Source organism: Limanda limanda, chromosome 13, assembly GCF_963576545.1.
Source record: "Limanda limanda chromosome 13, fLimLim1.1, whole genome shotgun sequence".
In the NCBI taxonomy this organism is placed as follows: domain Eukaryota; kingdom Metazoa; phylum Chordata; class Actinopteri; order Pleuronectiformes; family Pleuronectidae; genus Limanda; species Limanda limanda.
The window spans coordinates 6158945-6302749 of record NC_083648.1 but is presented as its reverse complement, the minus strand read 5'-3'; the positions used below and the strand labels follow the sequence as shown (position 1 = coordinate 6302749).

Genomic DNA, 143805 nt, shown 5'->3' with positions numbered 1-143805 from the left:
CAGCGGACGACACGGGTACTGCAGATTATTCCAGTGGTTTATTGTACAAAATAATAATACTACCCTAAGCTGATGCATAACTCTGCTGATTGCAATCCACGCGTACACAGCTCTAAGATGTGCTCAGTCTATCACACCAAACCCTTTTCTGTGGTTCATTTGCTTCATCGCTAATTTCTCAACATACTGGACTGCTCAGTAAGAAAAAAAACTCAAAACGCCTCCCTCCTCCCTTGTTGCAAAGCCCAGTGTAAAGCAGCCCATAATTACACAACAAGAAACTAAATAAAGTCACATTGTGCAATTAAAAATACCACAACAATGCAGTCGAGCCAATGCTACTATGCTAGCGCACCCAGTGTTTGTGAGCACCGCCTCATCCAATTCCATTCGATTAATTTTCATTTGTATATCCACAGTCATAGCTTATATTACCTGACTGCACTTTACCTCCAGTGTGAAGGCTCTGAAAACAAACTGTAAAGCTACAATGAGAAAACGGAGCATGGTTATTGGGGAATGGCGACTTCTCAAATCCATCTGTAAATGTTCGATCTGATCAGCGATATCAGCGTGGGCAGCAAACAAAGATTACAGCAGGACATCTGTGTCTGGTAAACCTCTTCACCCATTACCTGCTCATTGTGAGACATAACGGGGGGATCGAGTTTCTTAATCACAATCATGTATAACATTTGTTTTTTTTATAAATGCCCTGGTTAATGATGGCATATGTAAGGGAAATGCACTAAAACGGCTGCAGTCAAGAAACGTAAAAGCTAATGTTGTTCTCGTTAAATGTTACTCAGGCAACTGTTTAGTAAACCTGCTCCATTTTTTATCTGGACGCTGGAGAACTTAAGATGCCTAAAGCTCAGAGCGCCACCTCACCGCAGTTCAAAAACTGTTACTGTAATATTATATATGACATAGGTCCCGTTTAAAATCCTCTAACTGCTTGTGTGTGTCTGTGTGTGTCTAATCCTGATGAAAGCAAAAAATGACAGCACTCTATATATACTGTAGCTGGTCTTTTGTGATGGAAGGATTGTTTAGGCATTATGACAATTCATATTATAATTTTAGTCCATTCATTTCCATATTTACAAAACTACAACAGGTTTATGTTTGTCACTGTACACTGATGAACTAAGTGCTGTAGTGTGTCCTGAGGCGAGTGATCGCACCGTGCGCCCCACAAAATGACACTGGTAAAAAACTACAGGTATAAACAGAACCAGCTGACAACGTGAGAGAGTTTGGCTGCTCACCAAAAGCTAAGTTGAAAGTATGTTATACTCACAAAGACAAATTGTCTTCGGGGAAACTACTTGGATGATTGTTCAGTTTCCAAAATAGTTACAAACTAATTCTCTGTAACTCAACCACCAATCATTTAATGGGCTTGTTTTGATAAGGAAGTTAAGTTGGGATTGTCACAGACAAAAGATAAAAAGCTTAACAGAGCCACATGAAAAGTACAAAGCTAAAATCACTGTACACAGTCAACAATACGTACATACACGTAAACCCCCTGGAACAAACGGTCTAAACAGAAGCCTTTCAAAACAAATCCACAGAATCATAAGACTTTAAGGGTTTTGACGAAGTTTCCAGTGTTTATGCTGCAGCAGAAACAGGAAGACACATTACTAAATAAATATAATTACTAATATGCACAAAGCAGCATATAAACATTACGCCTTTGTTTAACCTGTAGCAGCTGTAAAAACACAAAGTGTGGACGGGAATTAAATTTCTAAATAAATATTGATTTTGAGTACAGTACAGTATCACTGTGAGGAACCACAAAGGCATACAAAGAGGAACTAGATACGCCCCTGACATCGCATATTATCTTGTCAGGACACTTTAAGATTGATACGGACCAGTATTTACTCAGTGGTTATCAGTACGGAGATGCTCCAGAATCCCAGGTTAAGAACGCCTACAACAATAAATCATCCAACCAAAAGCGTTTGTGCTGGAGCCGGATGTTTACTTAATTTAGCCTCCGAGCTACCTCCTTCAACCTAGCCTGATGAAGCAGGCAGCGGCTCAATCCGTCTGAGGAAACAAACCAGTGACAGAAAAATACAAAATAAACCATTTCTATAAATATCTACATGCCTGCCTCTGACCACATTCCACAGGAGGTGAAAGTTGAGGTTTGTTTGACTAGTGGCGGAGGTGGAGGGAGACCTTGTTGCCTGGGTGTGGCTGGACGCTGCTAGCCGTTAGCCTCGCTGCTAGCCGGGCCTACAGGCTTCACAACCTGAGCATACAGTGTAAACACAGGCAGGCCCAGCTCTGAGCCGGCGCCAGGAGGGGTTCCACATCAAATGTGATAGAAAACAAAACATGCTAATGGTAATGCTAAGCACACATGGTCATGTGCTTTATTTTTTTTTGGGGGGGGGGGGGGGGGGTTGTCTGCATGACTCCCAGTCTGTGGTTGCTCGCCCTGACAGGCAGGAGAGAGTGAGGAGCTGGGAGCCCCTGTCATGATTAGACAGCAAAATGTCTCCTCGCGTGTCATACCCTGCTTTGATCAATCCAGCCCCCCCCCCCCCCCCCCCCCCACTGTCTCTAACAATGTGTGTGTTGTGTGTAGTGTGTGTGTGTGTGTTTAGTGTGTGTCAGAGTTAGCAGGAAAGAATATGGGGGCATTAATACACTCGCCATGATTTGTTTATGTCAGGGCATTAAGAGAAGAGAAGGTATGGCGAGGCAGTGTGTGTGTGTATTCACTCACTCCCTCTCTTTCCCTTTCTCACACACACACACACACACACACACAAAACCAACACAGAGGCGTTTTGTGTCTCACCTTCTGCTACTGACCTTCCCTTTGTTTACAGCGCATTGCCGGGATACTCCCTTTGATTCGGCTGCGCACACGTGACCCTCCGTTTCTGCTCTGCAGTACTGTTGCTAAAAATAGCTTGCCCTGGCTCCACAGCTAGTTTACATAAGCTCTAAGGGGGGTGGGGGGTGGTGGTGGTGGAAGGGGAGGGGGAGAAAAGGGAGCGACAGGGGGGGGGGAGTGGGGGGAGCCTCGATGGAGAGAGAGAGAGAGCGTGAGAGAGAGAGAGGAGGGGGTCTATGGACGACCATTCCACAATCTCTCTGCAAGAAACCTGCAGCGCCACTGCTGTCCTCCAGCAGTCTGTGCCTTTACACTCCTGGTCAACAGCAGGGTGTGCGTGTGTTCATGTGTGTGTCTGTGTGTGTGTGTGTGAGAGATAGAGAGAAAGGTATGTGCATGTGTCTACGTGCGTGTGTGTGTGTGTAGTCAGCACACACTAACAGACTAGCAGATATCCGCCATTCACCAGCCTCACTCTGTGTCTCTGTCTGTCCTTTAAAATGGACGCACATTTTAACCCAAAAATAAAAATCTATTTATAGCTACAATTCTCCTTCTTTAAGTGGGACATAAATTCCCATTTTCCTCTGCAACACTGTTCACGTTTAAGGACAGAGAGACAAAAAACTAACAATTAACACAAACCTATAATCACAAACCTAACAATCCGAACATCCTATATTTTGACATGTTGACCAACGTTTGTTTTTTATTCTCATGCATTTCAATAGAGATTTACACAAGATATACACTGTTCAAGATGCATATCTTGTTCTATAGAGCAGTGCGGTCTTTCCAATGTGATCCAACTTACTGACGAAACAGAATACAGTCTGTCAGAGCCTCTGGTCTCTGGAAACAAAATAAAAACACACCGGCAGTGTAGCTAATCTTGTGACATGTAGCATGCTATGCTGAGCAGCTTTAGGCTCTCTTAACCATTTCCAAATGCACCAGGTCAGGCCGATAGCTTACGCGTCTACAACTTCCACAACACCCAGCAGAGCACGTTAAAACACTTAGCTAATGGACAGAAACAGCCATTAACGCTTACAGTAACACTAAATCTGAGGCCCTTACTGTTCAACGTGAAGATGTTAAATGTTTAAATGATGCCACCGCCCCACACACCACTTTGGAAAAGACTTCATATAGGGAAAGACATGTGTTCTCATGTGTTCTGCAACATCCTCTATCTGTCGCTTTCTGGCCTCAAGAGAGGACTGAATAGACAGAGAGAGGGAGAGAAAGAGAGCGAGAGAGGAAGAGGGATAGTGGGAGAGAGAGAGAGGGAGAGAGAGAGTCAGTCCCACAGGGGGCTCTAACAACCTTAAGGACAGTGGTTTGTGAAGATGGAGTCAAACTGAGCTTCCAGTAGATCAGATTCTACAGTTCAGCTCAAAACCACTCCTTCCTCTTCCTCAGAAATCACGCACACAAACACACAACTACACACACACACTTCCATAGTGCCCCCTTTGATTATTTCTCAGTCAGCTGACAGCAGGGTCATCTGATTTTAGCAAGTGACACAAAGGTTTTTGTTAATCTTTCCTTTTATGATTCTTTTTATGAATAAAGTGTTTATTTTTTTACGATTAGTTTAGTTATAATTATGATTTGAATTCAGCCACAGTAAACATTCGAGTCAACATCATTTATTCTGTTCTTGAAGAGGAAACAGATAAACTGAGCTGAAAAACATTTTAGCCTTTTCAAGAGTTTGTTTACTGTACGTGGATAAAGCACTAAACTACATGACATGAATGTAAGAAACTTATGTATAAACAATTCATTTACATTCAAAAGCACTTTTCAAAATAAGATAAGTGCCGTTTCATAATCTTTTGAGGGGTTGAATCTGAACTACGGACGTATTTTTACTGATTGCTTTGCATTTTGATAGTTATGTGTTCATCTGTAATATTTGCAGCAGTGTTTAACATTGTGGAGAAAGTTAGTTGTGCTGCTGCATTGTTTGTAATTTTCCTCTTTCCCCTAATACATACTAGTCCATCACTGTCCTTCAGATACAGACTTAACATTATAGTAATCAGTACAGAATGTGATCGTCTAACACACTTTCAGCTTCATACTGTTTAAATGCATAAATTCAAATAGTGACTTCAGCCCTAAAGTGAATAAAACAATACAGTCCATAAAGGTTTAACACAATTTCAAACGGTGCTCTGGCTGCAGTGAGACAAACATCCCAGTGGAAAATCCATTTCTCATGCATTAAAAATAACTTGATAACCAATCTGAAAAAAAAAAAAAGTTTTTTATTAAGTGATAAAAAACCGCGCAGATCAGTTGAGACATGTTAAGAGACACCCGGAGCTCAGCCTTATCCCCTGGTGCTGTTTGTACATCAAATCAGCTAAAACATGAAGAAATCAGGCAACTTATTGGTGACATAAAAAAAAGCAGTGGTGACATGCAGCCAGTGTATAAATATCGCTCTCTCGGGCTCTTCCGTGAACAGAAGAGGCTTCTTATTGAGGAGAGCCACTGTTTGCGAAGCGTAGCCCCTCTGTTTCTGTAGGAGCTTCAGGGGCCTGGGCTGGCTGACAATACCGGCCATTCTTAGAACTTTACTGCCCCAGATGACTGTGTCAGTGGCCCCCAGGCTGGTGACAGAGTCCCGTGACCAGCACTACACCCCAGCCCCAGCCTAGGCCAAGAACCAGACCCAGTCTTAGATATGTCTATCAACAACCCGGCCCCATCTCCAGGACTGCTGGAGACTGGTCCCGTCCCAGCGGTGCCACTCCATCCTGGGCCATCCACACAACACTTCACCCTCAACTACACTGCTGCTTGTGAATTCAAACATTCCTCATAGCAGCATTATTATTTTTAAAGTTAAATGTTTTTAGTCCAGAGAACAGCAGAAGACGAATTCACTGAGAATAACTTCACTATTATTTTACCTTTTTTCACCTTAACCATGAATCGATCAAGTAATTTGCTGAATAAATGATAATGAAAGAACAAAAGTAGCTTTACAACACATTCTGAGCTGTGTGTACTTAACTTTAGGTATTTAAAAAGCTCAAAGGAGTTTTCTGTGTCAATAACATTTGTGAAGAACACTTTTCCAAACCACACTTAAAGACCAAGCCTTTCCCTCAAGATAAAACCTCTGTTCCTGGATTTATTCTGTATATATTGTATGTGTGTGTGTTTTGCATTCTTATGTGTATTCGTGTGTGCGTGTGTGTGTGCGTGTGTGTGTGTGTGAGCATCGTGTCGAGCGACGTGATCAAGGTCCATTCTTGATGGGACTTTGGCAATTAATAACTAGGAAGTTTCCGTTAAGTGAATCAGTCACATGATTAATTTGTTTGAAAAGACAAGGACATCAAAATATGGGTAACATTTGGTTAAAGCAAGTAAAGGCTGCAGGTTAACGAACAGATCAACTAACCTACCACTTGTTTTCTTGATTATGTGTTATATCTTTTGGACTGTGAGTGTCAGAAAACAGTAAAAAGCTCACGTCTTTAAATTGTCTCCCAAAATTTTAATCATTATATAAATAGTTTCAGGTTGTTTTTTTGTCATTCACCTTATTAACTAGTCAAAAAAATGTTTCAGTTATAATGAACACTAAATTAAGTTTTACATTCTTATCATTCTATTACAGTAAATCAGGTTAAATTCAATCACAAGCTGGCGAATTAAATATTCCTCATCAGTGTCCTCTTTTTCACTGAGCCTTTGGGAAAAAAATATGATGTTTCTTAAATAATCCGTCCTACTTTATCAAATGAGACTATATACAAATATTTTAAAGAACAAAAAGTTTGATTTTAGAAGCATATTTCTGCATCTTTAGCAAACTCGAGTCGTAACACTCTTGTTTCCTAGCCCAGTATCAGCTCTACCTCTGTCCAAAGCCTCATTCTTAGTGCAGGAAATAAACTCTATTGCTGTATCACTCTTCATAGCCTCATTTCTCCAGTTACATTCACAGACTCCAGCTCCATCCAGGGCAGCTCTGCTCAGCCCCTGCTGCTGTAACCAGACATCCCAGCCACTGCGCACAACAACAACACACACAGAGATTCATCACAGCCCAAACATCATCCAACACTGGACAGTAATCATCCGACTACAGTTAGGAATACCTCAGTGCATGAACTGTGTCATGAATTCTCATATTTGCTGGGGGACTGCAAACAAGCACTCACACACAAGAGAGAAAAAAGTGAGAGGTTCAGATTTGCGTGTGAAAAAATGTCCATCTAAAGCATTGCAATGGAACCAGCCCACTGCAGCCGAAAATAGCTTGTAATCAATCAACTGGCAGACACATATCTGTGCTCTTAAAACGTATAAATGTGCAATGCAGAGGGCAGATCAATGGGTGACAGGATTCCAAATGCATCGATATGGACATGCTCTTTGGCATAACAAGCGCCTGCCATCGGCCCAGGCCTATTTCCTGTGCCTCTGTCCAATGGGTCGCCTGGCGCTGGAAAAAAGATTCTGCCAGGGGAGCAAGGTCTGTGAAGGACAACACGGATGAAGCGGCAGAGGTATATAATGTGCCTTCACAAAATATAAACACTACATATATATATATCTTCCCCTGTGCTTCGACGGGGATTTCATGACACGGTCCTAGAGCGTTAGCATGTTAGCTTGCTGCCTGCCAATCTGTTTCTACCACAAGCAGCAACATGTAAACCAACTTCCTCTACAATTTACTTTCAAGTATGACTGAAAACACTGTGATCACAGACACAATGAGGAGTCAGCAGGTGTGAAGAACAAGAATAAAACGTGAAATTACAGCTTTCTGAACTGAACATCGGTAGATAAGAGGAACAGGGGACAAAATCAGAACTTGGAAAATCTAATTTTCTGCACACACAAGAAAAGTCGAAATAACATAACAGACCATTCACCAAAATATGAGTTAAATCCGGCCAGAATCCTAACTTGTGAGCTGTGCTCCTTTCCCCTGAAACCAGTTGGCTGCAGAGGCCATCTGCCACTGTTGCACAGGATAGCGGCTGACAAAGTTAAGTGTAGTTAAGTGATCATAATAACAATAGATGGTGTGTATGTGTGCATGTGTGTGTTTAGGTGTGTGTGTGAAGTTCACACCGACAGGTCTGCTGCCATGTAGGACAGAGTATCTCTGAATGCCCTCCATCAGAAGAGTTCACACAGAGGTTAAAACGGAGAGAGGAAGTAAGTGAGAGGCCATGTCGTCTGACAAATACCAGACTTCAATCAAGCACATGATCCTGACAAAAGACATATATTATGATGTTTTTACAGAAGAGTGAGATTTGCTGCAAATTGCAAATATGAAAACTGAACATTCCCGATCTAAAGAGTCTTTCTGTATAACTGAAAGCTTTTGAGAGAGTCATTTTCATTCACTTTCATTCTCAAAAAAATCTAATATGTATATTAATACTTTAATGTAGACAAGATCACCTGAGTAACAAAACACAAATAATCAACAACTGAACTGCCAGTCAAGACACACAGTTTTGTATATTTGTTAAGTTAAGTACCAGTTTCAAAACCAATGCACACACTCCAACGGAAGAAAAGTCACACATAAACCTGCAGCGCTCAATCTAAATAATGTATTCTCTTCACTGTCTTCATTTCACTCGGTTAATGTTTACTTATGTCACAGGACAACTGTATTTTCAGGGCCTCAGACAAGCCCCTGTGGTGTCAGTTACTAATAGAGAATATGGTTTATGAATTCAGCATTCAAAAGACCAGTGTGTTTACAGATGTTTGTTATACCGCTCTGTGTGGTGTCATTATGATACTGGGATATTAACTTAAAAATAAAAAACACACACACACACAAGATGCTCTTTGAGATATTGTGCAGTCGCAGCGCACACAAACGCAGACAGAGCAGAAAAGACAAACACAGGCCCTGGACTGTAACAGCTCCACCTTACAGATTCATGTGACTCTCCAACCATCACCTGACTATCTCTCCCCTTTCTATGGAAGCTGCTATCAGGCAGAGCAACCAGGGAAGACTTGACCTAGAGTCAAATGTATGTCCAAGGAACGGAAAGACAATCAGGAAAGACGCTTAAAGCATGTTTGTCTACGTGCTATACCATCTTTAAAAAATAAAAAAACACAAGTCTACGCCCATGTAACACAGGCTCACAGATCGCTCACAACAAGACAATATCCCCAGTCACTGATAAAGTGGGCCTTTGACCGGAACCCTCTGCGATAAAGGGAGACAACCTTTGGGATGGGGAGGGGACAACTTTCAGTGGACTGCACTCCGGAGTCTGCACCGTGTGCATGTCCTCATATTTACATGTGAATCCAGAGGTGAGTCAGAGAGGAAGCAGAAGGAGAGCACAGAAATCAGTGAATCACTTTGCATATCCAAACTTCCTTTTACCGACAACAGAACTCTGCTGTTTATAACCAGCTCCCCACGGTGGCCCACGGTACTGTAGGCGCCTTCCAAACAATCTGGGGCATCAACCTTGCCACACAGGAGCCATCAGAATTTCATAACTACAGTATCAAAAGTACGATGCATAAAAAAATATATATAAAAAACTTGACCCACATTGCTTTTGTCCAAAGAGACACACTGAACTGTCTGTCTATTATCTCCACAGGTTGATTTTTACGCCCCTCAACAGTGAAATAATAAAAACTGCAGCAGCTTTACAGTCAAAAAACATTATCAATATAAATCCACTGAACTCTACGGTTGGATAAAACGAATACAGGGCGGCGCAGGCTTTGCATATCGCCATGGTGAATTGTCAAACATGCAGACGTGAGAAAGATATACAGTGGAGTCCAAAAGTCTGAGACCACGTTTCCCATTATACAACTGCTGCTTGCCTTGCCACACCCAGAGTAAATACATCTCGACCATATCCACGCATGGCACGACACCAGCACACGCTGCACAGCTTTCACCTCAAGCGTGACACGACAGACGGAGCGGCGTGACAATAGTTCGAAGGGCTGTGAAAGTTGAACCGGCTCACTTCTCCTCCTCACGGTATCTTATAGCTACACATACCTGAGTGCATACAGCAAAGCATGTGCTCGAGAGCAAATCTTTTTTTTTTTTAACCTCTTTTCGTGAACAGTCTTTTGCAAAGCTCAAAGTCGCAGCAGTAAAAAAAAATATCTTCAAGTTTTGACTCACTATTGTGCGCAGTCGATGAGCTGGTACTCATTGGACCTCTCAAAGCAGGCCTTCACTCCTTCGTCATCCCACAGCTTCTTTGCGTGATCAAAGAACTCCTGAGGGGAAAAGAGAAAAGAAATCATGAAGAAACAAACAAACACACATAACTGTAACCTGCCAAATGAAAACATGGTACATACGTGGTAGATATTAGTTTCTCTGGTGAACACATTCAACTTCCATACCTAAGATTATACCCTCTGATGACAAAATATACATCAGTTGAACCCCTGCAAACTCACAAACACTTGTTTTACAGCTACCTACAGTAAATATGCACTTCTGCCCGGCACAGCCACCATCTTCTACTGTTGTGAACAGGGACCAAGGCCTTGTTTTGATCAAGCTCCACCACCAGCAGGAGCAGAAAAACTTGTATTTTTAATTCTAGTCAAACAAGTGCCGGGCACCAACAACTGCGTGCAGCTTCCTGGAGTGTGTTAGGTACGATCAAGCCTACAGACCCCAGCCAGCAACCTGTGCAGGATCCATTGCTCAATACAGTTGGCCAGTGAAACCAGAAATTATTGTTTTTACATATCTGTGTGTGTGTGTGTGTGTGTGTGTGTGTGTGTGTGTGTGTGTGTGTGTGTGTGTGTGTGTGTGTGTATGGATTAAACAAGTAAGATATATAACGTGCTGACTAATGAGCTTTTAAATTATGAGTTGGCATTTTTGTTTTCCAACTGTGGACGGTGCCAGGTTAGCTGTTCCTCCTTGCTACCGGGCGTTACGCTAACAGATATCCATCTCTGTGTACTCCTGGAAATGTGGAAATATTTCTTTAAATAGGACGGAAGTCACAAAAACAAATTACTTTATGGAAATCATCAAAACCGGAGCACAAACTACTCAACAGCTGACATGCAGTTAGTCTTACATCACATTATTACACCTAAGAGATTGTAAGAGTAAACATAAACATCACATCCCTCTCATTATGGCCTTAATTATAGATTATTTTCACTATTAATTAATCTGCATCAAAAGTCTGCCAAACTAAAAAAATAATGATTTTATATTTCCAAAGAAATATATATATTTTTTAAACTTATATAGTAATAAGAGTACTCCAGTAGTAAGTTACTATACTCTTGATGCAAAGATTAGTCCATTAATTGATTATCTGATTGAAAGGAAATTGGCTTTTATCTTTTTTGATGAGTGATTCATAGTTTAAGTCATAAACAGCCAACAAATTTGAAGCTTCCATGTTCTCAAATGTGAGAATGTAATGTTTTTCTCCTTTGTTTTACATTTTGGTAAATTCAATGTGCGATTCGGAGAAATCCAGGTAGGTCTAGAAATGTTCTCACTGTTTTGTGATGTGTTATATAACAAATGATTAATCAATTCAGTCTAGAAAATTAAAAGCAGATAGTGAAAATGATTTTTGTAAGCCTCACCCTGAGCAGAAGCAGAGGGAGGTGAACTGAGTTTCTCGTTCACTTCCTCAACACACGTTTATCTAACAGTTCCTGAAATCAAACTCATGACTTTCTGGTCACAAGCTCTCTCCTCTAACTCTAAGCTAAAGCAACAAAGGTGGTACACTTGGAGGATATAGCCTAACAGTGATCAAATTTAGATAACTCCATAGAATATAAAAATATATGAATTACGTAAAATATAGCCAGCACCCTTTGCTGTGCAAAATCCATCCATAAGCCTGATGCTGTAAATGGCTATACATAGTCTCAGTGCTTCAGCTGACTTCCTGCTCCTGGACAATGGGGAGCATTATGAGGGGAACTCATCTTATCAATGACTTTGAGACATTTCCCAGGACTCTCTGTATGCCCCAAACAAAGATGATTGGGCTAATATCCCCCGTCGCCTTCTGTGCACGTCTTTCAGATGGGCTCCTCCTCTCGCCTGGAACCACCACATGACTCTCTGCACTCAGCACTGGCTCTGCGCTCTGACTGGGGAGAGGGTGAAAATAGCCCCGAACCAGAGCGAGAGAGGGAGAAGGAGCCTGATAAATGATCACATGCTCCGGGAGAGCTCCTCTCGGCAGATCCGGTGATTAAGTTCAACATGGAGGAAATCCACTGATCCAGTCCACAGAGAAAGTCTCACACAGAGAGACAGATGTGAATAGTGGTTTACTTTTTTTGTTACAGATAAATATAGGCTCACTCTTCAGGCATAAGTCAGGAATAACCTAAACACTATGATGCCATCATGTTATCTGGTAGGGCGGTCAAGCATTATTTTCAACTTAACAGCCGTGGTATAGCTTTGTGTAACGTAGAAGTTTACCTGCTGTGACAAACTCTAGACGGAAAAGGGAAAATTAGGCCATATTTACTTTCTTCCCTGTATTTGCTTGCATGTCGGTTACATTCAAACTTTAACCACAACCTTAACTAATATCAATATGATTCAACAAGGCTGATTACATTCTTTTGCTATTTGTTATCGCTAAGTTTTAACGCCACAAACGGGCTCAAAAAAAAAACAAAGAAAGGCCCAAACGAAAGCTACCAAGCGCTGGGACTCGATGGAGGGAGGACGAGGGGTAGAGGGTGGAAGGGGCAGGGAAGGGAGAGCAGAAAAAAAAAAAAACTCAGAGTATGGTCCTCAGGGCTCTTTTCCACAGAGGCGTGTGACACTGGGCCTTTGAATAAATGCAGTGTGTGCTGCAGTGCCCTACAGAGGAACTGATAACACAGAAAGAGACCAGAAGGGAATTTGCTTTAACACAAGCTTTTTTAACTCTTTCCTCTGCTCTTCCCCCCCCCCGTTCACCGCCACTCGAGTCCACGGCCATGAGATGCCGATTCTCTGGTGGCTCTGCGATGACTGATTCTCAGTCCAGCCTTAGTCTCGATGTTCATCAAGTTGGGAGGGTTTCACTTGAATCATATAGGTCAGGCTGACACAGGGAACAAAATGGCCTGAATCTGATTTGACTTCGGAGGGTTTGGATCCTCAGTTGCGACGGGATGCTCGGGTTGTTTAGAAGCGACCTTTGGCCTCAGAGCAAACTCATATTCATCCAGTCACAACCAGGAAGAGAACCAACTACCTCCCTTGAAAACCATCATCATCTCATTTTGAAAGAATATCTGGTAGGTAGCAGTCAACCAGCACAGAAACTTGACTTCCATGGGATACAATCACCATCTCATATCTGTGTTAGATAACAATCACCCTGCACAGTGACTTTATGGGCTCCCTCAGTTAAACTGTAAAGACAAATTCAGCTGACACGGGAGAAAGGGGGCAACTGCAAAAAAGCTGAACAACCCTCCATGTCACCAATCACATATCCTCAACTAATCAAATGCAAGAAAAAAAACTTCTAGGACAAAACCTTTTCATGAAGAAGAATTCAGTAAGAGGGAGTGCTATCGCTGAGTTAGCCTTCCCCCGGCTGTGGTGGAGAAAAGAAGAAGCACAAATCAGGTCAAGTTCTCTAACAGAAAGTCACTATCCCAGGTTGGCCCGTAAACTCAAATCAGACATCATTAAATGTAGTCACACACACACTTTGTCGCTGGTGCACACAACGTTAGCTACTGTTTAGAGATTAAACAGTACATCAGTACAGTATCTCCGCACCTCACCACAAAGTAGATCAGTTCCACAAAGGGTGGGGCCGGACCGAGTATGAAGCTCCTCTCCAGCAGCCGCGTTACAACAGATTGTAACTCATATCTGCGAGCAAGGAATAAACGTTTGTGGACCTAATCTTTGTGTGTTTGTTGGGAGCGAATATGAAGAACATCTGCACGTCTCCAATGCTGTTCAGTGTTTTACGGTGACCAGCTTGTTTTAGCACCGAACGGAGAAGGCTTTCACATTTCTGATAGAGGGAGAGCTAACTTGGTGCAAAACAGGGGCTGGGGCTTATTTGAATTTGCTCCACTTCAGCTGACACACACCGTCGGGTGGCTAGCGTAGCGACTGCAGTGGCATTTGTTTCCATTTGCATAGACTACAGTTTGTTATACGTGCCTTTTTTCCATGGAACCTGTTATTCCAAGCTGCTGTAGGAAAAAAGTTTTTAAAAATGGATGCTGTGATGATAAAGATCATCAAAACTAAGCATGGGATGTTGTTGACTGTCAAAGGTTTACTCTCATGAATATGCAGGTAAATCATATGGTTAAGAATTAAATGAGAGTTCTATCCTAAATTTCCTCTGTATGAAAATACAACTGCAGCGAAGCTCACATGCCGTTTATGTTGTTTCTGACTTGCCTCAATAAAAGCCGATCTTGTAACTTCCCAAAAAGATACTTCATTTAATTTAGACAGCAGAATCAACTGTACATTTCCTGGCTTTAAAATCGGCATACGACTAACAAACAGGAAGCAATCTACTGTTTACGAGAAGCCTAATCAACTTCTCCTTCAAATAATATCTCTCGCAGATCACGACAACTCCTTTTTCTGAATTATCGTACACATCACGTCCCAACGTTGTTCTGTCTAAGACACACAAACTTTACAACACTGCCAAGTTCCATTTCCATCCTTAATTCCCAATATCCAATAACTCAAACTCAATATACAGTTGTACAGTACTCGAGAATCACTATAAAATTTGTTTTCAAAAAAATATAATATCCATAATAAAACAGATTGGACGGGTCACAATGACACAGCAGTATAATTCACATTCATCATTGAAGCAGGCAGAAAACACAATGATTACTCGCAGAGAAGGAAAGAGAATGTTATGGGTCAGGGTTTTTAACTACTAATATGTCAATGTAATATATATATATTTATATACACACACACACACACACACACACCTTTTCTCCAATCTCCAACAGAGAGTAAAGGACTATTCTTGGGAACACAGTTCTGACACTGGTTTCAAAACATGTGCGACCAGAAAGTCTGAATCTGTTGAGGATGTTTTTTAAAGAGCAGCAGCCAAAATGAAATAAATTTACGGCTGAAACGATTTTCTGTTTTATGAATCAGACGATCAACAGAATGTGCCTCGCAAAAGTTTTGATAATCAATAGATCGTCTTCTGGTTCCAGCTTCTGAAATGTGAAGATTAGCTGAATATAAGTTTAATGTCATTATAAATTTAATAATATTTGATATTTGGACCATTAGCTGACCAAAGCAAGACATTTGTAGATATCATCTTTCACTATGGGAACCTTTCATGGAAACTTTCCGGTATTATCTCACAAATTTAGACGGACAAATTGATCAACAGTTGCATTCCAAGTAAAATGTTTGTAATATCACAAGCTGATCTATTACCAACCCTCTCTTCACCTACACATACAACAAGTCACTCAGGGAAAAGTAGGATTTCAAAAGTTACTGCAACTACTTCTTCTTACCCATCGTTAATATCTAAGCAGTTTTCACTCATGACGTTGAGACAATGTCCAGAGTTTCCCTTTCATAAGTGAAGTACACAAATGAAGATGTGTTTTTACCAACTGGAAATGTACAGTTTGGTCTAGGTGACGGGTGGTAACTGGGGTGTGCAGTAGAAACGATAGAAACGTCACTAAGATGCCTATTGTGAATTCTCCAGACAATGCTCTATTCACACATGGGCTCCATTGGACATTACACAGACTTTATAATAGGAAGCTAGCCGGGTAAAGTTTGTTTAACGTCTGGTTCGACTGATTCAGATGTTTGCGTTCACACATTACTCCTGCGGGTGATGTTTAGAAAAGTTCAGGGTTGCGCTACAGGTGTGTGAAAGCAGCTAATATCGCTTAAGAGCTACTAAAACGAATTTCACTGAAACAGCATATTTCTCAAGAGTTAAGTCATAGTTCTCCATGACATCATCGGTTCCACAGTTTCCAGGTTAGTTGTGCTGCCACTTTTCAAACCGGCGCCAACAGGTGAAAGCCACAGGTTCCTGATTGGCCGTGTTCCTGCATGGCTGTATTGGGTGTCATGCCTGGTGGCACTAAGTGACAATGTAGTGGTGACACTGACGGCACAAGTGAAGCCCGAGACTGATGACAAGCACAGACACTCCACACAGAGCCATGTTGTTCCCGATGGCCTGACCGGGCCTGGGAACTCGACGCCGGCTCTCCCCACGGCCCCGGCCCTCACACAACACAACAACATCGCAGGAGCACAGACGACTGCCGCCCTGTTAACACTCTCACTGTGGACCCTGTCAGGAAATTAACACCAAAACCCTACTCGTGGATATTCCCCAAGAGACGCGGGAACTTGAGAAAGATCATGCAAAGATTTCAAGTTGCAATGAAAAGACAATGCAACTCTAAGGATAAGGCACATTTTGATGGCGTGGATCAGACCTGAGGCCCGGTTAATGAAGATCCAGCGATAGCCAAACTTTGAGGCCTTGTTGGAAAAATCCTAGACCATATGATTGCAAAATCTCAAGACCACACATAAACTTCTGCTTATTTTAAAGGTTATAAAATATTTGCCTGAAGATAAAACAAGACTTAATGAATCATTAATCTACAAAATACCACAAGTACAGTATAAAATGGCGATCACTGAAAGGCCCCTGTCCAACCGACAGTCCAAAACAAGAAGGGATTCAGTTTAGAACGATATAAAACCGAGTAAAGTAGTAAAATGTTCCCACTGGAAAAGCTAGAACTTGAGAATCTTTGTCGTTTTTGCTTGTAAAATACTTGATGCTTAAAATTGATCAATTATCGAATCTGTTGCTCAATCAACTTATCGTTTCAGCTCTAAAAACAAGGTTTCGGTGTTCAGGGAAGCAGCAGCTGATACATTAGAATGACTCGGTACCTCAGTCGAAACATGATGTAACAACAGCAAAAGTTATGATCACTAAACCAAAAGAAGTCTGACTTCACGTTAAAACACATCCGCTTGATTCCCATAAAAGTGCACTAATGGAAAAGAAACATCCAAACCTGAAAGTTTATCCATAGATTTATTTAAACTTGTCATTCCTGTTTGGCGGTGCTGCACAAACCGGTGTCAAAACAAGGAGCACTTTCAAAATTATGTATAACATAATTTACATTTCCAACACATGACCTCACGCTATTGAACGGCTGATCACACACTGAAAAGAATCCCATGTGCTCCAGCCTGCATTCAAATCCACATACAGTGCATCTGCTTGGGCTCTGATGGGGAATTAACACACGGGATACTCGTCATTCTCATTCTTAACTTCCAGACTAAGAGGAAAACACCTTAAGCTTTTGTTATAAATAAAGTTAGATGGAAAAAAAGGCAACATTAGGCTGATTAGGGCTAAATTTGATCCGGCACCCCCTGAGCTGTATCGCTAAGATCAACACTGTCGGCCATAAAAAAAAGGGAATGTTCTCATCACATACCATCCAACACCCACACTAACACGAACACACATAAAAAAAAACCACATATGCAGCATTGTAGGACATCTTTCCTTGTCTCATATTCACATCTGCAAACACACACACACACACACAGAAGAACTTAGTGAACATCTTACCTGTGAATAGTCAAAGTCGGAGAGAGGTGCTATGCTTTTGATGTATTCGATTCTGAATTGGTCCTCCGGGTTGGCTAGCGGGACAGGGGGTATTAAAGTGCTCATCGCAGACACTATCGTCTACAAAGCAGAAGTTGTGGGAGAAAAAAAGACCAACATTAAGCAGGATGAAACAAAGATCTGATCGTACGCCTGCGTAATAATCAAGTGAAATGGGATTGCACTGGGATCACTCACCACTATGGCATCCTTCACGTTTTTCCGAATATCTTGGATTTTCTGTTTCTTTTCTCTGTCATTTTTTGAAGGGGGGGGGGACAGAGCAGACGTGTGAGGCAGCGGTCACCAAAAACAGAAAAACCACATCAGAAAGAAACAACACATCTTCAATCAGGACGGTTATGAGTAAGACGGGGGTGACTGCCGGGTTACACAGAATTTGACAACATGTACATATACATTGAGGTCGAGGCGGGGGAATACGTGACAGTAGAAGAAGAGGTAACCTCAAAATGTATGTCAGGGTTGATTCAAAGCAACATTAAAAGGGAAATGACGATGTAGTCGAGATGTTTCTTGTGTTTTTTTGTATCTTAAAGCTGCAGGATTGTGTCTCCTAGCTTAAAAAGAAACCCGGCCTCCCATTCACAAACACTTCACGACTGAGGATTTTCATGCAAAGTTTACCGGACTCGGACATGTACTGGGCCTGTTTAAAATAGACCAGTGGTAAGATCAATGCCATGCAAGGCCTTGCAGCAAAACAAATCATCAATAGGCCCGTGTCGATCACAACCTTTCACCCCCTCACATGAAACAGGAAACAGTGAATTAATTGGCATCTGGGATCCTCGCGTATGTATGATAAAGTGTACAAGTGCACGGAAAGGAGGAGGAGGAGGAGGAAGAGGAGGAGGAAGAGGAGAAAAGAGAGGGAGAAAGCAGATATTAGCTGCTTTGCATTGGGATACTGGGCCCAACAGGCGCTGCAGTGCCTGGGGAAAATCCAATTCAGGGGAGGGAGGGAGGGTAGTGGGGGGGGTGGGGGGCTGAGCTCCGGCCCCGGCAGTGTTGTGCATTAGCAAAGGGGGGGGGGGGGGGGGGGTGGGGGGGGTACATGGACGAGAACCGGTGTCACATGCAGCGGCGGCTGGCGGGGCTGATGTTGCACTCACTCCGCGTTGAAGCCGTTGACGTGTAGGATCCTCATCTGCTTCACAATGGTGCTTTTTCCGGACTCTCCCGCACCTACACACACAACACACACACACACACACACAAACAGACACACACACAGAGAGAGAGGGAGAGAGAGAGAGAAAAACCATGAAATATCACGTAGACACGCTGGTAAATACAAACAGCCTCTCCGGTACCATGTTGGCTTTTCTTTTTTTGGGGGGGGGAGAGAGGAGGGTGGGTGGTGGTGGTGGTGGTCGTGGGGTTGGGGTGGGGGGGGTACTGGGGGGGGAGATGAAGCCAGTTAATTGCAGGCTCCGGTGGCTGGAGAGCCTCGCTTCCATCAATATCCACCCCCATGACATATTATTGCGAGCGCTGTCAAACGGGGCTACGTGTTGGGTAAACGCCGGGGATTAGCTAACCCTTCCCCGGCAGCCTAGCCCCGCAGCAGCACCACCAGCAGCAGCAGCCTTACCCAGCAGCAGCAGCCTGTGTGTGGCTTTGTACGCTTGTCTCTCCTTCTGCAGCTGCTTCTCGATCTTCTTGTTCGCCTCTCGTTGAGCCTTCTCGTCGATGCGTTGATCTTCAGTCTTGCTGTTGCCCAAACAACCCATCTTCCGTCGCCCTAGCCCCCCTTTTCCTTGTGGAATCGCTTAAAAAAAAATAAAATAACAAAAAAAAAAACACAACACACACACACCGAAAACACACACACACCACACACGCGCACACACACGCCAAAAAAAAAAAAAAAATAACAACGTATGTACGTAGAAAAAAATAACACCAGGGCTGATGTCGGGAGAAGGGGGGGGTGAGGGGGGAGGCTCGGCGGCGACACGGGAGGGAGACTATGGTTAAAAAAATAAAATAAAATATATATATAAAAAAAAAGGGAGGGGGGGTGGGGAGCGGGGGGGGGAGAGAGGAAGGAAAATCTCTGCGAGGCTGTTCCTCCGTCGGAGGGAGGAAGACGTTCCCCCCGCTACGAGTCCTCTTCAGCCGCAGCCAGCCGTCCTCCACACCGCCCGCTAGCTGCTCGCCGCCCGGGAGAGGACGCCTCGGTTCCGCGGAGACACACGGGAGACACACGGCCCCCCGGAGGGACAGACACACGCGGACACACGACGAGGGGACGAGCGAGAGGACGGCGGCGGGGGGGAGGGGGGTTCTTCTTCGGGGTTCTGCGGGAATCCGGTCAACTGCTCCCGTCGCGTCTCCGGCCCCTCGCGTCTCTTCGGCAGCTCCGGGTTTTTTTTTTTTTCCTTCTCTCGGTGTTTCTGTCGCTTTAACTCAGCACTGCCTCTCGCTGTGGCACCAGGAAGTAGCCGAGCACCGTGGAGGAGGAGGAGGAAGAGGAGGAAGAGGAGGAGGAACACACACCTCCGTTCCGTTCTGACACTAACCCACAGCATCGGGTGCTTTCACATGGAGGACTCATCAGACTGAGCAGCGAGGAGCAGTAATGGTGGAAGTCTTCTTCTTCTTCTGCTTCTTCTTCTTCTTCTACTGCTTCTTCTTCTTCTTCTTCTTCTTCTTCTTCTTCTTCTTCTAGAGGAGGCCCTGATCCAAACTGGCAACCCATTTACAGTGTGTGTATGTTTGTGTGTGTACTGTTTTGTCTTTAGGGTGGTTCTCCTCAGACACAAAAAGTATACAAGAAGTATAAATATGAGTATAAACACGAGTTTATGTATAAGTATAAACATTATATACTGAAATTATACTTCATACAACTACTAGGCCCTGACCCAAACTGGCAACCCATTTACAGTTTGTGTGTGCACTGTTTTGTCTTTAGGGTGGTTATCCTCAGACACAAAAAGTATACAAGAAGTATAAATATGAGTATAAACACGAGTATATGTATTAGTATAAACATGATATACTTATATTTATACTGTATACAAGTACTAGGCCCTCACCCAAACTGGCAACCCATTTACAGTGTGTATGTTTGTGTGTGTACTGTTTTGTCTTTAGGGTGGTTCTCCTCAGACACAAAAAGTATACAAGAAGTATAAATATGAGTATAAACACGAGTTTATGTATAAGTATAAACATTATATACTGAAATTATACTTCATACAACTACTAGGCCCTGACCCAAACTGGCAACCCATTTACAGTTTGTGTGTGCACTGTTTTGTCTTTAGGGTGGTTATCCTCAGACACAAAAAGTATACAAGAAGTATAAATATGAGTATAAACACGAGTATATGTATTAGTATAAACATGATATACTTATATTTATACTGTATACAAGTACTAGGCCCTCACCCAAACTGGCAACCCATTTACAGTGTGTATGTTTGTGTGTGTACTGTTTTGTCTTTAGGGTGGTTCTCCTCAGACACAAAAAGTATACAAGAAGTATAAATATGAGTATAAACACGAGTTTATGTATAAGTATAAACATTATATACTGAAATTATACTTCATACAACTACTAGGCCCTGACCCAAACTGGCAACCCATTTACAGTTTGTGTGTGCACTGTTTTGTCTTTAGGGTGGTTATCCTCAGACACAAAAAGTATACAAGAAGTATAAATATGAGTATAAACACGAGTATATGTATTAGTATAAACATGATATACTTATATTTATACTGTATACAAGTACTAGGCCCTCACCCAAACTGGCAACCCATTTACAGTGTGTATGTTTGTGTGTGTACTGTTTTGTCTTTAGGGTGGTTCTCCTCAGACACAAAAAGTATACAAGAAGTATAAATATGAGTATAAACACGAGTTTATGTATAAGTATAAACATTATATACTGAAATTATACTTCATACAACTACTAGGCCCTGACCCAAACTGGCAACCCATTTACAGTTTGTGTGTGCACTGTTTTGTCTTTAGGGTGGTTATCCTCAGACACAAAAAGTATACAAGAAGTATAAATATGAGTATAAACACGAGTATATGTATTAGTATAAACATGATATACTTATATTTATACTGTATACAAGTACTAGGCCCTCACCCAAACTGGCAACCCATTTACAGTGTGTATGTTTGTGTGTGTACTGTTTTGTCTTTAGGGTGGTTCTCCTCAGACACAAAAAGTATACAAGAAGTATAAATATGAGTATAAACACGAGTTTATGTATAAGTATAAACATTATATACTGAAATTATACTTCATACAACTACTAGGCCCTGACCCAAACTGGCAACCCATTTACAGTTTGTGTGTGCACTGTTTTGTCTTTAGGGTGGTTATCCTCAGACACAAAAAGTATACAAGAAGTATAAATATGAGTATAAACACGAGTATATGTATTAGTATAAACATGATATACTTATATTTATACTGTATACAAGTACTAGGCCCTCACCCAAACTGGCAACCCATTTACAGTGTGTATGTTTGTGTGTGTACTGTTTTGTCTTTAGGGTGGTTCTCCTCAGACTCAAAAAGTATACAAGAAGTATAAATATGAGTATAAACACGAGTATATGTATTAGTATAAACATGATATACTTATATTTATACTGTATACAAGTACTAGGCCCTCACCCAAACTGGCAACCCATTTACAGTGTGTATGTTTGTGTGTGTACTGTTTTGTCTTTAGGGTGGTTCTCCTCAGACACAAAAAGTATACAAGAAGTATAAATATGAGTATAAACACGAGTATATGTATAAGTATAAACATGATATACTTATATTTATACGTTATACAAGTACTAGGCCCTCACCCAAACTGGCAACCCATTTACATTGTGTGTCTATGTGTGTACTGTTTTGTCTTCAGGGTGGTTCTCCTCAGACACAAAAAGTATACAAGAAGTATAAATATGAGTATAAACACGAGACTATGTATAAGTATAAACATGATATATACTTATATTTATACGTGATACAAGTACTAGGCCCTCACCCAAACTGGCAACCCATTTACAGTGTGTGTGTGTGTCTGCGTTTGTGTGTGCACTGTTTTGTCTTTAGGGTGGTTCTCCTCAGACACAAAAAGTATACAAGAAGTATAAATATGAGTATAAACACGAGTATAAGTATAAACATGATATACTTATATTTATACTGTATACAACTACTAGGCCCTGACCCAAACTGGCAACCCATTTACAGTGTGTGTGTGTGTGTACTGTTTTTGTCTTTAGGGTTGTTCTCCTCAGACACAAAAGGTATACAAGAAGCATAAATATGAGTATAAACACGAGTATATGTATAAGTATAAACATTATATTCTTAAAATTATACTTCATACCACTACTAGGCCCTGACCCAAACTGGCAACCCGTTTACAGTGTGTGCGTGTGTGTGTGTCTATGTGTGTACTGTTTTGTCTTTAAGGTGGTTCTCCTTAGACACAAAAAGTATACAAGAAGTATAAATATGAGTATAAACACGAGTATAAGTATAAACATGATATACTTATATTTATACTGTATACAACTACTAGGCCCTGACCCAAACTGGCAACCCATTTACAGTGTGTGTGTGTGTGTACTGTTTTTGTCTTTAGGGTTGTTCTCCTCAGACACAAAAGGTATACAAGAAGCATAAATATGAGTATAAACACGAGTATATGTATAAGTATAAACATTATATTCTTAAAATTATACTTCATACCACTACTAGGCCCTGACCCAAACTGGCAACCCGTTTACAGTGTGTGCGTGTGTGTGTGTCTATGTGTGTACTGTTTTGTCTTTAAGGTGGTTCTCCTTAGACACAAAAAGTATACAAGAAGTATAAATATGAGTATAAACACGAGTATATGTATAAGTATAAACATTATATACTTAAAATTATACTTCATACAACTACTAGGCCCTGACCCACACTGGCAACCCATTTACAGTGTGTGTGTGTGTGTGTGTGTGTGTGTGTGTGTGTGTGTGTGTGTGTGTGTGTGTGTGTGTGTGTGTGTGTGTGTGTGTGTGTGTGTGTGTGTGTGTGTGTGTGTGTGTGTGTGTGTGTGTGTGTGTGCTATCTCTGGTTATTACCCTTAAATAAATGTCAATAAATCTGGCTACTATCATTTTAATCAATAAACAATAAAACATAACAAAAACTTCTGTGTTCAAAATGTTGGTCTTTTGGATGGCTTTCCTTAGATCCTAGAAGTTTGCAAGTATATTAGAAGTATAAATATGAGTATAAACACGAGTATATGTATAAGTTTAAACATTATATACTTCAAATGATACTTCATACAACTAATAGGACCTGACCCAAACTGGCAACCCATTGACAGTGTTTAGAGTGGGTGGGTGTGTGTGCACTAGCTGCTACCCATTTCTGTGGTTTTACAGTAAAATAAGTGATATAGTAGTACTACTAGTTACTGCGGATCACTGTGTGTTATTATACATATTATATGTTATGATTGTTACTGATGAAGAACTCAAAGGTAAACAAAACAAGTCCAAGCTGGATATATCATCTGTTATAAGTTAAAGTCCTGCATTATAAAATTTTTTATATATATATATATATAAATTTACATCAAAATATACTTAAGTATCAAAAGTAAAAGTAACCTTTATGCACGGTACACTGCAGAATGGTGTATATTTTCTTATGGATAGAATTGCCAAGAGCTTCAGTTATCATTGCATTTAACAAAAAACAAGCGGTCATAATATGCAGCGCTACCTCGGGATGCTACAGTGATGCTAACTTAACCCGAACCCTCAACCTGACATAGCCCAGCCAGGCCGGTGCTAGCTGGTTAGCATGCTAACCCTGTTGGAAGCAATGTGAGTGAAACAGAAACAAAACTAGATTTAATATTGGCGTTTCCACCACTGGCAGGAAGTTTGACGCGAATTATCATCAAATTAACGTTTCAGTATCTATAGCAAAAAAGTACACATACAACCTTTAACCCTGATAGTCATATGAGTGTTATTTTCATGAGTGAACTGCTGTGAGCATCCGAGCCTGTCGCCTGGAGCATGAGTAACATGAATGTAACATGCATTATATTAGCAGGGACAGCAAGTTCATAGAGGAAAGGCCATATCCTGTTTTGCAGAAATTCAGCATCTCTTGCAAGGGATCAGCTGACCTTCAATAATTTGTTAAACTGTTATCTGTTCACCCAAGGACGGGGTTAGGTGGATAGCTTAGGCGTGACTGTAAGAATAAATACTGTGTGCTTTCTTTGTTTCTCATCTCAGTCTATTACTCTGCAGATCCGTGTGTCACTTGTACAATAAACTTCCTGGTAATGAAGCTTCTCGGCGTCTGGGCCTTGTTTACACTCGACCACAGAGCCCATTAGATCTAAACAGGAAAATCACATATTGGACATATTGAAACGTAGCATTGTTGATAGGTGATATCTGTACGTTTCCTGCGCTGCTTTATGTTTTTTGTTTATAAATCTTGTGATGGTGATGGTTTAGTTTACAAGTCAGGTCATTATGATACAGCCTCGGAGCAGCCCTACGTTTCCAGGGCCGATGAGATGCTGCTGTGATGAGACGGGAAGGCCGGGATCTGGTTAGCGTGCTGACCTCAGCAGAACAAGAGTTAACTCAGGAGTTGTTTTCCACTGCTGAGGACAGCTCTTGGGGAGTAAACGGAAGTTTGAGGCTGAAGTCGGCAACGTTTGATCTAGTTTGGTGAGTAAACACCTGTTAATGGTAACATTGGCTGTGTAGCAATATGTACATATAGTCTCTTTAAAGAGGAGAAAGGGGGCGGGGGGGTTACAGACCAAAAGGGTAGGAAGCTATTACTTATGTAGACTTTGCATCCTGCAAATCCACAATTAAAGTGGCTTGGATTCGATTCATTATCAGCTAAATGAGCCCAGAGCCGCAAACATCTGATATATAACTGCGAGCCTGTCTTTTTATATTGTATTATGAATTCATCTGTACTTTGTGCCCTTCACACGATATGAGCTTTTGTCTTTGTTCTCATACGACAGCCATTTATGTGTGCTTAGGGTCTGTCTCTGTAACGTCTGTTTGTTTTTAGACATGTGTATATATGTTATTGTCGCTTTTTTTAAATCTAACTTCCAGGGACTGTAAAACTAGCCTGCATGGCTTAATCTGGCACATCTACATGTTGATTAATGTGCAGTGTCCCATTTGAATAAACAAACATAAATATAACAACTGACCCAGAGCCTTAAAACATTATGTCCTTTCCAAGAATAACAGAACATATCATACTATTGACAATATCATGGTCATAATGTACATTATAACAATGGTAAGACAAATGAGCACAATCTTCATACAGTGTGTCATCTTGCTTAAAAAAATTCTAGTAGTGTCATAGGAAAGTTTGTTAAGTCGTCACTACACCAATAGAATATTACATTAATACCTTTGGATCAAATCTAAATAATGATTGGCATCATAAGGTTTAAACCTGTCTCGTATGTATAGTTCACTTCTGCAAGTTATAAATCATGTTGAACAACTCTTGTGTGAACATGATGCAGGCCCACTTTGTTGACTATACAAGAATCTTCCCAGCCCAAGCAAGTAAGTTCTGTGAATTCACCTCATTAACACTACGTATCAGTGAAAAACCTTACATGACACCCTCTTTATTATCGAGTACATCCTCTCTGTATGTTTGTGGAACACTCTGAGGTAGAAGTTTGTTAAAAACAGAACAGGTACCTCTCCTCTACAGTCACCACAGTCGGGCAGTGAGAGGTATGTTTATGACACTTGGGCGGAAACAGAACAACTGTCACTGTTGTGAGTGTTGTCTGACATTTATGTTTAGCTTGCTGTGGTTTCCTCTCAACCAGACCAGAATGGGGTATGTATCTTTTCTCAAGGGTTTGACTTGAACACAGCACTTTACATTTACACTACCATTGTGTTATTGAGGTGAAACATTGCTGCTGTGCTCTGTCGGTGCATGTGGGAGACTGAGCTAAACAATGTTCACAGACATACGCTTGTGTTGCAAACACTCATAGATCACTGAGTAGCATTCGACAACCATGAATGAGTATTTATGTAACGTACAACAAGGAGCACACTGTTATTGTGTCCTTTATGCAAACGAAATGCAAATAACCGTTTTCGTAAGTGTGACGAAGTTGTGCAGCATGCAAATCCAAACAGGAACCCTCACCTCACCTGTGGCAGTGTGAAAACAGCGGCACCACCACAACCCCACCCTAACAGACACAGATCCTTTCTCACCACTTCACACAGCAAGGTCACAAATAGAGAGACTGGCCCACACCATCCTCTAGTGGTCAGACGAAGCACTGTACAAAAGCTGACAGTTCCCCATGAATGTCACAGAACCAGGTTTAGTACCACAAATGATCGCCCTTTAATCTGAGAAGTATATTTAGCTGCGGCTTCCTCTTAACTTGACTAGAAGGGTGCGAGTGTGCTGGTTATATCTCTCGACAGCCAAATTTCATTAACATCCTCCCTCCAGGCCAAATACATTCCGATTATTATTACTTCACCTGGACGTTCTGGTTTCTCTGAGCAGAGTTAAAAAATGGTTTTAATCTTCTTAAGTGGAAAGTTTCTCTTTGTGCTCACCTTAAATCAGGGTTCAGAACGTGCACATACGAGCCAGATTTTATTTCATAAACAATTAGTTTGCATATGAATTATGCTTCAAATATTTTGCTACACACAATTCTGATGTGGGACAGTTTGTATACACTGAAAATGTACTTTAGTTAAGTAGACATCTTCTGAAGATAAACTATTAAAACAACATGTTTGGCACCGAGCTTTAAAGAATCACTACAATATTTCTGTGTAATAATGGCAATATAAATATTACATAATGAATTCCTTTGTCATTATTTATGCTGGGTTTTAAGACATTTTCAGATTCTTTTTTTAAGCAAATACAGCAATGAAACCATCCAAAAATACTTTTACTCTACAGGTAAATTCTGGTTCCAAAGTCTGACGAAGATATTTTTAGTGTTTTCACACTTGTACTGCAAAAAGACAACTGCACAGCCAGAGTCTGAGGTTTGGTTTCCTCAATCAGTTTATTCATAAGTAAATAAGCATTTTGAAAATAAAAAAGAGGCTCTGCATTATCATTGACGTTAAATAAATTCATAAAATATATCTAAATACCTTGTCTTTCTGGCAAGAAAAAGATTATGACTTCCAGTGAACTGTCACAGTAAATCTAAGAATATCTGACACTTAAAAGAGTTATCTTCTAACATATAACTCTCCCACACTTATTTACTGGCCCTGACTGTAATTTAAGCATGTACCGTAAAAACAGGGCACACGTCCAAGTGATATCCAGATAAAATTAGCCTCCTTGAAATTTTTTCTGAGGCCGGAAAGAATTTTACAGCAGTCTCTTTAGGGACACAGGCTCTTGATAAAGCAGAATAATAAAGAAGAAAAAACTAAAAGGAGGCCGAGCATAGTCCAATGTCCTTCCCATGCGGTGTGTTTGACTCTGATTTAGCTGATGGAAGCCGCCCTGCTATCAGGATCATAAATGGGACAATAACTCATGGTCCTGCACCATCGGTTGGTTATTACACTGACTGGGAACTCTGGTGCAGTTTGGGGCAAAGTTCAGGGAAGTCGAGTCAATGATGAAACCCATTCAGACGGATGCAAAGTTCACCCCCGACTCCACTTGTATTTAAAGGAGGAGGAGGCAGGGGGGGGTGGGGGTGTGTGTGGGTGGTGGTGGTGGGGGGGGGGGTGTTCTTCCACAGTACTTGACTGGATGAGTAAGCTTTTCCAAAATATGTTTTCCCATGCAGGAGAGCGGCTCAACACACAAAAGAAAGACAAGAAACGACAATCGGCGACTTCCAACAGGCAAATTCTTGGCCTACCTACAATTCCACTGCTCATTTCTATGCAATGCGCTCGCTGCCTGTTGTTCGGGCTCATGACGGGTGATGTGGCTGCGATGTGAAACAGCCAGTTAAGGACATCTAGGAAAGCAGTAACAGATATTATCCTCGCGCTGCACAGAATCTGATCCAAGAGACCTAACAATAAAGTGACTTCCTTTCCAAGAAATAATAGGAACTCGCCTTGCAGTTCCCATCCCTGCATTCATGCACTAAAATATAAAGTCTATGGGAACTCTATTAAAAGATTTTGGCGATTTTCTGAATTGTCCTCAGGTCAGAGATGTTTAGTTATGACTTTGCAAATGTGAATTGGCTGCATTTTTTTTTTACAGTTACTGCACCTTGAAAATATTACAGTGCTCACTACAGGAATTATATAATATCCAACTGTTCCAGTGACTCAGTGATTCATAACTAGATTAGTGGAAACTTTCTGATATCTTGCATGACTTATAAACTATATCACCTACTTGTCATCCCACATCTAAAACAAAGGCTTTATTTGAAGGAGGCTCATTTCCAGTCACATCACAATCAGGGCTTATCTAGAAGAACATGAGTTTGCTGGCTTTGCAATAAAACAATAGTTTTTTTGAATAAATTGCTAATTTTGTATGACTAATACAAATATTAAGAAATCCACATTTGAAAAGCGGGAAATATTACAGGTAATAGAAGCTCTTGCTCACCAGAAAACAAAGATCATAAACTCTGACTATGAAAGAAACGAGTTGAAACAACTGAAATATTATCAAAATAGTTTTTCGCAGGTGGACAGATGGAATACTTGTTTCAGCTCTGACATAAATTGGATTTTGTTGTGTAATGTGTGAACACACTGAATCCATGTAATATTTGTATTTTCAGTTTTAAACAAAACCTTCAAACTGAACAGCAAGAAACCTTTAAAGAGAATAACTTTTGAATCTGCAGAACTTTTCATCAAAGCTGTAACTATGTCTGAAATTATCAACTGTCAGTATGAGTCACACGAAAAATACAAATGGCTATAAATATGACCAAAGGTGTTCGGCTCCAGCTCTTAAACGGACGTGGCAGCTTGTTCAGGATGAAGGTTCAAATGAAAAGTTCCTCGTGGCTATCATTATTCAACTAAATACCCGCCGCAAATACAAACAGATAAAGTAACCCAGATTAGCGAGCATACGTTGCCTTGAAATGTAACACTATTTGAAAGGTGTCCACTTTCAGAGGAACACAAACCACCTCAGTCCTCTGGCATGCAACAGGAGTCCGACTGGAGACCTGGAGAGTATAAAGTCCCGAAGGCCTCTTAAGAGAAACCAAAAGTGGCCTGTGGCTCATGCAGAGGCTCCTGGGTGGCAACGCTGACAGATGCCGTGGCTCCCAAAAATAATTGTGACCCTGTAGCGGTGAAGAAAGTGGCCCAAACCCCATAATAACACGCTGAACTCACTGTGACACAGGTCACACATGCTTTATAGTTTTCAGCAGTGGCTCATGGAAGAATGTATGACACTTCCCCGTGTGACTTCATTAGGATGAGCCATTTCTTCCTGTGTGTAATTACTGAGGGCTGTTTACTCAGGAAATGAAACTGGTGGCCATTTATTATATAGAGTAGCAAAGCACTGTGTTGTTTACGGTAAGGCAGAAACACGCTGAAGTGGTTTTACGAGCGACGAGTGGCTGTTTTTGTTGTAAATGTACAGACATTTAAATATTGTTTTCCTCATCAGCGTTTCTGATCAGGACTCTTCAGGAAACGTAACCATAATAGCAGCTAAAAATAGCTGCTTGTCCTTGGAGGGTCACAGGGACAGGGGACAGGTCACCAGTCTATCACTCGCCTGAAACTCAGAGATTTAAACTACTTAGCTCACATCTATAATTGTGCCGCCCTCTTCATCATTATAATCAAAATAAAATTGAAACAGAACAAGTGGAATGGAAACCTTAACATTAAATTCTATTCCATGAATCTTCCTTCACAACTCTCTTATATAAAATACTATACCCTACATTTGTTTAATAAATGCTTTGATCTAAATGTACAAGATTCACTGTAATCAATCTGTAATATTTATTTTGTTTGTCCCTGGACAGATGTCATACTCCACCACAGGGCACTGTACTTTACAATAGTTTTACGATACTATTCAACATATATTTATTCATAGTAAAAACTGTAAATGTTCTACAATTAATCAAAAGGCTATTTTTCATCTGTTGTCCAACAGATCACTCACGCCCCAGCAGGATACAATAAAGTAAGATAACATAAAACTTTATTGATCACCAGGTGTAAAATTTTGTATATACTATCCTAAAAATAAACTTGTCTGTATGCAGAGCAAACATGGGCCAACACCTCAAAGTAAAGTTGCTTTAATACATTTTTGTAAACTAAATCCTGTTAATGTATACTCCATTTTGCACTTTAAAACTCTACTACTATTCAGTGCTTTGTGTTAGATTATCCTACACTGTACATTTATATACTGGTCTCTTTATAGTACATTACAGACTAACAAACTCCTTTATACTCTATAGGTTACTGTACAATACTACTGTGCTATACTAAACTACAGTATGAGCCACTATACTCTATCATTTCTACTATATTTAATATACAGGATGTTCCTCATTTGTTGTCTCTAACCGGACACTATACTATACTATACTATAAGTTTGCAGAGTAAACATGTCTCTACATATTTCTCTATACTAAAGCCTACTAAACTGTACTCTTCATTGCACTATACAACACTTTACTGTACTAGACTACAGGTCACATTACTACACTACATTCTACTCAACTATGCTTTATAACTTATTAAATAACTTACTTTAAATGTGCCACATTTGGTCAAAATGCTATCCTTCCTGTTGTCAGTGGACTACACTATACTACACTACACTACACTACACAACACAACTAAGGATGTTAGTTGTTACTAGTTGTTACTGTTGACATTACTGACAACAGAACACTATAATATACTATAGTACAATGATTTCTCAGCACCTCTGAAAACTATAAACACTATATTAGAGTATACTATACTATGGGCCACTTTACAACTCTCTAGTTAACATCCTTTATTATGAATTCCAGCAAATGCTACTGACAGGTCTATCTCTAAACATCTGGACATATGACCAACAGGTCAGATCAATAAGAGGACTATGACTATTCAGAGTAAATAAAAGATAAGTTGTCTCTGTCTCTCTATATAGACACTAAAGACTACTAAACTCCACTTTACACTACACACACATCCCTCTACTAAACTATATTTTACTACAGGACAGTACTCTACTACACAAATATAGATGTTTTTACTTCATGTAGATGTGTCACAGTGAGTTCGAACAAGATACACACTCCACTAGACTTTCGTAAACTATGTTATTAAGTCGTCTTAAGTCTTCTAAACGAACGCTAAAGAAAGAACACTATATATAACAATATACAGTATTCTTATATCCTTAAGGGTACTATACCACATTATAGCTCTACTATACTACAGAAACAACTGTATTAGAGCACAGTGGGGCTGTTTCCTATTTACTACACCATGTTGTACTACAGGACTACTTCACTAGACTAAAGAATATAGATGGATTTATTTGAAATGACTTCATGTAGACGTGTCACAGTTAGTTCAAACAAGAGACAACACACTCTTATATTACACTATAGTATACTACTACTTCATACTGTATTTGTAAACTAGAGCCAAATAAAGGACACTATAAATAGCAATACACAGCCAAATGGTCCTTCACTGGTCCTTTACCTAATGAAAGAGTGGTGGTATTTTCTATTTACTTCACCATGTTGTACTACAGGAGTACTTCACTAGACTAAAGAATATAGATGGATTTATTTGAAATGACTTCATGTAGACGTCTCACAGTTAGTTCAAACAAGAGACACACTCTTATATTACACTATAGTATACTACTTCATACTGTATTTGTAAACTAGAGCCAAATAAAGGACACTATAAATAGCAATACACAGCTAAATGGTCCTTTACTACAAAATGAAAGAGTGGTGGTATTTTCTATTTACTTCACCATGTTGTACTACAGGAGTACTTCACTAGACTAGTATTTATGGCAGTGGTAAACATGGCCCTGTGGCCTGGAGCTAACCGGCCTCAGTGAACCAGTGGAACCTGGAGCTCGGTGACAGCCTGGTGGGCTCCACGTTACAGCCGAGGACACCTAGAGGCTGCCGGGACACCAGGCCACGGTGGACGTCCATCTTCACCGTCTGTCCCCGGCAGCCAGGGGGGGCGAGTCTGCACAGCTCAGCCCCCAGATGTGGCACCGGGCCTCGGCACAGCGTGTGGAGGGAGGCCGGTGCGTCCAGGTTTCGAACCCACAACCCCACAACAACAACACACAGGCACGTACCGAGCAGCAGCAGCCGGTGGGTCTGCTTGTACTCCCGCTTCAGCTCCTTCAGCGCCCGGTCGATGCTCTTGCTGACTTTCTTCGCCTCCTTCTCGGCCTCCTTCTCCTCCACCAGGAATTTGTCCCAGTTTTTCTGCTTTTGGACGCTTGTCTTCGGCAGCAGCTGCAAGCGGCGGCCGCGGTCCTTCCCTGTCCCCTTACCCCCGTGTCCTCCACCACCTCCACCTCCTCCGTTCTGTATGAGCACCCCGTCGGTCCCGGTGTCCCCGCGGCGGGTGTCCCCGGCCGCCGGCAGCCTGGCCGGGTCCCCGGGGCGCAGCGGGCCGCTTCCCCCGGTGCTGTCCTCCGGGCGAGCTGCCCCGGATCGGGTCGGCCCCCCGGCGGCGGCGGCGGCGTCCGGCGGCGGGTCCGAGTCCGAGGTGGAGATGGATCCGCTCAGGTCCCCGAAGAGCCGGGGACGCAGACTGTAGCACAGCCCCATGTTGAAACCAAGATGTGTCCGTGAATGTGATTTCTCATAAATTAAAAAATATCCACACAGATCGCAGCGGCGCCGCCAGCCCTAGCGAGCCGTCGTCACATCGGATCCGCAGCGGCGCAGGTCAGGTCCGGGTCCGAGGCGAACGAGGGAGTGAATTATGCTCCGACATTTGCTAGATGTCATCTTGCATGGTTCCCCCCCCCCAGCCTCCGCTCCGTGGATCACCTGATCCTTCAGTGGACACTGCGGGTCCACCTTACCGTAAGTAACCTAAAGCACAGATGCGCAGACAGGGAACAATCTTCGTGCACAGCTGTTAGGTGCAATGCACGGCTCGTCATCGAGAAGGAGGCTCGGGGGTCTCACTCCTTGAAGACCCCTCCTGCTCCGAGGTGAGTCTCTATCTGCAGCTGGAAACTGATGCTCCTCAGAGAGACACATGGGAAATATTAAAAATATATCAGATTTAAGATTAGAACACAGTTTTTAGGCAATTCACACAGAGATTAATGAAATAATATTGGCATTATTTTATGAGCTAATCCTTATGTAATGTCTCGTTTATACACAGGCCTGCTACCTATCAGCCTGTTTATTATTATTATATATTAATATTGTGACATTTTCTAAATTCCTTCTCTCCAGGTAACATGTATTAAAGATTCAATGTGTACGATTTAGGTGAAAGGATTATTGAATATAAAATAAACAAAGTGATATTTTCACTCGTGTCTTTCATCTAAATTGTACAAATTGTTGTTTTCCTCACACTAGAATGGACCTTTATATTTTAATACTTTATATTTTAATACTTTATATTTACGTCAGGAGTGGGTCCTCTCTACGGAGGCCGCCATGTTTTTTTTTACCTTTTGAGTTTTTATGACAACTGAATGCGACAGGTTATCTTCCATGTTAGGAATGGGGGGTGGGATGAGGGGTATTCAGCTGCAATATGCAACTTCACCACTAGATGTCACTAAATTCTACACGCTAAATCTTTAATGGATTTTATAATATAATGGGTCATTTTTAGAATCCAATAGTCCTCGACATGTGGATTGAATATCTGGTGATCAGATATGAGTTCTGGGACCTTTATGGATCCTTGAGGTGCTCTCAAGTTCTTTAATTCAGATCTCAATCAAACATTCCATCACACAATCTGATATATAAAACATTTAGACCTTGCTCTAACCAGTCTTCTAATCTGGGCGTCACCGGTGATTCAACACCATTAAGTTATTGTCCTGATTACATTGTTGTATAACCAGGCTCCTTCGAGATATGTGTAGTTAATCAAAGGTCAGAAAAAAATGGGGATTATAAAATGTCTGGGGCTGAAGACACGGTCAGATGTAGAGATAGAAAAACACCACTAGATGGCGCAGTTATAAAACACATGTAAACTGAAAGTCAGGGGCCTTCACAGGACAGTGGCTCGCTCAGTTTATATAACATAGATATCTAGTAGTTATGATTCCCTTTACTATTTGTATCAAAATAATACACGTGGTATTTGTTTTTGAATTAATTATCACTGTTTTATTACAGTACTTACATGGTAGTAATCTAGATAACTATACATTTGGGCTTCTGGGGTGAAATATTCATTATAATAAATATTATTTAATCCCAGAGTACTGTGTTGTAGATTGGCAATATGTCAAAGTGCATTTAAAAACTTTATTATACTGAATTTTGTTTTAAGTTGAGCACACTTAACAAAACAATCCCATCACAAGACTCCAATATTGGCTTTTCCGGGGCTTTTATTTTTGTATCACATGATTTTTATTAGCTGATGTACTTTGCTTATTACTTCACGATAAACATTCCTCTTTGTCTCTGAACACTTCAAGAACTTCTTTAAAAGTTCCTTCAGTCTCAAGGTTCCCTCTCAATCTTGGACACATGTGTTTTTTCTCATCACAAAACATATAGATATGACAAATTCTGATATTATTATCTTGTAATGTCTCACATTAACTATTCATATTATCACATACTTTATTATATTCCTATTTTCAAACATACTGATACGATTTTTATTGTAAATAATTTAACGTGTTTAGTAGTACAGTGTATTGAACACCGTTTACATTACTCATAATCCATAATCCAGTAGTAAGTAGATTATGATTTGTTGTCATTTTATTTCGGAAGTCTCTGCGTTGCCAAGGAGACAGGAAGCCGTCCCTGGCAACGGAGGGAGCTGAGAGCATCACTGTTTGTGAACATCAACAGCTCGGGTACATCTCCTGTGGTAGGTCCACGGTTCTTAATTCTTACTTATATTATATGTTAGACTCTCATCATTTAGTAGACTTATCTGTTTAATGTCTCTACAATCTTCTGTTGTAAACATTGGTCAACATTCTTATCATTATTGAGAGGACAGTAAAAACATCTAATGTCACGTGCTCAGGTCCTCACTGTATAACCAGATTGAAGCAGCAGGGCTCTAAAGTCCAAATACAACTATTAATAGTTTTTATATCATCAAATTGGCTACTGAGGTCATTGCACCGTAAATAACATGTATACAACAGTGAGAACATCAAAATAGTTCTCAAAAATAACAGCATGACATAATGACAACTACTGGAAAACTAATAATAACAAATAACTATAGATAATTAGAGGTATGCATACGGGGAATAGAAACATTTTGATAAAGGACACAAGGAGCGAGAGGCAAACTTAAACCTAACATTCAGAACGTTTGGCTCATTTAATATACCTGACCCTAACCCTTCAGTGTCTGACTGTGTGACCTCTGACCTTTGCAAAAGAGCTGCAAAGCATCTGCACCTCAACCTCTAATATCTGTATTCACTGGTTTCTTTGTTTTCCATGATAATATGTTGAATATGTCTGCTTTGACAAACCAAGCTGCTTTATGAGGACATTTTGGAATCTCAGATCCTGCTTTCGATATTTTTCAGTATTTTCCACATTGACTGATAGTCGTCACGTTGATAGTTTGTTAAAGCCCAAGATTTCTCACAACCTCAAGCTGTTCCCTTAAATGAAATATGAAACCACCGGTCTGGTCCCCCCCTTTGAAAAAGCAATGTCATTCTCACTAAGTGTCTACACTTGTGATAGTTTGCCTCCTCTGACCCGAAGTCTTACGTCAGTTCTAAGTACACTGGACCTAATTACTTCAAGTCTAGCCAAGGTGTACTTTCCTCTCCCGTCCGCTGCAAAATGTGGGTTAAAAGAAAAGGAGTTGATAGCTTGGCTAGAAGAATATGTTGGTCAAGAGAACCTGGTTCTGTGTTGTAAAGAGTCATAAAGTGCAAAATGAGTATTGAAACAAAAGAAAGAAGATATCACGGGATGTCTTTCAATACTGTATTTTACATTTTATATCGTAGATCACAAGGCAAGGCAAGTTTTTTTGTGTTGCACATTTCAACAATGCAATTCAAATAAACTACAAAAGGCAACATGACAAATTGTAAAAGCAACATAAGATAATAAAAAAAGAAGCATTTGAAGAGAAATTTAAAAGAGTTACATCGAGAATAAAACAGAAAATGAGAAATAGAAGAGTGAGAGTATCACAAGATTGCCTTGAAATGAACCTACTAACATTCCCAATGAGAATTTAAGTCTATGTAACAATTAAAGAGATATAATCATAAATTGTTTGTTCGACAGTTCTAAACTGGAAGCTTTAACACCATAAAACAGCCAGGCTTGGATTAAGAAAGAGTTTAGTGTATCAATTGATAGTGTAGCTCAGAAACATGTGAGTACAGATACGTTTAAATAGTTCTAACACCTTTCAGCATCACTGTCTCACTTTTATGTGACCGGTGTTGGACAGAAGCAGGTAAACCCTCTGTCCATGGATCAAATTCATGACAAGTCTCGGTTTGAAAACCCATATGCTGCTGCACGCTCCTGTTCTCTTACTCAGTCTGCAGCTTCTCCTCTGCGTCAGCTTCCTGGCACACATTCTTCAGCTCATGTCAACTTTAATCCACTTCCCCTTCTACAGAGCAGCGCCCTTCCTCTGTCCGTGAGGGCTTAGCTTACAGCTCAGGGCGGGTGGGACACCGTGCAACAGGCAGGATTGTCTCAGCTTCACCTTTCCACTCTCTCCCTCGCCAGGTAGACATCAGCATCTTCTGCAGAGGGAAGACTGGAGGAGAAAGGCCGGAGGATGGATGCTCGTGTTCTTCAAGGCCTGTGAGTGAGTTTGCAGTGGCAGGAGAGCACAGCAGAGATCAGATAAGTGGTTCATCTGTGGCGGGATGCTGCCGGGCTCACAATGACCGACTGTTGGCCTGTGTGGGACCGTCAAGGCTCCTCGGTGCAGGAGAGGCAGGGCTCCCTGTGGACCATGAACCGCTACACCACACTGAAGCAGCTGGGGGACGGCACGTACGGCAGCGTGCTCCTGGGAAAGAGCAACGACACCGGGGAGCTGGTGGCAATTAAGAGGCGAGTCTGGCCCCCGACAGAGACACACTGGGATGTTTTGTGTCCCAGTGGTGAGCTGATTAAAACCTGAGTGTCTGCTGCAAGGTGCTCGGAGACTCAGACATGTTGCATCCTCACATGTAGAAAAGAAAAGAACATCAAGGTGTTTGTCTTTGTTTGCATCACGTTTACAGGGAACCAAATATTTAAATTATTTTGAAAATCAACTCTTGCAGGTTCTTGAAGTTCTTTTACTCACTTGTCCATAAGAAGTATTTGTAATGTTGAGCTGTTCACGAATCTGTCTTCAGCGAGAAATGAATAATGAATTGTTTTACGAGGCTCCACCAGGCACTGTTTGTAAATGTAAGGTTATAGTGTAAACTGATACCGGTGGTGACAGTGACTGGAGTGAAAGTGCTCTGTGTTGCTCTTAGAGCGTCGGGAAGGTTTGATGAAAACAAGGCTGCAAAGTTCGTTTATTTAGGATGATATTCTGTACTTATATTCACTGTATTGTGATGGATTGTATATTTTAATTAATATGAGCTTAAGCACACAAACACTTTCAAAAACTGACAACTGAAGAAAATAGTCTCTAAACCAGTTCAAGTTACTAGTAGAGTTTAGATCATATAGTGAAGACACAAAATATTAGAAATAGCATGATAAGGATATTTTATTTTTTCAAAAGGATGAAGAGGAAGTTTTATTCCTGGGACGAGTGTTTGAATCTGAGAGAAGTGAAGGTGAGATTCATAACTATTCATAGACATGATACATTTTATTTTGGAATAATTCCTTGTAATTCTTTTTTAATTTCTCTATGAAATTTAACATGTTTCATAAATACTTCTGTGTTTTCAGTCTCTGAAGAAGCTGAACCACGCCAACGTGGTGAAACTGAAGGAAGTCATCAGAGAGAACGACAACCTCTACTTTGTCTTTGAGTACATGAAAGAAAACCTCTATCAGCTCATGAAAGAACGGTGAGAACACGTCGGACATGTTGTGCATTTACACATTAATTGAGTCATGTGAGTTATTTCGGTGATATAATCCTGCCGTGTGGGTTTCATTAGCATCGGGAATGTGAGAATTATTCGGGTCGGCTTGAGTCATAATGTGTCAGTCTTTGTTTTTGCAGAAACAAGTTGTTCCCTGAGTCAGTCGTCAGAAACATGACATTTCAGATATTACAGGGACTGTCCATAATTCATAAACATGGTAGGTGACTTGAGCGAGGCCTCTCAGTCCAGACGTGTGAAAACCTCTCTTCTTTAAGGTGTTGTGTTATAAAGCTGTCAGCTGGGTCTCCATGCACAGAGTGAATGGACTAAACAGAAAGCAACATGACTAAACCTAAAACCTGTATAAAAGCCGGACAGCTGATAAGACATCAGTTCTCCTGTGAGAAGAAGGAATGTTTGAATAAAAACCAACAGTGTTTTTAGCACATGTGGGTGTTGATGCTATTCTCTTTTCAGTAAGGCACATGTGTTTGCACAGTGTATATTTTCTTTATCCTCTCTTTCCTTCTTTCCGTCTCTTCTCTTTTCCCACTTTGCGGCTGCCAGGGAAGATACGATGTTTTCAGAAAATGAGATAAGGAACATTCTGTTCCAAGTGTTGTCTGGTTTAGCGTTTGTGCATAAACACGGTAAGAGACTCCCCCCCCCCCTTTCTCTTTTCTTTTCCTTAAATACTTGACTTGTCTGTGTTTGGTTAAATCATCACATTTTGTCAGAGATGTTTTAACTTGAGTTGTGTTTCATAAAACTCTCAAACACATCAGTAGTGAATCCTGTTGCAGTATAAATTGTAGTGGTTGCAGTGGTTGTAGAAGTTTAATTTGGCTGACTTGGGTTTTTCAGGATATTTCCATCGTGATATGAAACCGGAGAATTTGCTCTGCATGGGCCCACAGCTGGTCAAGATTGCAGACTTTGGCCTAGCGAGGGAAATCCGTTCCCAGCCGCCTTACACTGATTATGTGTCCACGAGATGGTGAGATGGATTTTTAAATTGTGTTTGTAGCCATATAATCTTTATACAATATAATATATAATATATATCCTATGAAATCTGAGCTGAGGTGGATGTCTGACCTGATTCAAACTTCTGACTCACCGTGACTCGCAGTAGAATCACTTAGACGAGAAGATTAAAGATTTAAACAACCGGGAGACGTAATTGATACTGACAAGGGAGAAGTACAGTAAATCCACTCAGGGGACAGAGAGGAACACAGACAGACAGTAGATAATCAATGTTGTCATTACTTTGGCTCATTAAGCTGATTTCCTCTATTTATCCCACATAATAGCATTAATCTGCTACCTCCAATACTCACAATGTCAATGTTAATCTTCCTGATGACAACACAGTTTAATATCTGGTTTAGGATTGTTCACCTTTCATATGACAGGAATAAAAAATTATTTCATGCATTCAGTTAGTCAGTATAAACATTTTGATATTTGTAAAAGTTGGATCCAGCAAATTACAAATAAAACCAAACCTATGTTGTTATTTAGTTCTATATAGTAGAACAGTTATAGTAGAATAGTTCTATATAAAACATCTGGATTATCCAAAGTATCCAAAGTGCTATTATATTTTTATGCAATATTCTAAAATTTGTGAAAACCCGGAAAGATCACAGACATTAAAACCTGGGAAAATAAGAATGTCTGCAGGGATAGAAAACATATGTATGTATCTATTATGTATAAAATAAAATAAATCTAAAGATCCTTGTTTCAAAATGTTGTTAACTGACCAAAACACAGTTATGAAATGAGAAATAAAACGTTTGCATTTGCACTTAGACAAAGCTTAGAGTTAAATTACTCCCTGCAGATGCTCCATAAACATCCCTCCATTCTTCCAGGTATCGAGCCCCAGAGGTTCTGCTGAAGTCCAGCTCCTACAGCTCCCCCATCGACATCTGGGCGGTGGGCTGCATCATGGCGGAGCTGTACACCCTCAGGCCTCTGTTCCCCGGTAACAGCGAGGTGGACGAGGTCTTCAGGATCTGTCAGGTGCTGGGAACGCTGAGGAAGGTGAGCCAGCCCAGCCTGAGTCATATGTGAGACGTGAACGCAGACTCACAGATCTCCACCCTGTTGTCTCTTCCCGTTCCTCCTCTCCACAGTCGGACTGGCCTGACGGCTACAACCTGGCCTCTTCCATGAACTTCCGCTTCCCAAAGTGTATCCCCACCAACCTCAGATCCCTGGTGCCCAACGCCAGCGCCGAGGCCATCACGCTGATGAAAGACATGTTGCGCTGGGATCCAGAGAAAAGACCAAGTGCTGCTCAGGTGCATTTAAAGCTTTAACATGGTTTAGTTTTAAAATCTCCATTTTGAGCTTGAACATTAACTAAAAAGATGTAACTTTTCCTTGGGTTTGTGTCATTTGTGCACCAGGCTCTGCGGTACCCGTACTTCCATGTCGGCCAGACACTTGGAGCTCCTTTAAAGTTCTCAGAGCAGCACAAGGCCCGGACGAAGATTACCCAGACGGCTACAGAACCAAAGCCTCTGTCTCTCTGTAAGACGAACCTGGAGCCCAGCGAGCAGAGGAAGACCCGGGTGGAGCTACAGACCTCCAGTCGACCTCTACACTGGCCTCTACAGGAGATCCCTCTTCCTCAGGACAACACAGATCCTACAGCGGGGCAGCAGCCGCCGCTCAGCCTGGTGAAGAACAAGCAACCAGGAAGCTGGCACACTCAGGTACAGTCTCTGAATCTCAAAATGAATTTGTCAGGCCTTTTAGAATTGTTTTCCCACCGGATATGTTTATATCGAAGCTCGACATGAAAATACATCTTGAAAGAGTGAAGCTAGTTTTAGACTTTTTTTTCTCAGGAGAATTGTCACAGATTTTGACTTTACAACTTTGGTTGTACACAAATCCTCTACAGCAGCGAGGGCCGGCTGCTGGAGCTGAGAACAGCGTGTCTGGAGTCAGGACCGGACGCAGACACTGGGGTCAAACATCGTTCAAGTCAGTCGATAGCTGGGACGACGGAGACGACACAGACGCTGGAGTTTCCATTTCCAAAAAACCCTCCATAAGCTCTCTGAAGGACAGGATCCTCGATGGACACGGCTGTCGGTGAGAGATCTTTTTAATGAGAGGTTGTCGTCATCATTACTTTTGGCAAAATAGGATAATACCTTTTTTCTTTTCTAGATTTCCAGAGACAAAGACCAACATGGTAGCAAAGTTACCGAGCGGCATCGGGCTGAAGAGAACGGACTCCACCTCCTCGTCTGCCAAGCAGCACTACCTCCGCCAGTCCAGGTACCTGCCAGGTGAGAAATCAAAGAATCCTCTGCACCGAGACTTTTTCCAAATGCAAACAATTTACAAACAGCTTTATAACTTCATACTTTTCACATCAGAACTGAATCTAAAGACGATACCGGCTGTTTAAGTGTGGGATTAGGCACAGCGGGATTATTCTGACTTCACTTTTTCAGGCATTATTCCAAAAAGGAACTCCGCAGGCAGAAACCTGTGGGACAACTCGTGTTTAACCAGAGGACTGGGCCTGGAACTCCCTCTTCATAAAGGTATGAAAACTTCTAATCTATGAAGTGCATTTATAGTTTTAGTTGGGAGTTTGTTTAGGTGTTTTGGACTCACCTGGTAAAGGTTAAAAAGAAATGCTTCCCAATGTTTTGTATTCATTTGCCACATTAAAACCTTCAGAGGGAAATGTCTCTTCTGCTCAGTGGAGGTCGGAGTTCATCTCTTCTCCTCTTCTCTCTCTCTGCTGTGATGTGATTTTAGATGCTGCTCTTCCCAAACTATCAGCTAAGCAGCTTATGAAGGAAAAGAGCCTGGAGGAAGTGGATCTTTCCAAAGGTATCACACAAATTCACATGCTAATGCAAGAGGCAGTGGTAGAAAACAGCTAAGTTACCCAAGAACTTTAGGAGTACTTGAATTTTACTTACGGTAGTTATATCTTTCTTACTGTTTTAATCTGGCACATTAACTTTGCAAAATTAAGATTTTACAGAAAAACACTAAATCAGCTTATTAAAGGTGATTCATCACTATTGATTGAACAATATTTATGTTTTAGAGAAGTGATCAATATTAGTCTGTTTGCTGGGTTTAAGTGTTTTTGTCCCTCATTGCATTTTCTTATAAAGCATAGAACACAACGTAGAACACTTGTCTTATTATGGGAAAACTTCTTCTGAATACTAATAGTTCTTCCACTAGAAATGTCCTATATGTGCCAAATGTCTCTACGTTGTATTTTGAAAACTACCAGGCAGAAGTTGAGGACTCTATCAGTGAAGGATTAGATGGTTTGGTATCAATCAGACGACTCGACCACGTAACCATAACGTCTCCGGTTCATCTCTGGTCTGGAATCATTGTCATATGTTTGTTTTCAAAACATTTAGGCTCTCTCTACTTACTATGGAAAAAGCGCCCCCTGGAGGTGGAAAGAAACCAGTGTCTGTTTTCAATCAACCTGGTCTGATGCCTTTTGGAAACCTGAAGTGATTTTCGTTGAATTCACCTTTTCTCTATTTTTTCTTTGTGAATTTAGTCGATGTCTCCTCAACTGATTACAAAACCAAAACGTGTAAGAACAAGATCTCCTCAAATAAACTGTCTCTGTCAAATGAAGGTAAAGAAAAATCTGCATTATGATCATAAGAGAAGCAGCTTCACGTCTAAACAACACTTTTCCTTTCAGAGTATGAACAGTGGAGGAGCAGATCTGTGAATCCTCAGATCTCCGGATCCAGCAGCGGCTCCACAGTGAAGACAAACTTCTCCCGGGGCCCAAACATCCAGCCGGTGCACGGACGAGTCGACTGGGCCGCCAAGTATGGAGGCCACCGGTGGCACCAGTGACTCCCACCGCACTCTCACCATACAGACATTATGCCATTTTATTAAATATCATTCAGTGCTTTACAAGTGAATGAATGTTAGAATATCTCTATTTCTTTAAATAATTGACAAAGTTATTTTTTTAGTGAGCAAATGTGTTTTAATTCAATGCAAAAGTGCAGATATACAGTATATTTTCTTATTAAAGTACACAAACAGGTGTAAACACAATAAGCTGTGATGTTTATGTACAAAGGAGCATGGATAATCCTGATAAGCAGAAAAACTTGTATTATATTGTTGTGTATTTTCAAAAATAGATAAGACGTTGAAATGGTAAAAGTTGTTGTAGAAAAATGATTTATTCCAGAAAAATTATGTTTAAACTTAAATTCTTCTCACAGACGACTGCACAGAGGGAATGTATGTTTTTTGTACACAGAAAATATATATTTAAGTATTTCTCAGGATTCGTGTGGCCTTGTCAACATCCCAGTTATGATCCTCACCAGCATCAGTCCGCTGAAAAAAGAGATGACAACATTTAAATCAGGGTCGAGTTGGAATGAACGCCTCGTGGTTGTGTGTCTCCAGCAACCAGAGCAGTTCCAGACTCATGAGGTCAATGTGTCACGGAAATTCTCGAGGTCAACGTCCAAGTAAATGTTTGTACCAGATTATAATAAACTGCAAGGAGGCGTTGTTGGTTCAAGTCCTTTAAAGCAGAAGTCTTTGATCTTCATGTTGTGAATGTAGTTAATTACCAATCATCATTATGTGTAATGACTGTGTTTCACCTGAATAGAGTCATTAAACCCGCTGGCATGAACTTCCCGGAGTTGATGAATCTCAGGCCCATCACCACAGTGAGAGTTCCGGAGGTGCCTGTGTTTTATCAGCAGAGGGAGACGCGTGTTAGTGATCGTGAACTCGCACTGACACAGATCAACAAACTACACAAACTCACCCAGCGACAGCCACACATTCCTCGGATTCTGAGATGTCTGATAAGCACCGACCGCGGCCAACAGACCGAACAGGAGCCCGGCAGCCAGGGAGGGGACGCTGCCTGAGGAGCACACACAACCAGGCCAGCTTTTATTTTGAAATGAATCGATTCACTCCCTTTTTATGAGAACCTTTTACGTTGGAATCGGATTTTCTACATTGAACACACAGTGGCCAGTTTATTAGGAACACCGATCTATAATTTAGCTGCTCTGCTAAATATCCCACCTCCATGTTACTATGTTCAGTTTGTGAATACAAGTTATTTGAGGTGAAGTTATTCATGTAACTCTCAGTGTGTCTCTCTTACCTGCTTTCACAAAACCAACGACTCCTCCCACTGACACCAGAACAGCATAACTGAACTCAATCCAGTCCAGAGCCATGACCACAAAATAGGACCAGAATCACAACTTGAATCAGATCTAGACCTGGAAGAAGAATCAGATCTGGTTCGACAGCTTCTTCCGGACGTCTTCCGGAGTCATGCGGAAGAATTTCAAAATAAAAGTATGCTATGACATTGAGCCATGGAAAGTTTTACATAAAACACATAGACACACAAAAAATATTGGTTCAGATGATCAAAATGTCATATTCTTCATTCAACTCATTTGTTATTTGGAGATGCACAGACTCAAACCATTTTTAATCTTTAGCTTGATCAATATAAGAACAAGAAAGAACTTAGTCTTTATCAACTGATAACACATTAATTTGTCTTTTACTTTTTCCTCTTTCTTGTAAAGACTGGGGGAAATTGAACAACGATAAACACCAATAAGGGAAAATAGATTAAATAGTGTGAAACAAATGTTCACTCTTTATTTATTTCTCCTGCTCTTTATCAATAATCCAAACCCTGATTATTTATTAGGACCCGAGAACCGTACAGTAGGAGACAATGGGAGGCACTATTGTAATTGTAAGGATTTTATTTCATTTTTTTTCAGAATGAATTGGCTTTTTGAGGGCTTTAACATGATAAAATTCTTACAAAAATTTGCAGAAAATTAGAAAGTGATGAAACTGACAAACTACAGTTGAGTTGTCTCATCATGAGACAAATTAATCAGCTTCTCACAGTCAGACATGTTTGGTACGTTTGACGTGAAGTTGGATCTGGGCAATTACACTCACACACACGGACAGTGAAGCAGCGATGACGGAGGAGCCCTCGTTGACATGAATGACGGTAAATGTCAAGCAGCAGGATTGTTTAATTCAGAGACAGCAGTGATGTCCCCAATCTATAACATGTAAGATAGTTATTTGTATATGCTTGTTCTTGTACTGGGAAGGTTTGGTTCTGTCTGTCAATCTGTGTGATACTGGACCCAGTAGATCACAGATCTGTATAAAAAAACATAGATCATAGGGCATTGATTCAAAACAAACACATTTAATCTAATGAGCAATTAGCAGGCAAGGATCGACATCACGTGACGGACACAGGAAGTGAAGCGTTTAGTGAAGTGAGTGGCATGTGCAAAACTCATGCAACGCTTCAAAATGCATGTGCTCGGGCTGTTCAGTGCTGCTTTTCAGTCCTAGAAATTGTTTTTTTTTTGGGGTTTACTGTCGGAGTTTGTTTAATTTAATTATTGAGTATTTCTACTTCACTGTCTTTGTACTTTCACTGGTAATGGAATATTACTTTACTGTCTTGTTACTTTTACCTCAGTGAATGATCCGAATTCTTCTTCCACCATTGCTTAAGTTTACTTTTGTTGCTTATACTGTAGTACTTGTTTAACAAGTACATATAACAGAGTATTTCTACTGTGCAGTATTAGTACTGTCGTTTCCTCTTCGAGTCTCTGTTTCCTGTCGCTGGCTGTCTTTGTCATAGATATATATAAAAACTAGATGTCTCGTCTGCATTGCTGGCCAACGGAGACGAACGTCCACACATTGCGGCCATCTTGCTAGGGGGCAGCTCGCTCACCCATTTCTAAAAAAATTGAATAATGTATTCAGTGTCATAACTACATCTCTGACGTTTATAACAAACAAGATCGTTTAAAAATCGGTTGAAAATTGAGCAAGTTGTGGTTATTTACCACTACCAACACAATGTTATGGGTGAGCGCGATGCCCCCTAGCAAGATGGCCGCCATGTGCGGCCGTACGGCTCCGTTGAACGAGACATCTAGTCTTTATATATAAATCTATGGTCTTTGTCCCCTCAGAGACTCAGAGAGGAGCAACATGGCCGCCATGCAGCTGCTGCGGGTGTTGGTACATGAGCGGATCCGCGCTGCCGCTGAAGACTTCCTGCTGCAGGTGGAGGAAGGAGGAGGAAAGGCTCGAGTCCCGGAGCTGAGAGCGATGCTCACCGAGCGGCTCGCGGCGGCGGGAGAGCAGATCCTCGCGGGGCTTGAGGAAACCTTGTTAGAGTCCGAGGAGCGAGTGGAGCGGACCGAGCTGGAGATCTGCCGCCAGAGGAGGCTGCTCGATGCCGTGATGCAGCCCGAAGTCCGGCTGCACAGAGCAGGTCAGTCCCGGGAGCAGGGGGGGGGATTCATGTTGTGGAGGGCTGGACCAACAGGCTGAACTCAATTCTGCTCATATTCATTTGATAAGCTTCTACTGGTACGAGTAAATGTTATGATTACGTCATGACGGTAAGCGTGCTGCGTCATTTCCTGTTTTTCGCTGCCGCTGGTCGCTCTCTGAACTAGCTCCTCTGCTAACAGCTGTTTCTCTGCATCACTCCGGCTACAATCACCGGTCTGTAGTTAAACAGCCACACATCCCAGCCCCTCCTCTCTGGTGCTCAGTGACTCTGTGTTCTGTGTGAGCTCAGCCTCGTAGTCTAACAGGCTGAGACAGCAGCGATGGCTTCTCTCTCTCTCTCTTGCTCCGAGTGTCTCATGTTTACTGACTCCTCCGCCTCCATTAACAGTAGTGCTACATGTAATAAATGCAGTGTGTTGGTAGCGATGGAGGAGAGGCTCAGCGACTTAGAAGCTCGGCTCCGCAGCTTAGAAGCTCCGTTAGCTGTAGTTAGCTTAGCCGCCGCGGAGCTACCTAGCTTAGCACGTAGCTTAGCCTCAGTTAGCAGTACCTCGACCTGCCCCGTGCAGCCGGGAGCCCAGGGCGGCTGGGTGACGGTCCGGAGGGGGCACAGTGCTACCCTTAAAGAGCCCACGATTAAAGAGCCACCAGCTCACGGTTCAAACAGATTCTCCAGCGACCACAGTCAGCTGCATCCCAGGGACCAGAGCCGGTGTTCCAGTTTAACTGGCGGCCAGATCAACTGGCGATTTGTTTACCTTTTTCCAGATGTTGATGGTGGGTTGCAGAGCTGGTCGCAGATTCGTCATTTTCACAAAGCGCATGTGTGTGAAGTTCAGTGATCTACTGAAGGTCTCGCTGAAATAAAAATCCTACAGAAACCCTTCCCGAGTTCATGTGTCCGTGTCAGCATCACGTTGATACTTCAATATAAATTAAATGGTTAAAAAAAAAAAGAAAATAGTACAAAAATCTTGACCGGGACTCGAAACAGCGAGCCGAAGCACTAATAACTTCTGGCCTGATGACGTTCTCGTTACGCCACGGAGCCGCTGAAATTTCCATCGCGCAATAGATAAATGTATCGTTCCTTGCTTTGTCAGCTGTATAACAACAGATTTGCTTTAAGGTAACGCCCAGATCATCTGGTGATAGTCCCAACACAGACAAAACGCATAAATACTTAATACCAGGCTTCACAATCTGATGCTCCTCTTCATGGGAGACACAGGGAGTTCTGAAGAACACACACGCGTGACCAGCTCCACGCCAAGTGCTTGTGTTTGACGCTGGTGATCATTACAACTCGCACACACAGAACAAGTGTCAGATGTAAGCATCGCCTCACAACAACAAGGCGGAAGCTCCAGCGGTGTTATTATGAGTAAAGTTGGTGAACGTGCTTCGAATGGACGGGTGAAGCTTCACGTGTCCTCCTGTCGCTGCTGGTTAAAGTCAGCAGACGTGATTTTAAAACACATGTGTAACGAGGCAAATCTGGAAAAGGAACTTAGCGTCTTCATTGTTGGACAACGTGTTGTGTATTTCTTCTCTTCTGTCAGATGGCAACGGGCTTTATTGGTGCTGTGTCAGTCGAAGGAGTAAATACAGTTCCCAGTGTAATCGTTACAACTCTGGCAAATTATAATAGTGATAAATAGTTTTTGTAGGATTTTTATTTCAGCGAGACCTTCAGTAGATCACCGAACTTCACATACGTGCGCTTTGTGAAAATGACAAATCTGCGACCAGCACTGCAACCCACCATCAACATCTGGAAAAAGGTAGACAAATCGCCAGTTGATCTGGCCGCCAGTTAAACTGGAACACCGGGGCATCGAATCCAAACTGAAGCTGCTGGGTGGAACTAGAGAGCGTGTCTGTCCACCGTCAGATTAAATTATTTAAATTAAACAATAACCGAGCGAGAACTCCACACAAAAATCTAATACAAATTTACACAACCTCTGCAACAACGCAGGAAACTAAGACTTTTAAAGGTCTTTTAAACATTAGATCACTTTCATAAAAGGCTATTATAGTTAATGAACTAGTCTCAGATTACAACACAGATTTATTGCTATCAATTAATCCTAAACCTGATCTCAACTACAATTCATTTGAATATCTTGTTCTTATTCTTCCACACCAATCCAAGAAACACCAACAGCCAATCATATTGCTGTAGTTTACCGTGCTCCTGGGGCTTATACTGAATTTTTAACGGAATTCCATGAGTTTTTATCAAACCTAGTCCTGAATAGGGGTGTCACGATACCAAAAATTCAGTAGTCTGTGCCAATACGTAAAATAACACGATTCTCGATCCCAATTTCGATACCACGGTAAAAAAAACAAAACCTCATTGAGATCTTTATTACAAGATGAACAACTCTTGTGGCAGTTTAACGGGATCCGTTCAATGGTTACACTTGAAAATATGCGCTGCCGTACTCTTAAGCCCCGCTGAGAGCTAGCTCAATTTGACGGTTCTCGACCTCTCAGTCCCGTTGTTGTCACGCCCACACTCCCGGAACCCCTCACCCAGACCTGGGTCTGTCCGGGTTCCCTTCCCCGTGGACTGATGGTCCGTGTGCGGACATGAAGCCGAGCAGCGGAGGCTAGATCCGGGCTGCTTCCTCCAGCTGACAACATCACTGTGCTGCATTCAGGGCAACTCGGATATTCCGGCTTCCTGCCAAATAGCGAACATGCAATAGTTTTATCGATGAAAAAATAATTCTAAATGATCAATTAATCAATCGTCGATTAATAATGCCCATCCCTACTTGCAAGATACATGCTCTCTTTCTCTCTCTCCTTCTAACCAAGCATACTGCCCCAATCAGTTCCACAAGAGGCGCAGCACCGATGCTATCAGCTGGCATCGGCGCTCACGATGCTTACGGTGCTTCAAAAACATGGGCATCGTCTGTGTTTTGTTATTTTAGCATCGAAAGGTATCGTGACATCCCTAGTCCTAAAAACATAACATTATTATTGTTGGTGACGTTAATATCCATGTTGACAATAATAAAGAGAGACTTAGTGTAGGGCTGTGCAATTAATCGAATTTTATTCGCGATTACGATTTTTGGGTCAAACAATCTCCAAACTAATATAATCGAGTTGAAACGATTTTCTGGAATTGCATGCGCAATTCTGTCCTTCCCCCAAAGCATTCAAAGCAGCCCAGCTGACTGGCACTCACTCTCAAGCAACTGTAAAGTGAAGGAGGCGAGTTGTGTGTGTGGTGACCGGCGGTATTTAAAAAACAGCGCGGGTGGAAAATGGCTGAGGGAGGGCAGTCCCGTCTGATCGACAAAAAGGGTCGAAACACTTCTCTCGTATGGGAACACTTCGGATTCAAAGAATCCGACGTGGAGCAGAACCACACAATGTAGCGGTCGCGCCGCGCAGCGCCATTCTCCAGCAGGCACCCGCCTGCTTGTGTGCTTGTAGTGGGGGGGCAGATGGGGACATTTAATAATGATAAGAAATTTCAAAGTTCTCGTTTACAAAGTGTTATTTGGAGAGAAATACTGAATAAATGCATCATGTTTTCAAACTCAAAAATAATCGTTTGAATTATCGTGATTTCAATATTGTCCGAAATAAACGTGATTATAATTTATCTCCGTAATCGAGGAGGAACCGCTCACAGGCTAAAGTTAGCTAGCATCAGCTCGAGCAGCGGAGTTAATACGCCACTTCCTGTCTCTGTCTGCTGCACCCGGCTGCTCCAACTCTCACCTGAATAATGAGGAGGATTTGATGCTGTTGTGAACGAGTCTGAGCAGAAAACCTGCTGCTGTGTATGAAAAACTGTTTTACCAGAAACTCGTTTTATGCTGCTTCCTTTTCGAGCTGCGTCGTTACACCAACTGTAAACGACCTCAACATCTCTACTTCCTGAATGTGATCATTCAAAAATCACAACTGTCGACATTAAACCACACAACACAAGTTTTTCAAAACACTTCAGGAAACTCTGAAATGATAAACGTGTGTTTGTATTTCAGTGTATCCTGCAGACGTCCAGCAACTGATGGTGATTAAAGAAGAGGTTCCCTCTGAGGAGCAGCAGTGGAGCCTCCTTGTGGACCAAGAGGACCCAGAGCACCCCAACATTAAAGAGGAACAGGAGGAACCGTGGACCAATCAGGATGGACAGCAGCTTCACGGACTGGAGGAGGCTGATATCAAATTCACATTGACTCCTGTCGCTGTGAAGAGTGAAGAAGATGAAGAGAAACTTAAATCATCAAAGCTTCATCCGAGTGAGACGAAGGAGAACAGAGCAGACTCTCGAGGACCAGAACCAGCCAGGGACTCAGGTCCTGATGGAAGTTTACAACCAGGTCCTGAGGACAAGACTGAAGACTCTTCTGAGACTGAAGTCAGTGAGGATGATTGGATGGAGACCAGGGAAACTCAGGCTGGTTTAAATACAAGAAATAACAAACAGCATCTAAATGATATGGGATGTAAGACAGAAAAAAAAAAGTTTAGTTGCTCTGAGTGTGGTAAAAGATTTAACCATAGGTGCAGTCTAAATAGACATAAGAGGATTCATACAGGAGAGAAACCGCTTAGTTGCTCTGAGTGTGGTAAAAGATTTACCGAAAGAGGTGGTCTAAAAAGACATATGAGGATTCATACAGGAGAGAAACCGTTTAGTTGCTCTGAGTGTGGTAAAAAATGTTCCGAAAGGGGCAGTTTAGAATCACATATGAAGATTCATACAGGAGAGAAACCGTTTAGTTGCGCTGAGTGTGGTAAAAGATTTATCCACAGGTCAAATCTAAATGCACATATGAGGATTCATACAGGTGAGAAACCGTTTAGTTGCGCTGAGTGTGGTAAAAGATGTAACCACAGGTCACATCTTAATGCACATATGAGGATTCATACAGGTGAGAGACCGTTTAGTTGCTCTGAGTGTGGTAAAACATTTAACCACAGATCACATCTAAATATACATATGAGGATTCATACAGGAGAGAAACCGCTTAGTTGCTCTGAGTGTGGTAAAAGATTTAACCAAAGGAGCAGTCTAAATAGACATATGAAGATTCATACAGGAGAAAAACTATTTAGTTGTGCTGAGTGTGGTAAAACATTTAACCAAAGGTCACATCTAAATAAACATGTGAGGATTCATACAGGAGAGAAACCGCTTAGTTGCTCTGAGTGTGGTAAAGGATTTACCAAAAGGGATGATCTAAAAAAACATATGAAGATTCATACAGGAGAGAAACCGTTTAGTTGCGCTGAGTGTGGTAAAAGATTTATCCACAGGTCAAATCTAAATGCACATATGAGGATTCATACAGGTGACAGACCGTTTAGTTGCTCTGAGTGTGGTAAAAGATTTAAGCGAAGGAGCAGTCTAAATACACATATGAGGATTCATACAGGTGAGAAACCGTTTAGTTGCTCTGAGTGTGGTAAAAGATTTAAGCGAAGGAGCGATCTAAATAGACATGTGAGGATTCATACAAGAGAGAAACAGTTTAGTTCCTCTGAGTGTGGTTAAAGAGTTAAAGGAGACATATTATGCCCATTGTACAACAGTTGATATGGTTCATTGGGGTCTTTATGAAATGTCTGTAACATATTTTGGTCAAAATACCACAAGGATCACTTAAAACAGAACCCTTTTTACCCGGTCTAAAACAGCTTTCCTCAGATTGACCTGTTTTTGAGTGCCTCCTCCCTCCTCCCTCCTTCACGAGAAACAAGCGCCCAGATTTTTAGCTATCCATTACCTCTGTAGAAATATGGCTACTGGAGACGACGATACAATCTTGCAACCATATCGTTTTGAACCAGAGTCAGGTGGGCCAAAGCCTGGCTCTGGGAGAGACGGGCTCGCGAGCTGACCGGCGGGTCCGCGAGCAGACCGGGCCGTTGGAGCCGAGCCGTGAAGCGTGACTATGACGTGTGTTCTGGTCGTAATCCCATTCTACGCCATCTAGTGTATCGTTTTTGACATAGAGGAACCACAACAAATCGCAGGAGTTGTTTTTTTTCTAGAGTTTTTGAGACGGTAGACATGCTAGAGACCCAAATTAACGTGTAGAAGCACTATAAAAGTGGAATTTTCATAATATTTCCCCTTTTAAGATTCAGTCCTATGGTACGAGACACGTGAGGATTAATAAAGGAGAGAAGTGATTTAGTTGCAACTTTGGAAACAAAAGATTTATTAGGATATATCAGCAGATAGTCATATTATACATATTCATAGTTCACTGTTTTAAGTAGACTATTAACAGTTTTATGTCCCCAGAAAATATAACTCATTGAATAACACGAAAGATTTGTGTTTAAATATCTTGTTTCCATTGATTTCTACATAATTTATCTATTTTTCATGTCATTTTAGGGTTAAAGTTTGTTTCTTGAACCGTATGAATGTGTGTTCCTAACTAGTTCATATGATTAAATATGTTTGTTTTAAAACAATGGTTTCTTGGTTCGTGAGATTCAATGACAGTGTGTGTTCTCCTTTATGTATTGAATGTGTTTCCAAGAATAAAAGTCTAATAAAAAGTGCAGTCCTAGAAAAGCTCTGCAGTCCTTGAAATTGTAGAAATTGTAATTTGAATGTTTAATTGTTGTTTCCAATCCAATTTGAAGTTGATCTGATGTAAGCCCTGGTACAAGTACCTCAGTGTTAATTTTGGCTACTATTTTTGATTTAGTCTTAGTCTTAGTCTTTAGACGAAAATGCATATTAGTTTTAGTCACATTTAGTCATTTTTATCCTTCTTAGTTTAAGTCTAGTTTTCGTCGACGAAAACTCAGAACATTTTAGTCTAGTTGTAGTCGACGAAAACTAATTACATTTTAGTCTAGTTTTAGTCACATTAAATAGCCACATTAAACTCCTTATCTTCCCTTCTCAGGTCCAGGGACCCCCTGTGTTGTGTCTACAACTTTGTACTAGTCTAGCTTTCAGTACTTGGGTTGTCCATTAGATATCCCTCCTATAGGTCTATAGCAGGGGTCGGCAACCTTTACTATCAAAAGAGCCATTTTGCCCCCTCTTCCCCCAAATAAAATTTGTCTGGAGCCGCAAAACATATTTGATAACAAAGCTGATAACATTTTATATAAAGTTATACTATAGTAATCTGTAGATTATTGCATTTAGGAAATTATAGAACAACAATAAAGAAAACTGTTGACATTTATTTTTACCTGTTACAACAAAGGGAAACACCAAATGCTTATGAAGAGGAGAAGAAAATACACAGGCAAGTGTAGGCCTACTTTGAAATAAATTAAATGCAGAACTATGTAGGGTTATTTCAGTCATCCCCATATTTGTGGGAAATGTAAGAAATAAGAAGTACCCTATTTTGAAATAAATTAAAACATATAGCTGCAGCCTATATATTTTAGTTGGGGAAATGTGAAAACAAAAAGTGAAAGCAGATCAGACCGGAGGAAGACACAGAAACTGAAGCTCGGTAGAAACCAATTGCAGCTTCTGCTCTGATCAAGAAGCTGCGGCGCTGATCTCAGCGCAGCTGAGACCAGAGAAACTCTGTGTTTTCACTGTTTCCATAGTTAAGAAGCAGTCACTGAGCAGCTGCTTCACGTGAACGAGCTCTGATCTCACTGTGTCTCTCTGAGCGAGTGCTGCGGCAGGGGGCGGAGCCGCGGGACCGGAGCGCTATCTGGGACCACACACACACACACGCACACACACAGACACACACACTCGCCGCTCCGGGTACTTCATGACGGCCTGATACGATTATGTTTTTAAAAATTGTTGACTTAGTCAACCGTCAACATTTTCGTTTCAAAATTAAAATAGATTTCGTCATAGTTTTTATTTTCAAAGATCCGTTTTCGTTACGTCTTCGTCTCATCTTAGTCATGGGAAAAGGGGCGTTAACGAATATTTTTCGTTATCGTTATCGTCAACGAAATTAACACTGAAGTACCTCAAAGTAAAAATGTGGAAAATGGCCACTAAATGCAAAACGTTTTTCGTAATTCCCCTTGAGACTTTTTTGTTCGTCTGGTCATGATCAATCGGTGTGAAAAATGTTAACGCGTTCCAGGGCTCTCGTATTAGATTTTTTGTTTGCAAAAGTTTGATATAAGAATTTACTTGGAGCCGTCTAGTGTGTTTTGTTAGGCACAGCTTCAAGAAGAGTTAAGCTCAGCACAGTGTTACTTTTCCAGTGCCTTTGTTGATGAAACAATTTGTTCCCTTAATTTGTAATTGCAACTCTGGGAGAATGATAATGATATATCTTATTTTCAAGACATCTATGAAAATAAACTGAGCAGTGGTGGTGTCTGTTTAACTGACTTTTGTATCAGTGGTGACATTAGGTTTGATTGTCTTGTTTTTCTGGGATTAATAAAAAACATAAATGCTTCTTTTAATATGTTCTCTGACTTAACGGAAAGCCGATGAACTGTCTAATTGCCCTTCTCCCTTATCTTGTTCTTATTGGTTTGAATTGTCAGACGAGGTAAAAGATGAACATATACAACAAAACAAAGATTATTGAACCTGGAAAGAAACCAGACCTGACTCTGAGAAGAACGACAGACGAGTTAGAATCTGCAGAGGAACCCAAGCAAACACAGGGACAAGTATCTGCTCTTTACTTGGGGACACTCAACAAAACCTTATATGTAGGTTGGTGAATCTTCTGATAGAAATAATAACTCTTAGTGAGACTAGTCAGGACGACGGCTGCATAACTGGAATCTAATGATATCTAACAAATATAATTTTTCTTTTCAGTATCGACAGCAAAAATATTGGATCTCAAGAACACAGTCAGATCTTGAAAGCTGTGAAACATTGTGTGTAGCACCTCCCAGTGTCCATTACAGGTACCAGCATGTTCAATAAAAAAAATTGTTCAATCATATAAAAGAGTGCATGTACATTTTTGAAAGATGTTTTCTTTATTGCTGCTCATTTCATTTTCCAACGGCTTTTTTCTTCTGTCTGGGTTTGCTCTCGTCTTCCAGAATGACTACTTCCGTCGCAATTCGAACTCTCTTGGTCTTTGAAAGCTCTCAAGCGAGTTCTGTGGACAGAGGGAGGCAGATGATGAGTGTTAACAAGACACAGACAGAACCAGGACGTGAAATATAGAGGCTTTGTAGTTATTTAGTGGAAGAGAATTAAACATGAATCCTTGTTGTTCTAGAAAATGACTCATTGGGAGCTTGTTTTCTTGTGTACACTGTAAATATTCATATATTCAACCTCAAGCTGCATTGACTGTAAATACGAACTGCTGAGTGGAGACAAGCTCAGGTGAGTGTAAAGGTTGAGATCATGATGTTCTCATTTCACCTCCTCAACACAAAAACTCCCTGTCCCAGCTCGTGTCTGGTTTCTCTTTAACAACACAATGATCCTGTAGGATGAACGTCCGGTCGTCACCTTCAGATGTCGTCGCCGCAGCTGCTGGTTCCTCAGCGGGCGGCTGCACCGATGAAGGTTTCCACACGGCGAGGCACATCAGCCGGGCCGAGGTGTTCACTTCCACGAGGAGGGTCGGAGGTTCCAGCTCATGTGGGACGACAGCGGTTGGTCAGTGGATGATCGGCAGCTCAGCAGGGAACTGTGTATTTTTAATCTTCTTTGTTTCACAGAATTGTGTTTATTGAAAGCTTGTTATATAATTTACAGGGTTAGGATTGAGACACTTGATAAATGATAATCGTATGAATTGAAAAACACACATTCGCCAAAAATGTAAATGTGTAAAAGAATTGTTTGAGGTAAAACATAACTGGCTTCTTCTCCCAAACTGTTAACAAAAAACAACACAGACGTGCCTCTTTCAGGTGGAGCTTCCACATCTTTTTTTTTTTTTTTTATAAATCTATTTATTGAAACATATTGTTGTGCAATAGGAGTAGACTTGACGTTGGCTAATTATTAATAATCATGAAATATGATTATTAAAATAATAAAAGATTATTTCTTAAAAATAATTTAAAAAAATTATAAGGCCATAACTTATCGTAGAGGGGCACCACCCTGGTTACAGGGACCAACGAAATCAAGCTATAAATATCAGTCTCATATGATATTGGTTAAATTAATAATCTTAATAGTTAATATTATGATTACTTAATAAACAGTGAAGGCTTCTAAGTTCGAGCACAGGCAATCATAATCCAGCTGTATTCACACACTTATGCACAAATAATCACAGACTACAGATACTTTAATTACAAAAGCATTTATTAAAAAGGGGAAATAAAGTTATAATGTTATAATGTCCGATATTTCAAAGATAAACACAGCAGCAGCACTTATCACAATTCAGAAAATACATGGACAACCTGCGGTCTACCTATGTATGTCTGTCTCTATGTGTGTGTGTGTCTGTGTCAAAGTGTCTCTCTGTGTGTATGTGTCTATGTGTGTGTGTGAAATAAAGTTAGTGTTATTTAATGATTCATCATCTTAACAAACTCCCATATTTCAAAGATCACAACAGCAGCAGCATTTATCACAATTTAGAAAACACATGTATTCATCTATGTGTATCTGTGTGTGTGTGTATCTGTCTGTGTCTATCAATGTGTGTGTGTGTGTGTGTGTGTGTGTGTGAGAGAGAGAGAGAAAAAGAAGGGGGCGTGGCGATGACGCAGTCACGTGGTGACGTCACATCTAAGATGGAGGCAGACAATGACTCAAGGAGTCATTAGCTTAAAACTCTCAAAATGGCCGCTTTGGAAGTTAGATCCAGAATGGGAGGAGAGAGAGAGAGAAGGCGTGGCAATAATAGACTCTCAAGATGGTGGTTTAACAAAATGGAGTTTATGTTAATGACCATGTGGCCTGAGCCCACAATGGCGGTCGCCACATGAATTACACAAAGGGATTTTCAGACAAAGAGAATTTCTTATCTCTGCTTGGCTTTTGGGCCGAAATGCTTCCAGATGTGTTCAGCCTCTCTAAGTATAGATTTATCTATATGACATGAACTGTATATACAGATCGGAACGTTTGTGTAAAACAGGTTCAGGAGAAGAGAGAGAGAGAGAGCGCATGCAAGGAGAGGACAAAGAGGCTCTTAAAAATACCGCCAGGAACAAGTTACATTTACCTTATCACTCAGCACCCAAACGGCGTTGTGTGCTGAAGTTTGACCGGTAAAATCTTTGTAAAATTGCTCAGACAGGAACAGTGCAGCCGGAGACGTTTCGTCACAGCGCTTAAAACTGTAACACGGCCGTAACCGGAAACCGGAAGTCGTCGGCTCGTCGCCGCTAAAACAATGAGACACGGAGGTCCCGCAAACAAATACACTCAAATATTAAACAATACGCTACGTATCTGCCCAGATAATCAAGTCTCTTACTGTACAACCCTCGCGGTGTGCCTGCGCCTCGGCGCGAATGTGCCGGGGGCCAGTGAATCACGTGGTCTCTCTCAAGCGGAGCTCCGGAGCTCGGCCGCTGGACCGGAAAAGGAAGCGAATTCCTCGTGCTGCCTTGACGGAATGAAACTTCGTCTTTCTTCTGTAACAGCGGAGACCGTGCTGTTTTACAGGAACGGAGTGGATTGTCTCTTACTCCTCAGCGGGATGAACGTCGCGCTTCTGCAGGGAACGGCTTTGTGGAAGCCGTTTGTGGATCGTTGAAAAAAGAAAAAGTCTATGGAAGTGTCGGAGTCCGTCCAGCGGGGCACTTCCTGTTTCGGTCTTTCAAGTTAAAACAGCAAAAAGTCCTATCAAAATAAAACTTCGACTGAGAAAAAAGAAGAAAATGAAACGACTTCAAATAAAATGATATTAAACAAACGTCTAATCGCCTCCTTAGTTACTGAGTCGTGTAGTTAGGCCCCTGGAGGGTCTGGATACGACTTGAGCAAAGTGGAAAAGAGACAGATTTCTGTGAGTCCAGTGGTTTTGTAGTACCTGGGAGGTACCTGCCTCCTCAGGAAGTGGTCATGGTCCTCAGATGGCTCTCAGCCAATGAGAATGTCAGGGTTCCGACCTTAGTGGGCGGGGATTCGACCTCAGTGGGCGTTTCAGAGTCACAGTGGGGGTCCTTGAAGGACACAGGAAATGCCCCCCCCTGCTGGGCGAGGCTCCAGGCTGTCTGAAGAATGTGTGGATGCAAAGCAGAAACCGGTTGGACTGGTTTCGGGCTGGCCAACAGGCCGCAGTGTTATTGCTCCCCTTTGTTTGGAGGTCACTCCAAACAAGGACTTCACCCCCAACAATATCATATCAAGTTACATGACCTTTACAAATAGATGCATGTTTTTTTTTTTTGTTTGTTTGTTTTTTTACCAAATAAACAAAACATACAAACAAACAAACCAACAAGTAGAAAACATACATAACATTATCCCACCCCCACCCCAGTTGGTCTTCCCTTTTCAAACAGAATATCTCATCAACACCTTACGTTTATACATTCACATTGATGTAAGAGCACAGCTGGACAAAAACAAAAAACAAAAAAAAACAGAACACAACAAAACAAAACAGCATAACATAATATGTTGTTCACCCCTACACCGTAGGAGTCGAAATATGAGATAAGAGGTTGCCATGTAGTATAGAATTTCTCAGTTGAACCTCGGAGTGAAAATTTGATTTTAAGGAATGACATTAGGTCAGTTTGCCAGGATTGTTCTGCCGGGGGTTTGGGCAGCTTCCAGTGTAGAAGGATACGCCTGCGGGCAATCAGAGAGGCGAATTCTAAAACATTTAATGTCTGCTTACTGAATTCTGAATAATTTGAGGGGACTCCAAAAATAGCAATGAGCGGGCAGGGAGTGATAGCTACACCTTGAACCTCCGACATGATTTTGAAAAAACTCTTCCAGAACCCTGTTAGCTTCGAGCATGACCAGAAAGTATGGGCTAAGTCAGCTGGGACAAAGGCACATCTATTGCAAGCTTCACTACTGCCAGGAAAAATCTTAGCTAGTTTTGCTTTGCTGAAGTGCATTCTATGCAGTACTTTGAATTGTATTAAGTTAAGACGGGCACAGGATGAGGAGCTATTCACTCGTAATTTTGCTCTCTCCCACCAAGGATCCTGGAGTTAGCTTCCTAGCTCTTTTTCCCACCCCTGTTTTGCTGTGATCTGTGGAGAGGGGTTAGCCTGGAGAATACCTTTATACAGCTTTAATATCATTTTTCTCCAAGTTTTTGGTTCGTCAAGAATTTTAGGTAAATCTGCCGGTAAATGTGGAAATGTACTGCAATAATCTTTAATAAAACTGCGAACCTGGAGGTAACGAAAGAAGTTGGTCTGGGGCAAGTCATACTTATGGGACAGACTCTCAAAGTCAATAAATGTACCATTTAAAAACAGGTCTCGGAATGATATGATACCTTTCTCCTTCCAAAGTGTAAATGTGGAGTCAAGTTTAGAAGGTAAAAAAAAATGATTATTGCATAACGGACCTAGGAGGACAAGATTGTTTAGCTTCAGATGTTTGCGAAACTGTGTCCATATTTTCAAAGTTGACACGATTACAGGATTTAAGGTATAATTTGAAACTGAGAGTGGCAAAGGGGAGCATGTCAGAGCCACAAGTGAAGAGGTGTGGCAGGAGAGGGACTCCATTTTACACCAGTCCAACTCACTCTCGTACCACCAGCTGAGTATCTTTTGTATATTTGCTGCCCAGTAATATAACATAAAGTTAGGTAAACCCAGCCCACCTTCCTGCCCTGCTGTCTGTAGGGTGCTTTTATTGGTCCTGGCTACCCTGCCCGCCCACACAAATGAAAGAATAGCTTGATCAAGTTTTTTAAAGAATGTTTTTGTCAGGAAGAGAGGTCAACATTGGAAAAAAAAACAAAGATCTCGGCAGGATATTCATCTTTATGCATTGCACTCTGCCTGCTAATGATAGCGGCAAATTGGACCACTTCTGTAGGTCAGTTTTGACTTTATTTACTAATTTGTCAATGTTATTTTTATGTAATCCCTTAAAAGAGTGGGTGATGTTGATCCCTAGGTATTGAAAACTTTCTGGAGAGAAATTAAAAGGAATTTGTCCCTGCGTGAGTGTTTTGGCTTTGAAGTTAATTGGAAAACAGACAGTTTTTCGGAGGTGGATTTTATAACATGAAAATGCACCAAAATCCTCTAGTGTCTGTATTACATTTTTGGCACATGAAACAGGGTCTGTTATGTAAATTAATAGATCATCTGCATACAGGGAGACACGGTGTTCAATGTTTCCCCGTTTAACACCTGTGCGCAGGTGTGCGGAAGATCTCAACCGGATGGCTAGCGGCTCAATAGCAAGAGCAAAAAGTAACGGCGACAGCGGGCAGCCTTGACGGGTACCACGGGACAATGGAAAATATGATGAGTACTGTCTATTAGTGTTAACACGGGCAAGGGGTAATTTATAAACAAGGCGTGTCCATGCAATAAAGTTTTCTCCGAATCCAAATTTTCCTAGTACCTTAAATAAGTACCCCCATTCCACCCTGTCAAAGGCTTTTTCCGCGTCCAATGAGAGCACTATTTCAGGCTTTATTTCATTGGACGGGGAAGAGATAATATTTAATAGCCGTCTGACATTTGAGGATAACTGACGAGCTCTGATGAAGCCAGATTGGTCCTCAGAGATTATTGAAGGGAGACATGTTTCCAATCTTTTCGCTAAAATTTTTGTATTTTCACGTCCACATTTAAAAGTGATATTGGTCGATAGGAACTACATTCAGCAGGGTTCTTATCCTTCTTAAGAATAACGGAAATAGTCGCCTCTGTTAAAGTTTTTGGTAAAGAGCCTTTAGACAGGGAATGGTTAAACATGTCTAGTAATAACGGGGCTAGTTGAGTGGAGAATGTTTTGTAAAATTAAGATGGCAGCCCGTCAGGCCCTGGTGTTTTAGAATTATTCATTTGCCTAATGCTGCTAAGTATTTCCTCTACAGTTATTGGCTGATTTAGTGATAACCGTGTTGCTGTATCTATAGTGGGTATTTCTAGGCTATCAAAAAAATTATTCATGTTTAAGTCCATTGGAGGGGGCTCAGAAGTATATAGATTGGAATAAAATAATTTGAAAGCTGCATTGATCTCCGGAGGAGATGTTGTAAGACCATTTGAGTGAGTGTTGATTTGGGGGATGTGTCTTGATGCTGCTTGATGTTTGAACTGGAGAGCCTGCAGCCGGCTAGCCTTGTCGCCATACTCATACCACCTGCCTTTAGATCTTAGTATATTATATTCAGCCTTTCCCGTCGAAGAGAGATCAAACTGAGTTTGGAGGTTAACTTTTCGTTGGTACAGCTCTGGGGTGGGATTTATTGCATATTGCCTATCACATTCGGATAATTCATCCATTACGTCAGTTTGCTTTTTTTTGCGCAGCTTATTAGAATGAGAGGAATAAGAAATTATTTGTCCTCTGATTGTAGGTTCGAGGCTTTCCCAAAGTAGTGATGAGCTAACCTCTTCTGAGCGGTTAAAACATAGAAAGTTTTCAATAGCTTCTTTCATGGAAGAGCAAAAAGCATCACTGGACAGCAGCGATGTATTGAGTCTCCATTGTGGAGTTCCTGCCGAAGGGGAGTCAAATCTGAAATCTAGTAAGACCGGAGAGTGGTCTGATATGACTATCGCTGAGTATTCAATAACACGTACAGATGGTAATAATACTTTATCAATAAAAAAAAATTAAAAAAATTATCTATCCTTGAGTAGACATGGTGCACATGAGAATAAAAGGAATAGACTCTAGTATCTTTATGTAAGGCTCTCCAGGGGTCACAGCTTCCATAATCTCCCATGAAAGATTGCAGTGTTGTCGCCATTTTTGATAAACTGGTCACTCTAGGGCTTGAGCGATCTAGCTGAGTGTTCATTAGACAATTTAAGTCTCCTCCTAAAATCAAATAGTGTGTATCCATATTAGGAAGTGAAGATAAAAGTGTGGCCATGAACTGACTGTCATCAAAATTAGGAGCGTAGACACAGACTAATATAACAGGTAAGTGAAACAGTCTGCCCGAGACCATGATAAAGCGTCCATTAGAGTCAGGTACTATACTTTCTGGTATGAACTGAATCTTTTTTGAAATTAAAATAGCTGCCTCTCTGGCCTTTGAGTCAAAAACTGAGTGAAATACCTGTCCTACCCACGGTCGTCGGAGCCTTATATGATCATTTATCTTTAGGTGGGTTTCTTGGAGGAAGACGATGTCAGCGCTGAGGAGTTTAAGATGTTGAAAGACTTTTGCTCTTTTAACAGGGCCATTTAATCCTCTCACATTCCATGAAATTAATTTAACTTGAATCTTATCTGTGTTATTAGAAGTAGTCTCTTCACTCATATATAGGCCTGCCAAGTGACACTTGAGAGAAATATAACCAAATAAAAAAAAGTATATGAAGCCAGCTGTACTCAAAACAGTGGGTATTCACGATATTTGTATTCCAAGAATAAGACCAACCTGCCCCCCCATATTTCCCAGCCCAAAACAAAAAAAAACAAAAGAAACACTCAGCAGCATTAGCATAGTCTGCTGGTGTTTCCAAAGCCTATGCTCGTCCTTCGGTGGAAGCGAGCCGCAGGTCTACAAAACAATTACACTTCCAACAATGGAGTAGAGTGTGTCCCTTTATCTAACATGAGAAGCAGCTGGGATTTGCTCCCAATATTGAACCCATACATGACACGTGCAAACTATAATGAAACATCATGTGAAGTTAAACTTCACTCTACATTTACCCAAATTCACTCAAACATTTTCATTGTACTTAAACACAAAAGTCTCCTTTAACTCAATGCAAAACATGAGTCAGGCAGATTAATTATGTGAGCTCAGCGCCAGCTATCACCCACCCTGTTTAACGTTAGTATATTCAAACCTTTCAGCTGGCATCTGTTAAGCTTCCCCACTGGTTGGAGAGCTCCCTTTAACCGTTTCATAGAACCCTTCTGCCGCATCTGGAGTGTCGAAGAGATGTTTGATGCCGTTGACAGTGATGATCAATCTGTCATTGGAAGCCGTCACCAACAATCAGTAATCCTCCATCATAAAACTGTCCACTGCTTTCACCCTGACACCACAACAAGGAGAGTTGGTGTAAGGTTTTAAACGTTGGACATCAAATTTAAAATACATTTTACAAAAGAATGCAATTACCTGGTTTCATGAGCCTTGAACTCACACACGCATTTCAGTTTTTCCAATTCACACAACCTCACGATCTCATCATCTCCTGCGACGGCCAGGAGGGAGTTCTGAAAAACAAACCATTAAAACATCCATGTTATCTTACATGTGGTATATTGTTAATCTACAATACCAGGCCTCATAAAACAATCACCACAACCACAACTGTCTCTACATCACTAAGAGAAGCCACAGTTTGTGTAAGTATTCACAGAACTTACATTTAAGAACTTAACAGACGAGATTCTTTTGGGGTTCGTGATTGTTCCCGTCACCGACGCCGTCTCCAGGTTGTAGATGTTCACCTAGTCATCTACCACCACAGTCAGAGTGTGTTTAATTTAATAATGGAGTATTTCTACTTCACTGTCTTAGTACTTTCACTTGTAATGGAATATTACTTTACTGTCTCTGTACTTTAAGCTCAGTGAATGATCCGAGTTACTCTTCCACAATTGTTTAAGTTTATTTCGTTGCTTATACTTTAGTACTTGTTTAACAAGTAGCCTACATGTAACAGAGTATTTCTACTGTGCAATATTAGTACTTTTGTTTCCTCTTCATCTAGTCCAACAGGGGTCGCTTCAGGCTCGGAGTCTCTGTTTCCTGTCGCTGGCTGTCTTTGTCATAGATTTATATATAAAGACTAGATTTCTCGTCTGCGTTGCTGGCCAACGGAGACGAACGTCCGCACATGGCGGCCATCTTGCTACGGGGCATCTCGCTCACCCATAACATTGTGTTGATAGTAGGGTTGCAAAGGGGCGAAACTTTCCGGTAAATTTCTGGAAACTTTCCATGGGAAGTTAAGCTCGGGAATTTGGAAAAAAAAAAAAAAAATAAGCAAATTAAACGCTGAGCAATAAAAACATCATTCAAAACTCTATTTTAAAGATGTATGGAATGCATCACACGCTGCACGTTGAATTTCAACCCTCCACTGTGCATTCTTCCATCACAAGCACAGATAATTCCCAGCATCCTGCACACTACAGCACTATTGAGGCCTGCTGTAGTGTGCAGGACGAGTCAGGTAAGTTTCAATGTTATTATTGGGGAAAATATATTAGCATGCTGATTGAGGATTGTTCATCTGTTCATCTAGCCTATTTCCATTCATTTATCCATCATGTAAATAATTTTTTACAGATGATTCCAATTGTTTGGCTAACTATTTATATCTCTGGCATTGCATTAGTGTTTTTTTTACAAACTTTTTACTCGTCTTATTCTACAGAACAATACCACGTGCACTATCTCATGTGTGGAGACATTTCATCCCATCCATTGTAGAAGGAAAGGCTGTGTTCATTAGCAAATACTGTGCAAAGACCTATGTTAAGAATGACACAACAATGCAGAAGCGTATAGTCAAGTGCCCAAAGTTTCCTCAGGGCTCAAATCAGCCTATGACACACAAAATGTTTATATTTATGTCTGTATATGACAAGGTAAATGGGTGGATGACATGACGCATGATTTTGTATGAAATATCTGTTATGTTTTGATTATATTTTAAGCTGAATACGCAAAATGTCCTGCAGTGTGACCGTAACATAGCTGAAGCATTAAACTTACATATTAACAAAATAAACCAGAAATATCTGGAGCAGGTAATAACTGCCTTGGCATTATATTGTATAATATGACTTTATTAATATTAGGTTTTAATATGCACAAAACTAGTATATTAGTATTTACAGCAAAATAACTTTCGTAACACAAATAATGTCCTGTGGTGTGGCATGGAAAATCAGATTTTTGAAACGGCAGTTACATGGACAACTATAGGGGCCCTTAGTTAATTCCACTACCAGGAAGCCCCCCAGATGTTGGAATGTACTGTGTATGTTGAAAGGTGACTGTTAACCTCTGATTAATTTCATAAATTTCACTCTTTCAATCAGAAAATGAATGTGTGATTTTTCGAATTTCCTGTAGTGTTACGGCTGTAGTTAAAAATTTGTTTTAAAATTTTTTTTTTTTTTTTAAACTTAATTAAACATATTAAGGTTAAACTGTGTTATTCTTCAGTTAGCATAATAGCTAAGGTCAGTCTTGTATAGCAATGACTCAAAATGACGAAAATGTCCTGCGGTGTGACGGCCGGTCACACCGCAATGAAATTATACAAAAAATCCGAGGAACACTAGCAGTTTAAAAAAATTCAGCATTTGAACATTATAATTTCATAAAACTGTAATCCTCATTAGAACTTTATTAAAAAAATACTGTTTCACCCTTATTTGTCAACTACCCAAATACAGTTAGTATAAACTATCTCCAACATTTCCAGTTTATTCCCGTTAATTCCCGTTAATTCCCATGGAAAGTTTCCAAGTTTGAACATTCACGGAATTTTGCAACCCTAGTTGGTAGTGGTAAATAACCATAACTTGCTCAGTTTTCAACCGATTTTTAAACAGTTTGGTTTGTTATAAATGTCAGAGATGTAGATATGACACTGCATACTTATGAATAACTAAGTTATTTTCTAAAAAAAAGAATACTTTATGCATTGTCATGTGGGTAAGCGTGATGCCCCGTAGCAAGATGGCCGCCATGTGCGGACGTCTGGCTTCGTCGAACGAGACATCTAGTCTTTATATATATATATCTATGGTCTTTGTCCCGGCCTCAGAGACTCAGAGAGGAGCAACATGGCCGCCATGCAGCTGCTGCGGGTGTTGGTACATGAGCGGATCCGCGCTGCCGCTGAAGACTTCCTGCTGCAGGTGGAGGAAGGAGGAGGAAAGGCTCGAGTCCCGGAGCTGAGAGCGATGCTCACCGAGCGGCTCGCGGCGGCAGGAGAGCAGATCCTCGCGGGACTTGAGGAAACCTTGTTAGAGTCCGAGGAGCGAGTGGAGCGGACCGAGCTGGAGATCTGCCGCCAGAGGAGGCTGCTCGATGCCGTGATGCAGCCCGAAGTCCGGCTGCACAGAGCAGGTCAGTCCCGGCAGCAGGGGGGGGGTCATGTTGTGGAGGGCCGGACCAACAGGCTGAACTCAATTCTACTCATATTCATTTGTTAAGTTTCTACTGGTAAGAGTATATGTTATGATTACGTCATTACGGTCAGCGTGCTGCGTCATTTCCTGTTTCCCTGCTGCCACTGGTCGCTCTCTGAACTAGCTCCTCTGCTAACAGCTGTTTCTCTGTATCACTCCGGCTACAATCACCGGTCTGTAGTTAAACAGCCACACATCCCAGCCCCTCCTCTCTGGTGCTCAGTGACTCTGTGTTCTGTGTGAGCTCAGCCTCGTAGTCTAACAGGCTGATACAGCAGCGATGGCTTCTCTCTCTCTCTCTCTTGCTCCGAGTGTCTCATGTTTACTGACTCCTCCGCCTCCATTAACAGTAGTGCTACATGTAATAAATGCAGTGTGTTGGTAGCGATGGAGGAGAGGCTCAGCGACTTAGAAGCTCGGCTGCGCAGCTTAGAAGCTCCGTTAGCTGTAGTTAGCTTAGCCGCCGCGGAGCCACCTAGCTTAGCACGTAGCTTATCCTCAGTTAGCAGTACCTGGTCGCAGATTCGTCATTTTCACAAAGCGCATGTGTGTGAAGTTCGGTGATCTACTGAAGGTTTCGCTGAAATAAAAATCCTACAGAAACCCTTCCCGAGTTCATGTGTCTGTGTCAGAATCACGTTGATACTTCAATATAAATTAAATAGTTTAAAAAAAAAGAAAATAGTACAAAAATCTTGACCGGGACTCGAAACAGCGAGCCGAAGCACTAATAACTTCTGGCCTGATGACGATCTCACTACGCCACGGAGCCGCTGAAATTTCCATCGCGCAATAGATAAAAGTATCGTTCCTTGCTTTGTCAGCTGTATAACAACAGATGTGCTTTAAGGTGACGCCCAGATCATCTGGTGATAGTCCCAACACAGAATTAACGCATATTCTTAATACCAGGCTTCACAATCTGATGCTCCTCTTCATAGGAGACACAGGGAGTTCTAAAGAATACACACGCGTGACCAGCTCCACGCCAAGTGCTTGTGTTTGACGCTGGTGATCATTACAACGTGCACACACCAAAGCAGTGTCAGATGTAAACATCGCCTCACAACAACAAGGCGGAAGCTCCAGCGGTGTTTTTATGAGTAAAGTTGGTGATGCACTTTATTTTTAATAATGATGTTTCATGAAGCGTCCACAATTGCTTGTATCACAACACCACATTGTTTGTGAAAATACCACAAAATATAAATAGTTTTATTATTATTATTTATCACTATTATAATTTGCCAGAGTTGTCACGATTACACTGGGAACTGTATTTACTCCTTCGACTGACACAGCACCAATAAAGCACGCAGCCACCTGACAGAAGAGAATAAATACACAACACGTTGTTTGACAATGAAGACGCTAAGTTCCTTTTCCAGATTTGCCTCGTTACACATGTGTTTTAAAATCACGTCTGTTGACTTTAACCAGCAGCGACAGGAGGACACGTGAAGCTTCACCCGTCCATTAGAAGCACGTTCACCAACTTTACTCATAAAAACACCGCTGGAGCTTCCGCCTTGTTGTTGTGAGGCGATGTTTACATCTGACACTTGTTCTGTGTGTGCGAGTTGTAATGATCACCAGTGTCAAACACAAGCACTTGGCGTGGAGCTGGTCACACGTGTGTGTTCTTCAGAACTCCCTGTGTCTCCTATGAAGAGGAGCAATAGATTGTGAAGCCTGGTATTAAGTATTTATGCGTTTTGTCTGTGTTGGGACTATCACCAGATGATCTGGGCGTTACCTTAAAGCACATCTGTTGTTATACAGCTGACAAAGCAAGGAACGATACATTTATCTATTGCGCGATGGAAATTTCAGCGGCTCCGTGGCGTAACGAGATCGTCATCAGGCCAGAAGTTATTAGTGCTTCGGCTCGAGTCCCGGTCAAGATTTTTGAACTTTTTTTTTTTTTTCAACCATTTAATTTATATTGAAGTCTCAACGTGATTCTGGCACGGACACATGAACTCGTGAAGGGTTTTTGTAGGATTTTTTTTCAGTGAGACCTTCAGTAGATCACCGAACTTCAGACACATGCGCTTTGTGAAAATGACGAATCTGCGACCAGCACTGCAACCCACCATCAACATCTGGAAAAAGGTAAAAAAATCGCCAGTTAAACTGGAACACCGGGGCATCGAATCCAAACTGAAGCTGCTGGCTGAAACTAGAGATCGTGTCTGTCCACCGTCAGATTAAATTATTTAAAGAGAGTGAGAACTCCACACAAAAATTGAATACAAATTAACACAACCTCTGCAACAACGCAGGAAACTAAGACTTTAAAAGGTGGTCTTTTAAACATTAGATCACTTTCATCAAAGGCTATTATAGTTAATGAACTAGTCTCAGATTACAACACAGATTTATTGCTATCAATTAATCCTAAACCTGCACTCAGCTACAACTCATTTGAATGTCTTGTTCTTATTCTTCCACACCAATCCAAGAAACACCAACAGCCCATCATATTGCTGTAGTTTACCGTGCTCCTGGGGCTTATACTGAATTTGTAACGGAATTCCATGAGTTTTTATCAAACCTAGTCCTGAATAGGGGTGTCACGATACCAAAAACTCAGTAGTCTGTGCCAATACCAGTAAAATAACATGATTCTCAATCCCAATTTCGATACCACGGTAAAAAAAAAAAAAAACACAGCGAGTTTCCTCATTGAGATCTTTATTACAAGATGAACAACTCTCGTGGCAGTTAAACGGGATCCGTTCAATGGTTACAGTTGAAAATATGCGCTGCTGTACTCTTAAGCCCCGCTGAGAGCTAGCTCAATATGACGGTTCTCGACCTCTCAGTCTGGTTGTTGTCACGCCCTCATGCAGACCCGGGTCTGTCCGGGTTCCCTTCCCCGTCATCCTGGCTGCGCTGCATTCGGGGCAACTCAGATATTCCGGCTTCCTGCCAAATAGCGAACATGCAATAATTTATCGATGAAAAAATAATTCTTAATGATCAATTAAACGATCGTCGATTAATTATGCCCATCCCTACTTGCAAGATACATGCTCTCTTTCTCTCTCTCCTTCTAACCAAGCATACTGCCCCAATCAGTTCCACAAGAGGCGCAGCACCGATGCTATCAGCTGGCATCGGCACTCACGATGCTTACAGTGCTTCAAAAACATGGGCATCGTCTGTGTTTTGTTATTTTAGCATCGTAAGGTATCGTGACATCCCTAGTCCTAAAGACAGATAACATTATTATTGTTGGTGACCTTAATATTCATGTTGACAATAATAAAGAGAGACTTAGCTTAGGGCTGTGCAATTAATCAAATTTGATTTCGATTTTCTGGTCAAACGATCTCCAAACTTATATAATCGAGTTGAAACGATTTTCTGAAATTGCATGCGCAATTCTGTCCTTCCCCCAATGCATTCGACGCGGCCCCGCTGACTGGCACTCACTCTCAAGCAGCTGTAAAGTGAAGGAGGCGAGTTGTGTGTGTTGTGACCGGCGGTATTCTAAAAAACAGCTAGGGTGGAAAATGGCGGATTAAAGAATCCGACGAGGAGCAGAACCACACAATGTAGCGGCAGCGTCATTCTCCAGCACGCAGCCGCCTGCTGTTCACACCGGACTCGCATTTCCCCTTGCCGGTCAGCCCGCGATTCTCCGCTTGTTGTTGCATGTAACCCGTTCAATGTAGGTGTTCGGGGGTTAATGATGATGGTCCTCATAGACATCCCCCACCGCTCTCTTTCTCTCTCTGTCTGTCTGCTTGTGTGTTAGTGGGGGGGGGGGCAGATGGGGACATTTAATAATGATAGGAAATTTCAAAGTTCTCGTTTACAAAGTGTTTTTTTGCAGAGAAATACTGAATAAATGCATCATGTTTTCAAACTCAAAAGTAATCGTTTGAATAATTGTGTCTTCAATATTGTCCGAAATAATCGTGATTATGATTTATTTCCGTAATCGAGGAGGAACCGCTCACAGGCTAACGTTAGCTAGCATCAGCTCGAGCAGCGGAGTTAATACGCCACTTCCTGTCTCTGTCTGCTGCACCCGGCTGCTCCACCTCTCACTTGAATAATGAGGAGGATTTGATGCTGTTGTGAACTAGTCTGTGCAGAAAACCTGCTGCTGTGTATGAAAAACTGTTTTACCAGAACCTTGTTGTTTTATGCTGCTTCCTTTACGAGCTGCGAAGTAACACCAACTGTAAACGACCTTAACATCTCTTCTTCCTGAATGTGATCGTTCAAAAATCACAACTGTCGACATTAAACCACACAACACAAGTTTTTCAAAACACTTCAGGAAACTCTGAAATGATAAATGTGTGTTTGTGTTTCAGTGTGTCCTGCAGACGTCCAGCAACTGATGGTGATTAAAGAAGAGGTTCCCCCTGAGGAGCAGCAGTGGAGCCCCCTTGTGGACCAGGAGGACCCAGAGCCCCCCCACATTAAAGAGGAACAGGAGGAACCGTGGACCAATCAGGATGGACAGCAGCTTCAAGGACTGGAGGAGGCTGATATCAAGTTCACATTGACTCCTGTCGCTGTGAAGAGTGAAGAAGATGAAGAGAAACTTAAATCATCAAAGCTTCATCCGAGTGAGACGAAGGAGAACAGAGCAGACTCTCGAGGACCAGAACCAGCCAGGGACTCAGGTCCTGATGGAAGTTTACAACCAGGTCCTGAGGACAAGACTGAAGACTCTTCTGAGACTGAAGTCAGTGAGGATGATTGGATGGAGACCAGGGAAACTCAGGCTGGTTTAAATACAAGAAATAACAAACAGCATCTAAATGATATGGGATGTAAGACAGAAAAAACAAAGTTTAGTTGCTCTGAGTGTGGTAAAAGATTTAACCATAGGTGCAGTCTAAATAGACATAAGAGGATTCATACAGGAGAGAAACCGCTTAGTTGCTCTGAGTGTGGTAAAAGATTTACCGAAAGAGGTGGTCTAAAAAGACATATGAGGATTCATACAGGAGAGAAACCGCTTAGTTGCTCTGAGTGTGGTAAAAGATTTAACCAAAGGAGCAGTCTAAATAGACGTATGAAGATTCATACAGGGGAGAAACTATTTAGTTGTGCTGAGTGTGGTAAAACATTTAACCAAAGGTCACATCTAAATAAACATGTGAGGATTCATACAGGAGAGAAACCGCTTAGTTGCTCTGAGTGTGGTAAAGGATTTACCAAAAGGGATGATCTAAAAAAACATATGAAGATTCATACAGGAGAGAAACCGTTTAGTTGCGCTGAGTGTGGTAAAAGATTTATCCACAGGTCAAATCTAAATGCACATATGAGGATTCATACAGGTGACAGACCGTTTAGTTGCTCTGAGTGTGGTAAAACATTTAACCACAGATCACATCTAAATACACATATGAGGATTCATACAGGAGAGAAACCGTTTAGTTGCTCTGAGTGTGGTAAAAGATTTAAGCGAAGGAGCAGTCTAAATACACATATGAGGATTCATACAGGTGAGAAACCGTTTAGTTGCTCTGAGTGTGGTAAAGGATTTATCCAAAGGTCAACTCTAAATACACACATGAGAATTCATACAGATGAGAAACAGTTTAGTTGCTCTGAGTGTGGTAAAAGATTTAAGCGAAGGAGCGATCTAAATAGACATGTGAGGATTCATACAGGAGAGAAACTATTTAGTTGTGCTGAGTGTGGTAAAACATTTAACCAAAGTTCACATCTAAATGAACATGTGAGGATTCATACAGGAGAGAAACCGCTTAGTTGCTCTGAGTGTGGTAAAGGATTTACCAAAAGGGATGATCTAAAAAAACATATGAAGATTCATACAGGAGAGAAACCGTTTAGTTGCGCTGAGTGTGGTAAAAGATTTATCCACAGGTCAAATCTAAATGCACATATGAGGATTCATACAGGTGACAGACCGTTTAGTTGCTCTGAGTGTGGTAAAACATTTAACCACAGATCACATCTAAATACACATATGAGGATTCATACAGGAGAGAAACCGTTTAGTTGCTCTGAGTGTGGTAAAAGATTTAAGCGAAGGAGCAGTCTAAATACACATATGAGGATTCATACAGGTGAGAAACCGTTTAGTTGCACTGAGTGTGGTAAAAGATTTATCCACAGGTCAAATCTAAATACACACATGAGAATTCATACAGATGAGAAACAGTTTAGTTGCTCTGAGTGTGGTAAAAGATTTAAGCGAAGGAGCGATCTAAATAGACATGTGAGGATTCATACAAGAGAGAAACAGTTTAGTTCCTCTGAGTGTGGTTAAAGAGTTAAAGGAGACATATTATGCCCATTTTACAACAGTTGATATGGTTCATTGGGGTCTTTATGAAATGTCTGTAACATATTTTGGTCAAAATACCACAAGGATCACTTAAAACAGAACCCTTTTTACCCGGTCTAAAACAGCTTTCCTCAGATTGACCTGTTTTTGAGTGCCTCACCCCTCCTCCCTCCTTCACGAGAAACAAGCGCCCAGATTTTTAGCTATCCATTACCTCTGTAGAAATATGGCTACTGGGGACGACGATACAATCTTGCAACCATATCGTTTTGAACCAGAGTCAGGTGGGCCAAAGCCTGGTTCTGGGAGAGACGGGCTCGCGAGCTGACCGGCGGGTCCGCGAGCAGACCGGGCCGTTGGAGCCGAGCCGTGAAGCGTGACTATGACGTGTGTTCTGGTCGTAATCCCATTCTACGCCATCTAGTGTATCGTTTTTGACATAGAGGAACCACAACAAATCGCAGGAGTTGTTTTTTTTCTAGAGTTTTTGAGACGGTAGACATGCTAGAGACCCAAATTAACGTGTAGAAGCACTATAAAAGTGGAATTTTCATAATATTTCCCCTTTTAAGATTCAGTCCTATGGTACGAGACACGTGAGGATTAATAAAGGAGAGAAGTGATTTAGTTGCAACTTTGGAAACAAAAGATTTATTAGGATATATCAGCAGATAGTCATATTATACATATTCATAGTTCACTGTTTTAAGTAGACTATTAACAGTTTTATGTCCCCAGAAAATATAACTCATTGAATAACACGAAAGATTTGTGTTTAAATATCTTGTTTCCATTGATTTCTACATAATTTATCTATTTTTCATGTCATTTTAGGGTTAAAGTTTGTTTCTTGAACCGTATGAATGTGTGTTCCTAACTAGTTCATATGATTAAATATGTTTGTTTTAAAACAATGGTTTCTTGGTTCGTGAGATTCAATGACAGTGTGTGTTCTCCTTTATGTATTGAATGTGTTTCCAAGAATAAAAGTCTAATAAAAAGTGCAGTCCTAGAAAAGCTCTGCAGTCCTTGAAATTGTAGAAATTGTAATTTGAATGTTTAATTGTTGTTTCCAATCCAATTTGAAGTTGATCTGATGTAAGCCCTGGTACAAGTACCTCAGTGTTAATTTTGGCTACTATTTTTGATTTAGTCTTAGTCTTAGTCTTAGTCTTTAGACGAAAATGCATATTAGTTTTAGTCACATTTAGTCATTTTTATCCTTCTTAGTTTAAGTCTAGTTTTCGTCGACGAAAACTCAGAACATTTTAGTCTAGTTGTAGTCGACGAAAACTAATTACATTTTAGTCTAGTTTTAGTCACATTAAATAGCCACATTAAACTCCTTATCTTCCCTTCTCAGGTCCAGGGACCCCCTGTGTTGTGTCTACAACTTTGTACTAGTCTAGCTTTCAGTACTTAGGTTGTCCATTAGATGTCCCTCCTATAGGTCTATAGTAGGGGTCGGCAACCTTTACTATCAAAAGAGCCATTTTGCCCCCTCTTCCCCCAAATAAAATTTGTCTGGAGCCGCAAAACATATTTGATAACAAAGCTGATAAAATTTTATATAAAGTTATACTATAGTAATCTGTAGATTATTGCATTTAGGAAATTATAGAACAACAATAAAGAAAACTGTTGACATTTATTTTTACCTGTTACAACAAAGGGAAACACCAAATGCTTATGAAGAGGAGAAGAAAATACACAGGCAAGTGTAGGCCTACTTTGAAATAAATTAAATGCAGAACTATGTAGGGTTATTTCAGTCATCCCCATATTTGTGGGAAATGTAAGAAATAAGAAGTACCCTATTTTGAAATAAATTAAAACATATAGCTGCAGCCTATATATTTTAGTTGGCGAAATGTGAAAACAAAAAGTGAAAGCAGATCAGACCGGAGGAAGACACAGAAACTGAAGCTCGGTAGAAACCAATTGCAGCTTCTGCTCTGATCAAGAAGCTGCGGCGCTGATCTCAGCGCAGCTGAGACCAGAGAAACTCTGTGTTTTCACTGTTTCCATAGTTAAGAAGCAGTCACTGAGCAGCTGCTTCACGTGAACGAGCTCTGATCTCACTGTGTCTCTCTGAGCGAGTGCTGCGGCAGGGGGCGGAGCCGCGGGACCGGAGCGCTATCTGGGACCACACACACACACACACACACACACAGACACACACACTCGCCGCTCCGGGTACTTCATGACGGCCTGATACGATTATGTTTTTAAAAATTGTTGACTTAGTCAACCGTCAACATTTTCGTTTCAAAATTAAAATAGATTTCGTCATAGTTTTTATTTTCAAAGATCCGTTTTCGTTACGTCTTCGTCTCATCTTAGTCATGGGAAAAGGGGCGTTAACGAATATTTTTCGTTATCGTTATCGTCAACGAAATTAACACTGAAGTACCTCAAAGTAAAAATGTGGAAAATGGCCACTAAATGCAAAACGTTTTTCGTAATTCCCCTTGAGACTTTTTTGTTCGTCTGGTCATGATCAATCAGTGTGAAAAATGTTAACGCGTTCCAGGGCTCTCGTATTAGATTTTTTGTTTGCTAAAGTTTGATATAAGAATTTACTTGGAGCCGTCTAGTGTGTTTTGTTAGGCACAGCTTCAAGAAGAGTTAAGCTCAGCACAGTGTTACTTTTCCAGTGCCTTTGTTGATGAAACAATTTGTTCCCTTAATTTGTAATTGCAACTCTGGGAGAATGATAATGATATATCTTATTTTCAAGACATCTATGAAAATAAACTGAGCAGTGGTGGTGTCTGTTTAACTGACTTTTGTATCAGTGGTGACATTAGGTTTGATTGTCTTGTTTTTCTGGGATTAATAAAAAACATAAATGCTTCTTTTAATATGTTCTCTGACTTAACGGAAAGCCGATGAACTGTCTAATTGCCCTTCTCCCTTATCTTGTTCTTATTGGTTTGAATTGTCAGACGAGGTAAAAGATGAACATATACAACAAAACAAAGATTATTGAACCTGGAAAGAAACCAGACCTGACTGAGAAGAACGACAGACGAGTTAGAATCTGCAGAGGAACCCAAGCAAACACAGGGACAAGTATCTGCTCTTTACTTGGGGACACTCAACAAAACCTTATATGTAGGTTGGTGAATCTTCTGATAGAAATAATAACTCTTAGTGAGACTAGTCAGGACGACGGCTGCATAACTGGAATCTAATGATATCTAACAAATATAATTTTTCTTTTCAGTATCGACAGCAAAAATATTGGATCTCAAGAACACAGTCAGATCTTGAAAGCTGTGAAACATTGTGTGTAGCACCTCCCAGTGTCCATTACAGGTACCAGCATGTTCAATAAAAAAAATTGTTCAATCATATAAAAGAGTGCATGTACATTTTTGAAAGATGTTTTCTTTATTGCTGCTCATTTCATTTTCCAACGGCTTTTTTCTTCTGTCTGGGTTTGCTCTCGTCTTCCAGAATGACTACTTCCGTCGCAATTCGAACTCTCTTGGTCTTTGAAAGCTCTCAAGCGAGTTCTGTGGACAGAGGGAGGCAGATGATGAGTGTTAACAAGACACAGACAGAACCAGGACGTGAAATATAGAGGCTTTGTAGTTATTTAGTGGAAGAGAATTAAACATGAATCCTTGTTGTTCTAGAAAATGACTCATTGGGAGCTTGTTTTCTTGTGTACACTGTAAATATTCATATATTCAACCTCAAGCTGCATTGACTGTAAATACGAACTGCTGAGTGGAGACAAGCTCAGGTGAGTGTAAAGGTTGAGATCATGATGTTCTCATTTCACCTCCTCAACACAAAAACTCCCTGTCCCAGCTCGTGTCTGGTTTCTCTTTAACAACACAATGATCCTGTAGGATGAACGTCCGGTCGTCACCTTCAGATGTCGTCGCCGCAGCTGCTGGTTCCTCAGCGGGCGGCTGCACCGATGAAGGTTTCCACACGGCGAGGCACATTTGCCGGGCCGAGGTGTTCACTTCCACGAGGAGGGTCGGAGGTTCCAGCTCATGTGGGACGACAGCGGTTGGTCAGTGGATGATCGGCAGCTCAGCAGGGAACTGTGTATTTTTAATCTTCTTTGTTTCACAGAATTGTGTTTATTGAAAGCTTGTTATATAATTTACAGGGTTAGGATTGAGACACTTGATAAATGATAATCGTATGAATTGAAAAACACACATTCGCCAAAAATGTAAATGTGTAAAAGAATTGTTTGAGGTAAAACATAACTGGCTTCTTCTCCCAAACTGTTAACAAAAAACAACACAGACGTGCCTCTTTCAGGTGGAGCTTCCACATCTTTTTTTTTTTTTTTTTTATAAATCTATTTATTGAAACATATTGTTGTGCAATAGGAGTAGACTTGACGTTGGCTAATTATTAATAATCATGAAATATGATTATTAAAATAATAAAAGATTATTTCTTAAAAATAATTAAAAAAAATTATAAGGCCATAACTTATCGTAGAGGGGCACCACCCTGGTTACAGGGACCAACGAAATCAAGCTATAAATATCAGTCTCATATGATATTGGTTAAATTAATAATCTTAATAGTTAATATTATGATTATTTAATAAACAGTGAAGGCTTCTAAGTTCGAGCACAGGCAATCATAATCCAGCTGTATTCACACACTTATGCACAAATAATCACAGACTACAGATACTTTAATTACAAAAGCATTTATTAAAAAGGGGAAATAAAGTTATAATGTTATTCAATGATTCATCATTTTAACAAGCTCCGATATTTCAAAGATAAACAACAGCAGCAGCATTTATCACAATTTAGAAAACACATGTATTCATCTATGTGTATCTGTGTGTGTGTGTATCTGTCTGTGTCTATCAATGTGTGTGTGTGTGTGTGTGTGTGTGAGAGAGAGAGAAAAAGAAGGGGGCGTGGCGATGACGCAGTCACGTGGTGACGTCACATCTAAGATGGAGGCAGACAATGACTCAAGGAGTCATTAGCTTAAAACTCTCAAAATGGCCGCTTTGGAAGTTAGATCCAGAATGGGAGGAGAGAGAGAGAGAAGGCGTGGCAATAATAGACTCTCAAGATGGTGGTTTAACTGGCGTTATTCAAAATGGAGTTTATGTTAATGACCATGTGGCCTGAGCCCACAATGGCGGTCGCCACATGAATTACACAAAGGGATTTTCAGACAAAGAGAATTTCTTATCTCTGCTTGGCGTTGGGGCCGAAATGCTTCCAGATGTGTTCAGCCTCTCTAAGTATAGATTTATCTATATGACATGAACTGTATATACAGATCGGAATGTTTGTGTAAAACAGGTTCAGGAGAAGAGAGAGAGAGAGAGAGAGCGCATGCAAGGAGAGGACAAAGAGGCTCTTAAAAATACCGCCAGGAACAAGTTACATTTACCTTATCACTCAGCACCCAAACGGCGTTGTGTGCTGAAGTTTGACCGGTAAAATCTTTGTAAAATTGCTCAGACAGGAACAGTGCAGCCGGAGACGTTTCGTCACAGCGCTTAAAACTGTAACACGGCCGTAAACGGAAACCGGAAGTCGTCGGCTCGTCGCCGCTAAAACAATGAGACACGGAGGTCCCGCAAACAAATACACTCAAATATTAAACAATACGCTACGTATCTGCCCAGATAATCAAGTCTCTTACTGTACAACCCTCGCGGTGTGCCTGCGCCTCGGCGCGAATGTGCCGGGGGCCAGTGAATCACGTGGTCTCTCTCAAGCGGAGCTCCGGAGCTCGGCCGCTGGACCGGAAAAGGAAGCGAATTCCTCGTGCTGCCTTGACGGAATGAAACTTCGTCTTTCTTCTGTAACAGCGGAGACCGTGCTGTTTTACAGGAACGGAGTGGATTGTCTCTTACTCCTCAGCGGGATGAACGTCGCGCTTCTGCAGGGAACGGCTTTGTGGAAGCCGTTTGTGGATCGTTGAAAAAAGAAAAAGTTTATGGAAGTGTCGGAGTCCGTCCAGCGGGGCACTTCCTGTTTCGGTCTTTCAAGTTAAAACAGCAAAAAGTCCTATCAAAATAAAACTTCGACTGAGAAAAAAGAAGAAAATGAAACGACTTCAAATAAAATTATATTAAACAAACGTCTAATCGCCTCCTTAGTTACTGAGTCGTGTAGTTAGGCCCCTGGAGGGTCTGGATACGACTTGAGCAAAGTGGAAAAGAGACAGATTTCTGTGAGTCCAGTGGTTTTGTAGTACCTGGGAGGTACCTGCCTCCTCAGGAAGTGGTCATGGTCCTCAGATGGCTCTCAGCCAATGAGAATGTCAGGGTTCCGACCTTAGTGGGCGGGGATTCGACCTCAGTGGGCGTTTCAGAGTCACAGTGGGGGTCCTTGAAGGACACAGGAAATGCCCCCCCCTGCTGGGCGAGGCTCCAGGCTGTCTGAAGAATGTGTGGATGCAAAGCAGAAACCGGTTGGACTGGTTTCGGGCTGGCCAAGAGGCCGCAGTGTTATTGCTCCCCTTTGTTTGGAGGTCACTCCAAACAAGGACTTCACCCCCAACAATATCATATCAAGTTACATGACCTTTACAAATAGATGCATGTTTTTTTTTTTTTTTTACCAAATAAACAAAACATACAAACAAACAAACCAACAAGTAGAAAACATACATAACATTATCCCACCCCCACCCCAGTTGGTCTTCCCTTTTCAAACAGAATATCTCATCAACACCTTACGTTTATACATTCACATTGATGTAAGAGCACAGCTGGACAAAAACAAAAAACAAAAAAAAACAGAACACAACAAAACAAAACAGCATAACATAATATGTTGTTCACCCCTACACCGTAGGAGTCGAAATATGAGATAAGAGGTTGCCATGTAGTATAGAATTTCTCAGTTGAACCTCGGAGTGAAAATTTGATTTTAAGGAATGACATTAGGTCAGTTTGCCAGGATTGTTCTGCCGGGGGTTTGGGCAGCTTCCAGTGTAGAAGGATACGCCTGCGGGCAATCAGAGAGGCGAATTCTAAAACATTTAATGTCTGCTTACTGAATTCTGAATAATTTGAGGGGACTCCAAAAATAGCAATGAGCGGGCAGGGAGTGATAGCTACACCTTGAACCTCCGACATGATTTTGAAAAAACTCTTCCAGAACCCTGTTAGCTTCGAGCATGACCAGAAAGTATGGGCTAAGTCAGCTGGGACAAAGGTACATCTATTGCAAGCTTCACTACTGCCAGGAAAAATCTTAGCTAGTTTTGCTTTGCTGAAGTGCATTCTATGCAGTACTTTGAATTGTATTAAGTTAAGACGGGCACAGGATGAGGAGCTATTCACTCGTAATTTTGCTCTCTCCCACCAAGGATCCTGGAGTTAGCTTCCTAGCTCTTTTTCCCACCCCTGTTTTGCTGTGATCTGTGGAGAGGGGTTAGCCTGGAGAATACCTTTATACAGCTTTGATATCATTTTTCTCCAAGTTTTTGGTTTGTCAAGAATTTTAGGTAAATCTGCCGGTAAATGTGGAAATGTACTGCAATAATCTTTAATAAAACTGCGAACCTGGAGGTAACGAAAGAAGTTGGTCTGGGGCAAGTCATACTTATGGGACAGACTCTCAAAGTCAATAAATGTACCATTTAAAAACAGGTCTCGGAATGATATGATACCTTTCTCCTTCCAAAGTGTAAATGTGGAGTCAAGTTTAGAAGGTAAAAAAAAATGATTATTGCATAACGGACCTAGGAGGACAAGATTGTTTAGCTTCAGATGTTTGCGAAACTGTGTCCATATTTTCAAAGTTGACACGATTACAGGATTTAAGGTATAATTTGAAACTGAGAGTGCCAAAGGGGAGCATGTCAGAGCCACAAGTGAAGAGGTGTGGCAGGAGAGGGACTCCATTTTACACCAGTCCAACTCACTCTCGTACCACCAGCTGAGTATCTTTTGTATATTTGCTGCCCAGTAATATAACATAAAGTTAGGTAAACCCAGCCCACCTTCCTGCCCTGCTGTCTGTAGGGTGCTTTTATTGGTCCTGGCTACCCTGCCCGCCCACACAAATGAAAGAATAGCTTGATCAAGTTTTTTAAAGAATGTTTTTGTCAGGAAGAGAGGTAAACATTGAAAAAAAAAACAAAGATCTCGGCAGGATATTCATCTTTATGCATTGCACTCTGCCTGCTAATGATAGCGGTAACTTGGACCACTTCTGTAGGTCAGTTTTGACTTTATTTACTAATTTGTCAATGTTATTTTTATGTAATCCCTTAAAAGAGTGGGTGATGTTGATCCCTAGGTATTGAAAACTTTCTGGAGAGAAATTAAAAGGAATTTGTCCCTGCGTGAGTGTTTTGGCTTTGAAGTTAATTGGAAAACAGACAGTTTTTCGGAGGTTGATTTTATAACCTGAAAATGCACCAAAATCCTCTAGTGTCTGTATTACATTTTTGGCACATGAAACAGGGTCTGTTATGTAAATTAATAGATCATCTGCATACAGGGAGACACGGTGTTCAATGTTTCCCCGTTTAACACCTTGCAGGTGTGCGGAAGATCTCAACCGGATGGCAAGCGGCTCAATAGCAAGAGCAAAAAGTAACGGCGACAGCGGGCAGCCTTGACGGGTACCACGGGACAATGGAAAATATGATGAGTACTGTCTATTAGTGTTAACACGGGCAAGGGGTAATTTATAAACAAGGCGTGTCCATGCAACAAAGTTTTCTCCGAATCCAAATTTTCCTAGTACCTTAAATAAGTACCCCCATTCCACCCTGTCAAAGGCTTTTTCCGCGTCCAATGAGAGCACTATTTCAGGCTTTATTTCCTTGGACGGGGAAGAGATAATATTTAATAGCCGTCTGACATTTGAGGATAACTGACGAGCTCTGATGAAGCCAGTTTGGTCCTCAGAGATTATTGAAGGGAGACATGTTTCCAATCTTTTCGCTAAAATTTTTGATAATATTTTCACGTCCACATTTAAAAGTGATATTGGTCGATAGGAACTACATTCAGCAGGGTTCTTATCCTTCTTAAGAATAACGGAAATAGTCGCCTCTGTTAAAGTTTTTGGTAAAGAGCCTTTAGACAGGGAATGGTTAAACATGTCTAGTAATAACGGGGCTAGTTGAGTGGAGAATGTTTTGTAAAATTAAGATGGCAGCCCGTCAGGCCCTGGTGTTTTAGAATTATTCATTTGCCTAATGCTGCTAAGTATTTCCTCTACAGTTATTGGCTGATTTAGTGATAACCGTGTTGCTGTATCTATAGTGGGTATTTCTAGGCTATCAAAAAAATTATTCATGTTTAAGTCCATTGGAGGGGGCTCAGAAGTATATAGATTGGAATAAAATAATTTGAAAGCTGCATTGATCTCCGGAGGAGATGTTGTAGGACCATTTGAGTGAGTGTTGATTTGGGGGATGTGTCTTGATGCTGCTTGATGTTTGAACTGGAGAGCCTGCAGCCGGCTAGCCTTGTCGCCATACTCATACCACCTGCCTTTAGATCTTAGTATATTATATTCAGCCTTTCCCGTCGAAGAGAGATCAAACTGAGTTTGGAGGTTAACTTTTCGTTGGTACAGCTCTGGGGTGGGATTTATTGCATATTGCCTATCACATTCGGATAATTCATCCATTACGTCAGTTCGCTTTTTTTTGCGCAGCTTATTAGAATGAGAGGAATAAGAAATTATTTGTCCTCTGATTGTAGGTTTGAGGCTTTCCCAAAGTAGCGATGAGCTAACCTCTTCTGAGCGGTTAAAACATAGAAAGTTTTCAATAGCTTCTTTCATGGAAGAGCAAAAAGCATCACTGGACAGCAGCGATGTATTGAGTCTCCATTGTGGAGTTCCTGCCGAAGGGGAGTCAAATCTGAAATCTAGTAAGACCGGAGAGTGGTCTGATATGACTATCGCTGAGTATTCAATAACACGTACAGATGGTAATAATACTTTATCAATAAAAAAAAAATAAAAAAAATAATCTATCCTTGAGTAGACATGGTGCACATGAGAATAAAAGGAATAGACTCTAGTATCTTTATGTAAGGCTCTCCAGGGGTCACAGCTTCCATAATCTCCCATGAAAGATTGCAGTGTTGTCGCCATTTTTGATAAACTGGTCACTCTAGGGCTTGAGCGATCTAGCTGAGTGTTCATTAGACAATTTAAGTCTCCTCCTAAAATCAAATAGTGTGTATCCATATTAGGAAGTGAAGATAAAAGTGTGGCCATGAACTGACTGTCATCAAAATTAGGAGCGTAGACACAGACTAATATAACAGGTAAGTGAAACAGTCTGCCCGAGACCATGATAAAGCGTCCATTAGAGTCAGGTACTATACTTTCTGGTATGAACTGAATCTTTTTTGAAATTAAAATAGCTGCCTCTCTGGCCTTTGAGTCAAAAACTGAGTGAAATACCTGTCCTACCCACGGTCGTCGGAGCCTTATATGATCATTTATCTTTAGGTGGGTTTCTTGGAGGAAGACGATGTCAGCGCTGAGGAGTTTAAGATGTTGAAAGACTTTTGCTCTTTTAACAGGGCCATTTAATCCTCTCACATTCCATGAAATTAATTTAACTTGAATCTTATCTGTGTTATTAGAAGTAGTCTCTTCACTCATATATAGGCTTGCCAAGTGACACTTGAGAGAAATATAACCAAATAAAAAAAAGTATATGAAGCCAGCTGTACTCAAAACAGTGGGTATTCACGACATTTGTATTCCAAGAATAAGACCAACCTGCCCCCCCATATTTCCCAACCCAAAACAAAAACAAACAAAAGAAACACTCAGCAGCATTAGGATAGTCTGCTGGTGTTTCCAAAGCCTATGCTCGTCCTTCGGTGGAAGCGAGCCGCAGGTCCACAAAACAATTACACTTCCAACAATGGAGTAGAGTGTGTCCCTTTATCTAACATAAGAAGCAGCTGGGATTTGCTCCCAATATTGAACCCATACATGACACGTGCAAACTATAATGAAACATCATGTGAAGTTAAACTTCACTCTACATTTACCCAAATTCACTCAAACATTTTCATTGTACTTAAACACAAAAGTCTCCTTTAACTCAATGCAAAACATGAGTCAGGCAGATTAATTATGTGAGCTCAGCGCCAGCTATCACCCACCCTGTTTAACGATAGTATATTCAAACCTTTCAGCTGGCATCTGTTAAGCTTCCCCACTGGTTGGAGAGCTCCCTTTAACCGTTTCATAGAACCCTTCTGCCGCATCTGGAGTGTCGAAGAGATGTTTGCTGCCTTGGACAGTGATGATCAATCTGTCATTGGAAGCCGTCACCAACACGCAGTAATCCTCCATCATAAAACTGTCCACTGCTTTCACCCTGACACCACAACAAGGAGAGTTGGTGTAAGTTTTTAAACGTTGGACATCAAATTTAAAATACATTTTACAAAAGAATGCAATTACCTGGTTTCATGAGCCTTGAACTCACACACGCATTTCAGTTTTTCCAATTCACACAACCTCACGATCTCATCATCTCCTGCGACGGCCAGGAGGGAGTTCTGAAAAACAAACCATTAAAACATCCATGTTATCTTACATGTGGTATATTGTTAATCTACAATACCAGGCCTCATAAAACAATCACCACAACCACAACTGTCTCTACATCACTAAGAGAAGCCACAGTTTGTGTAAGTATTCACAGAACTTACATTTAAGAACTTAACAGACGAGATTCTTTTGGGGTTCGTGATTGTTCCCGTCACCGACGCCGTCTCCAGGTCGTAGATGTTCACCTCGTCATCTACCGCCACCACATATTTATCTCCATCTGGAGACCACCTGACAATGTGTGCAGCTGTTAAAAGTGAACAGAGAAAACAAATGAGTCCAGGATTAATTCAAACTTACAAAAATCTCAGTTCATTAAAACACACAATGAAACTTGCTCTGTTTTATGTTTTAGTTGAAGGTCAACGTCACGTGACGCACGCAGGAAGTGAAGCTTTCATCCTCTCAGCAGTGCGCAAAACTCATGCAACGCTTCAAAACACATGTGCTCCGGCCGTTCAGTGCTGCTTTTCAGTCCTAGAAATTGTCGTTTATTTTTGGTTTTACAGTCAGAGTGTGTTTAATTTAATAATGGAGTATTTCTACTTCACTGTCTTAGTACTTTCACTTGTAATGGAATATTACTTTACTGTCTCTGTACTTTAAGCTCAGTGAATGATCCGAGTTACTCTTCCACAATTGTTTAAGTTTATTTCGTTGCTTATACTTTAGTACTTGTTTAACAAGTAGCCTACATGTAACAGAGTATTTCTACTGTGCAGTATTAGTACTTTTGTTTCCTCTTCATCTAGTCCAACAGGGGTCGCTGCAGGCTCGGAGTCTCTGTTTCCTGTCGCTGGCTGTCTTTGTCATAGATTTATATATAAAGACTAGATTTCTCGTCTGCGTTGCTGGCCAACGGAGACGAACGTCCGCACATGGCGGCCATCTTGCTACGGGGCATCTCGCTCACCCATAACATTGTGTTGATAGTAGGGTTGCAAAGGGGCGAAACTTTCCGGTAAATTTCTGGAAACTTTCCATGGGAAGTTAAGCTCGGGAATTTTGAAAAAAAAAAAAAAAAATAAGCAAATTAAACGCTGAGCAATAAAAACATCATTCAAAACTCTATTTTAAAGATGTATGGAATGCAGCACACGCTGCACGTTGAATTTCAACCCTCCACTGTGCATTCTTCCATCACAAGCACAGATAATTCCCAGCATCCTGCACACTACAGCACTATTGAGGCCTGCTGTAGTGTGCAGGACGAGTCAGGTAAGTTTCAATGATATTACTGGGGAAAATATATTAGCATGCTGATTGAGGATTGTTCATCTGTTCATCTAGCATATTTCCATTAATTTATCCATCATGTAAATCATTTTTTACAGATGATTCCAATTGTTTGGCTAACTATTTATATCTCTGGCATTGCATTAGTGTTTTTTTTACAAACTTTTTACTCGTCTTATTCTACAGAACAATGCCACGTGCACTATCTCATGTGTGGAGACATTTCATCCCATCCATTGTAGAAGGAAAGGCTGTGTTCATTAGCAAATACTGTGCAAAGACCTATGTTAAGAATGACACAACAATGCAGAAGCGTATAGTCAAGTGCCCAAAGTTTCCTCAGGGCTCAAATCAGCCTATGACACACAAAATGTTTATATTTATGTCTGTATATGACAAGGTAAATGGGTGGATGACATGACGCATGATTTTGTATGAAATATCTGTTATGTTTTGATTATATTTTAAGCTGAATACGCAAAATGTCCTGCGGTGTGACCGTAACATAGCTGAAGCATTAAACTTACATATTAACAAAATAAACCAGAAATATCTGGAGCAGGTAATAACTGCCTTGGCATTATATTGTATAATATGACTTTATTAATATTAGGTTTTAATATGCACAAAACTAGTATATTAGTATTTACAGCAAAATAACTTTCGTAACACAAATAATGTCCTGTGGCATGGCATGGAAAATCAGATTTTTGAAACGGCAGTTACATGGACAACTATAGGGGCCCTTAGTTTATTCCACTACCAGGAAGCCCCCCAGATGTTGGAATGTACTGTGTATGTTGAAAGGTGACTGTTAACCTCTGATTAATTTCATAAATTTCACTCTTTCAATCAGAAAATGAATGTGTGATTTTTCGAATTTCCTGTAGTGTGACGGCTGTAGTTAAAAATTTGTTTTAAAATTTTTTTTTATTTTTTTTAAACTTAATTAAACATATTAAGGTTAAACTGTGTTATTCTTCAGTTAGCATAATAGCTAAGGTCAGTCTTGTATAGCAATGACTCAAAATGACGAAAATGTCCTGCGGTGTGACGGCCGGTCACACCGCAATGAAATTATACAAAAAATCCGAGGAACACTAGCAGTTTAAAAAAATTCAGCATTTGAACATTATAATTTCATAAAACTGTAATCCTCATTAGAACTTTATTAAAAAAAAACTGTTTCACCCTTATTTGTCAACTACCCAAATACAGTTAGTATAAACTATCTCCAACATTTCCAGTTTATTCCCGTTAATTCCCGTTAATTCCCATGGAAAGTTTCCAAGTTTGAACATTCACGGAATTTTGCAACCCTAGTTGGTAGTGGTAAATAACCATAACTTGCTCAGTTTTCAACCGATTTTTAAACAGTTTGGTTTGTTATAAATGTCAGAGATGTAGATATGACACTGCATACTTATGAATAATTAAGTTATTTTCTAAAAAAAAATAATACTTTATGCATTGTCATGTGGGTAAGCGTGATGCCCCGTAGCAAGATGGCCGCCATGTGCGGACGTCTGGCTTCGTCGAACGAGACATCTAGTCTTTATATATATATCTATGGTCTTTGTCCCGGCCTCAGAGACTCAGAGAGGAGCAACATGGCCGCCATGCAGCTGCTGCGGGTGTTGGTACATGAGCGGATCCGCGCTGCCGCTGAAGACTTCCTGCTGCAGGTGGAGGAAGGAGGAGGAAAGGCTCGAGTCCCGGAGCTGAGAGCGATGCTCACCGAGCGGCTCGCGGCGGCGGGAGAGCAGATCCTCGCGGGGCTTGAGGAAACCTTGTTAGAGTCCGAGGAGCGAGTGGAGCGGACCGAGCTGGAGATCTGCCGCCAGAGGAGGCTGCTCGATGCCGTGATGCAGCCCGAAGTCCGGCTGCACAGAGCAGGTCAGTCCCGGCAGCAGGGGGGGGGATTCATGTTGTGGAGGGCTGGACCAACAGGCTGAACTCAATTCTACTCATATTCATTTGTTAAGTTTCTACTGGTAAGAGTAAATGTTATGATTACGTCATTACGGTCAGCGTGCTGCGTCATTTCCTGTTTCCCTGCTGCCGCTGGTCGCTCTCTGAACTAGCTCCTCTGCTAACAGCTGTTTCTCTGCATCACTCCGGCTACAATCACCGGTCTGTAGTTAAACAGCCACACATCCCAGCCACACATCCCAGCCCCTCCTCTCTGGTGCTCAGTGACTCTGTGTTCTGTGTGAGCTCAGCCTCGTAGTCTAACAGGCTGATACAGCAGCGATGGCTTCTCTCTCTCTCTCTTGCTCCGAGTGTCTCATGTTCACTGACTCCTCCGCCTCCATTAACAGTAGTGCTACATGTAATAAATGCAGTGTGTTGGTAGTGATGGAGGAGAGGCTTAGCGACTTAGAAGCTCGGCTGCGCAGCTTAGAAGCTCCGTTAGCTGTAGTTAGCTTAGCCGCCGCGGAGCTACCTAGCTTAGCACGTAGCTTATCCTCAGTTAGCAGTACCTGGTCGCAGATTCGTCATTTTCACAAAGCGCATGTGTGTGAAGTTCGGTGATCTACTGAAGGTTTCGCTGAAATAAAAATCCTACAGAAACCCTTCCCGAGTTCATGTGTCTGTGTCAGAATCACGTTGATACTTCAATATAAATTAAATAGTTTAAAAAAAAAGAAAATAGTACAAAAATCTTGACCGGGACTCGAAACAGCGAGCCGAAGCACTAATAACTTCTGGCCTGATGACGATCTCACTACGCCACTGAGCCGCTGATGTCTCCATCGCGCAATAGATAAATGTATCGTTCCTTGCTTTGTCAGCTGTATAACAACAGATGTGCCTTAAGGTAACGCCCAGATCATCTGGTGATAGTCCCAACACAGACAAAACGCATAAATACTTAATACCAGGCTTCACAATCTGATGCTCCTCTCCATAGGAGACACAGGAAGTTCTGAAGAACACACACGCGTGACCAGCTCCACGCCAAGTGCTTGTGTTTGACGCTGGTGATCATTACAACGCACACACACCAAAGCAGTGTCAGATGTAAACATCGCCTCACAACAACAAGGCGGAAGCTCCAGCGGTGTTTTTATGAGTAAAGTTGGTGATGCACTTTATTTTTAATGATGATGTTTCATGAAGCGTCCACAATTGCTTGTATCACACACCACATTGTTTGTGAAAATACAACAAAATATAAATAGTTTTATTATTATTATTTATCACTATTATTATTTGCCAGAGTTGTCACGATTACACTGGGAACTGTATTTACTCCTTCGACTGACACAGCACCAATAAAGCCCGCAGCCACCTGACAGAAGAGAAGAAATACACAACACGTTGTTCAACAATGAAGACGCTAAGTTCCTTATCCAGATTTGCCTCGTTACACATGTGTTTTAAAATCACATCTGTTGACTTTAACCAGCAGCGACAGGAGGACACGTGAAGCTTCACCCGTCCATTCGAAGCACGTTCACCAACTTTACTCATAATAACACTGCTGGAGCTGCCGCCTTGTTGTTGTGAGGCGATGTTTACATCTGACACTTGTTCTGTGTGTGCGCGTTGTAATGATCACCAGCATCAAACACAAGCACTTGGCGTGGAGCTGGTCACGCGTGTGTGTTCTTCAGAACTCCCTGTGTCTCCTATGAAGAGGAGCCTCAGATTGTGAAGCCTGGTATTAAGTATTTAAGCGTTTTGTCTGTGTTGGGACTATCACCAGATGATCTGGGCGTTACCTTAAAGCACATCTGTTGTTATACAGCTGACAAAGCAAGGAACGATACATTTATCTATTGCGCGATGGAAACTTCAGCGGCTCGGTGGCGTAACGAGATCGTCATCAGGCCAGAAGTTATTAGTGCTTCGGCTCACTGTTTCGAGTCCCGGTGAAGATTTTTGTACTATTTTCTTTTTTTTCAACCATTTAATTTATATTGAAGTCTCAACGTGATGCTGACACGGACACATGAACTCGTGAAGGGTTTTTGTAGGATTTTTTTTCAGTGAGACCTTCAGTAGATCACCGAACTTCACATACATGCGCTTCGTGAAAATGACGAATCTGCGACCAGCTCTGCAACCCACCATCAACATCTGGAAAAAGGTAAACAAATCGCCAGTTAAACTGGAACACCGGGGCATCGAATCCAAACTGAAGCTGCTGGGTGGAACTAGAGAGCGTGTCTGTCCACCGTCAGATTAAATTATTTAAAGAGAGCGAGAACTCCACACAAAAATCGAATACAAATTAACACAACCTCTGCAACAACGCAGGAAACTAAGACTTTAAAAGGTGGTCTTTTAAACATTAGATCACTTTCATCAAAGGCTATTATAGTTAATGAACTAGTCTCAGATTACAACACAGATTTATTGCTATCAATTAATCCTAAACCTGAACTCAGCTACAACTCATTTGAATGTCTTGTTCTTATTCTTCCACACCAATCCAAGAAACACCAACAGCCAATCATATTGCTGTAGTTTACCGTGCTCCTGGGGCTTATACTGAATTTTTAAAGGAATTCCATGAGTTTTTATCAAACCTAGTCCTGAATAGGGGTGTCACGATACCAAAAATTCAGTAGTCTGTGCCAATACGTAAAATAACACGATTCTCGATCCCAATTTCGATACCACGGTAAAAAAAACTAAACCTCATTGAGATCTTTATTACAAGATGAACAACTCTTGTGGCAGTTAAACGGGATCCGTTCAATGGTTACACTTGAAAATATGCGCTACTGTACTCTTAAGCCCCGCTGAGGGCTAGCTCGATTTGACGGTTCTTGACCTCTCAGTCTGGTTGTTGTCACGCCCTCATGCAGACCCGGGTCTGTCCGGGTTCCCTTCCCCGTCATCCTGGCTGCGCTGCATTCGGGGCAACTCAGATATTCCGGCTTCCTGCCAAATAGTGAACATGCAATAATTTATCGATGAAAAAATAATTCTTAATGATCAATTAAACGATCGTCGATTAATTATGCCCATCCCTACTTGCAAGATACATGCTCTCTTTCTCTCTCTCCTTCTAACCAAGCATACTGCCCCAATCAGTTCCACAAGAGGCGCAGCACCGATGCTATCAGCTGGCATCGGCGCTCACGATGCTTACGGTGCTTCAAAAAAATGGGCATCGTCTGTGTTTTGTTATTTTAGCATCGTAAGGTATCGTGACATCCCTAGTCCTAAAGACAGATAACATTATTATTGTTGGTGACCTTAATATTCATGTTGACAATAATAAAGAGAGACTTAGTGTAGGGCTGTGCAATTAATCAAATTTGATTTCGATTTTCTGGTCAAACGATCTCCAAACTTATATAATCGAGTTGAAACGATTTTCTGAAATTGCATGCGCAATTCTGTCCTTCCCCCAATGCATTCGACGCGGCCCTGCTGACTGGCACTCACTCTCAAGCAGCTGTAAAGTGAAGGAGGCGAGTTGTGTGTGTTGTGACCGGCGGTATTCTAAAAAACAGCACGGGTGGAAAATGGCGGATTAAAGAATCCGACGAGGAGCAGAACCACACAATGTAGCGGCAGCGCCATTCTCCAGCACGCAGCCGCCTGCTGTTCACACCGGACTCGCATTTCCCCTGGCCGGTCAGCCCGCGATTCTCCGCTTGTTGTTGCATGTAACCCGTTCAATGTAGGTGTTCGGGGGTTAATGATGATGGTCCTCATAGACATCCCCCACCGCTCTCTTTCTCTCTCTGTCGTCTGCTTGTGTGCTTGTAGTGGGGATGGCAGATGGGGACATTTAATAATGATAGGAAATTTCAAAGTTCTCGTTTACAAAGTGTTTTTTTGCAGAGAAATACTGAATAAATGCATCATGTTTTCAAACTCAAAAGTAATCGTTTGAATAATCGTGTCTTCAATATTGTCCGAAATAATCGTGATTATGATTTATCTCCGTAATCGAGGAGGAACCGCTCACAGGCTAACGTTAGCTAGCATCAGCTCGAGCAGCGGAGTTAATACGCCACTTCCTGTCTCTGTCTGCTGCACCCGGCTGCTCCACCTCTCACCTGAATAATGAGGAGGATTTGATGCTGTTGTGAACGAGTCTGTGCAGAAAACCTGCTGCTGTGTATGAAAAACTGTTTTACCAGAAACTTGTTTTATGCTGCTTCCTTTTCGAGCTGCGAAGTAACACCAACTGTAAACGACCTTAACATCTCTTCTTCCTGAATGTGATCGTTCAAAAATCACAACAGTCGACATTAAACCACACAACACAAGTTTTTCAAAACACTTCAGGAAACTCTGAAATGATAAATGTGTGTTTGTGTTTCAGTGTGTCCTGCAGACGTCCAGCAACTGATGGTGATTAAAGAAGAGGTTCCCCCTGAGCAGCAGCAGTGGAGCCCCCTTGTGGACCAGGAGGACCCTGAGCCCCCCCACATTAAAGAGGAACAGGAGGAACCGTGGACCAATCAGGATGGACAGCAGCTTCAAGGACTGGAGGAGGCTGATATCAAGTTCACATTGACTCCTGTCGCTGTGAAGAGTGAAGAAGATGAAGAGAAACTTAAATCGTCAAAGCTTCATCCCAGTGAGATGAAGGAGAACAGAGCGGAATGTGGAGGACCAGAACCAGCCAGGAACTCAGGTCCTGATGGACGTTTACAACCAGGTCCTGAGGACAAGACTGACTCTTCTGAGACTGAAGTCAGTGAGGATGAATGGATGGAGACCAGGGAAACTCAGACTGGTTTAAATACAAGAAATAACAAACAGCCTCTAAATGATATGGGATGTAAGACAGAAAAAAAAATGTTTAGTTGCCCTGAGTGTGGTAAAAGATTTAAACATAGGTCCCATCTAAATACACATATGAGGATTCATACTGGAGAGAAACCGTTCAATTGCTCTGAGTGTGGTAAAAGATTTAACCATAGGGGCCATCTAAATTGCCATATGATGATTCATACAGGAGAGAAACCGTTTAGTTGCTCTCAGTGTGGTAAAAAATTTATCAAAGGAAGCGATCTAAATAGACATATGAAGATTCATACAGGAGAGAAACCGTTTAGTTGCCCTGAGTGTGGTAAAAGATGTTTCAAATGGTCATATCTAAATACACATATGAGGAATCATACAGAAGAGAAACCGTTTAGTTGCTCTGAGTGTGGTAAAAGATTTAACCAAAGGTCAACTCTAAATAGACATATGAGGATTCATACTGGAGAGAAACCGTTTAGTTTCTGTCAGTGTGGTTAAAGATTTAAAGGAGACATATTATTTTTACCACAGTTGATATGGTTCATTGGGGTTTTAATGAAATGTCTGTAACATATTTTGGTCAAAATACCACAAGGATCACTTAAAACAGCACCCTTTTTACCCTGTCTAAAACAGCTTTCCTCAGATTGACCTGTTTTGAGTGCCCCGCCCCCCTCTCACCCCTCCTCCCTCCTTCACGAGATACAAGCGCCCAGATTTTAAGCTATCCATTACCTCTGTAGAAATATGGCTACTGGAGACGAAGATACAATCTTGCAACCATATCGTTTTGAACCAGAGTCAGGTGGGCCGAAGCCTGGCTCGGGGGGGACGGGCCCGCGAGCTGACCGGGCCGGTGGAGCCGGGCCGTGAAGCGTGACTATGACGTGTGTTTTGGTCGTAATCCCATTCGACGCCATCTAGTGTAGCATTTTTGACAGAGAAACCGCAACAAATCGCGGGAGTTGTTTTTTCCTAGAGTTTTTGAGACGGTAGACATGCTAGAGACCCAAACTAACGTGTAGAAGCACTACAAAAGTGGAATTTACATATTATGACGCCTTTAAGGTTCAGTCCTATGGTACGAGACACGTGAGGATTCATAAAGGAGAGAAGTGATTTAGTTGCAACTTTGGCAACAAAAGATTTATTAGGATATATCAGCAGATATTCATATTATACATATTAATAGTTCACTGTTTTAAGTAGACTATTAACAGTTTTATGTCCCTAGAAAATATAACTCATTGAATAACACGAAAGATTTGTGTTTAAATATCTTGTTTCTATTGATTTCTACATAATTTATCTATTTTTCATAAAGTCCATGTCATTTTAGGGTTAAAGTTTGTTTCTTGAACCGTATGAATGTGTTCTTAACTAGTTCATATGATTAAATATGTTTGTTTTAAGACAATGGTTTCTTGGTTCGGGAGATTCAATGACAGTGTGTGTTCTCCTTTATGTATTGAATGTGTTTCCAAGAATAAAAGTCTAATAAAAAGTGCAGTCCTAGAAAAGCTCTGCAGTCCTTGAAATTGTAGAAATTGTAATTTGAATGTTTAATTGTTGTTTCCATTCCATTTTGAAGTTGATCTGATGTAAGCCCTGGTACAAGTACCTCAAAGTAAAAATGTGGAAAATGGCCACTAAATGCAAAATGTTTTTCATAATTCCCCTTGAGACTTTTTTGTTTTTCTGGTCATTATAGATCGGTGTGACAAATGTGAACGCGTTCCAGGGGTCTCGTATTTGATTTTTTGTTCGCAAAAGTTTGATATAAGAATTTACTTGGTGCCGTCTAGTGTGTTTTGTTAGGCACAGCTTCAAGAAGAGTAAAGCACAACACAGTGTTCCTTTTCCAGTGCCTTTGTTGATGAAACAATTTTTGTAATTGCATCTCTAGGAGAATAATGATGAATCTCATCTATGACAAGAAACTGAGCAGTGTTGGTGTCTGTTTAACTGACTTATGTATCATTGGTGACATTAGGTTTGATTGTCTTATTTATTTCAATGTTTTTCTGGGATTAATAAAAAACAAATGCTTCTTTTAATATGTTCTCTGACTTAACGGAAAGCCGATGAACTGTCTAATTGCCCTTCTCCCTTATCTTGTTCTTATTGATTTGAATTGTCAGACGGGGTAAAAGATGAACATATACAACAAAACAAAGATTATTGAACCTGGAAAGAACCTGAACCAGACCTAACTCTGAGAAGAACGACAGACGAGTTAGAATCTGCAGAGGAACCCGAGCAAACACAGACACAAGTATCTGCTCTTTACTTGGGGAAACTCAACAAAACCTTATATGTAGGTTGGAGAGTCTTCTGATAGAAATAATAACTCTTAGTGAGACTAGTCAGGACAACGGCTGCATAACTGGAATCTAATGATATCTAACAAATATAATTTTTCTTTTCAGTATCGACAGCAAAAATATTGGATCTCAAGAACAGTCAGATCTTGAAAGCTGTGAAACATGGTGTGTAGCACCTCCCAGTGTCCATTACAAGTACCAGCATGTTCAACAAAAAAAATTGTTCAATCATATAAAAGAGTGCATGTACATTTTTGAAAGATGTTTTCTTTATTGCTGCTCATTTCATTTTCCAACGGCTTTTTTCTTCTTTCTGGGTTTGCTCTCGTCTTCCAGAACGACTACTTCCGTCGCAATTCGAACTCTCTTGGTCTTTGAAAGCTCTCAAGCGAGTTCTTTGGACAGAGGGAGGCAGATGATGAGTGTTAACGAGACACAGACAGAACTAGGACGTGAAATATAGAGGCTTTGTAGTTATTCAGTGGAAGAGAATTAAACATGAATCCTTGTTCTAGAAAATTACTCATTGGGAGCTTGTTTTCTTGTGTACACTGTAAATATTCATATATTCAACCTCAAGCTGCATTGACTGTAAATACGAACTGCTGAGTGGAGACAAGCTCAGGTGAGTGTAAAGGTTGAGATCATGATGTTCTCATTTCACCTCCTTCAACACAAACACTCCCTGTCCCAGCTCATGTCTGGTTTCTCTTTAACAACACAATGATCCTGTGAGATGAACGTCCGGTCGTCACCTTCAGATGTCGTCGCCGCAGCTGCTGGTTCCTCAGCGGGCGGCTGCACCGATGAAGGCTCCACACGGCGAGGAACATCAGCCGGGCCGAGGTGTTCACTTCCACGAGGAGGGTGGGAGGTTCCAGCTCCTGTGGGACGACAGCGGTTGGTCAGTGGATGATCGGCAGCTCAGCAGGTAACTGTGTCTTTTTAATCTTCTTTGTTTCACAGAGTTGTGTTTATTGAAAGCTTGTTATCTAATTTACAGGGTTAGGATGGAGACACTTGATAAATGATAATCATATTAATTGAAAAACACATTCGCCAAAAATGTAAATGTGTAAAAGAATTGGTTGAAATAGAACGGCTTCTTCTCCCAAACTGTTTACAAAAAACAACACAGGTGGAGCTTCCACATCTCGATCAATCTGTCATTGGAAGCTGTCACCAACACGCAGTAATCCTCCATCATAAAACTGTCCACTGCTTTCACCCTGACACCACAACAAGGAGAGTTTGTGTAAGTTTTTAAACATTGGACATCAAATTTAAAATACATTTTACAAAAGAATGTAATTACCTGGTTTCATGAGCCTTGAACTCACACACACATTTCAGTTTTTCCAATTCACACAACCTCACAATCTCATCATCTCCTGCGACGGCCAGGAGGGAGTTCTGAAAAACAAACACAATAAAACATCCATGTTATCTTACATGTGGTATATTGTTAATCTACAATACAAGGCCTCATAAAACAATCACCACAACCACAACTGTCTCTACATCACTAAGAGAAGCCACAGTGTGTGTAAGTATTCACAGAACTTACATTTAAGAACTTAACAGACGAGATTCTTTTGGGGTTCGTGATTGTTCCCTTCACCGACGCCGTCTCCAGTTCATAGATGTTCACCTCATCATCTAACACCACCACATATTTATCTCCATCTGGAGACCACCATCACAATGTGTGCAGCTGTTAAAAGTGAACAGAGAAAATTAATGAGTCCAGGATCAATTCAAACTTACAAAAATCTCAGTTCATTAAAACACAGTGCGCAAAACTCATGCAACGCTTCAAAACGCATGTGCTCCGGCCGTTCAGTGCTGCTTGTCAGTCCTAGAAATTGTCGTTTATTTTTGGTTTTACAGTCGGAGTGTGGTTAATTTAATAATGGAGTATTTCTACTTAACTGTCTTAGTACTTTCACTTGTAATGGAATATTACTTTACTGTCTCTGTACTTTTACTTCAGTGAATGATCCAAGTTATTCTTTTACAATTGTTAAAGTTTATTTCGTTGCTTATACTTTAGTACTTGTTTAACAAGTAGCCTACATGTAACAGAGTATTTCTACTGTGCAGTATTAGTACTTTTGTTTCCTCTTCATCTAGTCCAACAGGGGTCGCTGCAGGCTCGGAGTCTCTGTTTCCTGTCGCTGGCTGTCTTTGTCATAGATTTATATATAAAGACTAGATGTCTCATCTGCGTTGCTGGCCAACGGAGACGAACGTCCGCACATGGCGGCCATCTTGCTACGGGGCATCTTGCTCACCCATAACATTGTGTTGATAGTAGGGTTGCAAAGGGGCGAAACTTTCCGGAAACTTTCCATGGGAAGCTAAGCTCGGGAATTTGGAAAAAAAAAAAAAAAATAAGCAAATTAAATGCTGAGCAATAAAAACATCATTCAAAACTCTATTTTAAAGATGTATGGAATGCAGCACACACTGCACATTGAATTTCAACCCTCCACTGTGCATTCTTCCATCACATGCACAGATAATTCCCAGCATCCTGCACACTACAGCAGGGCTGATTGAGGCCGGCTGTAGTGTGCAGGACTAGTCAGGTAAGTTTCGATGATATTACTGGGGAAAATATATTAGCATGCTGATTGAGGATTGTTCATCTGTTCATCTAGCCTATTTCCATACGTTTATCCATCAATTGTAAAATATGTTTACAGAAGATTCCAATTGTTTGGCTAACTATTTATATCTCTGGCATTGCATTAGTGTTTTTTTACAAACTTTTTTCTCATCTTATTCTACAGAACAATGCCACGTGCACTATCTCATGTGTGGAGACATTTCACCCCATCCAATGTAGAAGGAAAGGCTGTGTACATTTGCAAATACTGTGCAAAGACCTATGTTAAGAATGACACAACGATGCAGAAGCATATAGTCAAGTGCCCAAAGTTTCCTCAGGGCTCAAATCAGCCTATGACACACAAAATGTTTATATTTATGTCTGTATATGACAAGGTAAATACAGTTAGTATAAATTATCTCCAACATTTCCAGTTTATTCCCGTTAATTCCCGTATATTCCCGTTAATTCCCATGGAAAGTTTCCAAGTTTGAATATTCACGGAATTTTGCAACCTTAAACATAACTACATCTCTGACATCTATAACAAACCAAACCGTTAAAAAATCGGTTGAAAATTGAGCAAGTTATGGTTATTTACCACTACCAACACAATGTTATGGGTGAGCGAGATGCCCCCTAGCAAGATGGCCTCCATGTGCGGACGTCCGGCTCCGTCGAACGAGACATCTAGTCTTTATATATATATATATATATGGTCTTTGTCCCCTGAGAGAGGAGCAACATGGCCGCCATGCAGCTGCTGCGGGTGTTGGTACATGAGCGGATCCGCGCTGCCGCTGAAGACTTCCTGCTGCAGGTGGAGGAAGGAGGAGGAAAGGCTCGAGTCCCGGAGCTGAGAGCGATGCTCACCGAGCGGCTCGCGGCGGCGGGAGAGCAGATCCTGGCGGGGCTTGAGGAAACCTTGTTAGAGTCCGAGGAGCGAGTGGAGCGGACCGAGCTGGAGATCTGCCGCCAGAGGAGGCTGCTCGATGCCGTGATGCAGCCCGAAGTCCGGCTGCACAGAGCAGGTCAGTCCCGGGAGCAGTGGGGGGGGGGATTCATGTTGTGGAGGGCTGGACCAACAGACTGAACTCAATTCTACTCATATTCATTTGATAAGCTGCTACTGGAAAGAGTAAATGTTATGATTACGTCATGACGGTAAGCGTGCTGCGTCATTTCCTGTTTTTCGCTGCCGCTGGTCGCTCTCTGAACTAGCTCCTCTGCTAACAGCTGTTTCTCTGCATCACTCCGGCTACAATCACCGGTCTGTAGTTAAACAGCCACACATCCCAGCCCCTCCTCTCTGGTGCTCAGTGACTCTGTGTTCTGTGTGAGCTCAGCCTCGTAGTCTAACAGGCTGATACAGCAGCGATGGCTTCTCTCTCTCTCTCTCTTGCTCCGAGTGTCTCATGTTTACTGACTCCTCCGCCTCCATTAACAGTAGTGCTACATGTAATAAATGCAGTGTGTTGGTAGCGATGGAGGAGAGGCTTAGCGACTTAGAAGCTCGGCTCCGCAGTTTAGAAGCATCGTTAGCTGTAGTTAGCTTAGCCACCGCGGAACTACATAGCTTAGCACGTAGCTTAGCCTCAGTTAGCAGTCCCTGCCCCGTGCAGCCAGGAGCCCAGGGCGGCTGGGTGACGGTCCGGAGGGGGCACAGTGCTACCCTTAAAGAGCCCACGATTAAAGAGCCACCAGCTCTCGGTTCAAACAGATTCTCCAGCGACCACAGTCAGCTGCATCCCAGGGACCAGAGCCGGTGTTCCAGATCAACTGGCGATTTGTTTACCTTTTTCCAGATGTTGATGGTGGGTTGCAGAGCTGGTCGCAGATTCGTCATTTTCACAAAGCGCATGTGTGTGAAGTTCGGTGATCTACTGAAATAAAAATCCTACAGAAACCCTTCCGGAGTTCATGTGTCCGTGTCAGAATCACGTTGAGACTTCAATATAAATTAAATGGTTAAAAAAAAAGAAAATAGTACAAAAATCTTGACCGGGACTCGAAACAGCGAGCCGAAGCACTAATAACTTCTGGCCTGATGACGATCTCGTTACGCCACGGAGCCACTGAAATTTCCATCGCGCAATAGATAAATGTCTCGTTCCTTGCTTTGTCAGCTGTATAACAACAGATGTGCTTTAAGGTGACGCCCAGATCATCTGGTGATAGTCCCAACACAGACAAAACGCATAAATACTTAATACCAGGCTTCACAATCTGATGCTCCTCTTCATAGGAGACACAGGGAGTTCTGAAGAACACACACGCGTGACCAGCTCCACGCCAAGTGCTTGTGTTTGACGCTGGTGATCATTACAACGTGCACACACCAAAGCAGTGTCAGATGTAAACATCACCTCACAACAACAAGGTGTTTCGCTCCAGCGGTGTTTTTATGAGTAAAGTTGGTGAACGTGCTTCTAATGGACGGCTGAAGCTTCACGTGTCCTCCTGTCGCTGCTGGTTAAAGTCAGCAGACGTGATTTTAAAACACATGTGTAACGAGGCAAATCTGCAAAACGATCTTAGCGTCTTCATTGTTGAACAACGTGTTGTGTATTTCTTCTCTTCTGTCAGATGGCTGCGGGCTTTATTGGTGCTGTGTCAGTCGAACGAGTAAATACAGTTCCCAGTGTAATCGTTACAACTCTGGCAAATTATAATAGTTATAAATAGTATTTGTAGGATTCTTATTCTTCCACACCAATCCAAGTAACACCAACAGCCAATCATCCTTGCTGTAGTTTACCGTGCTCCTGTGGCTTATACTGAATTTTTAACGGAATTCCATGAGTTTTTATCAAACCTAGTCCTGAATAGGGGTCTCACGATACCAAAAATTCAGTAGTCTGTGCCAATACCAGTAAAAAAACACGATTCTCGATCCCAATTTTGATACCACGGTAAAAAAAAAAAAAACACAGCTAGTTTCCTCATTGAGATCTTTTTTACAAGATGAACAACTCTTGTGGCAGTTAAACGGGATCCGTTCAATGGTTACACTTGAAAATATGCGCTGCTGTACTCTTAAGCCCCGCTGAGAGCTAGCTCAATTTGACGGTTCTCGACCTCTCAGTCTGGTTGTTGTCACGCCCTCACCCAGACCCGGGTCTGTCCGGGTTCCCTTCCCCGTGGACTGACGGTACGTGTGCAGTAGGGCCGGGCAACGATTAAAAGTTTTAATCGCGATTAATCGCATGATTTCCCTGATTAATCACGATTAATCGCATTTGTATACGCAAAATCCAATAATGAATTAAAAAGTAGTGTATAGCGCAATTTTATTTTCAATGTTCTGCCATATGAACGAACGTGCCATAACATTTGTTGTGCAAACACTTTTAACATCAGCAGTTAAATAAAATATTCAGTGTAAATCTCAACTTAACAATGTTATCAAAGCAAATACAAAGTTAAAGCTCAATGCCACTGCCAGGGCATTAATGTTATCCTCTTCGTTATGAAAAAAGTATACTCCTCCCTGCGTCTAACGTAGTCCGCCGAAGCCTCGCTTCACTCGCTGTTTCGTTGAATGATTTGCTGATATCAACTGTGTGTTTTGCATTCAGGTGATATTTTAGACTGGAAGTACTCCAGTGATAAGAAAATTCACCTTGGCAGTGGTTACAAATAACTTTGGTTCTGTCGACTCCGCTGTCTGGAAGAACTTTAAAATGAAAATGGCCATGTAAAATCTCCGTAGCCTTATCCATGGTTGTTTATACGCCAATTATTTTCTTTTTTCCGGTTCCGCAGCAGTCAGCAACAGACTTTCACAAAATAAAAGCCTGACTTTCACAATAAAACAATAAATAATCAAACCTGAGTTAATGCGAGATAAAATAATTAGTTGAGTTAAATAAGTGATGAGTTAACTCGTAATTAACTAGTTAACTTGCCCAGCCCTAGTGTGCAGACATGAAGCTGAACAGCGGAGGCTAGCTACGGGCTGCTTCCTCCAGCTGACAACATCCTCGCAGTGCTGCATTCAGTGCAACTCATATATTTTCCGGCTTCCTGCCAAATAGCGAACATACAATAATTTATCGATGAAAAAATAATTCTTAATGATCAATTAATCGATCGTCGGTTAATTATGCCCATCCCTACTTGCAAGATACATGCTCTCTTTCTCTCTCTCTTTCTCCTTCTAACCAAGCATACTGCCCCAATCAGTTCCACGAAAAGGCGCCGCACCGATGCTATCAGCTGGCATCGGCGCTCACGATGCTTACGGTGCTTCAAAAAAATGGGCATCGTTTGTGTTTTGTTATTTTTGCATCGAAAGGTATCGTGACATCCCTAGTCCTAAAGACAGATAACATTATTATTGTTGGTGACCTTAAAATTCATGTGGATAATAATAAAGAGAGACTTAGCTTAGGGCTGTGCAATTAATCAAATTTTAATCGTGATTTCGATTTTCTGGTCAAACGATCTCCAAACTAATATAATCGAGTTGAAACGATTTTCTGAAATTGCATGCGCAATTCTGTCCTTCCCCCAAAGCATTCAAAGCGGCCCAGCTGACTGGCACTCACTCTCAAGCAGCTGTAAAGTGAAGGAGGCGAGTTGTGTGTGTGGTGACCGGCGGTATTCTAAAAAACAGCACGGGTGGAAAATGGCTGAGGGAGGGCAGCCCCCGATTGATCGACAAAAAGGGTCGAAAAACGCAGCCGCCTGCTGTTCACACCGGACCCGCATTTCTCTGCACCGGTCAGCCCGCGATTCTTCACTTGTTGTTGCATGTAACCCGTTCAATGTAGGTGTTCGGGGGTTAATGATGATGGTCCTCATAGCCATCCCCCACCCATCTCTTTCTCTCTCTGTCGTCTGCTTGTGTGCTTGTAGTGGGGGGGCAGATGGGGACATTTAATAATGATAGGAAATTTCAAAGTTCTCGTTTACAAAGTGTTTTTTTGGAGATAAATACTGAATAAATGCATCATGTTTTCAAACTCAAAAGTAATCGTTTGAATAATCGTGTCTTCAATATTGTCCGAAATAATCGTGATTATGATTTATCTCCGTAATCGAGGAGGAACCGCTCACAGGCTAACGTTAGCTAGCATCAACTCAAGCAGCAGAGTTAATACGCCACTTCCTGTCTCTGTCTGCTGCACCCGGCTGCTCCAACTCTCACCTGAATAATGAGGAGGATTTGATGCTGTTGTGAACGAGTCTGTGCAGAAAACCTGCTGCTGTGTATGAAAAACTGTTTACCAGAAACTCGTTGTTTTATGCTGCTTCCTTTACGAGCTGCGTCGTTACACCAACTGTAAACGACCTCAACATCTCTACTTCCTGAATGTGATCGTTCAAAAATCACAACTGTCGACATTAAACCACATAACACAAGTTTTTCAAAACACTTCAGGAAACTCTGAAATGATAAATGTGTGTTTGTGTTTCAGTGTGTCCTGCAGACATCCAGCAACTGATGGTGATTAAAGAAGAGGTTACCTCTGAGCAGCAGTGGAGCCCCCTTGTTGACCAGGAGGACCCTGAGCCCCCCCACATTAAAGAGGAACAGGAGGAACCGTGGACCAATCAGGATGGACAGCAGCTTCAAGGACTGGAGGAAGCTGATATCAAGTTCACATTGACTCCTGTCGCTGTGAAGAGTGAAGAAGATGAAGAGAAACTTAAATCGTCAAAGCTTCATCCGAGTGAGACGAAGGAGAACAGAGCGGACTGTGGAGGACCAGAACCAGCCAGGAACTCAGGTCCTGATGGACGTTTACAACCAGGTCCTGAGGACAAGACTGACTCTTCTGAGACTGAAGTCAGTGAGGATGAATGGATGGAGACCAGGGAAACTCAGACTGGTTTAAATACAAGAAATAACAAACAGCCTCTAAATGATATGGGATGTAAGACAGAAAAAAAACCGTTTAGTTGCTCTGAGTGTGGTAAAAGATTTAAACATAGGGGCAATCTAAATAAACATATGAGGATTCATACAGGTGAGAAACTTTTTAGTTGTGCTGAGTGCGGTAAAAGATTTACCGAAAGGGGCCATCTAAAAACACATATGAGGATTCATACAGGAGAGAAACCTTTTAGTTGCTCTGAGTGTGGTAAAAGATTTACCGAAAGGGGCAGTCTAAAAACACATATGAGGATTCATACAGGAGAGAAACCGTTTAGTTGCTCTGAGTGTGGTCAAACATTTAACCGCAGCTCACATCTAAATACACATATGAGGATTCATACTGGTGAGAAACAGTTTAGTTGCTCTGAGTGTGGTAAAAGATTTAAGCGAAGGAGTGATCTAAATAGACATGTGAGGATTCATACAAGAGAGAAACAGTTTAGTTCCTCTGAGTGTGGTTAAAGAGTTAAAGGAGACATATTATGCCCATTTGACCGCAGTTGATATGGTTCATTGGGGTCTTAATGAAATGTCTGTAACATATTTTGGTCAAAATACCACAAGGATCACTTAAAACAGCACCCTTTTTACCCTGTCTAAAACAGCTTTCCTCAGATTGACCTGTTTTGAGTGCCCCGCCCCCCTCTCACCCCTCCTCCCTCCTTCACAAGATACAAGCGCCCAGATTTTAAGCTATCCATTACCTCTGTAGAAATATGGCTACTGGAGACAAAGATACAATCTTGCAACCATATCGTTTTGAACCAGAGTCAGGTGGGCCGAAGCCTGGCTCGGGGGGGACGGGCCTGCGAGCTGACCGGGCCGGTGGAGCCGGGCCGTGAAGCGTGACTATGACGTGTGTTTTGGTCGTAATCCCATTCGACGCCATCTAGTGTAGCATTTTTGACAGAGAAACCGCAACAAATCGCGGGAGTTGTTTTTTCCTAGAGTTTTTGAGACGGTAGACATGCTAGAGACCCAAATTAACGTGTAGAAGCACTACAAAAGTGGAATTTTCATAATATGACGCCTTTAAGATTCAGTCCTATGGTACGAGACACGTGAGGATTCATAAAGGAGAGAAGTGATTTAGTTGCAACTTTGGCAACAAAAGATTTATTAGGATATATCAGCAGATATTCATATTATACATATTCATAGTTCACTGTTTTAAGTAGACTATTAACAGTTTTATGTCCCTAGAAAATATAACTCATTGAATAACACGAAAGATTTGTGTTTAAATATCTTGTTTCTATTGATTTCTACATAATTTATCTATTTTTCATAAAGTCCTTCATGTCATTTTAGGGTTAAAGTTTGTTTCTTGAACCGTATGAATGTGTTCTTAACTAGTTCATATGATTAAATATGTTTGTTTTAAGACAATGGTTTCTTGGTTCGGGAGATTCAATGACAGTGTGTGTTCTCCTTTATGTATTGAATGGGTTTCCGAGAATAAAAGTCTAATAAAAAGTGCAGCCCTAGAAAAGCTCTGCAGTCCTTGAAATTGTAGAAATTGTAATTTGAATGTTTAATTGTTGTTTCCATTCCATTTTGAAGTTGATCTGATGTAAGCCCTGGTACAAGTACCTCAAAGTAAAAATGTGGAAAATGGCCACTAAATGCAAAACGTTTTTAATAATTCCCCATGAGACTTTTTTGTTTGTCTGGTCATGATAGATCGGTGTGACAAATGTGAACGCGTTCCAGGGGTTTCGTATTTGATTTTTTGTTCGCAAAAGTTTGATATAAGAATTTACTTGGTGCCGTCTAGTGTGTTTTGTTAGGCACAGCTTCAAGAAGAGTAAAGCACAACACAGTGTTCCTTTTCCAGTGCCTTTGTTGATGAAACAATTTGTTCCCTTAATTTGTAATTGCATCTCTAGGAGAATAATGATGAATCTCATCTATGACAAGAAACTGAGCAGTGTTGGTGTCTGTTTAACTGACTTATGTATCATTGGTGACATTAGGTTTGATTGTCTTATTTATTTCAATGTTTTTCTGGGATTAATAAAAAACAAATGCTTCTTTTAATATGTTCTCTGACTTAACGGAAAGCCGATGAACTGTCTAATTGCCCTTCTCCCTTATCTTGTTCTTATTGATTTGAATTGTCAGACGGGGTAAAAGATGAACATATACAACAAAACAAAGATTATTGAACCTGGAAAGAACCTGAACCAGACCTAACTCTGAGAAGAACGACAGACGAGTTAGAATCTGCAGAGGAACCCGAGCAAACACAGACACAAGTATCTGCTCTTTACTTGGGGAAACTCAACAAAACCTTATATGTAGGTTGGAGAGTCTTCTGATATAAATAGTAACTCTTAGTGAGACTAGTCAGGACGACGGCTGGATAACTGGAATCTAATGATATCTAACAAATATAATTTTTCTTTTCAGTATCGACAGCAAGAATATATGATCTCAAGAACACAGTCAGATCTTGAAAGCTGTGAAACATGGTGTGTAGCTCCTCCCAGTGTCCATTCCAAGTACCAGCATGTTCAACAAAAAAAATAGTTCAAATATATAAAAGAGGTCTCTGGGTTTGCTCTCGTCTTCCAGAACGACTACTTCCAACGCAATTTGAACTTTCTTGGTCTTTGAAAGCTTAGTGAGTTCTGTGGACAGAGGGAGGCAGATGATGAGTGTTAACGAGACACAGAACCAGGACGTGAAATATAGAGGCTTTGTAGTTATTTAGTGGAAGAGAATTAAACAGGAATCCTTGTTATTCTAGAAAATTACTCATTGGGAGCTTGTTTTCTTGTGTACACTATAAATATTCATATATGCAACCTCAAGCTGCATTGACTGTTAATACAAACTGCTGAGTGGAGACAAGCTCAGGTGAGTGTAAAGGTTGAGATCATGATGTTCTCATTTCACCTCCTTCAACACAAACACTCCCTGTCCCAGCTCGTGTCTGGTTTCTCTTTAACAACACAATGATCCTGTGAGATGAACGTCCGGTCGTCACCTTCAGATGTCGTCGCCGCAGCTGCTGGTTCCTCAGCGGGCGGCTGCACCGATGAAGGTTCCACACGGCGAGGCACGTCAGCCGGGCCGAGGTGTTCACTTCCACGAGGAGGGTGGGAGGTTCCAGCTCCTGTGGGACGACAGCGGTTGGTCAGTGGATGATCGGCAGCTCAGCAGGTAACTGTGTCTTTTTAATCTTCTTTGTTTCACAGAATTGTGTTTATCGGAAGTTTATTATATAATTTACAGGGTTAGGATTGAGACACTTGATAAATGATAATCTTATGAATTGAAAAACACACATTCGCCAAAAATGTAAATGTGTAAAAGAATTGGTTGAAATAAAACGTAACTGTTTACAAACAACAACACAGACGTGCCTCTTTCAGGTGGAGCTTCCACATCTTGATCAATCCGTCATTGGAAGCCGTCACCAACACGCAGTAATCCTCCATCATAAAACTGTCCACTGCTTTCACCCTGACACCACAACAAGGAGAGTTGGTGTAAGTTTTTAAACATTAGACATCAAATTCAATAATACATTTTACAAAAGAATGTAATTACTTGGTTTCATGAGCCTTGAACTCACACAAGCATTTCAGTTTTTCCAATTCACACAACCTCACAATCTCATTTTCTCCTGCGACGGCCAGGAGGGAGTTCTGAAAAACAAACACAATAAAACATCCATGTTATCTTACATGTGGTATATTGTTAATCTACTATACCAGGGCTCATAAAACAATCACCACAACCACAACTGTCTCTACATCACTAAGAGAAGCCACAGTTTGTGTAAGTATTCACAGAACTTACATTTAAGAACTTAACAGATGAGATTCTCTTGGGGTTCATGATTGTTCCCTTCACCGACACCGTCTCCAGGTCGTAGATGTTCACCTCGTCATCTACCACCACCTCATATTTATCTCCATCTGGAGACCACCTGACAATGTGTGCAGCTGTTAAAAGTGACCAGAGAAAACAAATGAGTCCAGGATCAATTCAAACTTACAAATATCTCAGTTCATTAAAACACACAAAGACACTTACTCTGTTTTATGTTTTTGATGAAGGTCAACATCACGTGACGCACGCAGGAAGTGAAGCGTTTAGTGACGCGTGAGTGACATGCGCAAAACTCATGTCACTCTTCAAAACGCATGTGCTCGGGCCGTTCAGTGCTGCTTTTCAGTCCTAGAAGTTGTTGTTTTTGGATTTACTGTCGGAGTCTGTTTAATTTAATTATTGAGTATTTTTACTTCACTTACTTAGTACTTTTACATGTAATGGAATATAACTTTACTGTCTTGGTAATTTTACTTCAGTGAATGATACGAATTATTCTTCCACCATTGCTTAAGTTTATTTCGTTGCTTATACTTTAGTACTTGTTTAACAGAGTATTTCTACTGGGCAGTATTTATACTTTGGTTTCGTCTTTGTAACCCATATTAATATCTCCCATATTATAAAAGTAATAATATAGATATACTTGAAATATATAAATATGCATTGCAATGTATACTAAATAAATAAATAGTCCAGATTAAATATCAATCATTAAATAGTTACAATATAGATAAATGTGATATAAATAAATATAAAAATGTATTGTAAATGTATAGATAGATAAATAGTCCATTAAATTAATAAATACGTAAAACTGGTTAAAGTCAGTTAAAACCCATGTTAAAGATAATTTAATGGAGAAATATTAAAAGTCTTCTGAGCAGAAATGCTTTCCCTTTAAGACAGGTGAGAGTGCTTTCCCCTTTAAGAGATTTTCCCTCTGTGGAGGTGACAGGAAGGGGAGGCACATAATAGAGTATAAAAGGGAAGTGAGGGAGGAGACTCGAGAGAAGCAAAAGGACAAACAAAAGGAAAGAGGAGAGCGAAGATGTTTGGCTGCTAAAAAACCATGTGTTACAAATATATGTTAAGACTTAAAAGCAATACCCAGAGTTTGTTGAAAAGTGCTTTACATGCTTGAAGAGGTTCCACGATCAGGGAACCTGTGAGGAGACACGTGTGTGTGTTGGAGGATACACACATGCAACCGAGACAAGATGGCGAGCGAGAAGATCGGCGGACTCCGGTCGTAAGGGCTGAATCAACCATCCCTTCCCACCTGGACTGGACTTCTGCCACTGCCCGGATTGGACTTTACTCACTGCCAGAGTGGTAGGAGTATCAACATTTTCTTTTTTTTGAATTGAACTAATTAAGGATTTCGAACGGAACTTTATTGTGAAAAGACTATCACAACAAACAAGAGAATACAGGGAAGAAGAGTGAAGAGCTCCACTCGTCTAACCCCTCCTTTATTGTTTGAATTATGTGTGTATATGTTTATTAAGTTTATAATGTGTATGATATATACTTTATTTAGTTATTATGTTATTTGTTAAGTGTGTTTAGTAAAGTGCCGGCTTTGAATTTAAAGTACCTGATCTCTGACTTATTATTTATGCTTTCACCCCACTCCTTAAAACCCAGAACCTAGAACTAGTCCAGTATTTGGCCCATTAGAGGTAAATGCTACATCTTCGTTCTCGAGTCCAGCAGGGGTCGCTGCAGGCTCAGAGCTCGGAGTCTCTGTTTCCTGTCTTTGTCCCCTCAGAGACTCAGAGAGGAGCAACATGGCCGCCATGCAGCTGCTGCGGGTGTTGGTACATGAGCGGATCCGCGCTGCCGCTGAAGACTTCCTGCTGCAGGTGGAGGAAGGAGGAGGAAAGGCTCGAGTCCCGGAGCTGAGAGCGATGCTCACCGAGCGGCTCGCGGCGGCGGGAGAGCAGATCCTCGCGGGGCTTGAGGAAACCTTGTTAGAGTCCGAGGAGCGAGTGGAGCGGACCGAGCTGGAGATCTGCCGCCAGAGGAGGCTGCTCGATGCCGTGATGCAGCCCGAAGTCCGGCTGCACAGAGCAGGTCAGTCCCGGGAGCAGGGGGGGGGAGTCATGTTGTGGAGGGCCGGACCAACAGGCTGAACTCAATTCTACTCATATTCATTTGATAAGCTTCTACTGGTAAGAGTAAACGTTATGATTACGTCATTACGGTAAGCGTGCTGCGTCACATCCTGTTTTTCGCTGCCGCTGGTCGCTCTCTGAACTAGCTCCTCTGCTAACAGCTGTTTCTCTGCATCACTCCGGCTACAATCACCGGTCTGTAGTTAAACAGCCACACATCCCAGCCCCTCCTCTCTGGTGCTCAGTGACTCTGTGTTCTGTGTGAGCTCAGCCTCGTAGTCTAACAGGCTGATACAGCAGCGATGGCTTCTCTCTCTCTCTGAGTACTCGAAGTTAGAGGAAGAACATCCGGTTTTCAAAATAAACTGTTGACATGGAGCATATACAAAATGCATAATTGAAAGTAAAATGTATTGGATTATATTCAGAAGAAGTATATATCGTCTTACCTGTGTCATTTTTATGAATAGCAGTTTTACTGTATCAAATGAGAGATTTTACAAAATTAAAGTCACACATGTTCTGCTTCAAGTAGCTAATTTCTCGATATTTCAAAGTACTATAAAAACAGTTTGCTCAATAATTCCAGAGAGACACTTATATGCCTTTGTCCAGGACCTCTCTGACTACCCACACACTGAATATCAGACATTGCGAACATCAGACAATGCGAACTCGCATTGTCTTAGTCATCATATATGCGACAAAGTAGAAAAAGTTTTCAGTGCTGACCTTCGACTCGTCCGACAACTTTTGCAAACTTTGCAACTTCATTTTCGAATTTCTTTTCTGGTGAGAAACTTTGTCAGCGCATCCACATTCCAGAATGCCAGCAAGACGAGGGTAAGTACGCAACGATTTAATTGAAAATTGGCAGAGGGACACAGATACGTCTAAACTATAGCTGGGCTCAGCGCTGTCCCCGGGACTTAAATGAGCGGAGGAGAGATAGACAGCCTAACTTCACAACAGCCTTGCTTGCGTTTCATCATATCGTACATCATATCATCATCAACCAGTTGTCTAGGACATTACATCTTCCCTCTTGACAATCAACATTCATGTACAAACCGTAATACCACAGTACAAATACTTTTGTACATCCTTATTCTTTTCTTAGTACAAAGTAACGCCAACTTTTCAAATGTTCTGTTTATTTAAAAACAGTTTGTCAGGACAAGACTTGCTTGCTTACAAGGGACATTTTATTTTGTAATTTTGCTACACTTTCACTGGGGTATTATAAAAAGGTTTGGTGAATTCACTTTAAAATAATTAATGTTAAGGACCAATATCGCCACGAGCATGAACTTAAATGTGTATTTATTTTACAATCAGTAGACCCCAAATATATTCCGATGAGTCTTTATGTTTTTTATGTTTTGCAACTGTAATTATTTGTAACTTGTCAAAGTTTGTCTACATGTCCTTTACAAATTAAAAAAATATATATAAATGACCCAAAAATTTAACTTATTTCAATTTAAGTCCAGAAGAGTTTCCATTACGGCAGAGGCTATTGTGTTGGTCATCGAATGCTGTGCAAGTACTATGACATTGCAACCGGACAAGGGAAAGAGGACTCAATAGGGCTTCCGATTTTGCATCGCTGGTTGAGTCATGTGATGAAAAATGCAAAGGACCTATGCTGAAAACAGTGAGTGATTGCTGTATATGCTGAACGTTTTCTAACATCATAACATGGGAAATCTCTGTAAAACTTATTTTACAAGCTTTGTCCTTGCAGTGCCTCCCAACATTACCACCTGGCAATGCATGTGTTTGGCCTCATGTCCCAGGCTACAACACTAAAAGACATGGATGAAGTTGTCATCAGTGCTGCCATGGTGTTTTCCAGTTCCCACAATGAGCGGAATGTTGAAAAACACTTCCAAAATCTCCAGAGGCTGTTGTTAAAAGCAGGAAATACTGGCATTGATGACACAAACATTGTGGAGCAAGACTTTGTGGTATGTGATCATTGTCTCAATTGCCACCCGTTTTATAGCAATGATGTGGGACCAACACCGTTCCAACATCATTTTGAGGAAGTCATTCAGAGGGCAGAGCTTGAGAAAGATGGGGATCCGAATGTCTATTTCAGCCCAACATTCATCCCAACATTGCTGAAATACTTCCTTCCTCAGGCTGCTCTTTGGTCTGGCTTACTCCTGGGTTAGTCCTCTTCTATGGCATGTGCTTTGATACATGTTTGTTTTAATAGCTTATTCAGTAAATAAATTAAAATTGCATTATCTTTTGGCAGATGACCTTGGACGCCACGGAACGGGTCCTGTGTATGACAGGCTTACTCAGAAGTTCAAAATAACTGCCCGTAAACCCACACAGGTACTATAACACAAAAGATCTGTTAGAAAAATTGAAAAACATTGCATTATTCAATCCTGGATATTACAGATTTGAATGCAAATAAGGTGAATGAAGCAATTTTTATGTTATATACAGACTGTACATGTTGAACTCCAGAATTACACCAAAGACAACAAAACACAAGGAATAATAGAGAAAAGCCAGTGGGACCTCAAAAAGATCCGCTTTCAACTGAGACGGCTAACCAGACTGGACGATCTTGTACATACAAGCTCACACTGAACGCCCTTCCAGGGGAATACAGTGACTCCATGAAGAAGAAGGTAAACAATTGAAGCTCTGATATAAAAACTATACATGAAACTCCTGGGATTGTTGGCTTTTTTTCTTATTAAATAAGTCAAGTGAAATGTACTTCAGCAGTGCAGTAGCTGAACTATTAAAATTGATTTGCTCTGTTTGATCAACTGTAGACACACCGTGTGGATATGGAGCGATGGAAACAACGACATCAGAAGAGGCGAGCAGTTTGTGTCCCCTCTAACAAAGAATTTTGTTTTCAAACAGCAGAAGAAAAAGGTAAACATTTTGTAGAGCTATCCATTATCATTCCATATGTTTAAATAGCTTAAAAATGTAATCGATAAAAAGTTTGTGTCATACAGAATCTTTTTGTGTTTCTCAGACAACACAGAAAACACACAGATTGTCAACAAGCAATCAGTGTCATGCTCCATCACAGGTAATCAATTGTGACAAAGTTACACAAGGACAGGAAGCTAATCAAAAGCATTAATGTACAACAGCTGTAAATCAAAAGCTTATTGTTGCATTTTGTGCTTTAAACACTTCCGTGACTTAGTGAATTGCCATGACATGCAATTACCGAAACGTATTTCACCATGTTGGTGGTATGAAAGTTTATAATGAAAAGCTTCCAATCATATCTAACAATTTCTATTCTAGAAACCAACAGACAAGGTCACTACCCAAATCCAATCAGACATGACAGGCCATCATGAGGAGGATACAAAGGGAAGTATTGTTCAAAGTCCAGTGGATGCTCCATCTCAGGTGAACTTAGTGTTCAAGTGTTATCAATACATCCAATGCAATCAATGTATCTGGGATGTAAATTGTACATTTCATTCAGTGCATGTATTCATACAGGATGTGTTTAACTTATCATCTGTAAATTATTTATTTATCTACTCCAGCAAATAACTTGTATTATTGTTATGACCCTAAGCCCAAGGAATTGTGGAAAAGAAGTGACACAGAAGTGGTTGTGTCTGTGGTCCCCTCTCAAATCAGAGGGAACAGCTTCGTAATCCACCACAATGAGCTGCGGACACTTAGACCTCACCAGTGGCTTACAGGCGAGGTATGTAGTCCTATTAATATAAAAAAACAAATTACCATAAAAAACAAAACAAAATGACCCAAATAAATCTCTCCACGTTACATTAATCTAATACCTATGTCATGCTGCTGACTATTATGTGGGTGTTTAAATATATCCCCAGTTAAAACATTTTCCATAATAATGTACTAATGTGTGAATTTGTGATTCTAAATGTCAAGCATGTGATTGCAAAGTATTATGTAGACCTGTTTATTATGTAAGTCTTTTTAAAAAACAGTCACACATTAATTGTCATAATTATAAATCAATTTATGATGTTTGATTGACTGTCTGTCTGTATCTCAACAATCTCTTAAGGTCATTGAGTGTCTTTTGCATCACTTTTCCAATGAGCTCCATTTGGGGAGAATGATTTATATTCTAAATCATTACACGGCTGGTGTGATCCTCTTTGGGAAGAGAGAACAGATCAGGAGGAACACTGTGTCTAAGGTGACTTGTTTTTCTTTTGGGGATACATCCAGAGGTTTAATAACTTTCATTTGTTAGCTGATGTTTGTGTGACTTTGTGTACAGTATGATAAAGCAGATACAATTCAACAGATCTATTGTTACTATAGGATATTTACAAAAACTTCAATATAAAATGTTTTTATCAGGTTGTTTATTTTTGGATGTGTTAAAGATCAACTTTGACAACTATAAAGCAATTGTGTCTTTTGTGAACATAAACAATTCCCACTGGAAGCTTCTGGTTAGAAGTGATTATATTTATTGTTATCTTGATTGTCTTTCATTTTCTTCTGGATGTTGTGAATAATCTTTGAATGATATTTAATGTGTTTCCAGAACATCAATGCAGCAGAAAAAAACGTGTATTTGGTTGACCCCAGCACGCAGGTCCACAAAGCTGACAGACTCGGACCATGCTGCAAAAAGATTATGGTACTTCCGCAATTTCAACCATTTAGCCTATATAAATTATGTAAATTTATGTCACAATTCTGGTACAGGTCGTAAAAGGAACGTTATCAAGGAGGCAATGGTCAGAAACAGGCTTACAGTATGAAGCAACATCCGTTTCTGATGAGAGCGTAACAGCTGGCTCACCAGTACATTCAAAATAATAACAGGCACGTGTTTAGCTATGCCAGCAAAAGCTTTGTTTTAAATTCATCTTGTCCAACATTAGAAATCAGAATGTGTTATATTGGTGTCTTAGCAGTTAAGTCCATTTTCAAACTCATGTGTAATCACTGATGCTGAGTGAACAGAAGACATTCCTACTGAAAGCAAGGTTTGAGAGCAAAAACCAGTGCTTATTATTTATTGCGGATATTTGAGGTTTCTTGGAAAGTTTAGAAAAAGTCTTTCACGGTATGAGTTTAACAATGGTCTGTATCGTGTCACCTTCAATTTATCATGTCCCTGTTACTGAGTAAGAGGCAGGAGGCTGAAGAAGCCTGTTAGGAGTTTAATTATCATTGCAAAAACAAAAAAACCCACTACAGCCAACAAGGCTTTCTAACTAAGTTACGAGGCAACCTTCAATCTATTATGTAGAAATAAAGAAATGAAAAGAGAAAAGAGCTAAGTGATGCCTTTGTCTGGTACTCCCATGAAAGAAGATACAAGATTCAGCAAACAAAACAGTAATGGGGCTTATACATATGTTAGGAAACAGGTGAAGTCAATTATTAGACAAGGAAGTTATGGTTCAAAGTTTATAAATACCTCCCAAGCTGCTACCAGCTGCAGGATTAGTACCTTGGAGAGCGCTGCAGTGTGCTCCTCACAGACTTTAACACTAACTTCATGGCTTGGGAGGGATCTTTAGGAACCATCAATTGGATAGCAGTTGCATTGGCAAAAAAACTCTGAGTTGCAACTTTAAGGAGATACCATTTGGTGTTATGTTGTAACGAGGCAGGGAGGGAGGGAGGGAGAGAGAGAGAGGATTTTTCTTATATTGTACATACATTGTATGTGTATGTTTGTACATATAGTAAATTAATACTTTCATAAATTATTGTCACACAGTGAATACTTCAAACTGAGGAGGGCCTGCCACAGCAAGACTGACTGGGTGGACATCAAATTCAAAGGAGGTGTTCTGCAACACCCACTGCAGCAGGATGTAGATAGCTGTGGGGTACTTGTAATCATGGTAAGATGAATATTTATTGAAATGTTAAGATTTTCCAAAAGAACTGTATAAATTTTGCATTTAAGGTTTTAATCTGTTTTACACTATTTCCAACCGCCACATTTGGCAGACTTTGAAAATTATCCAAAGTACATAACTTATTGTGTCATTGTTTAGATGGCAAACGCAGTCATGGAGGTCTTTCCGAAAATACCAAACATTGCATTTGGTACAACAGAGATGGTACATCAGCGTAAAAAGTACGCTCTGCAAATACTTAAAGCCTCAGGTGGGTGAGGAGTGTTTTTAGTCATATTGTGATATTGTAGTACTCAACGTCTAAAATGTGTATTTGTATTTTAGTGTTTGACATAGATAACAACTGTGCCATGTGCTCAGTGACAAAACCACCAGGTCCGGGGCCTTCCTTCACTGACTGGGTATGTTTTTTTTTTTTTACTCTTGTCATTGTTTGTTTGTGCATTTTGTACATTAAGAGATGACAGGAAACGAGGGTAAAGAAAGATGGGGAATTACATGATACAAAGGTATCTGGCCGAAGTCATTCTCATAGATTTCATAAAAAGGTGGCTAAGTCAGCCTTGTATTTCACATTTATAATTTTCTGTTAGACAGTATGTGAATGCATTTCAACACACAAATCCCATCAAATCCCTATTAATCTAAATTCCCTGTTGTAATCACACAACAATTTTGGTGTAAAGATATATAAAAATGTCCGTTCATTTCATTTCTGTTAACAAATGGACACAAACCAAAACGTTTGGGTGATTGTTATTCTTCATTGTCCATCACGGTCTCTCCAAAATGTTGCTCTTTGCTATTATCAGCAGCATGCTACATCCAATTCAATTCAAGCGTTTATTGTCATTGAACAGCTGTACAACGAAACTTAAGTGCAACTCCTCTCAGTAGTACAAAGAGACAATAACAGTTAACTAATTAAAATAACAATGAAGAAATATGAGCATGACAACAGCAATGTAGCATTTGGTTAAAGCATGGTAAAGCTCATAAACATGAATAAATCCTGCTAGTGTGGTGAAACATTTGAAATGATTACTAAGCAATGAACCTCTGTCTGTATTAAAGTTGGGAAATTTGAATTTTTACAGATTCAGTGTGACAGATGTAGCCGGTGGTTTCATGCCCAGTTCCTCCAAATGGACACAGCCCAGCTTCAAAATGCGCAAACCGCTGACTGGAATTGCTGTCTGTGTCAAAAATAATTCCACAATCAGTATGTGCTATGTAATTTTTTTTTTATATGTGACACTGTTTTCTTCGTCTGTGTATGAAAGGGTCGCCTAAAGCACATATTTTGCCTTTCATAGTATTACCAGCTGCAAAAGCAACACTGGTATTGTTTTCACTTTGTGAGTCTGTGTGCAAGTCCCCAGGTGTTTATATTACTATCGCTCTGTGGACAGATTTTCTCATCCCGATAGCAACCGTGAACGATGCAGTCACAAAACTTTACAGGTGTTTATTTTATATCGAAGTGAAGGCCGCGTTTGAAGATGGGTGTGGCCCAACAATGGCACCTGAATTACGAGGTTAAAAGGAAGGGGTTGATCAGGGGTCTCATTTATAAAAGAGTGCGTGGGTTTCATACTAAAAGTGTACGTACGTACAAAATCCGGAAATGGCGTACGCAAAAGATAATTCAGATTTATAAAACCGTGCGCAAGCTCACCTGAACGCAATGTTCGCTTTAAAAATAACAGTCCACCTGGAAACGTTCGTACGTGGATCTGCCTCCAAATCCGCCCTCCACACGCCCACTTTCCACCATAAATGGTCAATACAAAGCACGGCTTGAATATTAAATAATGCTGCTGACCAATGGGTTTCCACCGTGAGTCCTGACGGAGTCGCCACATCAAGCAATGTGAAGAGGAAGTGAAACTTTCTGACACTGACAGCGAGGTGTTTGTTAGTGAGGTGGAGGTGAAGAGCGACGTTATGGGACAGCAGTGATGTCACTAATAAAGAAAATACACAGATACTCTGCTGCTGCTGCTGTGGATATTACACTGTGTGAGATCAGAGATCGCTGAACCCTCGCTTCCTCCTCGTTCTTCCAGTCACATGCACACATCGAGCAGTTCCCCGCACCGGTGTCACGGCAGTATTTATTTATTTAAAGCATCGGACCGATTCCCTCACATCAGTGGATCCTCACCTCCTCTGGGATATTATTTGGAAAGTTTCCTCATTTCTTATAAGTAATCTCCAGTGCGCTCTCTGGCTCAGTCCCGTTCACTGCAGCGATCTGATGATACACGCACAGTGTTAGAAGATATTATTAAAACCTATTAATGACTCGGCACCGTAACTCTGCCGTTAAATCGAATCTGAACCTTATTTGCTTAAAGTTGTTTTATATTTTTTTTAATTAAAAGGCTCGTGTGGAGCAGATACGTCGCGCGAGAAAAACTGTTGGTTTTAATGTAAATTATGAATTGGATCAATAATCTGCTGCAGTTCACCACCTCACGTCTGTGTCGCCGTTTTCCCGTCTCCCCAAAACGCTCGTAAGGGTGGGTCTAAGTTTGCGTAGAAATACGCACATTTTCCCGTCAAGTTTGTTTTTATAAATCCCAACGTTGGCGTGAGAAGTGGCGTACGCACGTTTCAGGCCTGTTTTGTGCGTACGCAACGGTTATAAATGAGGCCCCTGGACTTTACGCCCCTTAACCAATTTAGCGTCATGGCTGTTTAGGTTTTCTAATTTTGTTTTCGTTATAATATCACAGGGGAGTGATGTTTTGTGTTTTTACATAAAGGTTTTAGGTTCCCATTTTAGTCATAGGAGTGGGAATAGAAGCATATCAGTCTCACTCTGGAATTATTGAGCAAACTGTTTTTATAGTACTTTGAAATATCCAGAAATGACCCGATTTGATTGGACACATGTTGGACTTTACTTTAAAAATCTCTAAATCTATACAGTAAAAATGTTTGATATTCAGTATGTGGGTAGTCAGAGAGGTCCTGAACACAGTCATATCAGTCTCACTCTGGAATTATTGGGCAAAGTCTTTTTATAGTGCTTTGAAATATCCAGAAATTATGTATTCCACAGGGGAAATGTTGGACTTTACTTTGAAAAATCTCTTTATCTATACAGTAAAAATGTCTGATTCAGTGTGTGGGTAGTCAGAGAGATCCTGAACACAGTCATATCAGTCTCACTCTGGAATTATTGAGCAAACTGTTTTTATAGTACTTTGAAATATCCAGAAATTATCATTACACAGTAGAAATGTTGCACTTTACTTTGAAAAATATCTTAATCTGTACAGTAAAAATGTCTGATATTCAGTGTGTGGGTAGCCTGAGAGGTCCTGAACACAGGCATATCAGTGTCTCTCTGGAATTATTGAGCAAACTGTTTTTATAGTACTTTGAAATATCCAGAAATTATGTATTCCACAGTGGAAATGTTGGACTTTACTTTGAAATATCTCTTAATCTGTAGAGTAAAAATGTCTGATATTCAGCGTGTGGGTAGCCTGAGAGGTCCTGAACACAGGCATGTCAGTCTCACTCTGGAATTATTGGGCAAAGTCTTTTTATAGTAGTAGTATAGTACGAAATATCCAGAAATTACCTACTTGAAGCTACAAATGTGTGACTTTTATTTAGTAAAATCTCTTCATTGATACAGTAAAAATGCTATTCATAGAAAAGACACAGGTAAGACGATATATATTTCTTCTGAATATAATCCAATACATTTTACTTTCAATTATGCATTTTTTATAGGCTCCATGTAAACAGTTTATTTTGAAAACCGGATGTAGGCCCACATGTGTTCTTCCTCTAACTTCGAGTACTCAGCTGCCGTCCTGGTCTGGGCATTTTGGATGCGTTTACCATAAATGTCAGTATATGAGTGCAGTAGAATTTCTGTGTCAGCTGATTTGACACAGAGACACGAGTGTCGGCTGGCTTGACCGCAGTGGGACCAGTTAATGAACTAGTCTCAGATTACAACATAGATTTATTGCCCCTAACTGAGACGTGGCTGCATCCTGATGAATATATCAGTCTTAATTAATCTACTCTCCCCAGTCATATAAATTCCCACGTTCCCAGAGAATTCGGCGGAGGAGGTGGAGTTGCTGCTATTTTTAACTGAAGTCTATCTATAAATCCTAAACCTAAACTCGGCTACAACTCATTTGAATGTCTTGTTCTTATTCTTCCACACCAATCCAAGAAACACCAACAGCCAATCATACTTGCTGTACTTTACCGTGCTCCTGGGGCTTATACTGAATTTTTAACAGAACTCCCTGAGTTTGTCAAACCTAGTCTTAAAGACCGATAGCATTATTATTGTTGGTGACCTTAATATTCATGTTGACAATAATAAAGATAGCCTTAGCTTAGGGCATTGCAATTTATCAAATTTTAATCGTGATTTAGATTTTTGGGTCAAACGATCTCCAAACTAATATAATCGAGTTGAAACTATTTTCTGAAATTGCATGCGCAATTCAGTCCTTCCCCCAAAGCATTCAACATGGCCCTGCTGACTGGCTCTCACTCTCAAGCAGCTGTAAAGTGAAGGAGACGAGTTGTGTGTGTGTGGTGACCGGCGGTATTTAAAAACCAGTGCGGGTGGAAAATGTCAGAGGGAGGGCAGCCCCGTTTGATCAACAAAAAGGGAAGAAAAACTTCCCTTGTATGGAAACACTTCGGATTCAAAGAATCCGACGAGGAGCAGAACCACACAATGTAGCGGCCGCGCTCCTCCATTCTCAAGCACAAAGCCGCCTGGCTGCTCACACCGGACCCGCATTTCTCTGCTTGTTGTTGTATGTAAAAGTAATCGTTTGAATAATCGTGATTTCAATATTGTCCAAAATAAAAGTGATTATGATTTATTTCCATAATCGAGGAGGAACCGCTCACAGGCTTACGTTAGCTAGCATCAGCTCGAGCAGCGGAGTTAATACGCCACTTCCTGTCTCTGTCTGCTGCACCCGGCTGCTCCACCTCTCACCTGAATAATGAGGAGGATTTGTTGCTGTTGTGAACGAGTCTGTGCAGAAAACCTGCTGCTGTGTATGAAAAACTGTTTTACCAGAAACCAAGAATTCTGCTTCCTTTACCAGCTGGGACGTTACACCAACTGTAAACAACCTCAACATCTCTACTTCCTGAATGCGATCGTTCAAAAATCTCAACAGACGACATTAAACGACACAACAAAAGTTTTTCAAAATACTTCAGGAAACTCTGAAATGATAAACGTGTGTTTGTGTTTCAGTGTGTCCTGCAGACGTCCAGCAACTGATGGTGATTAAAGAAGAGGTTCCCTCTGAGGAGCAGCAGTGGAGCCCCCTTGTGGACCAGGAGGACCCACAGCCCCCCCACATTAAAGAGGAACAGGAGGATCCGTGGACCAATCAGGATGGACAGCAGCTTCAAGGACTGGAGGAGGCTGATATCAAGTTCACATTGACTCCTGTCGCTGTGAAGAGTGAAGAAGATGAAGAGAAACTTAAATCGTCAAAGCTTCATCCGAGTGAGACGAAGGAGAACAGAGCGGACTGTGGAGGACCAGAACCAGCCAGGAACTCAGGTCCTGATGGACGTTTACAACCAGGTCCTGAGGACAAGACTGACTCTTCTGAGACTGAAGTCAGTAAGGATGAAAATGAAATGTTTAGTTGCTCTGAGTGTGGTAAAAGATTTTACCTTAGGTGCCGTCTAAATAGACATATGAGGAGTCATACAGGAGAGAAACCTTTTAGTTGCTCTGAGTGTGGTAAAAGATTTTCTGATATCGGCTGTCTGAATAGACATATGAGGATTCATACTGGAGAGAAACCGTTTAGTTGCCCTGAGTGTGGTAAAAGATTTAACCAACGGTCAAATTTAAATAGACATGTGAGGAGTCATACAGAAGAGAAACAGTTTAGTTGCCCTGAGTGTGTTAAAATATTTAACAAAAGGTCACATTTTAATAGACATGTGAGGATTCATACAGAAGAGAAACAGTTTAGTTGCCCTGAGTGTGGTAAAAGATTTAACAAAAGGTCAAATTTAATTCGACATATGAGGAGTCACAGGAGAGAAAAAGTTTAGTTGATCTCAGTGTGGTTAATGATTTAAGATTCAGTCCTATTGTATGAGACATGTGAGGATTCATAAAGGAGAGAAGTGAATCAGTTGCAACCTTTGCAACCAAAAAATTATTAGGATATATCAGCAGTTTTCATATTATACATTTTCATAGTTCACTGTTTTAAGTAGACTATTAACAGTTTTTTGTCCCTAGAAAATATAACTCATTGAATAACACAAGATTTGTGTTTAAATATCTTTTTCCTACTGATTTCAAATAATTTATCTATTTTTCACAATGTCCTTCATGTCATTTTAAGGTTCAAGATTGTTCCTTGCACAGTATGAATGTGTACTTAACTAGTTCATATGAGTAAATATGTTTGTTTTAAGACAATGGTTTCTTGGTTCTTGAGATTCAATGACAGTGTGTGTTCTCCTTTATGTATTGAATGTGTTTCCAGAATAAAGGTCTAATAAAAAGATAATGGCGTACTCGCCCTCCTCTTTGTTTCTGTACGAACCGAGGCTGCACTGGCTACAGTTGAATTGTCTCATCACGAGACAAATTAATCAGCTTCTCACAGTCAGACATGTTTGTTAGAAGTGAAGTCGGAACTGGGCAATTTCAGGTCAGAATATCTGACATACAAGTCGTCTGGAAAGCAGCATTACATTCACACACACGGACAGTGAAGCAGCAATGGCGGAGCAGCCCTAGTTGACATGAATGACAAATGTCAAACAGCAGGATTGTTAAATTCAGAGACAGCTGTGATGTCCCCAATCTGTACAATTTAAGATAATTATTTTATATGCTTGTTCTTGTACTGGGATGATTTGGTTCCGTCGGTCAATCTGTGTGATAATTGAATCAGTAGATCACAGATATATATAAAGCAACAGATCATAGGGCAGTGATTCAAAACAAACACATTTAATCTAATGAGCAATTAGCAGGCAAGGATTGACATCACGTGACGGACGCAGGAAGTGAAGCGTGAGTGGCATGTGCAAAACGCATGTGCTAGGGCCCGTTCAGTGCTGCTTTGCAGTCCTAGAGATTGTAGAAAATATAATTTTAATGTTTGTTTTGTTTTCATCTCAATTTGAAGTTGATCTGATGCAAAAGTTTGAAATAAGAATTTACTTGGTGTTGTCTAGTGTGTTTTGTTAGGCACAGCTTCAAGAAGAGTAAAGCTCAGCACAGTGTTCCTTTTCCAGTGCCTTTTTTGATGAAACATATTATTTTCCAGACATCTATGAAAAGAAACTGAGCAGTGGTGTTGTCTGTTTAACTGACTTATGCAGAGGTGTCAAGTAACAAAGTACAAATACTTCGTTACCTTACTTAAGTAGAAATTTTGGGTATCTGTACTTTACTGGAGTATTTATTTTTCAGACGTCTTTTTACTTCTACTCCTTACATTTTCACGCAAATATCTGTACTTTCTACTCTTTACATTTTAAAAATAGCCTCGTTACTCCGATTTAATTTTGGCACACAACCGCACCTGAGGGTTCCGAAAAAGGAGGAAATGATAATAAATATGACCCGCGCTTACTGAGAATTCCTCGTTCATGGGAAACATCTCAGCACTATAGCAAATTAAATTCCATCACAACTGGAGTGTGAAGTTGGTCTCTTAATAGGCTACAACTGCTCAAGGGCACTGGCACCAAAGCAAGTAATCATGAGACGAGATAATGAACCTTATGCAGTGCGCACAGATCTAGGTTGGAGTATCGTGGGATGTTCATCACCTAATCTCGAGTTACCATCTATTGCTAACATGTGTCACAGAGTCGCCGTCAGAGAGCTTTCTCCAGCTACCCCATCAGACACTATCCGGGTCTTAGAGTCTGACTTCAAGGACGTGAGTAAGGAGAGCAAGGCTGTGTCTCAAGATGACATTCTCTTCCTGAATATGTTAAAAAAATGGAATTCAAAGAAATGCTCATGACCTAGGTGAGATGCCACTCCTCTTTAAGGAGAGAACTGAAGATAGCTCAGAGAGGGGGGGGAGAACCACTAGGAGCAGAGAAAAAGAGACAACAAAGGATGGAGAAGAAGAAAAGGAGAAAGGCGGATCTCCTGTGGAGGAGGAGCGACAGCGCCACCTGACAGACAAGAGGGAGAAATTGTTAAAATTTCTGCAAGGTCTGATGCAGGAGGGAAGAGGAGCGACGAGGAGTAGGGAGAAGACGAAGAACATGCAGAGAGTCGGGGACGTAGCAAAGAAGATCGAGATCAAAAAAGAGAGTAAGTCAGAGGAGCTTGGAAAACGTTGGAAAGGAGGAGGAGAGGAAGATGGAAAAAACGACAGACGTTAACAAGAAAGAGGAGAAGAACGAGATGAAGACGTCCGACAACAAGACAACAGCGGAGAAGGCAAAGAGTAAAACAACAGGAGAACTGAAAACGAAAGAAAAGCAAAGTGGACAGAAGAATGAGGAAACGCAGCAGCAGAGACATGAAGAAAAGAAGGAGGAGAGAAAAATAAGAAAGGATTGTGAAGGCGAAGCCTGGACAGGGAACAAAGTTTCAGATAAAGACGATGATGGGAGGAACACTGGCGGGGGCGTCAGATGGACTGGTAAGAAGAGTGAAGATTCGTCTTGGAGAGCAGAAAAGGGAAAAGGAAGGAAGGCGTCCTGGCAAGCCCTCTATCGTTGAACGCCCAGTTCAGAAGCTGATTCTGCTAATAGAGACTGTTTAACCATCCTCTTCACGCCACACGCATATCCTTGATAGATGGAGTCATTATTTAGTAAATCATTCGTGTTTGCATCCCATATTGTTCTGATATTCACTCGTGATTGGGTGGGAGTGTAAATGACTACTGCCTTGTTTTTTTGATACGTTTATTTTGAAATGGTGTCTTTTATTTTGAAAAGGCAATTCCTGGTAAATACGGAAGAGATCGCTACTTCGCCGGTGCATGAAAAGTATCCTCGTTTGTTGAAAGGCACAAGTTGTTACGTTGTGTTTATATGTCACGGATTGTAACAAGAAGGAAATAAAGGACTGTGAACCATCAGTAAAAGAGAATCTGACAATCATTCAGCCGGGAATGCTACATCCAGGATCAATTCAAACTTAAAAATGTCTCAGTTCATTAAAACACACAATGAAACTTACTCTGTTTTATGTTTTTGATGAAGGTCAACATCACGTGACGCACGCAGAAAGGGAAGCGTTCATACTCTCCGCGGTGTGCAAAACTCATGCAACGCTAAAAAATGCATGTGCTCGGGCCGTGCAGTGCTGCTTTTCAGTCCTAGAAGTTGTCGTTTATTTTTGGTTTTACTGTCGGAGTTTGTTTACTTTAATTATTGAGTATTTCTACTTCACTGTCTTAGTACTTTCACTTGTAATGGAATATTACTTTACTGTCTTGTTACTTTTACCTCAGTGAATGATCCGAATTATTCTTCCACCATTGCTTAAGTTTATTTCGTTGCTTTTACTTTAGTACTTATTTAACAAGTACATGTAACAGAGTATTTCTACTGGGCAGTATTTGTACTTTCGTTTCCTCTTCGTCCTCGAGTCCAACAGGGGTCGCTGCTGGGTCGGAGCTCGGAGTCTCTGTTTCCTGTCTTTGTCCCGGCCTCAGAGACTCAGAGAGGAGCAACATGGCCGCCATGCAGCTGCTGCGGGTGTTGGTACATGAGCGGATCCGCGCTGCCGCTGAAGACTTCCTGCTGCAGGTGGAGGAAGGAGGAGGAAAGGCTCGAGTCCCGGAGCTGAGAGCGATGCTCACCGAGCGGCTTGCGGCGGCGGAAGAGCAGATCCTCGCGGGGCTTGAGGAAACCTTGTTAGAGTCCGAGGAGCGAGTGGAGCGGACCGAGCTGGAGATCTGCCGCCAGAGGAGGCTGCTCGATGCCGTGATGCAGCCCGAAGTCCGGCTGCACAGAGCAGGTCAGTCCCGGGAGCAACGGGGGGGGATTCATGTTGTGGAGGGCCGGACCAACAGGTTGAACTCAATTCTACTCATATTCATTTGATAAGCTTCTACTGGTAAGAGTAAATGTTATGATTACGTCATTACGGTAAGCGTGCTGCGTCATTTCCTGTTTTTCGCTGCCGCTGGTCGCTCTCTGAACTAGCTCCTCTGCTAACAGCTGTTTCTCTGCATCACTCCGGCTACAATCACCGGTCTGTAGTTAAACAGCCACACATCCCAGCCCCTCCTCTCTGGTGCTCAGTGACTCTGTGTTCTGTGTGAGCTCAGCCTCGTAGTCTAACAGGCTGATACATCAGCGATGGCTTCTCTCTCTCTCTCTCTCTTGCTCCGAGTGTTTCATGTTTACTGACTCCTCCGCCTCCATTAACAGTAGTGATACATGTAATAAATGCAGTGTGTTGGTAGCGATGGAGGAGAGGCTTAGCGACTTAGAAGCTCGGCTCCGCAGCTTAGAAGCTCCGTTAGCTGTAGTTAGCTTAGCCGCCGCGGAGCTACATAGCTTAGCACGTAGCTTAGCCTCGGTTAGCAGTCCCTGGACCTGCCCCGTGCAGCCGGGAGCCCAGGGCGGCTGGGTGACGGTCCGGAGGGGGCACAGTGCTACCCTTAAAGAGCCCACGATTAAAGAGCCACCAGCTCACGGTTCAAACAGATTCTCCAGCGACCACAGTCAGCTACATCCCAGGGACCAGAGCCGGGGCATCGAATCCAAACTGAAGCTGCTGGCTGGAACTAAACATAAATACAGTAAAATAATAATTAACGTCGGCAGCAACGACTCCTGGCTTCGCATGTCGGAGGTCACTGAAGTTCATGTTGAGTCGGTGCTTTTGCAGAATCCTCTGGCCCTCTCCCTAACACAACAGGTGAGGACATGTTGAGCCGCATGTTGTCTTTTACCCGCTGGCTGTCCAGGTGCTGTCCTGTAAACGGTTCCGGGCTTTATAGATAATTGGCAAACTTTTTGGAGGAAACCTGGTCTTGTTAGAAGAGACGCGTTCATCCCACTTGGGATGGAGCAGCTCTCTAATCTAGGAATATTACCCAGTCTGTTACATGACAACCCAGAGTTGGGACCAGGAAGCAGAGCTGCAGTGCTACACACTTCTCTGCGCTCTCTCTGGATCAGTCACACAACCCCATAGAGATCGTGTCTGTCCACCGTCAGATTAAATTATTTAAATTAAACAATAACAGAGCCAGAACTCCATACTAAAATCTAATTTAATTTAAACACAACCTCTGCAAAAACGCAGGAAACTAAGACTTTTAAAGGTGCTCTTTTTAACATTAGATCACTTTCATCAAAGGCTATTATAGTTAATGAACTAGTCTCAGATTACAACACAGATTTATTGCCTTTAACTGAGACGGGGCTGCATCCTGATGAATATGTCAGTCTTAATTAATCTACTCCCCCTAGTCATATAAATTCCCACGTTCCCAGAGAATTTGGATGAGGAGGTGGAATTGCTGCTATTTTTAACTCAAGTCTATCAATTAATCCTAAACCTGAACTCTGCTACAACTCATTTGAATGTCTTGTTCTTATTCTTCCACACCAATCCAAGCAACACCAACAGCCAATCATACTTGCTGTAGTTTACCGTGCTCCTAGGGCTTGTACTGAATTTTTAAGTTTTTATCAAACCTAGTCCTAAAGACCGATAACATTTTTATTGTTGGTGACCTTAATATTCATGTTGCAATAAAATTAAAATAAAAAATTAATCGTGGTTTAGATTTTTGGGTCAAACGATCTCCAAACTAATATAATCCAGTTGAAACGATTTTCTCAAATTGCATGCGCAGTTCAGTGCTTCCCCCAAAACATTCAACACGGCCCTGCTGACTGGCACTCACTCTCAAGAAGCTCCCTCCCCTCCACGCAGCCGGAGGCTCGGTGTCCGTCGCTGGCTTCCTTTCTCTTGGACCGCGGGGCGGTGTCCGTCGCCGGGGGGAAGGCGGGCGTGGACGCGGGTTAGGTCCTTCTCATGTCACCTCAGCTACGGCGCCCGCTGGGGGAACGCTCCGTTCGCGGGGGAGGCGGGGGGCGCTAGTCTGAGTCCAGAACATGTGGACGTGCTGACATTCTTACATTACAGCACACATGTCTAACTGACGTTTGAGTTTGATTTTGAGCTGGACACCATTGTTTCTTACACTTTCAACATGTCGCACTTTGTTTAATTTGCAGACCTAACTTTTTTATTTTGATAAGGGGTTAAATAGAAACTTTGATATCTTTTCGAGTTGCACTGCTGACTCAACTTATAAGCCCTCTTTTTGATTTATTTTTATCACGTTGGAGTTGCTAGTTTAAACCTACAGTTTTGCACTTTAATATTTGAGCCTTTGTTTACATTTTTTTGTGCTGCATTATACAATGACATACAGTTTGTTGTTGTCAAAATAAAATTAACTGAAATGAATAGGTCAATTTGATTTTTTTGGAGGAAAATTAATCGTTTAGATCAGGGGTCTTCAACGTTTTTCAGGCCAAGGACCCCCAAACAGGCGGAGAGATGGAGCAGGGACCCCCTACTATATATATTGTATAAAATTGTGTTTTATATTAAACTGGGCCTAGTGCCATGTATAAACATAACTACCCTGATATTGTGCATCCAATACTAAGCTATTCAAATATTACACAGGTTCATATATTCATGTTTTTAATTTAAACATGTGCAAGGTACAGGGTGGCCATGCCACTGCCATTTATAAACACACATTGGGTACAGAAAGTATTCAAACCCCTTTAAAGTTTTTCACTCTGTTTCATTGCAGCCATTTGCTAAAATTAATTTTATTTCTCATCAACTCAGCACCTCATCTTGACAGAAAAAAAAGAAATGTAGAAATTTTTGCAAATTTATTAAAAAAGAAAAACTGAAATATCACATGATCATTAGTATTCAGACCCTTTGCTCAGTATTGAGTAGAAGCACCCTTTTGAGCTAGTACAGCCATGAGTCTTCTTGGGAATGATGCAACAAGTTTTTCACACCTGGATTTGGGGATCCTCTGCCATTCTTCCTTGCAGATCCTCTCCAGTTCCGTCAGGAAAATCGACAGCCATTTTCAGGTCTCTCCAGAGATGCTCAATTGAGTTTAGGTCAGGGCTCTGGCTGGGCCAGTCAAGAATGGTCACAGAGTTGTTCCGAAGCCACTACTTTGTTATTTTCGCTGTCTGCTTAGGGTCATTGCCTTGTTGGAAGGTGAACCTTCGGCTCAGTCTGAGGTCCAGAGCACTCTGGAAGAGGTTTTCTTCCAGGTTATCTCTGTACTTGGCCACAATCATCTTTCCTTCAATTGCAACCAGTCGTCCTGTCCCTGCAGCTGAAAAACACCCCCATAGCATGATGCTGCAACCACCATGTTTCACTGTTGGGATTGTATTGGGCAGGTGATGAGCAGTGCCTGGTTTTCTTCACACATACCGCTTAGAATTAACGCCAACAAGATCAATCTTGGTCTTGTTGAAGCATGTTCTTTTATCCTTTAAGAGAAGATGAGCCGAACTCAGTTTGTTCAATCAAATATTTATTTAGAAAGCAATGAACAAGTTACGGCGAAGCAATGGGCTTCCAGTACATTAGGTGTATCAGAGCGCTTCGAACATCCGGCATCTGTCTATTTTATAGTAGTAGATCTTTGGTCCTCCTCTTCGGAAGTGCGTAGGCGTAATCCATCCTCCTGGCTTTTGGAATACTGAAGTGAACAGGGAGACTCTACCAATGACGTTATAGTTGCTTGGCAACCTGTTAACTTCATAAATGTCCTTGAACCACAGATGCAATGTGGGGCAAAATTGTTGTCCAGCGAAGCAAAGAATATTATGTTTCAGCTATATCAAAACAAACCTGACTGTGTAAACATTCGCAACAACTTAACCCAAACAATGTCATATTGACTTTGCCCCAGAAGGGACAGTTCCTGGATCTCTATGTGAGTTTAATGAATCTGAGGGAGTAAGCCTTTAATATCAGAAGTTAACTATAAAAACAAGTGAAATATTCATTACTAACCCTAAGCAGCAACAGTTATTAAAATCATTTGTATGAAGCGTAATATCTAGCTAAAACTACTCCTATCTTTATTTGGTTAAAAGTTCAGTCAGACACAGACTATAGTTAAAAGTTTGAAATTCCAACAAACCCTCTTTTCACACCCTTTAAGGATGTGACCACTTACTGGGAATTTCATGTATCCCAAACCTTCATCCCATCCAGTGCAAACCCGTCATCATAATCGTCATCTCCTTCGTCATCAGCATCCTCAGCTTCACAGCATCAGCATCACCATCAGCTTCCCCATCACCAGATCAGCTCAGCTGGGGGGTGAGGCATGTTTTCCTCCCTCCAAGCTATGGCGATCTGTTCAGCAATTTCAGAGTCTACTGCCATGTCATGTCATGGTACGTAGAGGTGGAGAGGGCTCCAGCCACTCAGCCACCAGGGGCGGTTTGGAAAAAGTGTCTTTCAATCACTTCCTATTATAGTGCACACACATCATAACCCTTCCTGCCAGTAGAAAGGGCCTGGGCCATTCGGTTCTTTGTGACCACACAGGGGTGTAGGAGCGAACTGTTCAGATATCAGCTTTTTTCAGATCTGCTCCAAGAACAAAATCATCAAGAATTGTCAGTGAGGCTTTTTCCAGTCTTAAGAGTCAATGATCTGGATCTAAGCCTTGTAAAGATCCTTTTGGAATTGATACTCGCCTACAGGCCAGGTGTTTAAGCTTGCAATGTACAGGCCGGGCGTAGTCGGTCGTGGTGGAGGAGGTGGAGTCGACACCGGATGGGAGTTGGTTGTGAAGACATGATGCCCAGATCCCAGAGTTTGAAAGGAAACAAACAGAAAAATGATTAATTTACTGCGATGCGTAATTGAGATTAATGGTTCTATAAGCTTATAATTAAAAAACAAACAAACAAAATAATCAAATCAAAACATACATACCCTCTTTTGGTATTCAACAATTTCATAAAACTTTTGAGGTGTGGTCGGCCAAATCAGTGGACATTAAAATAAGAAATTAAACAAGTTGAATTTCAATGAGCAGCAGATATGACAGCGTTTGAGTATTTGTGTTCAAACCATTTTCCAAAATTCATTTGACTGCTCCATAACACGATAATTCAGAAGCTTTGACATAAAACTGTCCTGTGATAAAACAGGAATCACATACAAAAAGACAAATGTGTGAGACATGAGATTCAATCAAATGTTTAAGAGTTGACAGCTGAAACAAAACAAAACCATTTAAAAGTTATTCTGCCACAATTTCCTTCATGATGAAATAAAAAACAAAATTAGAGCTTAACAACACCTTTTAAATTAAGAGCATTGGATGTTAAGATAACTGGTGAAACAAAACAACAAAAAATAAAACCCTTCTCTGAATATAAAAGTTAAAGGGTCCAAAATGAATTTAAATATAATTATAGATATGACATTCAATAAACTGTAAACAGAGGGGCTTGTATTATGGTTTCTGCTTTTCATTTAAGATGAAACAGGCTATGAGTTAAAGTTTATTTGACCTCTGACCTTTACCTGGATTTAGATTGTATTCTTCTTAACAATGGTGAAACTATTTATTTTAGGTCTCCAGAGTATAACAAGAGTTACATGGGGGTGAATCAAACTCCTAGTTTAAATTCCAACTGTAAATAGATTTAACATGTCTTCACTAGTGAATTTTTAAATGGATGATTTGAATATGGAATTAAAGCAACTACAGGTGAAAACAAAGACAAAATCACTAATTCTAGGCAGCACAGAATTAAAAAGAAAAAGGTGTGGAACTTATTGAATTTATATTCCAAAGAGAACAGATATATTTCCCCTTCTCCTCAAACTTGAGCAGAGAAAAGCAGATCCAGCTCTAACTAGCTTCAATGGGCTCATTGCATCAGAGCACCAAGTTATCCTGACTAAAAAACAAAAAACATTGTCACAAAGCCACAGTTGCGGATTAAACTTTTGTTAGGGTGTAAATGGCTCAAAAATCAAATAAAAAACAGTGAAAGCAAAGAAAAAACATTGCACATTAACTGTACTTAGAGATGGGCTTTAAAAGGACTCATTAATGTGATATGATTAATCACTCATCCTTGGAGTTATATAACAAATCAAATTAGTAACTTTTGAAGTATTAAACCGGTCTTTACTATTATCCCTGCTGTGCCAGGTAGAAATAAAATAAGATATATTAAACGATTGGATTTTATATAGAACATTGGAGGTCAAAACCTTTCTTCTTTTCTTTAATGGATAAGATATATTGGAAATATCTGAAACAACAAATTTGTGCCAAAAAGTGTAATTTTAACAATTCCTTCTGGAATTCATTACTTCTGAATGAAGCAATATTAAAACAAACAAACAAACATACGGACAAACAAACAAACTGTCCTCCTTATGATGTCAACGCCAGTTGTAACCCGAGCAGTCAGGTCCACTGGCTTTCCCCCGATAGCTTCCTCTCCCTCAATACCCCTTATCAGCTTACCAAGCGGCAGGCGAAAATATCTGCCTCTGTCTCTCTCAGTCGTTTGACCTTCACTCCTTTTTCTCTCCTCCTCTCTCCTTTCCACACACACACTTTCATTCACACATTATCTCCACATGCACTCCCTCTATTTATATAATCAATAGTAGTATTATAATTTTTATATAAATAATTTCCTCTTTCAAATCCTTATTCGTAACAGCCTTCAATTATTTGTGCCTAATTGAAATGATGGTGTGTCTGGTTAGTAAAGCTTTACTTTACTAAAGCTTTACCGGAACCGGAAGTGACTGGTACTTCCGGTTAGTCATTTAAAAAAATAAGTACACATATTAATAATCGTCTGAATAATCATGAATTCGTTTTTGTCCAAAATAATCGTGATTATGATTTTTCCCATAATCGAGCAGCCCTAACAGGAGTAGTCGCCGACGAATTTACTTGTCGATGATTCGTTGGTTACGTCATAGCACAGTTTTTCGTGCCGTGCAGTTGAACTAAACGTCGTTTAACCAGAGGTGCTGATAGAAGTAGCTGAGGAGTGAGCCATCTCGCTTCCTTCCTATCTCTGAAAGTCGCGCATGTGCAATAGCGTCAAAACACGGTCCAATGGCGGCCTCCGCTGCAGCAGCATCGCGTACCAGACAGTAAAAAGTTCGGGAGAACTTCACCCGTAACAGCCCGAAAAAAACTACCTTCAGTATTTGTTGCGTCGGACCTGCTCTCCATGGAAGCAGGACACGCGCATTTGAGAAGTCACGTGTGACTTCGTAACGGAGACGATGCGGACTCGCCTCTGGCAGATGTTATATATAAACGTATATATCTGCGCGCAGGATTCTAGAATCCATTACAAAAATATGGTTTAAACTTTTTATTAACGAGTTTAAAAGCATAATGTTATCCTATTGCCTGACAAATGTCTTTTTTAAATCACAATTATTAAGTCAGAAGAAGACTTTAGTTTTGTTTGTTGATGTTTTTATTGCTGTTACTTTCCCTGTCATTTTTGTTAACAGGAAAAATGAATACTTGATTTTTAATTTATTTGTTTTATTAGCACTTTTGAATGAAGTATCAATTTTTATTGCCTTTATTTTCAGTCATCACATGCGTCGAACAACCTCAAGCTAAATTTAGTAGCTGTTTGCTAAATAAGAGCAATTGAGAATTTGTGTCATTCATAATCCGATTAGTCGATTAATCGTTTCAATAATCGTTGACTAATCGACTATCAGAATAGTCGTTAGTTGCAGCCCTATCTTGCACTGAGGAGAGGCTTCCGTCGGGCCACTCTGCCATAAAGCCCCGACTGGTGGAGGGCTGCAGTGATAGTTTGTGGAACTTTTTGGAACTTTCTCCCATCCCTCACTGCATCTCTGGAGCTCAGCCACAGTGATCTTTGGGTTCTTCTTTACCTCTCTCACCAAGGCTCTTCTCCCACGATTGCTCAGTTTGGCTGGACGGCCAGGTCTAGGAAGAGTTCTGGTCGTCCCAAACTTCTTCCATTTAAGGATAATGGAGGCCACTGTGCTCTTAGGAACCTTGAGTGCTGCAGAAATTCTTTTGTAACCTTGGCCAGATCTGTGCCTTGCCACAATTCTGTCTCTGAGCTCCCTGGGCAGTTCCTTCGACCTCATGATTCTCATTTGCTCTGATATGCACTGTGAGCTGTAAGGTCTTATATGGACAGGTGTGTTCCTTTCCTGATCAAGTCCAATCAGTTTAATTAAACACAGCTGGACTCCAATGAAGGAGTAGAACCATCTCAAGGAGGATCAGGAAAAAAATGGACAGCATGTGAGTTACAAATGGGTGTCACAGCAAAGGGTCTGAATACTAATGACCATGTGATATTTCAGTTTTTTTTTTATTTTAATTCGTGAAAAAAAAAAAAAAAATTGTCTAATCAACCAAAGATTTCGCGACCCCCCTGCAGTACCTCCGCAGACCCCCTGTTGAAGACCTCTGGTTTAGATTAATCGACTAATCGATAAAATAGTCGACCGATTAATCGATAGAAAAAAAGTCGTTAGTGGCAGCTCTAGTTGCATGTAACCCGTTCAATGTAGGTGTTCGGGGGTAAATGATGATGGTCCTCATAGCCATCCCCCACCCCTCTCTTTCTCTATCTGTCTGTCTGCTTGTGTGCTTGTAGTGGGGGGGCAGATGGGGACGTTTAATAATGATAGGAAATTTCAAAGTTCTCATTTACAAAGTGTTTTTTTGGAGAGAAATACTGAATAAATGCATCATGTGCTCAAACTCAAAAGTAAACGTTTGAATAATCGTGATTTCAATATTGTCCAAAATAATCGTGATTAGGATTTATTTCCATAATAGAGGAGGAACTGCTCACAGGCTAACGTTAGCTAGCATCAGCTCGAGCAGTGGAGTAAGTACGCCACTTCCTGTCTCTGTCTGCTGCACCCGGCTCCTCCACCTCTAACCTGAATAATGAGGAGGATTTAATGCTGTTGTGAACGAGTCTGTGCAGAAAACCTGCTGCTGTGAATGAAAAACTGTTTTACCAGAAACTCGTTTTATGCTGCTTCCTTTACGAGCTGCGTCGTTACACCAACTGTAAACAACCTCAACATCTCTACTTCCTGAATGTGATCATTCAAAAATCACAACAGTCGACATTAAACGACACAACACAAGTTTTTCAAAACACTTCAGGAAACTCTGAAATGATAAACGTGTGTTTGTATTTCAGTGTGTCCTGCAGACATCCAGCAACTGATGGTGATTAAAGAAGAGGATCCCTCTGAGGAGCAGCTGTGGAGCCCCCTTGTGGACCAGGAGGGCCCAGAGCCCCCCCACATTAAAGAGGAACAGGAGGATCCGTGGACCAATCAGGTTGGACAGCAGCTTCAAGGACTGGAGGAGCCTGATATCAAGTTCACATTGACTCCTGTCGCTGTGAAGAGTGAAGAAGATGAAGAGAAACTTAAATTGTCAAAGCTTCAACCGAGTGAGACGAAGGAGAAGAGAACGGACTGTGGAGGACCAGAACCAGCCAGGAACTCAGGACCTGGTGGACGTTTACAACCACGTCCTGAGGACAAGACTGACTCTTCTGAGACTGAAGTCTCTTCTGAGACTGAAGTCAGTGAGGATGATTGGATGGAGACCAGGGAACCTCAGACTGGTTTAAATACAAGAAATAACAAACATTCTCTAAATGTTATGGGATGTAAGACAGAAAAAAAACAGTTTAGCTGCTCTGAGTGTGGTAAAAGATTTAACCATAGATTTCTTCTAAATAGACATATGAGGATTCATACAGGAGAGAAACCGTTTAGTTGCCCTGAGTGTGATAAAAGATTTAACGTTAGGGGCAATTTAAATACACATATGAGGAAACATACAGGAGAGAAACCATTTAGTTGCTCTGAGTGTGGTAAAAGATTTACCGAAAGGGGCAGTCTAAAAAGACATATGAGGAATCATACAGGAGACGAACCATTTAGTTGCCCTGAGTGTGATAAAAGATTTAGCGATAGGGGCAATTTAAATACACATATGAGGAAACATACAGGAGAGAAACCATTTAGTTGCTCTGATTGTGGTAAAAGATTTACCGAAAGGGGCAGTCTAAATAAACATATGAGGAGTCATACAGAAGAGAAACCGTTTAGTTGCCCTGAGTGTGGCAAAAGATTTACAGAGAGGGGCAATCTAAATACACATATGAGGAGTCATACAGGAGAGAAACCGTTTAGTTGCACTGAGTGTGATAAAAGATTTACCAAAAGATCAAATCTAAATACACATATGAGGATTCATACAGGAGAGAAACCGTTTAGGTGCGCTGAGTGTGGTAAAAGATTTAACAAAAGATCAAATCTAAATAAACATATGATGACTCATACAGGAGAGAAACCGTTTAGTTGCTCTGAGTGTGGTAAAAAATTTACCGAAAGGGGCAATCTAAATGCACATATGAATATTCATACAGGTGAGAAAGCGTGCAGTTGCTCTGAGTGTGGTAAAAGATTTAACCAAAGGGGCCATCTAAATATACATATGAGGATTCATACTGGTGAGAAAGCGTGCAGTTGCTCTGAGTGTGGTAAAAGATTTAACCAAAGGGGCAATCTTAATTCACATATGAGGATTCATACAGATGAGAAACAGTTCAGTTGCTCTGAGTGTGGTAAAAGATTTAAGCGAAGGAGCGATCTAAATAGACATGTGAGGATTCATACAAGCGAGAAACAGTTTAGTTCCTCTGAGTGTGGTTAAAGAGTTAAAGGAGACATATTATGCCCATTTTACCATTTTTGATATGGTTCATTTGGGTCTTAATGAAATGTCTGTAACATATTTTGGTCAAAATACCACAAGGATCATTTAAACAGCACCCTTTTTACCCTGTCTAAAACAGCCTTCAGATTGACCTGTTTTGAGTGCCCCGCCCCCCTCTCACCCCTCCTCCCTCCTTCACGAGATACAAGCGCCCAGATTTTTAGCTATCCATTACCTCTGTAGAAATATGGCTACTGGAGACGACGATACAATCTTGCAACCTTTTGAACCAGAGTCAGGTGGACCGAAGCCTGACTCCGGGGAGAGCCGAGCCCTTTAGCGTGACTATGACGTGTGTTCTGGTCGTAATCCCATTCAACGCCAGCTAGCGTATCGTTTTTGACATAGAGGAACCACAACAAATCGCCGAAGTTGTTTTTTTTCCAGAGGTTTTGGGACGGTAGACATGCTAGAGAGCCAAATTAACGTGTAGAAGCACTACAAAAGTGGAATTTTCATAATATGACCCCTTTAAGATTCAGTCCTATTGTACGAAACGTGAGGATTAATAAAGGAGAGAAGTGTTTCAGTTGCAACCTTTTCTACAAAAGATTTATTAGGATATATCAGCAGATATTCATATTAAACATATTCATAGTTCACTGTTTTAAGTAGACTATTAACAGTTTTATGTCCCTAGAAAATATAACTCATTGAATAACACGAAAGATTTGTGTTTAAATATCTTGTTTCTACTGATTTCTACATAATTTATCTATTTTTCATGAAGTCCTTCATGTCACTTTAAGGTTAAAGTGTGTTCCTTGCACCGTATGAATGTGTGTTCTAAACTAGTTCATATGATTAAATATGTTTGTTTTAAAACAATGGTTTCTTGGTTCGTGATATTCAATGACAGTGTGTGTTCTCCTTTATGTATTGAATGTGTTTCCAAGAATAAAAGTCTAATAAAAAGATAATGGCATCCTCGCCCTCCTCCTCTTTGTTTCTGTATGAACGGAGGCTGCACTGGCTAGAGTTGAATTGTCTCATCATGAGACAAATTAATCAGCTTCTCACAGTCAGAGATGTTTGTTTCGTTTGACGTGAAGTCGGATCTGGGCAATTTCAGGTCAGAATATCTGACATATGAGTCGTCTGGAACGCAGCATTACACTCACACACACGGACAGTGAAGCAGTGATGGCGGAGGAGCCCTCGTTGACATGAATGATGGTAAATGTCCAACAGCAGGATTGTTAAATTCAGAGACAGCTGTGATGTCCCCAATCTATAAAATTTGAGATAATTTTTTTTATATGACTGCTCTTGTACTGGGATGGTTTGGTTCCGTCGGTCAATCTGTGTGAGACTGGACTCAAATCACAGATCGATATAAAAAAACAGATCATAGGGCAGTGATTCAAAACAAACACATTTAATCTAATGAGCAATTAGCAGGCAAGGATAGAGATCACGTGACAGACGCAGGAAGTGCCTTTGTTGATGAAACAATTTGTTCCCTTAATTTGTAATTGCAACTCTAGGAGAATGATAATAATGATGATATATCTTATTTTCAAGACATCTATGAAAAGAAAAGCTGAGAAGTGGTGGTGTCTGTTTAACCGACTTATTTATCAGTGGTCACTTCAGGTTTGATTCTTATTTATTTCAATATTTTTCTGGCATGAATAACATAAATGCTTCTTTTAATGTGTTCTCCGAGTCAACGGAAAACCAATGAACTGTCTAATTGCCCTTCTCCCTTATCTTGTTCTTATTGATTTGAATTGTCAGACGGGGTAAAAGATGAACATCTACATATAAGCAAAGATTATTGAACCTGGAAAGGAACCAGACCTGACTCTGAGAAGAACGACAGACGACTTAGAATCTGCAGAGGAACCCGAGCAAACACAGACACAAGTATCTGCTCTTTACTTGGGGACAGTGGCGTTTCTACATTATGGGCAGGTGGGGCACATTCCCACCAGATGGCGCTGTTGTGCAGAAAGCTAAATACTGCATATCTGAACTTTGTGGCAAAAATATATTATATTTTATTTTATATGCAAATTAGCTTGAATGTGTGTGTGTGAATAAACTTGACTCACAAGCATTATAGTCTTGTTTTGGAGTAATTTGATTCGTGTCTGTTTCTGTCTGTGTGCTCGCTATGTCAAACGCTTTTCGCTTGCCGTACATCTCTGCTCCGGGCACAACGGGGCAAGCGTCAGACCTGTGCCATGGGAGCACCAATCAGCGTGAAGGTAAGTTTGTCATGTTTAATGAAGAGAGAGAGGGAGAGAGATACAGGCAGGCAGGCAGGCAGGCAGGCAGGCAGGCAGGCAGGCAGGCGTTTGTCATGTTTAATGAAGAGAGAGAGGGAGAGAGATACAGGCAGACAGGCAGGCAGGCAGGCAGGCAGGCAGGCAGGCAGGCAGGCAGGCAGGCAGGCAGGCAGGCAGAGCATTTAAAGGCAGTTTTACTGTTCTACAAATTAAGTTCAGTAGTTTTGTTTCATTTGAAATCGTTATTTTTGAAATGACAGGTAGGTCTTAAGTTGAGATACATGACAGTCTGGTGAGGTATATTGTGGTATATTATTAGTGTAATGCTGCTTATACTTCAACTCTGTCAGAAAACAGTGTAATGGGAAATTATTACATATCATGACACAACAAGCAATTATCAATTCTGGATGTTTAATTCAAACCGTCTGCGGACGGTTTACAAAGGTCAAGTCACAACAACAGACTTGACCTCAATGGCACAGAGCTCAACATCACGGTGACAGATGTGAGGGCAATGGCAATGAGCTCTCAAAAGTACACTCCATTTATACAATCAGATCCCTCCTCTCCACAGTAAAATACATTTGTCCAATCAGCTTCTCTCCATGTCGTGACAGGAAGACCAGACATTGGTCTCTGGCGGTCTCTTTGATGTTTGAACAAGATGCTAAACGCATCTTGTTTCAGACCCTTTGGGTCACCCCTGGTCTGGGAGATCTCTCTCAGAGATCTCCTGTCTCTGCAGGTCACACCTATTAGCCTTTGAAGCCTCCTGCTACAGAAGACTTAATTGGCCCCTGTTGAGAAACCTTTTGTTGCACAAAAAAGATTTATCTCATACAAAATTTGCGACATAATGCCAAGAAAAGACAGACTCCAAAAGCAGAAGGACAGGGAACTGCAGCAAGCAGCTCAGGGTAGTATCTCTCTTTTATATTGGATCAGGTCATCAACTAGTAAAACAAATGAGGCAGAATCAGTAAGTTTTTATTTATTATTATTATTTTTAATTTCATAAATAATTTTGGCGATGGGTTCCCTTTGTTTTTTGTTTGAGCACCTGCCCCCTAAAATGTCTGTGCACGTGCCTGATGCTCGATTATAGGTAACATCTTTGTGTCGGGCTGAGCACTAAAGCATGTGAAATGTATTTGAAATAGGATTTCTGCTCCCTGCTGGCACTCAAAATGCAGCCCATGATATATCTCACTGGTCTATATAGGCCTACTGCTTATTGTGCAGTGACATGACGTCAAACAAAATTGGCCCACCAGAAATTTCAGGCTAAAATCGCCACTGCTTGGGGACACTCAAGTAAACGTTATATGTAGGTTGGTGAGTCTTCTGATAGAAGTAATAACTCTTAGTGAGACTAGTCAGGACAACGGCTGGATAACTGGAATCTAATGATATCTAACAAATAGAATTTTTCTTTTCAGTATTGACAGCAAAAATAATGGATCTCAAGAACAGTCAGATCTTGAAAACTGTGAAAAATGGTGTGTAGCACCCCCCAGTGTCCATTACAGGTACCAGCATGTTCAACAAAAAAAACATCTCAAACATATAAAAGAGTGCATGTAGATCTTTGAAAGATGTTTTCTTTATTGCTGCTCATTTAATTTTCCAACGGCCTTTTTCTTCTTCTTTCTGGGTTTGCTCTCGTCTTCCAGAACGACTACTTCCGTCGCAATTCGAACTCTCTTGGTCTTTGAAAGCTCTCGAGTGAGTTCTTTGGACAGACGGAGGCAGATGATGAGTGTTAACGAGACACAGACAGAACCAGGACATGTGATATATAGGCTTTGTACTTATTTAGTGGAAGAGAATTAAACATAAATCCTTGTTGTTCTAGAAAATTACTCATTGGGAGCTTGTTTTCTTGTGTACACTGTAAATATTCATATATTCAACCTCAAGCTGCATTGACTGTAAATACAAACTGCTGAGTGGAGACAAGCTCAGGTGAGTGTAAAGGTTGAGATCATGATGTTCTCATTTCACCTCCTTCAACACAAAAACTCCCTGTCCCATCTCGTGTCTGGTTTCTCTTTAACAACACAATGATCCTGTGAGTTTATTGAAAGCTTGTTATATAATTTACAGGGTTAGGATGGAGACACTTGATAAATGATAATCTTATGAATTGAAACACACACATTCGCTGCAAATGTAAATGTGTAAAAGTATTGGTTGAAATAGAACATAAATGGCTTCCTCTACCAAACTGTTTACAAACAACAACACAGATGTGCCTCTTTCAGGTGGAGCTTCCACATCTTGATCAATCCGTCATTGGAAGCCGTCACCAACACGCAGTAATCCTCCATCATAAAACTGTCCACTGTTGGTGTAAGTTTGTAAACGTTGGACATCAAATTCAAAATACATTTGACAAAATAATGTAGTTACCTGGTTTCATGAGCCTTTAACTCACACACACATTTCAGTTTTTCCAATTCACACAACCTCACAATCTCATCATCTCCTGCGACGGCCAGGAGGGAGTTCTGAAAAACAAACACAATACAACATCCATGTAATCTTACATGTGGTATATTGTTAATCTACAATACCAGGCCTCATAAAACAATCATCACAACCACAACTGTCTCTATATCACTAAGAGAAGCCACAGTTTGTGTAAGTATTCAAAGAACTTACATTTAAACACGACGAGATTCTTTTGGGGTTCGTGATTGTTCCCCTCACCGACGCCGTCTCCAGGTCGTAGATGTTCACCTCGTCATCTACCACCACCACATATTTATCTCCATCTGGAGACCACCAGACAATGTGTGCAGCTGTTAAAAGTGAACAGACAAAACAAATGATTCCAAGATCAATTCAAACTTACAAATATCTCAGTTCATCAAAAAAAAAAATGAAACTGACTCTGTTCTATGTTTTTGATGAAGGTCAACATCGCTTGACGGACGCAGGAAGTGAAGCGTTCATCCTCTCCGCAGTGCGCAAAGCTCATGCAACGCTTCAAAATGCATGTGCTCGGGCCGTTCAGTGCTGCTTTTCAGTCCTAGATATTGTTGTTTATTTTAGGGTTTACTGTCGGAGTTTGTTTAATTTAATTATTGAGTGTTTCTACTTCACTGTCGTAGTGCTTTTACTTGTAATGAAATATTACTTTACTGTCTTGTGACTTTTACCTCAGTGAATGATCCGAATTCTACTTCCATTATTGGTTAAGTTTATTTATTTGCTTATACTTTAGTACTTCTTTAACAAGTACATGTAACAGAGTATTTCTACTGTGCAGTATTAGTACTTTGGTTTCCTCTTTATCCTCCAGTCCAACAGTGGTCGCTGCAGGCTCGGAGTGTCTGTTTCCTGTTGCTGGCTGTCTTTGTCCCCTCAAAGACTCAGACAGTGTTGCCTAGTTGGTGACTTTGTCGCTATATCTTGCGACTTTCCAAACCCTCATGGCGACTTTTTTTGTCAAAAGCTACTAGCGACAAATCTAGCGACTTTTTCTGGTGTTATTGGAGACTTTCTGGTGTTTTGGAGACTGACTTGAAAGCACGTATCATTCTGCAGTTACTGTCCTCAACGAGCAGCGGGTGCTGCCGTGAGCCCCTCTGCCGTCCCAGAGCACTCACAAGCGGTCAGTCTCCCAGTAGCTGCAGTCAGAGCAGAGAGGAGAGCAGACTGCAAATGAATTGCGCATGCGCAAAGCCGCCGCTGATCCTGCCCTGGCTTACAGAGCGAGATGTAAGTGTCAATGTATCTTCACTGTCACTGGAAAACATGAGTCATTGAGTTCAGTCTCATCGATGCAGAGTCAACATCGTGATGCATCTAAGAATCAAGACATTTCCACACCTCAAGATGGTCTATTTCAACCGCAAGATAAAAAAAAAAAAAAGAATCAACAGAAGAATACGGAAGTGTATTGCATTCACTTGAAAAAAAAAAAAGTTCTGTTTTTTATTTTATTGAGATCTTATCTTGGATAAGATAATTATATTAAAAAAAACAGAATTTTGTTTTTCAAGTGAATGCAATACGCTTCTGTAGAAGAAAGCTCATATATACTTCTAAACATATTTAGGGTATTTTTTTCTCACTTTTTGTACGTCCTAGAGCGACCATTACCATTATGCAAATTAGGCGATGACGTCATTTAGCGACTTCTAGCGATTTTTAGATCAGCCAATAGCTGCTTTCCTTACTGAGGAGTCGGCAACACTGCACTCAGAGACTCAGAGAGAAGCAACATGGCCGCCGTGCAGCTGCTGCGGGAGTTGGTACATGAGCGGATCCGCGCTGCCGCTGAAGACTTCCTGCTGCAGGTGGAGGAAGGAGGAGGAAAGGCTCGAGTCCCGGAGCTGAGAGCGATGCTCACCGAGCGGCTCGCGGCGGCAGGAGAACAGATCCTCGCGGGGCTTGAGGAAACCTTGTTAGAGTCCGAGGAGCGAGTGGAGCGGACCGAGCTGGAGATCTGCCGCCAGAGGAGGCTGCTCGATGCCGTGATGCAGCCCGTAGTCCGGCTGCACAGAGCAGGTCAGTCCCGGGAGCAGAGGGGGGGGTCATGTTGTGGAGGGCCGGACCAACAGGCTGAACTCAATTCTACTCATATTCATTTGATAAGCTGCTACTGGAAAGAGTAAATGTTATGATTACGTCATTACGGTAAGCGTGCTGCGTCATTTCCTGTTTTTCGCTGCCGCTGGTCGCTCTCTGAACTAGCTCCTCTGCTAACAGCTGTTTCTCTGCATCACTCC

At 41.1% G+C, this 143805-nt stretch overlaps 9 protein-coding genes, 2 long non-coding RNA genes and 1 pseudogene across 12 annotated transcripts in view; 6 read left to right on the top strand and 6 right to left on the bottom strand.

Moving 5' to 3' along the window:
* LOC133017965 (guanine nucleotide-binding protein G(olf) subunit alpha) overlaps positions 1 to 33641 on the bottom strand; it is a 47156-nt gene extending 13515 nt beyond the window's left edge. Inside the window, exons 1-5 of one of the 2 annotated variants that reach the window (XM_061084237.1) lie at positions 32968 to 33641; positions 18717 to 18789; positions 17779 to 17833; positions 17542 to 17661; positions 10053 to 10150 (exon numbers count right to left, since the gene is read on the bottom strand). In XM_061084237.1, coding sequence (XP_060940220.1) covers positions 10053 to 10150; positions 17542 to 17661; positions 17779 to 17833; positions 18717 to 18789; positions 32968 to 33448 — 827 coding nt within the window. In that variant the 5' untranslated portion in view covers positions 33449 to 33641. Of the gene's footprint in view, positions 1 to 10052; positions 10151 to 17541; positions 17662 to 17778; positions 17834 to 18716; positions 18790 to 19198; positions 19460 to 32967 lie in introns of those variants that run through there. The other variant, XM_061084238.1, reaches the window with a different exon arrangement.
* Positions 33642 to 37494: 3853 nt separating this feature from the next.
* On the top strand, positions 37495 to 44483 carry LOC133018010 (serine/threonine-protein kinase MAK-like). The gene is made up of 14 exons (XM_061084295.1): positions 37495 to 37906; positions 38580 to 38634; positions 38753 to 38874; positions 39033 to 39112; positions 39760 to 39892; positions 40779 to 40950; positions 41043 to 41210; positions 41319 to 41627; positions 41819 to 42012; positions 42091 to 42212; positions 42381 to 42473; positions 42694 to 42768; positions 43472 to 43552; positions 43622 to 44483. The coding sequence occupies exons 1-14, from the start codon at positions 37734 to 37736 to the stop codon at positions 43780 to 43782; spliced, it is 1938 nt and encodes a 645-aa protein (XP_060940278.1). The 5' UTR covers positions 37495 to 37733; the 3' UTR covers positions 43783 to 44483.
* LOC133018002 (transmembrane protein 14C-like) lies at positions 44101 to 45236 on the bottom strand. Its single transcript, XM_061084287.1, has 4 exons — positions 45080 to 45236; positions 44729 to 44830; positions 44559 to 44646; positions 44101 to 44283 (listed from the first exon to the last, which is right to left on the bottom strand). The coding sequence occupies exons 1-4, from the start codon at positions 45153 to 45155 to the stop codon at positions 44226 to 44228; spliced, it is 324 nt and encodes a 107-aa protein (XP_060940270.1). The 5' UTR covers positions 45156 to 45236; the 3' UTR covers positions 44101 to 44225.
* A 1756-nt stretch (positions 45237 to 46992) lies between these two features.
* LOC133017957 (gastrula zinc finger protein XlCGF57.1-like) lies at positions 46993 to 53958 on the top strand. Its single transcript, XM_061084227.1, has 2 exons — positions 46993 to 47266; positions 51312 to 53958. The coding sequence occupies exons 1-2, from the start codon at positions 47101 to 47103 to the stop codon at positions 52826 to 52828; spliced, it is 1683 nt and encodes a 560-aa protein (XP_060940210.1). The 5' UTR covers positions 46993 to 47100; the 3' UTR covers positions 52829 to 53958.
* A 10338-nt stretch (positions 53959 to 64296) lies between these two features.
* Positions 64297 to 64748, bottom strand: LOC133018020 (uncharacterized). Its single transcript, XR_009682798.1, has 3 exons — positions 64688 to 64748; positions 64437 to 64534; positions 64297 to 64350 (listed from the first exon to the last, which is right to left on the bottom strand). It is a non-coding gene; the product is annotated as an uncharacterized LOC133018020 (long non-coding RNA).
* Positions 64749 to 71946: 7198 nt separating this feature from the next.
* Positions 71947 to 74867, top strand: LOC133017964 (gastrula zinc finger protein XlCGF57.1-like). The gene has a single exon (XM_061084236.1). It carries the CDS (start codon positions 72204 to 72206, stop codon positions 73743 to 73745), a length of 1542 nt encoding a protein of 513 aa, XP_060940219.1. The 5' UTR covers positions 71947 to 72203; the 3' UTR covers positions 73746 to 74867.
* Positions 74868 to 77174: 2307 nt separating this feature from the next.
* Positions 77175 to 91422, bottom strand: LOC133018256 (p21-activated protein kinase-interacting protein 1-like; annotated as a pseudogene).
* A 1511-nt stretch (positions 91423 to 92933) lies between these two features.
* On the top strand, positions 92934 to 106154 carry LOC133018011 (oocyte zinc finger protein XlCOF19-like). The gene is made up of 2 exons (XM_061084296.1): positions 92934 to 93612; positions 104138 to 106154. The coding sequence occupies exons 1-2, from the start codon at positions 93128 to 93130 to the stop codon at positions 104574 to 104576; spliced, it is 924 nt and encodes a 307-aa protein (XP_060940279.1). The 5' UTR covers positions 92934 to 93127; the 3' UTR covers positions 104577 to 106154.
* On the bottom strand, positions 96701 to 97851 carry LOC133018015 (uncharacterized). The gene is made up of 4 exons (XR_009682794.1): positions 97729 to 97851; positions 97184 to 97330; positions 96932 to 97029; positions 96701 to 96845 (listed from the first exon to the last, which is right to left on the bottom strand). It is a non-coding gene; the product is annotated as an uncharacterized LOC133018015 (long non-coding RNA).
* A 3551-nt stretch (positions 106155 to 109705) lies between the features above and the next one.
* Positions 109706 to 122482, top strand: LOC133017976 (zinc finger and SCAN domain-containing protein 31-like). The gene is made up of 2 exons (XM_061084251.1): positions 109706 to 110036; positions 121226 to 122482. The coding sequence occupies exons 1-2, from the start codon at positions 109751 to 109753 to the stop codon at positions 122044 to 122046; spliced, it is 1107 nt and encodes a 368-aa protein (XP_060940234.1). The 5' UTR covers positions 109706 to 109750; the 3' UTR covers positions 122047 to 122482.
* A 3330-nt stretch (positions 122483 to 125812) lies between these two features.
* Positions 125813 to 137485, top strand: LOC133017962 (gastrula zinc finger protein XlCGF57.1-like). Its single transcript, XM_061084233.1, has 2 exons — positions 125813 to 125950; positions 135235 to 137485. The coding sequence occupies exons 1-2, from the start codon at positions 125920 to 125922 to the stop codon at positions 136764 to 136766; spliced, it is 1563 nt and encodes a 520-aa protein (XP_060940216.1). The 5' UTR covers positions 125813 to 125919; the 3' UTR covers positions 136767 to 137485.
* Positions 137486 to 140324: 2839 nt separating this feature from the next.
* On the bottom strand, positions 140325 to 142258 carry LOC133018003 (p21-activated protein kinase-interacting protein 1-like). The gene is made up of 3 exons (XM_061084288.1): positions 141962 to 142258; positions 141731 to 141870; positions 140325 to 140798 (listed from the first exon to the last, which is right to left on the bottom strand). Exons 1-3 carry the CDS (start codon positions 142047 to 142049, stop codon positions 140745 to 140747), a joined length of 282 nt encoding a protein of 93 aa, XP_060940271.1. The 5' UTR covers positions 142050 to 142258; the 3' UTR covers positions 140325 to 140744.
* Between the last annotated feature and the right edge of the window lie 1547 nt (positions 142259 to 143805).

Coding starts and splice junctions, on each gene's coding strand:
- LOC133018002 (XM_061084287.1), bottom strand. CDS start 45,155: ATGGCTCTGGACTGGATTGAGTTCAGTTATGCTGTTCTGGTGTCAGTG. Junction 44,647..44,728: donor GAATGTGTGGCTGTCGCTGG/GTGAGTTTGTGT, acceptor GATAAAACACAG/GCACCTCCGGAACTCTCACT. Junction 44,284..44,558: donor GGTTTAATGACTCTATTCAG/GTGAAACACAGT, acceptor CTCTTTTTTCAG/CGGACTGATGCTGGTGAGGA.
- LOC133017964 (XM_061084236.1), top strand. CDS start 72,204: ATGGAGACCAGGGAAACTCAGGCTGGTTTAAATACAAGAAATAACAAA.
- LOC133017957 (XM_061084227.1), top strand. CDS start 47,101: ATGCTCACCGAGCGGCTCGCGGCGGCGGGAGAGCAGATCCTCGCGGGG. Junction 47,267..51,311: donor AGTCCGGCTGCACAGAGCAG/GTCAGTCCCGGG, acceptor TTTGTATTTCAG/TGTATCCTGCAGACGTCCAG.
- LOC133017962 (XM_061084233.1), top strand. CDS start 125,920: ATGCAGCCCGAAGTCCGGCTGCACAGAGCAG. Junction 125,951..135,234: donor AGTCCGGCTGCACAGAGCAG/GTCAGTCCCGGG, acceptor TTTGTATTTCAG/TGTGTCCTGCAGACATCCAG.
- LOC133018003 (XM_061084288.1), bottom strand. CDS start 142,049: ATGAGCTTTGCGCACTGCGGAGAGGATGAACGCTTCACTTCCTGCGTC. Junction 141,871..141,961: donor CATCAAAAACATAGAACAGA/GTCAGTTTCATT, acceptor CACTTTTAACAG/CTGCACACATTGTCTGGTGG. Junction 140,799..141,730: donor GAATCTCGTCGTGTTTAAAT/GTAAGTTCTTTG, acceptor GTCTGTCCAAAG/AACTCACTCGAGAGCTTTCA.
- LOC133018010 (XM_061084295.1), top strand. CDS start 37,734: ATGACCGACTGTTGGCCTGTGTGGGACCGTCAAGGCTCCTCGGTGCAG. Junction 38,635..38,752: donor TGAATCTGAGAGAAGTGAAG/GTGAGATTCATA, acceptor CTGTGTTTTCAG/TCTCTGAAGAAGCTGAACCA. Junction 41,211..41,318: donor AAAGACCAAGTGCTGCTCAG/GTGCATTTAAAG, acceptor TTTGTGCACCAG/GCTCTGCGGTACCCGTACTT.
- LOC133018011 (XM_061084296.1), top strand. CDS start 93,128: ATGAAGGAGAACAGAGCGGAATGTGGAGGACCAGAACCAGCCAGGAAC. Junction 93,613..104,137: donor AAACCGTTTAGTTGCCCTGA/GTGTGGTAAAAG, acceptor AAAACCGTTTAG/TTGCTCTGAGTGTGGTAAAA.
- LOC133017976 (XM_061084251.1), top strand. CDS start 109,751: ATGGCCGCCATGCAGCTGCTGCGGGTGTTGGTACATGAGCGGATCCGC. Junction 110,037..121,225: donor AGTCCGGCTGCACAGAGCAG/GTCAGTCCCGGG, acceptor TTTGTGTTTCAG/TGTGTCCTGCAGACGTCCAG.